The sequence below is a fragment of the Podarcis pityusensis genome (genome assembly GCF_964106645.2).
Source record: "Podarcis pityusensis genome assembly, chromosome: 13".
Taxonomy (NCBI): domain Eukaryota; kingdom Metazoa; phylum Chordata; class Lepidosauria; order Squamata; family Lacertidae; genus Podarcis; species Podarcis pityusensis.
Genome location: NC_138038.1, coordinates 31,282,309 through 31,424,952, shown reverse-complemented (window position 1 = coordinate 31,424,952; position 142,644 = coordinate 31,282,309). Strand labels below are relative to the sequence as shown.

The window sequence follows — 142,644 nt, the reverse complement described above, 5'->3', positions numbered from 1 at the left end:
AACATTAAACTTTTTTTTAAAAAATCTTCCCTATACTGTACAGGATTGCCTTCGGATAGCTTGGGAGTCAAACAACTCCATACCCTCTAATATTTCTCCAGTGAAAATAGGGACATCCTAAGGAAAAGTGGGACATTCTTTCAGACCCAAATCAGAAACCAGGAGGGCTAAATTAGGGGACGCACCTGGAAAATAGGGAAACTTGGAGGGTCCAGAAAATGAAGTCATTCTCAGACATAGTATATCTGCTGAGATCAGCAGACTCAACTGAAATAAGACCATAGTTTACAGTGAGTCTACTTTGATTATGATTTGTTAGATACAACCAAGAAGTGGGGGAAATACACAACGGCTATAATTCATTTCTGGTTGTTTTGGAGATAAGCATGCTTTCCGTTTCTGGAGATGACGCCTACCTTAAATATTGCCACTGGAACCACTGGTGACCTTGGTGGCTCGGAGTGCCTTTTATCACCTTGGGCAGGTGCTACAACTAAAATCATTCCTGAACTGTGATAGCTTGACCAAAAGAGTTCAGTCATTGGAAATGCCAAGACCCTAGTAATTCAGTCTATGCAGGACTTCTCTTGTGGTTGATCTGGAAACTGCAGTGAGGGCAGAATGCTGCAATACTAGCTGCACTGGCTGCAACTTTGTTACTAAGCCAAGATCAAGGTATTACTATTAGTATGTAAAGCCATTAACGATTCGGAACCACTTTACATGCCAAGTTGAATGTTTCAGTCCGCAGATCTTACACTTTTGCAGGTGCCACAAACTTCTTTATTTCAGCAAGTCTCCCCAGATTTTTTTATATCTATCTATCTATCTATCTATCTATCTATCTATCTATCTATCATCTATCATCTATCTCTATATCTATATATCTATCTGTATACTTTGTAATCAATCTTGTGGGTTTTAACTGAGTTTAGCTGTGTTTTACCAATAGTTTCAGTGTGTACATCACTTTAAAGGCTTTATGATTGTGGTCTACGAATCTTTCTAAATAGATACAGAGCGGCATATAATGTTCAGTAAATAAATGAATAATGTTGCAATGCATCTTGTTTTCTGCAGAAATACAGATGAATGAAGCACAAGCTGGTAAATGCCTCTAAGAGAGATTCACTTCTTCTATAGTACTGTTCCATAATTGTTTATATTTTTAGCATATGCCTCCCCCTAGCAGCATTGTCTTCAGGGTGACTAACAGTAACACTTTTTAAAAAGCCCAGTGAAGAGGAGCAGGGAAAAAATAGCAAAATTTAAACCACAATAAATGAGTGAGCCCCAGAATTTTTTAATTAAATAAATAAATGCTCTTATTACCTGGAAATCTTAATGTGCTGGAATAGCTATATGACTGGATGGTCATACAGTAGCCCTGGTGACTGAAGCTATTCAAAGCAGAGGTTGGGTTGAGCAAGGAAGGAATAATCCTGTCACATCCTCAAGATACCTTGCCAAGCTGATGCAGTGGTGGAGGAACCCTCTCTGGCACCCGGGGCGGCGCAGCCTGTATGGACTGTGCATGTGTGGCATCCCGTGCGTGCGCAGTCTGTGTGGGCTGCCACTTGCACGGCGTCCATACGGGCGGCCTCTTGTATGGCGGCGACCATACAGACTGTGCTTGTGTGGTGACCGAATGGGATGCCACACATGTGCAGTCCGTATGGGCTGCGCATGTGCAGCATTCTGTACTGAGTGCACACGCATGGGATGCCACACATGCGCAGTCCGTACAGGCTGCTGCACATGCATAGTCCATACGGACTGCGCATGCCCTTGGCTGCTCTACAGTTGGGGGGAGGCAGGGGCCATCCTGTCACCCCTCCCAGAGTGGCACCCAGGGCAGCCCACCCCCTCCGCCCCTCTTCCTACTCCCTTGAGCTAACGCTTTATATACCATAACTTGTATTATTAATAGTAGTTGTGTTGGCAATAGTAGCTAACAGGCAGAGTAGTAGAAGGGACTCTCCCCACAAAAGATACCCCTTTAGCTATATTGGTGCAAGTAAAGCCTTGATTAATCATACTTACATGTATGTGTAGAGTGTGTATGACTAACATTTTGCTATCACTCTTTTCAGACCGAAATCATGTAATCGAAGCAATAGGTAAGATGAGATTGTTTCCCTTTTTCCAAGCTCCCTTTTTTATATTGGCAGGATTTCTTCTATCCTTGCAAGATTTCAAAAGCCCAACTTTCTGCAGTACAGTGGTACCTTGAGTTAAGAACTTAATTCGTTCTGGAGGTCCGTTCTTCACCTGAAACTGTTCTTAACCTGAGGTACCACTTAGCTAATGGGGCCTCCCGCTGCTGCTGAGCCATAGCCGTGCAATTTCTGTTCTCATCCTGAAGCAAAGTTCTTAACCCGAGGTACTATTTCTGGGTTAGCGGAAGCATCTGTAAACCGAGGTACCACTGTATAGGTTTATTGATTCATCTCCTGTCTAGGCATTTTGTATTGCTATGAAGTTTTACTCCTGGAACCATGTTCAAATTGGCAACTGCAAGAGGCATTTCAAATTCCATAATGCTGACAACTTGGAGTTGGGCTGTTAAGGGTCTTCCAGATATATCAAAAAAAGAGGAAAAGATAAACTATTAGCTAGAGAAGAGAAAGCCAAGGAGAAGGAGATATGTGATCGTGTTTATATGCTGGGGGGGGGGGTTTAAAAAGAGGAAGAATAATATATGTATTGCTCTGGTTTTAACGGGTGCCTTATAATGTACAGTCATACCTCGGGTTGAATACGCTTCGAGTTGAGCGTGTTTGAGTTGCGCTCCGCGGCAACCCAGAAGTAATGGAGCCCATTACTTGGCAGAATTGGATGAAATTGTCAGGCATATTCCACCCCCACCCCATTCAGGGAAGATGAATCCTTCCAAAAATGAAAAAGAATACTTGTTGCAGTGTTTCTGCAAGAGCAACCTTTCCGTTTGAAGTAGCTAAGAAGAAGCCACATAAATCTCCTTGTTGTTTTACAGTCATATATGAAAACAGCATATATGAGAAAAGTACTTCTGGGAAAGATATCTTCCAAAATTATGGACAAATAGGTGCAGGGTTGTTTTGTGCTGGGCACAAACCAAATTAAAAGGAATTTGCTTCCCTGTCTGTGGATTTGAGAGCAGTGATTTTATTATGAGAATAGCACACATCATACAGGTATTCATAGGAAGGTATAATTGCAGGAGGAGGACAAAGGCTATGAAATTACGATGAATGGAGGATGGGCTGCTTCAGGCTAGCATTCTGCTCAAATTGAATTAAGTATCCCAGGAACTGAATGAAAAGCTGGATACATGTGTGCTAAGATATACTCTTTTTCATTTATTGTTATAGAAACTGAGAAACGCACAGGACAAGCAAGTGAGTATCCTTTTAATGAATAACTAGCCACAAAGTGCCTGTAGTCTTTGATAAACTGCAAGCTTCTTTCCTGCACTTATGTGAGCCTTTCTTACCAAAGGGCAGCAGACTTGGGTTGGCACTGAGAGAGCCCTTGGGGTTTTTTCCCCTTCCAGATCTCCAGATAGGCATTTGGGAGGAAGGGTTGGATATACATCTCAAAATGACTCTGTGACCTGAAAATAGAGACAACGCATTTATAACCCAAGAAAATCTTTAATAATAATTATTTTAAAAATAGAAAATGAAATAAACAAATCCATGTTCCTAGTAGAATAAAGAGCATGGGGAACAGGCCCACCTGTTGACTGCTAAATAAATAATAGCACAATACATTCTGATGAACTCCTGTCGCAATAACTTTGCCAGATGTTGTGCTAAGGGGTCCTTCATTGTTCTTGGGGCAGTGAAATGACTTATTATCATAAGAATTTATATGTGATAATAACAGTTTGCAATATATACATAGGAGGGACATGGCTGCAGTGGGGAAGGAGGAGATGAACAGCCAGCGGTGGTGAGCACCAGGGGGTGGATGCCTGGCAGTGACAAGGAACAAGGGGTCCATGTGTGTGTTTGTCAAGGGGAGCAGCACTGTGGGCTTTGCATCTAGCATGCACTGAAAGCAACATAGGACCTATATGGATTTTCAGTTATGTAGCTTGACCTCACATCTTAGTCATTTGCTTCTTCTTGTTTATCTTCTTAACTCTTCATCGTATTAATTCAAGTCATTCTTTTATAGATGTTTCGGAACTAGAACACCGTCTTGGTAAGACAAAACTTTATGTATAGATTTGGAGGCAGGGATTTGCGATTGAATTAACAGGGAAGGAGTAGGACGGTGACATCCATTTTGGTAGGAGAAAGTACTGTATTTTACAATTTGACTCAGAATCCGCTCCCCAACATTTATTTCATGTATAGTTAGTACTATGTGGAATTCCAAATATATACAGTGGTACCTCTGGTTACGAACTTAATTTGTTCCGGAGGTCCGTTCTTAAGCTGAAACCATTCTTATCCTGAGGCACGCTTTCGCTAATGGGATCTCCCGCTGCACGCACGTCTCTTACGCATGATTTCTTTTCACATCCGGGGCAAAGTTTGCAACCAGGAGCAGCTACTTCCAGGTTAGTGGAGTTTGTAACCCAAAGCGTTTGTAACCAGAAGCATTTGTAACCAGTGGTACCACTCTAATAGTATTATGAGTTTATCCTGCAACATATTTTTCATAGGCTGGATCCAGATTAAGTTAGTTGCACTTGGTCCACCTTTAAATCAATGGGACAAATAGGTCACCATGACTAATTTCTTATTTTAATTTCAATAGGACCTAAGTGTGACCAAGGTCACACCTGCACCACACATTTAAAGAAATATTATACCACTTTATCAGTAATGGCTTTCCCCAAAGTATTTTGGAACTCTTATTTGTTAAGGGTGCTGGGAGTTGGAGGAAACCACTTTTCCCCTCACAGAGCTGCACTTTCCAGAGGATTGATGGTTAAAGCACTGTGGGAATTGTAGCTCTATAAGGTGTCTCCTAACAATTCTCAGCATCCTTAACAAACTGCAGTTCCCAGGAGGCTTTAGGGGGCAGGGCCTACACTCACCGCCACAGCTTAAGAGGCCCCAGGAGGCCTTCAGGACACTGCTGCTATTGCTGCTCCTGTGAATGTTTGGGAAGACTGCTCCCCCCCCCGCAAGCCAATTCCATCGGGCCCAAGGGGCGGGGCCTACACTCGCACATACTCTGAGCAGCTCTCTGGAGCAAGTGGCAAAAATGGTTTTAAATGTTTTAAGTTTTCTTAATCCGCTGCACCTTGAATGGTGGTGGTTTTTTTTAAATATATATATATATATTATTTAATATTTTCTTTCTGTTTGGGGTGGGACAAATGTTTAGTTGGGGCGGGGAGTAGTTTAATTTTAGCATAATTGTTTCTTGCTTTGTTTTTACTTTCATTATTTTGTTGTTATTGTATAGTTTGTATTTTGCTTTTTAAGGGGAAAGGGTCAGGACTGCCTGGGAGTGGGCCTCAGCCAACAGAAGGGCTGGGGCAGGTTCCACAGGGGGGATGTATTGGGACACCCCATCTCAGTGATCATGGGCAGGAGGAGAAGTTACGCTAAGATCAGACCATGTCATTACCGAGGAGGCAGGTTTAGTCCTTGTTTGATGACTATCCCTGCCTCCAGGTCTGGTTGTGACCGGAAGGATACTGGAATCAGCAAGGAAAACCCACATGACCTGAAAGTGGTGCTGTGCAATGCCAGGTCAATTATGAATAAAGCCACTGCCATCCACTACCTGATTGAGAATGGAGGACTTGACCTGGCATGTGTGACAGAGACTTGGTTGAATGAAGCACATGGGCCTGTCCTTGCCACTGCCTGTCCACCAGGTTTCTCTTACGCACAGCAACCCAGGTCATGTGGGCGAGGAGGGAGGGTTTGCAGTGATTTTTAGGAAGTCATTAGTTTGCACCAGGCATCCTATTGGGAAGACCCAGTTTTCTGAGTGCATGTTCTGGAAGTTGGGCAATAGGGGCAGGACAGTCCTTTTGGTATACCGACCTCCCTGCTGCACCAAGGATTTCCTGCCCAAAATGCTTCAGGTTGTGGTGAATGTGCTCCTGGAGACACCTAGTCTGGTTGTCCTGAGGGATTTTAACATCCATGCCGACACGAACTTACAAGGGGCCGCTCAGGACTTCGTGGAAAGCATGGCCTCCATGGGGCTGTCCCTGAATAAGTATGGCCCAACTCATAACCGCGGACATGCCTTAGACTTGGTGTTTACCTCCACGGATGTTGGTGACCTGACACTAAGTACAAACGAAACAAAAGAAGTGCCATGGTCAGATCACTTCCTGGTGCAACTGGACTTCTCCACAACCCTTCCCCTCTGCAGGGAGGTGGGACCAGTTCAGATGGTCTAAAGCTCCCTCTCTGATTGCATGGAGCCCAGACAGCTCCATGGTTTTCCCCAGAGCTGAGGGTGATGAAACAATCGTTGAGACGGCTAGAGCACCAGTGGCAGAAAACTCATTCTGAATCAGGCCGGACACGGGTTAGAGCTCAACGTCGAGCCTACCAAGTGGCAATGGCGACGGCGAAGAGGACCTTCTTCACTGCCTCTACTGCATCTGCAGAAAACAGCAGCAGGAGACTCTTTCAGGTGCTTCACAATCTATCAGAACCACCTTTGTCACCAGGGCCTGGTAGGGACCCCAAGATCTCCTGCAATGCTTTTGCAAAGTTTTTTTTGCAGATAAAGTCGCTCAGATTCGGAAGGAGGTAGACTCCACCATGGGAGCAGGGCCGGGGCGGGAGAATGCTAGAGTCCTGTATAGTCATGTTACATGGGAGCAATTCCAATCTGTTACCTCCGAGGATGTGGACAGGCTGCTTGCATGAGTGAAACCAACCACCTGTCTCCTTTACCCTTGCCCATCCTGGCTAATAAAAGTGAGCCAAGAAGGGCTGGGCGATGGGCTCTGCGGGGTGGTGAATGCTTCCCTCTGTGAGGGTGCCTTCCCAGACCTGCTGAAAGAGGCGGTCATTAAACCGCTTCTTAAAAAAACATCTTTAGACCCGGTCAATATGGCTAACTATCTCCCAGTCTCAAATCTACCATTCTTGGGCAAGGTGATTGAGCAGGTGGTTGCTGAACAACTCCAAGCACGTCAGGAGGATGCGAACCATTTGGATCCCTTCCAGTCGGGATTCAGGCCTCACCATGGGACTGAAACTGCCTTGGTCGTGCTGGTTGATGATCTCCAGTGGGCTAGGGACAAAGGTGAGAGCTGTTTCCTAGTTCTGCTGGGTCTCTCAGCGGCTTTTGACACCATCGGCCATAACATCCTTCTGGACCGTCTAGAGGGGCTGGGAGCTGGAGGCACTGCTATACAGTGGTTCCGCTACTTCCTCCTGGGCAGTGTCCAGAAAGTAGTGTTGGGGGATGAGTGTTCAGACCCCTGGGCTCTCACTTGTGGGATGCCTCAGGGTTCCATCCTTTCCCCCATGCTTTTTAATATCTATATGAAGCCGCTGGGAGAGATCATCAGGGGGTTTGGGCTGGGTGTTCATCAGTATGCAGATGACACCCAGCTCTACCTCTCTTTTAAATCAGCATCAGTATAGGCAGTGAATGTCCTGTGTGAGTGCCTGGAGGTGGTTGGAGGATGGATGGCGGCTAACAGATTGAGGTTGAATCCTGACAAGACAGAAGTACTGTTCTTGGGGGATGGGGAGGCTGGTGTAGAGGACTCCCTGGTCCTGAATGAGCTAACTGTGCCCCTGAAGGACCAGGTGCGCAGCCTGGGAGTCATTTTGGACTCACAGGTGTCCATGGAGGCTCAGGTTAATTCTGTGTCCAGGGCGGCTTTCTACCAGCTCCATCTGGTATGCAGGCTGAGACCCTACCTGCCCATGGACCGTCTCACCAGAGTGGTGCATGCTCTAGTTATCTCCCACTTGGGCTACCTCAATGTGCTCTACGTGGGGCTACCTTTGAAGTTGGCCCGGAAACTGCAATTAATCCAGAATGCGGCAGCTAGACTGGTGACTGGGAGTGGCCGCCAGGACCACATAAGACCAGTCCTGAGAGATCTGCATTGGCTCCCAGTACGTTTCTGAGCACAATTCAAAGTGTTGGTGCTGACTTTTAAAGCCCTAAACAGCCTCAGTCCTGTATACCTGAAGGAGCATCTCCACCCCCATCGTTCAGCCCGGACACTTAGATCCAGCGCCGAGCGCCTTCTGGCGGTTCCCTCATTGCGAGAAGTGAGGTTACAGGGAGCCAGAGAGAGGGCCTTCTTGGTAGTGGTGCCCGCCTTGTGGAATTCCCTCCCATTAGATGTCAAGGAAATAAGCAGCTATCTTATTTTTAAAAGACATCTGAAGGCAGTCCTGTTTAGGGAATTTTTTAATATTTAATGCTGGGGAAACTCAGCCAGATGGGCGAGGTATAAATAATTTATTATTATTATTATTATTATTATTATTATTATTATTATTATTTAGAGGTAGTGATGGTATAATAATGCTATAAATATAAGTTGAAAATGTGGACTAAGTTTGTCATGATGCAACCCCATATATTTTGACAATGATATCGCTAATTGGAATATTCTTTCACTTCAGGTAGTCTCTGCAATGAGCTGGGTAAGGCAATGATTTTTCTGTACTGAAGTATAGTTTTCTAGTATGTTAGTATGTTAATTGGATTTAAATCACTTTATTCAATTCTGAAAAATTCTGGGCTGTTCACTTGCCTGTTCTCTATGACTAATCAATTTTCTCTTCTGTTTGTAGAGGCTAGAAGAGCTCAGAAATACGCAGGTAATGAAACTGTCCTAATTAGGCTTAATACATGGATGTGCATACATGACTCAAATGTCATCATTCAGTGACTTTTCACTTGCTGTCCTTTTTCATATGAAAACATCACAGTAGCAATGGATTGATTCAATTTGTACTTTCATAGTGTTATGAACAATTAGGTTCATTTGGATCCATTTAGTTGATTAACGTAGATGAAACCTAGGATACTCCAGGAAAGCACAGGAAAGCACAAGTAAACACAACAGACAACCAATATTGGATTTCTGCTTTATCGATGATCATGCAATACATATATCAAGACAGGGGAACATGCACTCAGTCATACACACATTCTTGCCTCTCTCATACTCACCACTCTTCACTGAACTGTTCAGTTTCAGTAAGAGCTATGGGTGAACAGACAGCAGTGCACTGACGATGTCTGGCACACATTCCAGGCTGGAGGATCTTGCCATACCTTGTTGTTCATCTGAATCTTGGCATACATCTTGTTCATCTGAATCTTGGCATTTCACAACTCTTATCTCGAAGTTGATGTTGTGCAGCTCATCTCCATGCTTCCTTGGATGTGCTGTTCCATACTGTTCCTTTTAAAAAATAAAATAAAAAAATATTTATTGCTTTTAAACATTACAAAAAAGAAAAAAGGAAAGAAAAGAGAAAAGAGAAAAAAGAAAAACAATACAATACAATGTATAAACAATACACAGCACAACATTAACACAATGAACTAAACAAAACAAAGCAAAAACAATTTAAAACATACATTATACCGTTTCAATATCATATCTTACATTCACTTGTTTCAACGACCTCCTCACACCTCCCTTTTTGTATTCCACTTCTATTAATTGTTTCAGCAATTCCTTTCCATCTTCCTCTATTTTCTGTCATATAATTATCTTAACATATTTTAACCTTATTTTCCCTTTAATACTCCGATAATCTATTTGTACTTAATTCCTTATAACATTTCTACTAAAGCCATATAACTTCATTCCAACGTTTTTCTAACACTCATTAATTTTACAATATTTCTATAAATAGTCTTTTAATTTTTTCCAATCTTCTTCCACCGTCTCTTCTCCCTGGTTTCGGATTCTGCCAGTCGTTTCCACCAATTCCATATAGTCCATCAACCTGGTGATCTTCTGTCCAAGGCTCTTAACTCTTTTCCAGGTCCCAGTCCCTTCTGCAAGTCTTCTTCGTATTTATACATGCACTTTACTTTGTCTTCTGCTGATCTTATTTTTGTTTTCCTTCCTTTGAGACTGAAGAGTAGATCTCGGGGAAACTCCCACCTAGAGATGATTTTATTCCTTCTCGACAGGGCAACCAAGTCTCCGTAGTTAAAACTGAGATCCAAAAGATATTTCAGGACGTCTTTCAAAATTTCTCCAAGTCTAAAGGCCCTCACAATTTTAATCTCTTCTTGACCCAAGTCCAGGTCCCCAAAATCAGCAAATTCCTGTGTGAGGGGATCTATCAAACTTTCCTTCTCCAGTTTAGGCAGGGCTCTGATCCTCAAAATCTGATTTTCTTTAAATTCAATCATAGAAGGCATCAACTTATGGTCATCAAATTGCATCTGTAAGGCTGGGGCTCTCTCTCTCTCCAATTGTGTTACTTTAGGTTCAGCCCTAGCCTTCTCCGCAGTTTGCCATGTCAAAGTGGATTCCTGTATCAATTTCTGAGTAGTTTCTGTATTGATGTTCACTTTTTGTCCCAAATTATCGATTTTGGTAGTTAGCACATCCACCTTCTTGTTGAGCTGTTCCAGTGAGTCATTTATCTTACTTAATGCAGCCACTAAGACCTCTTCTGTCGATATTCTTAACCAATTCAAGGTCAATCCCAGAGTCTCACAGCTTTTTATCTTGCAGCTGGAAATTCCCCCAGCTCAGCTCTTGTAACAGTTTCAATGGCTTCCTCTAGAGGGAAACAGTTTCTATTTGTATTGGTCCTTTTAAACACACTTCAAACAATAAAGTTAGTTTCAATTTTCAGTTACTTTTACTCCTTTTTAAACGCAGACAGAGACAATGGAAACAATATATTTCTCTTATTTAACTAGCTGTCAGTGAACGTTCTAATCACGGTCAATGAGCATTCTAAAGCACGTCCGTCCTGCTGGCAGCCCGTTTCCAGGATCGGAGCGGTGGTATTTTAATTCTATTCGCTCTCTCCTGCAGGTATATTCAGTCCAAAGCTTCCCCCCCTCTTCTCCTGCCACCAAGGGGGTTTAGTATTTTTTACCAATGGAAATTTAGTCCTTTACAATGGGCTTTCCGCGACTTCAGCTTGCATCCTCATTGCTTCAGTCTATTTACAGAAGGGGAAGGTGGACTTCTGTTTTGGACCTCCCCGTTTCGACACCAAATTAAGACGTTTAAAAATCCAATTCTCCGCTCTACTCATGGGTAGTTGCTTTAAGATCAAATTGTCCACAGGAAAAAGTCAGCGCTCTCCGGCAACAGCTATGCGGCTTCACTCTGTGGAAGAAGCAGTCAATTCGAAGCACCACGCCACTCACCCCACATCGCTCCGGATCCCCGAAACCGGGTTTCCCCGCGAGTAGGGGAGGCGCAAAAGGTGCCAGCCGAATCCCACGTTCACAGGCGTCACCCGCCAGTGATTCATACTGTTCCTATCACACACTGTTTTTGCCAAAACATCATGAAGTCTGCACATTCCATTACAGTAGCTCTTTTTACAACACAGTTCGCTGATAGTTCATCAAGGTATCCATTTTGTGGTGTTCTTCAGCCATCTTCAGCCCAGACAAATAATACCATTCATTACAATAGTTTTAATTAATTCTGAAGCAATTAGAATTCAACATCGGGAGGGCTAAAACTGTCCTATCCTTGCTCCAGTTGTATGAAAGTGCAGAGCTGACATGCACACAGACCAGAGAGGAACTGAGCTAACAGATTTCTTTAGAGCTGTACTTTGGATGTGGCTGTCTGTATAGAGAAGTCAGCACTGGAGCTCTTTCTCATGTCTATTATTGTTAATTTATCTCAAAAGAGCCCAGGGCAGAAAACAGATCCACAATGTAAAATTAAAAACAAAACAAAAACATTCTGAAACAGGGGAAGGGATGATCATGACACCTTTACAGCCATGTCTTTCTATTGTACAGAGTTCCTACACAAGTGTGTTGACATTTCTATATAGACAAACCAGTTGAGTTTCTATATCCAAGTTGTGCAGTAACTATAATTGGTTAGCTATGAAATAAAATGCGTTTGCTACAGCAGATTGCAGCATCTACTGCTCCTGAACTAAAAATTGTTTCCTTTCTCCCTGTGATTGCTTCCCTTATAGTTGCTGTCACTTTGGAGTCATATTATAAACATCCAGATATCAGCATTAGTGAGGATAAAGAAAAAGCCAGCCTTCAATCTCTCCCCCCAGGGAAAGAAGAAACTGCTCTGGGAACTCAGATTTTTGTGGGGAAAGAAGGTTATGCTGCTGGGAAACACTACTGGGAGGTGGAGGTAGGAGAGAGGTTGGACTGGGAGCTTGGGGTGCTGACTCAGGCTGAAAGCGGCAAATTCCAAGAGAAAAAGGTTGTTAAGTCCTTTGAGGAAGGCTGCTGGGCTCTAAGAAGCAGCCAAGGAAAATTATTTTCCAGTCCATGTGAGAAAGAGATTGAAAAGAAGCAAAATGTGTCTTATTCAGTGATTGGTTTGTTATTGGATCAAGAAAAATGGGAAATCTCATTTTATAACACCAGTAATCCCAGATTCCTTCTAGATTCTATCCCCATTAAATCCACTGACAAATTGTACCCATTTTTAGCTTATGGCAGTGCTTCAGAAAACAGTGATCCAAAGCCATCAAAGAAAAGCAGTGCTTCTGAAAACAGTGATCCAAAGCCATCAAAGAAAAGCAGTGCTTCTGAAAACAGTGATCCAAAACCATCAAAGAAAATCGAGCAGTGGTTCAGAAAACAGTGGCCAAAGTGAATGAAGATTAAAAAAAAAAAAAAGCTTTATAAGCTTTTTAAAGGATCTCTAATAGAAAAGAAGAGTTCTCAGGGAAGAACTGTTGGCATGAAATGCCCAAGCTTCACAAGGAGGATAGAATAATGGAAACAGTACTGTCCATACTAGCACAATTGAACTGGTAGATACTTTACTTTGCTTTTGCCATTTCCTTTTTATTTCTTTCTTTAAAAAAAAAGCAACCATTGCTATGGATGTACATTTATGGCACCAACTCAACCGCATACTGTATATTTTTCTTCATTTTTGTGTATGAGCCTTTGTCATATTTGTGAATAAATTTAAAATAAAAATACTAATAACAGAGTTTGTTGGGAGTTGAATGCTAATAGTAGGGTCCTCACACCCCACCCCCGACACTTTGATTCAAGTGAAAGCCTTTACATAGCAGAGTTCACGTGCAAAGCAGGCGGCAGAGTAGAGACTGAAATGGGGCGAACTGTGTTTAAGGAAGAGTTGAGAAAAGTAAGGAAGAAGGTGAAAGGGAAAAGAGAGTGAATATGAAAATGGGAGGGAAAAGAGGGAATGGGAGACATGGAAATTTGGTTAAAGATTTAAGTAGGGGTATGCAATGGTCTGAAGAAGAGAAGGGGATGATGTCTTCAGAACTGAGCAGAAGGTAAAAAGAGTGTTATGAGATGCATGTCTGAACAAACAGGCTTGTACACCACACACATCAACTCAATGCCCAGGTCCAAGAGGATTAGTACCTTTTGTGTGGAGTCAATATGTGAATAGCATTATCAGTTAAACAAAAACAACAAAAACCTTTTCACACTAGGAAGTAGGGAAATAGTGGTTTATTACATGGAAATGAAAAGAGGCAATGCTGCTTCATGCAGCAAGTACAGACACCTTAATCCTAAAGAGCAAAGAGAGTCCCTAACTAGACACTGAGGGCAGTCATGTGCCACAGACTCCCATGAAAAAGAAAAGAAAAGGGAGGGGTACACTTGATCAAGAAGCAAGCAGAACACAAAGTGAGGGATCTGAGATCTGTGCCTTTTGAAAAAGTTAAGTTTTCCCCTTCAAGGCAACACCCTGTCTCTCACCCTTTCCTTGATTTGTGGTCAAGCAAAGTGTATGGTTCATAAATTCACTTCTGAAACAGTATTTCATTGTCTGTCTGAAGTCTGGTTCCTGCTAGCCAGAATCTAGTACTAAAAGAGTTTTAGAACTGATTCAAGAATTTGGTCAAGTGGCAGGATTTAAATTGAACAAATTAAAAACCAAGGTTCTAGAGAAAAACTTAACACCGTTTGAAAGAGAGAGGTTTCAGAATGAGACAGGTTTAACAGTGGTTAAGAAAGTTAAATACCTGGGGATTAACATGACAGCAAAAAATGGGAACTTATTTAAGGATAACTATGAAAAATGTTGGTCAGAAGTGAAAAAAGATTTAGAAATTTGGTCAAATTTGAAGCTTTCACTGCTAGGCCGTATTGCTGCGATAAAAATGAATGTATTGCCTAGAATGTTGTTTTTGTTTCAAACTTTGCAGATTGTGGACAAAATGGACTGTTTCAAGAGGTGGCAGAAAGATATCTCTAAATTTGTCTGGCAGGGCAAGAAACCCAGAATAAAATTTAAAATACTAACAGATGCAAAGGAAAGAGGTGGATTTGCCCTGCCAGACCTTAAACTTTATTATGAATCAGCAGCTTTCTGCTGGTTGAAAGAATGGCTACTTCTTGAAAACACTGACATTTTGGACTTGGAAGGTTTCAATAATGTATTTGGATGGCATGCATATTTATGGTATGATAAGGTCAAAGCACACAAAGCATTTAAAAACCACATTGTCAGGAAAGCGCTATTTAATGTTTGGATAAGATATAAGGATTTGCTAGAAAATAAAACCCCAAGGTGGCTGTCATCAATGGAAGCGAAAGCCTTGAAAAGGGTCAATATGGAGGTCAAATGGCCGAAATATTGGGAAATTTTGGAACAAGACGGAGATAGACTGAAATTGCAGAGTTTTGAAAAACTAAAAAACAAAGTGCGAGACTGGCTTCATTATTATCAAATAATGGAGGCATTTAAATTGGACAGGAAAATTGGCTTCCAGGTGGAAAAATCAAAACTAGAAACAGAATTGTTAGAACCCAATACTAAGAATTTGTCAAGGATGTATAACTTGCTGCTGAAATGGAATACTCAAGATGAAACGGTAAAATCGGCTATGATTAAATGGGCACAGGACGTAGGACATAACATTATGTTTGCTGACTGGGAACAGTTATGGACCACAGGTATGAAATTTACGGCATGTAATGCCTTAAGAGAGAATATTATGAAAATGATATACAGGTGGTACATAACCCCAGTCAAGCTTGCGAAAATCTATCACTTGCCCGATAACAAATGCTGGAAATGTAAAGAAATTGAAGGTACATTTTTTCACCTTTGGTGGACGTGCCCAAAGATTAAGGTCTTCTGGGAAATGATATATAATGAATTAAAAAAGGTATTTAAGTATACCTTCCCTAAGAAACCAGAGGCCTTTCTCCTGGGTATAGTCGGCCAAATGGTGTTAAAAAAGGATAGAACTTTCTTTATGTATGCAACAACAGCAGCAAGAATACTCATCGCAAAGTATTGGAAGACACAAGAACTTCCCACGCTGGAGGAATGGCAGATGAAACTTATGGACTATATGGAACTGGCTGAAATGACTGGTAGAATCCGTGACCAGGGAGAAGAGTCGATGGAGGAAGACTGGAAGAAATTCAAAGACTATCTTCAGAAACACTGCAAAATTAAGGAATGTTAGAGTGAGGTTGGACTGAAAACAAGTGGTTTCCAGCTGCACAGGTTAAAGTTATGGAAATTTGATATTAAAAGGGAAAACTTTAAAGTTATATGATATTAAGACCAAGGATCACCCCTGCATCATGGTGTTCACCTTCTGGTGCCGAATATATCGGTCTTTATGCCTCTGTGCTTTTATGTTTGTACATACTTTATGGGCTAATAGCCGTAAATAAATAAATAAAAAATAAGACCAAGGACTAGGTTTAAAAAAATTGAAGTTATATATTTTAACATTTTATTAAATTAAAGATTGGGATTAAAAAAAGTGGAAAAGAAATTGCTGAACAAACAATGTGGACTGGAATACAAAGGAGGGAGGTTTGAGGAAGTCTAGAAAATAAGTCACGTAAAATTGGAAATGGGAAAGAGAGTTTGTTTTTAATTGTTGTGTTTTGTGTTTTTATTGTTAAGTTTTGTATTATTTTTATGTGAGTTTTTCTGTTCTTTTTTTGTGTTATGTTGTTTTAAACTTTAATAAAAATTATTTAAAAAAAAAAAAAGAAGTCTGGTTCCTGCTTATAGGAAGGTGACAATTAAACGTTCTGGTAAATACAAGGATTTGTATGCTGATCTTTACCGCAACTGTTAAGTGTCAGGGATTTACTATACCTTCCAGGTCATGTCTTAGATAGGAGCTTGTACCAGCATCACAGATAGTTCATGAGAGGTATACTTTATATTAAACCCATGCTAGCTGCACTAAAGCCATAATCCATTGGTTTTCAACCAGTGTGCCATCTATTGGTTGGAAAACTTTTGTTTTTTTAATCTAGAAGGAAGAAAGTGTTTTGGATATTGAAAAGTTAAATTGATTCTGGTAGGGAGAAGAACTGCATGCAACTTAAAGCAAGTGTTCCACGAACATTTTAAAACGTACTTAGCTTGTTGACAAGGGATATGCAAATTCAAAAAAAATGTGTCTAGTGATAAGCTTTATATTACTCTTGTCTGAAAATCATACGTGGGCCCACTGTAGAATCCCTACTGTGATGGAAACAAGAAGGTTAAAAATTTCAGGCCTGGCAACGCAAAATGTTATCCATTGCCGCTGATTGTAACTTTTTGTATTTAATTCTAATTCTAGATATCTGATTATAATTTAAATAGATGTCAATAGCAATAGAGATGAGGGGAAGTCGTATAACGCCATACCCTCCAAGATTTCTCCAATGAAAATAGGGACATCCTAAGGAAAAGTGGGACATTCCTGGATCAAATCAGAAACCGGGATGGCTTCTCTAAATCAGGGACATCCCTGGAAAATAGGGACACTTGGAGGGTCTGTATGTATATAGAAGCAGCTCTGCATCAAGTAAATCAATAAAAAATAACAAACTGAGGTTCTGCCAACCCCCAACATAAATCCTGGCTACACCCCTGCTTGTGTAGCAATGGGAGTGTACTCAGCCCAGGAAATCCTGTTGCCATCCTTGGTTGAATGTCCCTTCTCAGTGAAACTTGACTAGCACCAGAACTTCTAACTCTTAGATCCCAGGTGAAAACACTGTTGTTCTCTCAAGCATATAATGCAAAGGGGGCATAATGATGGCAGCAACCATATTTTTCTTCCTGGAAGAGAAGGCAACCGTGGCCTTATTAAGAACACCCAGACTTTCAGCCAGCCTGGGCCACATGTTACAAGTCTGTGTGCATGTTGGGGTGAGGAAGAAAATATTAGGCATTAAAGCACACTTTGGATTATCTTATAAAACTAGGTTTTTAACAGAATCTTTGGAAATTCTGCCGATTCCACCTGTGAAAGCACCACTGAACAAGTTGAGACTCTTCCATGCAATGCCACATGGAGTTTTCTTTCTATTTTGTCATAGTCGTTCAATTTATGTAGCTGTTAGAGTGCCTCTTTCAACAAATATTATAAGGCCTTTAGGTCATGCTCAGAGCATTGCTGGATCAAACCAAAAGCCTCTCTAGCCTAGCTTTCTGTTCTCACTGTGTCCAAGTTTGAAGCCCACAAGTTGACCAGCATGCAAGAGCAGATAGCCTTCTCTGCAGACATAGTGATCACATTACAGGCAGAGATGAGTCTGGATAGTATGTGTTTGCACAAGCTATTGAAAAAAATCATTAAGCTAATAGGCTAAAAAGTATGTTAACAAAAAACTCAAAGGAAGAGAAAAAAATAAGTGAATATCCCAAAATAAATGTTATACTGTAGCAATGTGGTCAGTACTACAATCAGCCTAAAATACATTCTGGAGTATTTTTTTTACTGTTCCCCTTCTGAGGATTTTGCCAACACAACTTTCATACTTTCTCTTAATCCATGTAATTAGTGAGATTTAGGTATTGTTATTATTACTATTAATTAATTATTTATTCAATTTATATACTGCCCTTCATCTAAAGATCCCAGGGTGGTGTACAACATCGAAACATTCAAATACATTACAGAACATCAATGATAAAAACATAGTAAAAAGCACACTGACAGACAGCCTGAAATGAGAAACTACCTGACAGACAGGTAAGCTTCTGATTAAAATGCGGCTGGGCAAGCTGCTCCCTCCATCCCAGTCAGACTCCTCCTGCAAGTCTTGCTGTTTAGGGATGTTCCTGTTAGAGGTGGATGGAGGCACATAGTCTTGAAGTGGTTCATGATGGACCAGCAAGGCTTTGGCTCCAAGGTCATGCTTGATAGTTGCCCATTTGTACATATGGCCCATGATGGCCCTCATGGCTTATTTGGCCAATAGGCCTATGAGTCTTGTTTATCTTTTGGTTAATCAGTATTCCTCAGCACTTATGCAGTTTCAATTTGGGGCAGTGTTGCCCCAGGCCCTACATCACCAGATGATGTGACTATTTGGAATGCATATATTCCATATTGGAGCCATGGCTGTGGCTTAATGGGCATCCCTACAGATCTTATAATCAAGAGATGGCATTCCAGTGTTTACAAGTTACATGTTAGGTACTCTCTGGTAACTCTCCTTTCTTTAGACAGATTTGGGCCAGTTGCCAGAGGCTGCCAGAGTTATACTATGAGAGAATCCCTCTTGTTCTGTGTGCAATTGAGGGCTGCATCATTGGCTGTTGGTATGTAGTTACTGTACATCTTCCCACCTGTATTACTTTCCAGTGTGCAACTAGGAGAAGCATGCTTTGAGGAGAGCTGCTGGCCACATTTTCTCACCTTGAGGTGCCTGGGTCCTTCCCCCACATCTTACACATCCATTTGGGTGAGAATTATTTCATCCAATGGACAGGAACATTGACATCCTAGCGAGAGTTACAAAGGATCTTTGCTGGATCTGTACTTTCTTTCCTGACATGTTATTAGTTTGGTCTGAGTTCTTGGAGCCTAGTGTGTGGCAAGAGGCACACCTATCAATCAAGGTGAATAGGGCACACTGGAAGGGGAATTGCCTGATTAAGGACTTTGTTTGGGGTACATTCCTCACGGGAGGATCCACATTGATCTTCCCCACCTTTTATCAGGATGATGGAATCCACCTGTCCAAGGCAAACTGTGACTTATTTCATGAAGATCTGCAGAGGGCTGTTTTTGAGTTTTGGTTTTATTTATAGGAGACGTGAACTGGATGGAGTGATGGTGTAATCAAATGAGGTCATATTGGGTTAAAAGCACTCTTGGCCAGCCTACACTTTTTGGGGTGTCATCGGTGGTGCTCTTATTATTGGCATGCATGCTGAGGTGAACATCAGGGCAGCAGGGGCACAGGACAATGGGCATGTTCATATATACACAAGGCGCTCGGAGCAAGGCTTCCTTGCAATCCCTTTCTCTTATACCAGTAGCGATACCTGCAAACATGCCCCTATGAGTAGGGAAGGTCTTGAAGCCTCCAAATTAGGATTCTGCCCTGCCTAGACTGCATGTTTTTTGTCCGTTTGCTTCTTTTGCGGAACCTCTCTGCAGCAGTTGCCACTTTCTTTCTCCAGTTAAAACATTGCACTTGAAAACAGCATAGTCAGGAGCTCCCCCCACCTGTTTCTTGACTAACAAGAATTTCATAGTGAGCCACATTTTTCAGTAAGCAAACCCTACCTCTACAAGACACCATTTATCATATTGGCAAGTATTCTGCTAATGCAACCATTATGTTTTACTGCCAGGAGGTGGTTGCTCAACTGAAGAGGAGGAAAGGTTTCTTGGTAGGGTAGCTACTTACACATCACCAGAAAAGAGGTGATATATTTGCATAAAATCAGCATGTGCTAATTCTGTCTGCAAGAGAAATGCTCTGCCACTGAGCTTCAGCCCTTCCCCTAAATTAATCTGTAACTTTATCTGTTTTTGCTGGTCAAGATTCAGCAGCGCTGAACCTGCTCTCACCCTGTCAAGAAGAAAAGCAGAGTGTTTTACAGGACTCGGCCAATGACTAAAAGTCTTGTTTTCTTCTTGTTGTAAATGAACCCCCATCAACTTGGGAATGACAAATAGCACTCCTGCAGAAAATCTCAGTGAACAAGCTGGGCTATAAGGGTTCAGGTTATCCCTCAGGTACCCTGGACATAAGTTGTTCAAGGCTTTGTAGATTATTACAAGAACCTTGAACTTGGCTTTGTAGTAAGCAGATATCTAGTGCAGCTGTTTTAACAATGTTGTCACGTGTCATCAGCCAGTCAGTTTTCTGCACTAGCTTGAGCTTCCAAATCAGACTCAAGGGCAGCCCAACATAGAAGGCATTACAGTAATCCAGCCTTGAAGTTACACATGGACTTTAGTAATCAGGCTATCCCTAGAACAGCTGTAGTTGGTAAACCACACAGAGCTGGTAAAAGACACTCCTAGTCACAGAGGGCACTTAGACTTCTAGTGACAAAGGTGTATCCAGGAGTACCGAGGGAGTGCAACCCCATCCAGAACATGCAACTTGCCAAGTTCCCATATATGGGAGTATTCCAGACAAAGAACCTCTGCCTTCCCAGGATTCAAGCCCAGTTTATTGGCCATCATCCTCTGTGGACATCATGCAAAGAGAGACTTCTGGACAACATCTTTAGAAATATCCCTATTTGGATTGCTCTGATTGGGTTCATAAGAGGATTTTTTTATTTATTACAGTTTTTAATTCTGATATATGTCAAAATTAGTTATACAAAATTCTAAAGAAAACAATGGAAACATGTATTGAATATTCAATATATTTATTCATTTTGAAAGTATATAACCAACTCTTTAATCAGGTTATCAGAGTGACTTAGAAATAATTAATCAACAACAAAAACCAGATCAAGAGTTAAAAGCCTGAGAAAATAGATGAGACTTGAACACTTTGGTAAAGACAAAGACAATACACGATTTGTCTCATTTGTTGGGGCTGTGTACAAAGTCCTGAGACAAATCAGGCCTGTTTAGAAAAATTCAGGTGTCAAAGACGTAAAAGATATATTTGCTTTTCATATTAATTTTTAAAAGAAAAATTTATCAGCAAGAACAGCATGGGTTAACTCAGCTGCCACACACTGTGGGTGAGGTTGGATGGCCCAGAGTGATCCAGGGCTGTCAGGGGGCAAGGCATCAAGCTGGAAGACGAGCAGGAATCATTTAGAAAAACCCACAAAAGGCAAAGGTCTATCTGCCCACTGTCTGCACCATACCAGAAAAAGGAAGATGCCACCTGAATCTCTTTCTTGCCCAATGTAACCCAACTGTCCTTCTTTCCTGAAGACTTGCCCTGCAGGATTGCTCCCCTTGCTTGACAACTTTTGAGTGAAGGCAGCAATGCTGCTTTGCAATCAGAGAAGACACTTAATAAAGGTGCAGAATTGATCCTCAGTTCTCAGATGTAATGTCTCCTTCACCTGTCATCCTCCCAGCTCTGTATTTATTTAGGATTTTTTTTTTTACCCTGATTAAAAATTAGTCCCTTCCCAAACTAATTTGGGATGGGTTTCTGGGCTGGCTAAGGAAAGGTTGCTTTAATTCGGGGCTCTGGATTAGAGCCACAAAATTGGTTGGGGAAGGAGACTGTACACAGCGCAGTCACTTGTAACATTACTTCTATTCCGAGTCTTTTATTCTCTGACACCAATATGAGAAAGAAAGAAAAACCATGGTTAAACGAAAGACCTGTGCTAATTAATTCTCAGCTATCTGTGGAATTTGTTTTCATTTTTTTCTCCACAATCTCATTTTCTTTCAAATATTACACAATTTTCAATGGCTGATTAGTTACAGAGCCTATAGAGAAGAAGGGATAAAGGTCCCCAACACCAAGTGTTTTATAAGTGTGCAATTTCCTATGTCTGCAGACATCATAAAAAGATAAGCTTCCAGCTGATTTATCTAGGAATATTCCTAATTTTGTAAGCTTTCCGTTCACTTTCAGGCGGGTCCATTGCTCTGTCCGAGCCCAGTAATCTTTCCCATCATCACATCCTATGACCCAGTAGCCATTCTCAGGAGACAGGGTGATCTCCCCCTTTCTAGAAGTGGTTGCAGAGGCAACACCCAAGTCCCAGGTTTTCTTCTGACCAATCTCCACCTCCCAGTAATGTTTGCCTTCTGAAAATCCATGTTTTGCCAGAATGAATGTGCGGGAGTCAAACCGCCTCTCCCAGTCAGAAACCTGAGAAACATTTCCTGTGTTCCAAACACTTTTGCCATCTTCGGACACTTTTAGCTTTGGATGAGCTGTCCTGGGGTCCAAGACCACATCAGCTGCAAAGGAAAGTAAAGGGCTGAACTCAAAATGCACAGACTGGAGGGTTGCTTTATGTTACTCTTTGAGGACACCAGCATCCCTTTGTGGGTTACACACACATCTGCTGCTACATGGCATTGTGACATATTATGGAAAATACAAATTTCTATTCAAGAGAATTAAACAAAGCTTGTTTCAAAAAGCAATTCAACCCACGTATGCACCAATGTAATTCTGCTGCAATCCTCAGCATACTTGCAGGCCCAGGCATTGTGTACCTCTGTCCCCAATCCTCCAGAAGAACTGAAGGACAACATAAACTTTTTGGGGAGTATCAAAATTGGAAGGGAGTGAAGATTAGCATGATAACGAAATGGGGAATGAAGATCAGCATCAGACACAAGGAGGAGAGTGAAGATATTTTCCCCATGCTGAGCTTCACTCCCCCTTCATTGCGATGCCAAACTTTACTCCTCTCTCATCACCACTTATCCCTCTTCCCTTTAAAGAATCATCTGGAAAACCTCTATGAAATTAATTAGAATTGCAGATTACCACCAGTGCATTGGTTGTTATTTTGTGTTGCTTAAACCCCCTCCCTATTTTTCATTTATCAAACCATGTGAATTTTTAAAAGTATTCGTTATTCTCACCTTTGTGTAAGTGGGCAGCTAATATTTCTGTATGCAAAGAAACGAACAAAAACATTACGCGAGGATGACAACCATAGCTGAATTTTTAGAAGATCTAGCAATGAAGATGCAAATGTCCACTTAATAATTGTTGGCATGGTAAGGTCACACACACACTGCATTGCAGTATGGCAAAGGAAACATTTAAGAGGAAGCGGGTGAGACATTTAAGTTTCTATGGTTCTTGTAAATTGCACTTTTAAAAATAAAAAGGATAACTTTTTCATTCCCCGTGCCTCCTAAAGAATGTATTTTGTCCACAAATGTGCAAAACATTACATAAGACTCACCTTTAACCATCTCCAATTGTTCCTTTCCTGCTTCATATTGTTCTGCAAAGGAAAAAACATATTTCTCTGATGAAGTACAAGTTTAAAACTAAAAATATGCTTCCCAATAAATCAGGAGTTAGAAATGTGTTTGTTTGACATAATGAGAAACATAGAATAAGTGAAATAATAAGTTGATTGATTCTCTGGTTGAAAGCTGAAAGACAAGGAGATTTCTCATTTTCTTATCTTGAAATGGGAAAAAAAAGATTTATGCTCAAATAATGCCACCAAAAATGGTGGGCCATCTAGTGCAAGGTGGTCCAACTTTTCATACCAAGTGTCACAAGAGTACTTTGATATGGTACTCATGGACTGCACACTGCCTTGTCACATGGAGCAGGGGAGGCAAAATTTTCTGAATCTCATTCTTTCTATTCTTGTGCTGTCTCAACTGTCATTTGCATCCAAATTTACCCTTGTGCATCTAGGTTTCTAGTGCAGCCCTGCTAGATGTGTTGAACTACATTGCCACATATTATACAGGAACCATTAAACTTTTGGGGCTCTGACTTGATCTCTATTATACAAAACAAAACAGCTAGATAGGTAAGCTATTAGTTTAGGCAATAAGGGTTTGTGTAGCCTGTGTATCATCTTGCATTAACTGGCAATTTTGGTAGCATTGCATAGCACCTCCACTCTCAAAGCCTTTTAATGGACTGTCAGTCCTTTGGGTTGTAAGAATTAAAACGTATTTGAATTTACAATGAGAATCTGCTGTTTTTTCCTAATTCCCCCAAGTGATTAAAAGTGTTTTGGCACACTGAGATAACTACCATGGTATGCAATGATCTCTAGATTTAAGATCTCCCAAAATGCATCTCTGTAAATATACATGGAGCAGGTGAATTTACACACATGTGTAAACTGGCACACTGGCAGAGCTGGTAAAATCATTAATCCAGTTAAGGACTTCCGGGTTAGCTCCTCCGGCAATGGCGGATTTCCTCTGATCGGGAGGAATCCGCTTCATGGAAATCAGGGTCTGGACCGCCATGGCGAGGCGGAGACCCACTAAAAACCACAGGCGGGAGAAGCCTGTGGACGTGGGATTCGGCAGGCACCTTTTGCGCCTCCCCTACTCGCGGGGAAACCCGGTTTTGGGGATCTGGAGCGACGTTGGGTGAGCGGCGCGGTGCTTCAAATCGACTGCTTTTTTCACGAAGTGAAGCCGCATTGCTGTTGTCAGAGAGCGCTGACTTTTTCCTGTGGACAATTGGACTTTAAACAACTACCCGTGAGTAGAACGGAAAATTGGATTACTAAACATCTTAATTTGGCACCGAAATGGGAAGGTTTCAAACAGGAAGTCCGCCTTCCTCTTTTGTAAATAGATTGAAGCAAAGACATTGCAAGCTAAAGTCTGGAAAGTCTTTTGTAAAGGATTAAATCTCCATCGGCTAAAATTACTAAACCCCCCTTGGAAGCAGGAGAAGAGGGTGGAAATTTTAGATTGTTTAAGCCTGCAGGAGAGAGAGTGAAGAAAGATAAATTACCACCGTTTTGAACCTGGGAACGGGCTGCCAGTAAGACCGACGTTTTGGGAAAGTTCATTGACTGTGAATAAAACGTATGTCGACAGATAGTTAAATAAGAGAAACATATTGATTCCAATGTTTCCTTTTGCACTTAAAAGGAGCAAAATATTTGAAAATTGAAATTAACTTTGTTGCTGGATCTGCTTTTAAAAGGACGGATACAAATAGAAATTGTTTCCCCTAGAGGGAGCTTTTGAAACTGTTGCAGGAGTGGAGCTGGGGAATTTTCCAGCTGCAGAGATTAAAGACTGTGAGAATTAGACATTGACCTTGGACAAGAATGTGGACAGAAGAAGCCTTAGTGATTGCTTTTTGCAAGACAAGTGCTTTATTGGAACAGCTTCATGAGAAGACGGATGTGATGATTACTAAAATTGACAATTTTGGACAAAAAATGACTGATTTGGGACAAAAAGTGAATACTTATACAGAAACTACTCAGGAACCGACCCAGGAATCTGTTTTGACATGGCAAGCTGTGGAGAAGACAAAGGAGGAGGTTGTTGTTGAACTTCAAGTAATACAAGTGGAGAGAGCCTCGGCCTTGCATGAACATAAGCTGTTGTTTTTTATGATCGAATCTGGAGAAAGCCAGATTTGGAGAGATGGAGTCCCGCTTGGATTGGAGAAGGAAAGTTGGATAGATCCCCTTATGCAGGGATGTTCTGGCTTTTGGGATCTGGTTTTGGGCCAGGGGGAGATTGGAGTTGTGGGGGCCTTTAACTTTGGAGGGATTTTGAAACATGCTTTGAAATATCTTTTGGATTTTAGTTCTGACTATGGAGAATGGGCTGACCTGTCAAGAAGGGATAAAGACACTGTTAGGTTGGAGTCTCCCCGAGATCTACTCCTCAGTGCCAAAGGAAGGAAATTAAGAACAAGATCAGCAGAAGACAAAGTAAAGTGCAGGTATAAATATGAAGAAGATCTGCAGAAGGGACATGGAAAAGAGTTAAGAGCCTCGGACAGAAGATCACCAGGTTGATGGACTATATGGAATTGATAGAAAGGACTGACAGAACCCGAGACCAGGGAGAAGAGACGGTGGATGAAGATTGGTAGAAAGTTTAAAAAATTATTTAGAGAAATATTGTAAAATTAATGAGTGTTAGAAAAATGTTGGAATGAAACTATACGGCTTTAGTAGAAATGTTATAAGGAGTTATGTAGAAATAAGTTTTAGGGTTTTTTATGGTAAGATAAGGTTAAAATAAATTAAGACAATTAAATGACAGAAAATAGTGAAAGATGGAAAGGATTTGCTGAAATAATTAATAACTAGAATACAAAAAAGGGAGGTGTGAGGAGGTCGATGAAACAAGTTAATGAAAGATAAAGATATGGAAATATTGGATGTGTTTTTAATTGTTTTTGTTTTTGTTTTGATGTATTGTGTTTTTTGTTCTTTTTATATATATATATGTATTGTAATTGTCAGGGGTTCAGGAGCAGAGGCAAGGGCAAGGGAGGAAACAGAGAGCGAGGGGGAGGAGGCAGAAGAAAAGATGAGTGATGACGACGACCCGAGATCTCCGAGTCTTTCCAGTGAATCAGAAGATTCACAGAAAGGAGCACCAGTGGCCAGGGCAAGGGGGGAGCCTAGGGGGACACCCCAGGAAGATAGAGCCAGAGGGGACTCAGAGGGGAGCAGTTGGAAATCGGGACCAGCGTCACCGCCAGAGAGCAGGGAAGAGGAAGGGCGCCAGGGATCAAGCGCTGGCAGCTCACAACAGGGGGGAGGGCACGAGTCAGGAGTGGCCACACCTCCATCGGGGAGCGAAGAAACGGTCAGACGGAAGGTGGAAGGTTGGGCGCGCGCGACAAGTTCAAATGCACAGGAAGGTGGCGCAGTAGGCAGCCCGGAAAGGGAGCCAGGTCCTAAAGCCCGCCGAAAGGAGGGAGAAGAGTCAGGGGGGTCAGCGTCAGCGTCAGAGGAATCCCGGAAGGAAGAGACCCCGGGGGGCAGAGGGACCCAGAGAAGAACAGTCAGGCGGAAAAGGTGGAGCAAGGCTAGGATATTAAGTTGGTGTACAAGGGGCGGAGACTCAGATGGGGCTTCGCCGATCTAACCATTAGACGTAGGGTTGCACGCAGCAGCTTGAGAATGGAAACTGTAACTCAATAAAGACTTTTATTTAATGATCGCTGGCTAGCGTGATCCTCTGTGAGCTAGGATCTGGAAGCAACTCTGACAGTAATGTATTGATTTGTATTGCTTACTTTTTCTCTCTCTCTTTTTCTTACCTTTTTCTGTAATCTTAAACTTTTAATAAATATCATTTAAAAAAAAAAGGTGTGAGGAGAACTTCTGAATATGTCTTAAATGCTATGTGAAATGTGTGTAAGTATTGAATATGCCTGATCTGTTCTTTAAATAGTAGTTGTGATGGAAGGAACCAGAACTGTGATGCCTGAAGCAGAGCTTTAACTCATTTCTCTCCATATTGCACCCCGATGACAATAATCCTCCCCACACTGAAGCTGCTGGAGGAAAGCTTTCATTAATGTTCAAGGAAGAAGCTTCCTTTCTGAATAGTCCCCCCCCCCCCATTGGGGGTGGGTAATTTCTTAAAGGGCTATAGCAAGGGGAGCATTAATTTGGCACATACTTACTGACAAGGCTATTTTGGCAATGTGTGATTTTGAAGTTACCTTCTTTAGAAGTGGACAAATAATGGGTGGTATTTAACTAAGTTTTCCTTGGAGCAGACACTTTGAAAAGAATGATCATGACTATGCTAGGCAATTACTCTGAATAAAACTTAGTTTTACTTGAAGAGTAAGTTCCAAACTAAGAAAGGAGAGATTCACTTACCTGTTTTTGCCTTCATTTCTCCCTTTAGTTTTTCTAGAAAGGAGAACATATATGGTTTTTAAAAATCATGTTATGGCATCTGTAAATCTAATTTGCAATACATATTTCCTTACACACACACACACACACACAGAGAGAGAGAGAGAGAGAGAGAGAGAGAGAGATCCTTATAGGGTACCTAAGTAATATTGTTGTGAGGTTGGTGGTGGGGTTAGGCTGTATGGTGCTCGGGCCCCTTCTAATTCCTGGTTCCAACAAATGTTAAAATGTAATGAAGGATCTCATTGTTGAATTAGCCAGGGTAGGACCATAATGGCCTATAAGTATAGATTGATAGCATAAGAAAGGAAGTTGCTCTGTGCCAGAGGGGAAATGGGTGGGCCCTCTCCCACACCTGGTTGGTAGTGAGAAGGACAATAGCAGACAAGAGCAGGAGTTGAGTTGTGTGAGAGAGTTGAGCTATAAGCAGGAAGAAGCCAGAGAGTCAGAGCCATGCTTGATTTCTGTTTGAATCCAAAGCTGTGACTATGGGAGAAGCAAAACATTCTGGGATGTTAATGCTATGAGCCCCTCCATCGTAGGCTCAGGTTCTATACCATTTGCGTGTCGAGGTCCCCAAGCCACCCCCCAAATAACTCATAACGCACACTTAATTTTTGTTTAAGGTTTTTGGCATAATTTTGGCCACAACTTTATTTAAATACAAAACCGTGAGTGGTTGTTTAGGCATTGGTTAAGACTATCTGTCCCCCCGCCTGGGGACAGAACTGACTTCCGGGCACCACCGAAAGACAGTGCGGGGGAAAGCAAGTCGGGGAGAAATGGAGCTGAGTCACAGACCCTCACCTCTCACCCGCCTGCTCCCCGAAGGCTTGCCGGCCCTAGTCCCATTCCAGGGATTGGACGAAAAGATGGCAAGCCCCAGGATTCCTTTAACGGAATTCCCTTTCCGCAGCAACCATGGAGGGGCAGGCCCAGCCTATCCTAACCCCTCCGTGGAGGGGCAGGCCCAGCCTATCCTAACCCCTCCTCCACCAATTTATAACCAATGCCTAACCGCAACCTTACAAGTTGTGACGATTTGCTACGCAGTATGCAAAAACCAAATGGCCCAGCCAATCTGCCAGATGGACAAATTCCTACCAGGCCCCCGCTCCAAGGCGGACGACCCCATGACAGGCATAGCAAGGTCAATGCAACAACCCCTTACTCAAGGGTGGGTGGGCGGGTGATCCGTTGCACACAGCAAAGAGAAAGCTCCAGGCTGTGTGCAGAGTATTTAAACATTTTACCCCTCCCACCAAAATTGCAACATAACTTTTACCCCAGCAACCCAGTGAACCAATCACTGCCCCAGGCCATCTTTAGAGACCCTGCCTGGTAACAGAGGGGTGGCTCAGCAGACCCCACCGCAACACGTGCTCTCCATGAAGGAGAACACGCTATATCATAAAGACACCACAGTCTCCGCAGTCACTCGTTCCAAGGAAACCAAATCCTGGGTAAGTGCCTGGAATCCCTGGAATCTCTCACAGCTCCAAGGTTGGGGTGACATGCAACAATATTTTGTTTAGATTTTGTTTGAAAAGTTTTTGCTACTTACCATTTTCTATCTTTAACTGTTCTGCAAGGTAAGATATATTTGCTTTTCATATGAATTTTAAAATGAAAATTTTATCAGCAAGAACAGCATGAGATTTGTGATATGTTTCTTTCACTACCAACTGATGGTTTAAAAGGTGGAAGCTATTACAAGACTTACCATTGCCTTTCTTTAATTCTTCTGCAAAGAAATCAAAGGTTTCATTTGAGGTAGATATTTTGAAATAATAAACCATACATCCTAGCACAATCAGAGCCCAAGAAGAAGTAACAGAGGGAAACCATGATTCAGTTATCTCACTTCTTACAAAACTTCACAGCAACTGCAAGAGATTGAAGTTTTGATTTGAGGAATCACAGCAGGGAAGGGAATATTTAATCGTTTTTCCTCTGTAGCATTTCCTGATGGAAGTCAAGGTTTCTGATTGTGGTTTGTTTGAGTGAATCAAACCATGATGCCTGGTTTGGGCAAAACACCAAGACAAGAGAGAACCATGGTTTCCCCTCATTAATGGTGGTGGGAGGAGCAAAGTAGGAGTGATCTGTTTGCTAACGAGTAAACCATTAACTGTGGCTTACTGTGACATGCAGATCCAGCCATTGGAGTTTGCTATGTATTTATTTCACCAAGAGAAACATAGAAACAAATGTTACACTTTACTTTGATTGGGAGCAATTGTTTCTGCAAACCACATGCACACAAATGCAGTGATTTTATTAGAATAAACAGTTTGTTTTCAAAAATAAAATGGCTGCATTAAATCATGGATTATGTTTGTCTTTCCTTTCTACACATCTTCTCTTGCAACTGAAGTCTGCAAGGAGGGCCTGTCTCAGTGTTAACTACTGAATTGTATCATTGGCCACCCACTATAACCCAGTGCTTCCCTCTTCTTCTTCACCACATTGCCCTGCTCCCATCCTGAGTGATACCATGTGCCACAATTTCCAAAGGTGTCGTAATAAACATCCCTTCTTGTAAGAATCTTTACAAGTATACAAGCTTTCTAATACCCTCCTCTTCTGGTCATGGGGTGATTACTTCAAGTATAGGTGCTATTTGAACCGGTTATTGTTGTTTTCCTTGAGCATTTTCTGTGTTTGACCAGCTGAATCCAAATCGGCCTGAACCTCGTTGATACACCTTTGACCGAAAAACCAAGTATGACACCAACACTAAGGTGGCTAATGCCAATTTGTTGCCAGTATAAACTTATCCTCACATTGGTTCAGCCATATGGAGTCACATTCCTTTAATCTTGAAATAACTCTGATGGCTGACTATTCATTTCTGAGCTCAGTTGAAAGACTGATGCTTAAAGACCTAAACAACTTGGGTTTCAAATATCTAAAGGAAAGCAACTTCCCATACCAGTTTCAAGCACTGTTCACTGTTACAAAATGCATCTCCTGCCTCTTGGAAGAAAATCACTCCATAGTTTTCTGTGTCCTAGAATTGTAGTGGCTACAATTAAGAAAGGATTAGGCCTTGTCTCTGATATTAGTTCATAATTGAAGGTAGGGCAAAAACACTGCAAGTATGTTTAAGAAGTTAAAAAACCCCCACAGACACTTGAACAAATGAGAACATTAACTCACCTAGCTTTCTATAAAAATGCCAACTTACTATGAAGAGGAAAGCTGAGAATAAATGAAAAGATTATCCTTTTTAGTTTAAAAAGTGCTATATACAAGACAAAGAACACTTAAATAGGGATGGAATTACTTTGAGCTTATTCACATGGATCTTTGCCCTGTTTCTTGGGTTTTCATTAACAGTACTAATAAAAATACAAAAAAATCTAGCAGACAATAGGCATTATCATATGCATATGCACTTAAGGTTTCCTAAAATGACCAGCACAGAAACAGGTACATACAACAATTCATATAACTGTATAAAAACATTTATGCACTAATAATTATAAAAGCATATGTGTGGCTAAACCATGGGTAGGCAAACTAAGGCCTGGGGGCCAGATCCGGCCCAATCGCCTTCTAAATCCAACCCGCGGACACTCCGGGAATCAGCGTGTTTTTACATGAGTAGAATGTGCCCTTTTATTTAAAATGCATCTCTGGGTTATTTCTGGGGCCTGACTGGTGTTTTTACATGAGTAGAATGTGTGCTTTTATATAAAATGCATCTCTGGCTTATTTGTGGGGCATAGGAATTCATTCATTTTTTCCACAAAATATAGCCCGGCCCCCCACAAGGTCTGAGGGACAGTGGAACGGCCCCCTGCTGAAAATGTTTGCTGACCCCTGGGCTAGACTCTTTGATATGTATTTTAAACTGTGCATTAATAGGGTTGTGCACTGCAATCAGCCATGTTTGGAACTGAATTGGGTCAGTTTCAGTGGAATCCAAGTGTTGCTCAAGTCTGGGGGTTGGGTGGCCCTGAGGGATCCAGGGAGGTCAGGGGGTAACCCAACAGGCAGAAAGGAAAGACAGGCATTGGGTGGGAAAGGGAGGCAATGAAAAGTGAGTAGGGGGAACCTACCTGACTAGCAGCAACTTCCCAATTTCCAGGCAGAAGGTGGGGCGGTGATGGTGGATGCCTTTTGATTTGGGGTGCAGGCTTTCACTCCCTACTTATCAATCCTGCCTGGCCACTACTTCTTCTTCCCAAAGCCCTACCCTGAAGCAGCATTTCACCTACTTCCAGAGGCCCTGGATTGGGGTGTGGGTGTGGGTGTGTACACGCGCACATGCAACCCTGACAACTAATCTAGCTTTGAAAAAAGGACAATGCACAAGCAGCATAAACAGGCACATGATGCAAGAGATAGTCCAATAAGGGCAAAGCCTGAAGAGGTCAGAAGCCCCAAATTCTGTGTTTAAATCCATTAAAAATGGATTCCTCCTCCATCCTTATGCTTATCTTTTGATCCCTCACAGCAGTAACAGAAAGGGTCAAAGATTGGAGATAGTCATAGCCCTGTGGGCTTGTTCTGTCAAATAGAAAGGGGGAAAACCTATTTCTTACTTAAAGCAATAAATAGATTTGAAGACCGGCTGACACAATGAAAGGAAAGCACCACCTCTTATTTTTAATTATCTAGCTCAAAACATATCTTAATAAATAAATATGTCACAGTTCATAACACTACATTTTAATGAATTTCATACCTACTCCATTCATGTAAGGAAACTTACCTAGGAAAGCAAAGCCACAGAACATCCAGACTTCAGCACTTTGGACAGGCACTTCTAAAAGACAAAAGCAGGCTTAATTAAATTTCCCTCCATTGCCTCACCAGAAGCAGGGCTTTCAGAGGCACATACAAGCTCAGAGTTTATCTTGGAATGTGTCTTAGGTCTCTTCCTTCTAGAACTTACATGAAGCTTTGGCCCCTCCATTTCCCTTTGGCCACATTCAAAAACACTATACATATTCAGGAGCAGGGCAGATGTTCCATTGGGTGCCACAGAAGTCATACAAGGTGGTCTGAGAAGAAGTTATATTTTTTTTCTTCAGTTTTCCACTTTTAAAAATCAAGTCATGGATTGAAAGTTTCCGGCACCTCTCAGGTGGGCTCCATTGCCATCATAAGAGAACAAGGAAAGTGTTCATGGTGAGTCCAGAATCTCTTTTTCTGTCATTACCCCTTTGGAAACATCTCCTGAAGCCCTCACAGAAAAATGAGGTCCTCTACAGACTCATGGCCACACCAGGACATGGTTGCGGTAGAAAACCACCAACAAAACTGGAATAGCACCACTAACAGGCAAAGAAAGAGGAGGAAGGAAACTTAAGTTGTTAAGATTTTAGATACTTGAGGTTTTAAATTTTGGAGGTTTCATTTAGGTTTTGAATTTTCTATAGTGTGCATTTTATTGCTGTGAACTGCTTTGAAACCTGAGATAGTGAAAAGCAGGATGTAATTTTTAAATAAATAAACAATTAAAAAAAACAAACTCCCAGTCCTAAAAAGGAAGAAGTGTTTACTGCAACCCCAAATGCATTTAGGAGGGAAACTTTATCAAATGCACATTTTAGGAAATCAGTGGGTTACAGTTTGTGCTGAGCAGAAGAGAAGAATTATGGAAGTTCTTACCATCTAAGCCTTCATAATTACCTTCTATTGTCACCTCTACAATATCTTCTTTGTAGACATCATCACATGTTGTGGCACAAACATACTGGCCACTGTCTGCTAGTTGCACATTAAGAAGAGTCACTTCAAGGAGCCCATTCTTATAGTATCCTTTGTGAATGCCATTCTCATCACTCTCTCCTGTGCTTTTTTCTTCAGCCCTGTGCTGGTTTATGCTGTTGTGGGTGTACAATGTGTGATTTTTTGAGCCTTCCCACTTATATAATTGCACTTGCACCCTGGAAGATTTGCATCCTCTTACTTGGCAATGTAATATCACATCTTGTCCAATTCTGCCAATTTTAGGATTTACATTGCCGACAATTGAAACACCTACAAAGGCGGAAAAGGTAATAAGAAATTTTATTGGACTTCATTTACCCCACACCTCTTAGTAAATAAATGACTGAATAAATGCATACTTCCAGCAAACTTTCTTGATTTAAATGTAACTGATTCTCAGGTGTGTGTAAAATTGCCACGAGTCTAGAACAAGTTCAGTTAAAATCAAAATTAATCCGATGTGGACACACATCGGATTAATCATTAATAGGATTGTAAGGTCAAGCTGCAATCCTATCCACATCTACTTGGAAGTAAGTCTCATTAAAGTCAATGGGTTGCTTTTGAGTAGACTGATACAGGATTGCACAATTCAAGAATAGGACCATTTATGGCAGATGCAAATTTTGACCAGTAGATTATTGATGCAAAACTGGAGGATGTTCATAGTCACACTAGTGACTATGTCACATTTTTCACAAGCATTCATGATTTTGGAATTATCAGTTACAACATACAACCCACAGCAAATACTCTTAAAATAGTGCTAGTGTGCTATTTAATCTTGACTATAACCAAAAGCAAGGCTTTGAAATTGCCTGCAAAGACCCCAGTTACTTTTCATGTGATCCCAGTTACTTCTCTTGCAAGCAAAGCAGGAAAAAGGTGTTATTGCCAAACCCTTTCCCTTGATTCTTTCTTTCTTTCTGACATTGGTATTATTTACCTCTCACATCAAGCTTGTAGATTACCACTTTGCGCCGCAAGTTAGAGTTCACTGAACATTCGTATCTCCCTGCATCTTCCTTCTGAATGTTATTTAGTTTCAGGGAAATATTTCCACCCCCAAGATTATTGTGTTTCAACACCTCTGCCTTTAGTTTATACTTCTTCCTAAGCCATACTTGGCTCTTGGGTCCATTTGAATAAGGGCACCTAGCGTTAAATTTGTCTCCATAACAAACCGACGGGCAGGTATCCCAATAAAGCTGGTAAGAATAGATGTTCTTGCTCTTCCCAGGCCTTCTTCTCCACTGCAGTTCCAAATGAGAGGGATAATAGGTCTCAATCATCTGACATGGAAGAATGGCAACATCCCCAACAGTAACACTAATTAAACCTGGAAAACATTCATTTATGTTAATAACTCATACTTTACATACACTCACACAGTAGTTCATACTTGTAATTGGACAGTTTATTACAAATATACTAGGAATGAGTGGAAAATAGAGATGTATGAAGCTGAAGCTATCATTTCCCATAAACACAACATTTGGTAAAATTTTAAAATTTAACTTGGAAAATTTGCTGTTTGTTTCTGGGTCCAATTCAAGGTATTCACCTTAGTGTTTCAAACCTTACCTAACTTAGGTCTCAGAGGCCACCTCCTTCCCTACAGACACTCTCTGGTGCTAAGAATGGTGTATAAAGTGGCACTGGTTGTTCAACCACCACCAGACCTTCAGGAGGTGGCATAATCTGTGGGAGCCCCTAAATTGTGGAGTTTCCTCCCCACAGAGATGTATCTAGCATCTTCATTACACAGCTTCTGGTGAGTGCTGAAGATGTACCTCTTTTGACACTTGAAATGTATATTTTTAGAACCCATCATATTTCTCGGATAGTAAGTTATTATAAACTATTTGTAACATGGTGCCATAATTGTGTAACCCACCCTGGGATCTTAGAGTGAAGGGCCATAAAATAATAATAATGTGAAGAAGAAGAGGGTGGTCAGAGGCGATTGTATTAATGGCACGAGCAATTCCCATATTTTGCAAATCACCCAGGGGGTGCTAGTCATATCAGCTGGGAAATCCCTCAGAACCATCTGCAAGCCATTTAGATCCAGCAGTCTTCAAGGGTGGACCTTCGTAACAGGTCCCCTGCCTCTGCAGAAGGGGGAAAGGGTGCTGGAAGCCTAAATCTTGACCAGAAGTGATCCAGCCATGACAAGCGACTGTGTTCGTATCTCCCACTTCCATATATCCCTCTTCCTGCCCAGTCCAGGAAACCAGATCCAGAGATTGTGGCTTGCCCCATGTGTTGGGCCAATGACAGGTTGGGACTGCTCCTTGGTTGTCACAGCCGCCATGGTCCTGAGCCACCCCAGAGTTAATGGCCTTAGCAAGGATGCTGAAGTCTCCCAGAACCAACAGTCTGCGACTACTCAGCAGAGCCTTTGAGACTAACCTTGCCAGCTCAGGTATGTAGACTGTCAGGCACTTAGGTACTTTGTAAACCTGCAGAATTCCTAATCTGTACCAATTACCCAATGCCAGGGACAAACAATCTAGGTTCCCAACCAAGTGGACAGAAAGTTTGGAGAGAGACAGAGAGAATTTTTCTAGAACTCCCCCCGCCAACTCTCAAGTCCCTTCTGAGACGTCTACCTAGTCTCAGTAATATAAACCAGGTCTCCACAAGTCATGGATTAGGGAGATAGCATCTAAGCCTTTGTAGTTACCTTCTACTGTCACCTCCACAATATCTTCTTTATAGACATCATCACACATCATGGAGCACACATACTGCCCACCGTTTGCTAGCTGCACCTGGAGGAGAGTCACTTCAAGGAATCCATTCTCATAGTATCCTTTGTGAGTGTTGTTCTCTTGAACACTTTCTTGAACGCTGTACTGCTGCTCTGTGCTATTGTGGATATACAAGGTTTGATTTTTGGAGTCTTCCCACTTATATAAGTGGACTTGTAGCCTGGAGGATGTGCAGCCTCCTACTTGGCAGCACAATATCACATCTTCTCCAACTTGGACAATTTCAGGGCTGACAGTTCCTTTAATATAAACAGCTGTAAGGAAATAAAAACAGCAACTTTGACTGATGGAATTAGTTTGAGGTCTATGTGATCTCAATACCAGCATAATAAAATGGTGTCGTCCCCATCTCCCCCGAAGTCCTGGTAGGTCAGAATTGCATTATTATGGGAAAACAATTTTGTGGAATGCTGTATATAAGAACTATAATGACAAATCAAGCAGTGTTTCTGGGGAGACTATAATGACAAATCAAGCAGTGTTTCTGGCTTCTTACCCTTCCTCCATATTCCAACAAAACTGATCATAGCGACACCAACCACAAAGATCGGCTTCACTAGTCTCTCCATTGTGGTGAGAAGTCCCTGGCAGCCATCCAGATCTCTGGCAGCATAAAGGGGGGGGGGGGGAGTTGGTTAAACAATGCATGACTTTGCAATGTGTCCCGACTACTCAACACAAACCTATTATCGTCTGTGAACAGAATAATTTTAAGAATTGGATTTCAGTTAACTGATAAACTTCCCAACAGTATGGGTGACAAATGTGGTATTTCCAGGTTCACTAGCATTTTATTTTTTTTACAGTCCTTCCCAATTAAAAGCTGTGTTGCCTCCTTCCTCATCCTTAACCTCGATCTCGTTTTGAGTGTTTGCTCCCTCTTTTCCCACCCTGAGCAGCCCACAAGTTGCCCTTGCAGGTGGAGGTTAAGTGTCTGTTTATCGTCAGCATCAACTGCATCTCCATCATCAGCCAACTGCACAATCCTATGCATAAGGCTGCCTCTCCCTATAGGAATCAACCTGGACCCCGCAATCATGATCTGAGGCCCTTCTTCGTGTTTCTCCCTGTGGAGAAGTCTGGCTGCCAGGGTCAGATAAGCAGACTCCAACAGGAAAGAAAAGGGAGTGATGGAGACCACAGAGGTCCCAAGCCAGGAAGATAAGAATTAACCCCAGGTAGCGTGGGGGGGGGCAGAGAAGAAAAGAGCTTGACACTGGACCCCATGTTCGCCCAGTGCCAACAGACAGTTGATCTTTCGTTATTGGATATGGCCCTCATCTGATGCTGGAGTCAGATGGCGGGTGAGTGAGGTGGGTCTGTTCAGCTGGCTGCTTCTTTCAATGAGGCAGCAGCAACAACAGCTACCCAGCAGCAGCCATGCAGAGGGAGCAGATGTCAAATAATAATAATAATAATAATAATAATAAATTGCATATCATCTGGGAATTTTTCATGATAAAAGCACTCTGAGAGATTTAATATTTCTGACAGGATGTGCAATTCCAAATGACTAAAAATATGACTCGAACGGATATTCACTTGATATTACAGTCATATTCAGAAATATTTTCAGGATGTTTTGAGTGCTTTATAAATAGCAGTATCAAATTACTTTTAAAAAGAGCAGAGAAGTTTTTGTCAAGCGTATTAGTAGATTTGTATAGCCAATATAGGAGACAGTAGTTTAATGCATCTTTGTAAAGGTTTAATTCTTCTTCGTAAAGATATCCACAGCTTTTCAAATCGTGCTGTGGGTCTCCTTCTCCCTCCCTCCCTCCCTCCCTCCCTCCCTCCCTCCCTCCCTCACACAAACACACCTTTGCCCCTAGCTTTATTAAAACATTAAAAATCACCTTGCCAAGTGTAATTAGTGAACAACTCTAAAAGTAGAGACAGACCAGGATCATCTTTCATAATAAAAAATAACATAAAAAACCAGCTTGCCATACCTGAAGACCTCTCCTACTTACAGTTAATTCTCAGAACTGGACAATATATTCTGCAAATGAATTGAAATATGAGCCAACAATCCATTCCTCTGATCCATATCCATATCCATATGGCTTCTTCCAAACCATACCTTTAGACTTTTTCATTCATTGGATTAAAACAGCAACAACCTGTAATACTGATCAGGTGGTATCCAGTAGCATCAAATTTGAATAACGGCGGGCTTTGCTCTACTGTATATGTATAGGTGGCTGGAGTAGAAAGGATTGGCTCTCTTTCTACCACAAGAGCCAATCAGCAACAAGTCACTTTCCATGTCTTTGTCAAGATCTTCTTTGTACTACATGAAACGAAAAGGTAAAAGGTACAGTAATATATCTGAAACTGATGAGTTGGCAATGACAAATACGACAGAGACTAGATTTCTAACTAATCGTCCCTTCACTGAATCTGAATAAAATGGTTACGACTGTGCCTCAGATGGGTGTGTCCCCACAGAATTCAGAGGAGGAGAGCAAACAAGGAAGTATAATTCTCAACTGCCTGCTTATCCAACCTTTGCTCCCTTTCAATAATTAACTGTTACACACCCTTTCTTCCCTGGTAGTTTTATAACTAAAAGATATGGTTGCTTTATAGTTCAGATCAATAAATAAATTCTTCTTCTACCTTCTTGGCCTGTATCCCTCATTGGCATCTTAGCCAAGAGTCTCAGATCCTGTTTTCACCAACAGGGCTCTAAACTAAAGTTACCAGACATCCCCGTTTCCCGGGGACAGTCCCCAGATTTACAAATCAGTCCCCATACAAAATCCCCTGAAGTTGAAAAGTGTCTCCGGATTCATTGAAAAACATCTGGTAACCTTACTCTAAACACACTATCCTTAAGCAGAGTGCTTACCATGCAACTGTCTTGTCTTAAGTGTGACATTTACAGGAGCCACCTTGGCTTCTGAATCCCAATTCTGGGTGTCCCATTTTGGCTCCCGTGCTCTGGCCACACCAGAACAAAAGACAAAAAGACACACATGTTTTGCTCCTACACCGTGGCATGAGTCAGTTGGTTCACACCAGACCATGGGACCAAAAGACAGAACCACTTGTCTTTCTCCTTCAGAACGAGGTACTGGCTTCCGGAAATGCAGCACTGGCATCTGGAAGTATGTTGGCTGGAAAGTCGAGTTGCTGTAGGTTTCAAAGCGGTGGCAGGTGTGATGACCACAGTGGAGATGTCAGCGGGATGGTGCAGGGTAGGGGGAAATGGTGAGCCCCAAGGGAGGAAGCTGAGAGCCAAGAGGGGGCAGCTCCTGATTGAGATGGGGGGCAGCTCCTATGGTCCTGTCTATAGGAGCCAACTCCTAGAGGTCAAAATCCCTTTGTTCCCCCTAAAATATTTGAGTGGGCCTCCCCCCCCCATTGAGGGGCATTGCCATCCAAATGGTGTATGCATGCTGTGTCTTGTGATCAATTATGCTGGGTGGGACTTATCTCTCCCTCCAATATTTTATAAAAGTGGGCACCCTTGGTCCTGCCATTCTCACTGGCATGCTGGAGAGGGCCTTCTTGGTGGCTGCTCCCAGACTCAAGAACTCCCTCGCTGGAGGAGCTAGACTGACTCTCTCCTTGTCCTTCTGCCAGCAGCTGAAGACCTTCTTGTTCCAACAGGCTTTGGGAAACTGACTGCTTTTAATGAAAGGGCTGGTGTCGTGATGTTTTTATGGAAATTATTTGCATGTTTTAAACAGATTTTATAGACATGTATCATTTTAATTCTATCAATGTTTAATTGTTTTTAATTATTGTTTTTCTATGCTTTTAGTGATTCTTGTTTTATCTGCAAGCCACCTTTAATTCCATTATGGAAAAAGGCATGTTGTCAACAACAACAAATGTTCCTTCCCTTTTACATTGACTGCCTTAATATTTGGCTTCAAAGGTTGTGCTGTTCCTCATTCCCACCCACCCATCACCACATTGTGCATATCTTTTGCACTTAGAAGTTTCTCTATGTGTGTAGGCTCTCTGCATGATTTGTAACCTCTGTTATTTTTTCTAGGGTTGAGCTAAATGTATGACGTTGCAGCTTTCACTACACTTGTCCTCGACATAAAAGTAAGGCAACAGTGGTGAACAACGAGCTTAGGAGTTCCCATTGGGCCTGCAAGTCCATGTGGCCAAGCCACATCTATCTACCCTACCTCTGAAGTCATAAGTAACCATCTCTGCTTGCAAATTTATTCCAATTCATGTATGCAAAGGAAAAACTGTCACAAGATGTCAGATGATAGACAAGTAGGTGGCCCCACAATCTTTGTCAAACTTGGCTGGTGGTGTTGGAAAGGTAAGTACACTGGGTAGATCCAATTCCTCACCCTGTGACTCCTGTGACTCATGGAGAGAGCTAATGGCAACAGGATATAGGATAAGTTGTGCTATACATTCTAGAGCGTGAGAATGAGTTGACACAGGGGTGTTATGTTTGGTGAAAGTCTCAATTCTTTTTAGTAATAAGTAGTTCTGTCCCTAGTCCTTGTTCTTTAATTTCCAGTAATAGGATTACTGATCTAAATAAAAATGTTGTGATAAGAATAAACTATCAAATGGCTTCTTCAAGGAGGAATATTGTTGCCCATCCCAGAAGTTACACCATATGTCTGCAGTTTATAAGTTCCAGATTCTAAACCCACTGACAATTGTCTCATTTTTGCTTATGTAACTGACTATAAAAATTCCAGCACCTGATGAAAAAAGTACAAAGATATAACCAATATATTAGTACATATATTGTGTTGAAAAAAGTAGTGACATAACTGAAACAAGTAGTCCTTCTCTGCTGTTTACAGTTGAAGACCATGAGACTGATGATTGCAGTCTGTGATAGAGTAATTTCATATTTCATAAATCTTCTTTCAATTTTATTTATTTTTCTATTATTAATATACCAAGAAAAATCACATATCTATATTATATATATATTTTAAAAAATAACAATATACAAAATATTTTATTTTAATGATTGCTATCAACAGTAGATTTCATACTACTTCTCCAGTTATTGATATGTACAGAATTGCTGACCAATCTATAGTTTATAGTTTATCTTGTGCTTTTGAGGCTGTGGGATGTTTTGCATATTCTGCAAAACAAAACAAAATCCAATAATCTGGAAAAAACAACAACCCAAACCTGTTGCATATCTGAAGAGACAAGACACATTAGTAACTTGTAGCATGTGCTCTCCAGGGTCAAAATCAATACAAAAAAAGCTAGTCCAAATGTCTGTGATTCTTTCTGTAGCTGAAAGAGCATGAAGGATGTCTCATTTTTTCTGCTTCTAGAATGAACCTGTCTTCTTCTGATCCAGATCTAGTAACACCCACAACAGATACCTGCCCTTTGGTTTCTGTTTCCAGGATAACGCTCCCACCATCAATCACTTTAGGCTGGTTCAATAATATATGATTATCATCTGATGGAAGCAACATCTAACAATGATGACTTGCAACACAGGCAGAACACCTCACTTCAAAAGTTAGGAGCATTTACATTAACTGCGAGTCATTAGGTGTAAAAAAATATATCAAAATTTAAGGAGCAGGTGACATGTAGAAAACATGGGAAGTACTTTCTTTCACAGGGATATTAAACATTTAGGGATGCTAACTGATCGGACTTCCAAGAACCTATCATCACTCCCAGGATTGAAGAATGGATACATTTTCTCAGAGAATTCATAAGGGATTAACCGAATAGGGCACATCTTCTGGACATTATAAAAAGACAGCACTTTCCCATTCACGTCCAGAAAAACACCTACAACTTCACATTCTTCATTCTGGCCATCAGTTAGGCTATTTCCTCCAGTGCAATGAAACTTACCCTGGAACCATCGTATACCAATATATCCCTTCTCCAGTGGCTTTTCCAGCTTCTCCTCTTCTAGCCTTTTTCTTGCAGTTATAGTAATTACTCCCAGCTCCCACTCACATTTGTGTCCAACCTCCACCTCCCAGTACATCTCCCCCTCACTATACCCCTCATTTGCCACTGCAATCAGAGGTCCTTTGGGATCTTTCAGTTGTTCTAAGAGAGAATGGTTATATTTGACTTTATTCTTCTCTTTGATGATGAGTTTGGCATGTGTGCATTTTGGATCCAGAGTGACATCGACTAGAGAGCAGGAAGAAACAATAATGCCATTTACAAAAGAAGATTGTTACTATCCATATTAAACACAGGGATCTTTTTTTGTGTGAGGTTATTGCTTGTGACCCCTTGCAGTGGTATGGTGAACTATCTCTGACCCACCTCATAAACCACTGTCCAATTACATTCCACCACATCGCTGGGTATTACGACCATATAGAGTCTAATTTAATGCACTCTCCATCTTGTGTTTATGCAGTGATTTTTTCTGGGGGGTACGCAGGGGTACGCATACCCCTAAACATTTTGTGAATCTAAGTTTGGCCTCATTGAGGGGCAATATTTCAATATGAGTAGGAAAATGAGAGTACCCCTAAACATATTTTTAATAGAAAAAAAGCACTGTGTTTATGACTTCTAGACTGGAATGAAGATTGTGAGGGGGAAAATATTTCTAACATAAAAAATGCTTTTACTTTGAACTGTTCTGCGCTGAACATTTTTTTAATATATATATTTCAACCAAGGATTATGGTTGTTGACTTCAGTGTAATATAGACAGAAACATACTTTTAAAATGATAATGTTGAACCCAGCATCAGCTTTTGAAATCAATGCTCTAATCTAGCTATTAACTATAAGGGGAAAGGACATCTGGAGTGTCCCTAAATACAAGGACTTTCTAACTTGGCACATTGATTGCCCCCTCAACTGATGTAAATGGAATTCTTATGTAGTTCTAGTGTACACTTGAAAATGTTGGCAACGTTAAAATAAATTCAACAGTGTAAATAAGTTTTGATGGATGTAATAATGGAATACTGAATGTTTTAGTTTATGTAAAATATGCAGGGATTTATGATATGTGATATGAACCATGGAAAGAGAAGTAGGGAAGTCATTGATATTTTAAGGATGTTTAAATGAGTATTCTAAATTGTAAAACAGAAAATTTAATAAAAATTATATATATAAAGAAAGTGCTTTTTCTGGGGGGGACACAGGGGTATGCATACCCCTAAACATTTTGTGAATCTTTGTACTTTTGTACTTTTCACTGTATTTATTTTTCTCAATTTGAACTATAAAATTGTGATTTTCTTGTGTCAAAATGAGAGTACCCCTAAATTTTTTTAAAGAAAAACAGCACTGTATAAAGGGATTCTTATGTAGTTCTAGACTGGAGTGAAGACCAAAATAGTTATGACTTTCACTATACATCCATAATTAATATGCATATTTCTAAAGTGCGGATTGCAATTGTTGTGGGGAGTTTATAGTTATTAAAATCACAGCAGATGAATAAGGGAAGTTTAACCCTTTTTGATTTTGCTGTGCTCCAGATGAAGATTGCTCCTCCATTGATGCTGCTTGCATTGGGAAGAAGGGTCTCGTTGGTGCCAAGATTCACAGCAACGAATATGCAGATAGCAGCTTGGGGGGTATGATTTTTGTCAGGATTTTTTGTCAAGGGAAGAGAGTTAAACTCGCCACCCGCCTGCAATAATTTATTAGTCTTCTGATATACTGATAATTATCACTTCCCAACACCACTATTTGTATTTTTAAAAATGGGCACACTAAATGCAAGGAAGCCTTTAATACTATACTATCTCATTCGGCCTTGAGAATATAGACTGACAACTGCTAAAGGTGTTCCATATTCACAAATGATCATACCTGCATAGGACAATGCCCTCCTGAACTCTGCAATGTAAAACAATAGGTAATCATAAGATTTGCAATGGTGCAACAGTTTGCATTTAAAGAATGTAAGAATCAAAACATGTTTTGATCCAACTCACCTAGTTCATGCTCGGCTTTTGCTGTAAATGAAGATATTATTCAATCAGCAACTGTTTCAGAAATGTCTTCTGACAAAACATAGATAATGTGAGTGTTTCAACCAATCAGATGGAATGGCTTTAAAACTAAGCATGGAGAAATAAAGAAGTGCAAGGTTTTTGCTCAATTCTTCTTCAGTTGAAGCTGAATGTAGCCTGAGTTTAGGTCTTAAGTGTAGTTTATAAGTTAAAGTATAGCTGTAGACCTCAGATCAATGCATAACTTCAATAAATAAAAAGACCTAAAGTGCAAATTAAAGGGGGGCACACTTTGAGGGTGGCTCTTGCAACCTGACTCTGGAATGCCTTATAACCTCTTAGTCAAGCAGCAAGCTATATCCTTCCTGGATAGATTCACTTGGCAGAGAAAATAATGTTTCTTCCAGGGCCTATCTGAGGGCAAAAAGTACCTTAACAAGATACCCACTTTTCTTGTCAGTGACACTACTAGTTGTTTGCCCTGGCAGGTGCATTCTATGGCTTGTGAGTGCAGTAGGGGGGGGGAATAGGAAACAAAGACAATTTAAACCTCGTGTTTGAAAACAGCCTCTGGGTGAACAAAAAACATATGTGAGTGTTGCACCGTCCATCCACTCAGTCACATGTTACTGAATATTACTGAAAATCATCCTTACCGAATTTTTCTTGCACTTTCTTGAATTCTGCAAATGAACAAAATAAAAAGGATCAATATTTTATGAATACAAGCAAGGTAGGGCTTTTCAATTTGCCTTTTAGAATGTTTAAGATTAGCTTAGTTTTATTTAGTTTAGTTTTTCTATACAGTACCCAGAAACAATCAGAACTATCTATCTATCCATCCATCCATCCTAAAATTTAAGGCAGGTATCATTATCTAATTATATATACTGTTTTTAGATCAGATTTGATTTATGGATATCAAAACATTTTGCACTATATTCTGAGGACTAGGACCTTAGAGATTTTAAAAATATTAAGCTGTTTAAAAATTATTATAAATACACCAGCTTCTAAAGTAGTACAGTCATACCTCGGGTTAAAGTAGCTTCAGGTTGAGCATTTTCAGGTTGTGTTCTGTGGCGACCCGGAAGTAACAGAACGGATTACTTCTGGGTTTTGCCACTTGCGCATGCGCAGATGCTCAAAATGACATCATGCACAGAAGCGGTGAATCGCGACCTGCGCACGCGCAGACGTGGGTTGCGTTCTGCTCAGGATGCAAACAGAGCTCTGGAACGGATCCCGTTCGCATCCAGAGATACCACTGTATTTCCTTGGCTAGAAGGTGCAGCAATGAATTTCCTCTTCATATTTAGTATCTACTAGACCATTCAATACAATCTCTATTTTATGATTAAATGTCAGTGGGCTTCATCTGCCTAGCTGCCAGGTTCAAGTTATGACAGCTGCAGCTGGAGAGAGAATCAGGCTGTAAAAGGAAGAGTGGCTGCAGCAACCCTGTCAGATGGGTGGGGTACAGATAAATTATTATTATTACAGGTATTATTATTAAGAATTTGACTAGTTGACATCCCTGCTAGTGCTATGAAATTACCTTTTCCTGTTTCTTCTTTTACTTTCTCTGAATAATAAAAGAGTGATAGTTAGTCACATGATGAGCAAAGTATTATTAAATTGTTAAAAATGTGTAACAAGTGAAATGTACAAGTTGATGTTTCTGTTTTATCTGTAAGCTGCCACAAGTCCCTGTTAGGGAAAGAGGCAGGATATAAACAAATATAATAATGATGATGGTGATGATAATGTATTGACAGTGAAATTTTAAGTGTGGCACATGGATCTCCATAGCAGTTGTGCAGACTTCATTTCTAACTGTGTCTGGGAACATAAACACAGAATGATATCTGTGTGAAATCTACAATGAATGACCCCAATGTATTGTACCATTATGACAGGCAGAAAGTGAATGGGACTCTTACCTAGTTCCCATTGAAGCTTTGCTTTTTCTTAAAGAGAGAGAGAGAAGAGAAATATTATTATTGGATCATGCCATATATCGAAGGAGAAGGGGATTCTGTTGGGCAGCAGTGGTAACATCCAACTACAAAAGCTGGCCTTTGGGAAGTGGGGAATTAAAGATCTGACCCACTGGCAGTATCTCATCTTCCAGTTCTGGTTTGGGTTTTATATTCCAGAAAACCACCAACTGATACTAGATAGATATCCAAGACACATACACAGGAAGTGTGTGCGCTTCATTATGAACGGGAGGTAAACATTTCTCTTTCAGTTCATAGATATTATCTACTGGCCTGTACTCAAATATTCTTCCCCTGCACAATATGCTAAAGCTCACAGTTGGAAACTAGCCAAGAGGACTATGCCATAAACAGTGGTGGCCCCAGATGCAGAGGGCAAGTCAAGCGGAGGGTGTAGTTCTAGCCCTGCACTCTTGTCCCAGACCATTTGCTCAGAGGCGACAGGCAAGTGAGGAAGAGCAGGAGCAATGCCATTGGATTCCAGTGCCAGGGGATGCCCAATGGTGCTAGGCATGGAAGTAAATATATTCAGGGTAATTCATGTGCAATTTTAATAAGGATGAGTAGAAAATCCATGCTTACCTTCCTCTAATGCTAACTTTTCATTTTCTGCACATGGGGAGGGATATATTAGTATTATTAACATTTGTTCAGTGCACTTTACAAAATGTTTGACTTACAAAATCTTAAAATGATGATCAACTTATGAAACATTTAAAATCCATATCACATAATATCTAATTTTTGGGTGGGTGTGCAACAAAAGCACTAATATCCATGTTCTGTTATGTAATGTATGGAAACCCAGCCAGCTTTTTTTTGGGGGGGGGGGTTAATAAATAATAAAATTATTATTACTTCGAACCTTATAACAAACAATGTATAAACTTTCAGCCCTGGTAAGAACCTCAGCATAGTTAGGACTTGAATGGCTTCACTCTGCCCCACCCAGCAGACTTTGCTCAGCCCCTTATTCTCCCAGTTAACGCAATCCCATAAATCATTCCATAAAGTGATACAGTGATTACCTGAAAAAGCAATCTTCCAACGATCGCCTGAAATAAAATAAAGAACAAGATTTTTAATATATTTTCTATTTTTATACGCATGTTCTTTGTTTATAGGGGGAATCCACTCTCAGCATTATGTAACAATCAGTGTTCTGAGAAGGTGCATGCTTAACAGGAGACCATAGACAACACTGGCTGTATGATGTGATGGTCTAAACCACTGAGCGTCTTGGGCTTGCTGATCAGAAGGTTGGCTATTCGAATCCCCACAACAGGGTGAGCTGCCGTTGCTCTGTCCCAGCTCCTGCCAACCTAGCAGTTCAAAAGCATGCCAATGCAAGTAGATAAATAGGTACCACTGTAGCGGGAAGGTAAACGGCGTTTCTGTGTGCTCTGGTTTCCGTCTCGGTGTTCCATTGCACCAGAAGCGGTTTAGTCATCCTGGCCACATGACCCGGAAATCTGTCTGTGGACAAAGGCCGGCTCCCTCAGCCTGAAAAGCGAGATAAGAGCCGCAACCCCATAGTTGCCTTTGACTGGACTTAACTGTCCAGGGGTCCTTTACCTTTTTTAAAAAAAACAACAACAACACCTTACATGCCATTCTTGAGGTTTTAGGTGCACACTTCTATGACAGAGCCAGTATGGAATGGTCTGGGCCAAGAGGATTTGCCTGAGGCAAAATGTACCATACCACATCTCAGTGTTGTGGCCGCTCACTGCCACTACCTGCAAGTACACCAGCATTACGGTGGCCTGCTTGAGTTTAGGTCTGAAGTGCTGTGATGAAGTGGGTTATGGGGAGAGGGGGCTGGAGGGCTGCCCTCTCCAAAGTCTCCAGGCTGGTGCTGCACAGCTGCAAAGCCCAAACGCTTCCTTCCTGTTTGCCTTTTCACTCAAAGTCTTTGCTCGCTTTTCCTCCAGCACCACCACCAGGCTGCTAGCAATGTGGCGGCAGCAGTGGGCGATACCTTCATTGGAGGCCAGCTCCACCACTGCTGTGGCACCTGCTGCTTGAGGTGGCCATCTTACATTGCCTCATGGGCACAGCGGCCCTAGGAATGGTGGTGTCAGATTAGGCCCCCAGAGACAAGAGTTCAAATCCTGACTCTGCCATGAAGCTCACCTTGAACCAGTCACTGTTCTGCTTAATTTATGTATGCGATGGCACATCCATAATCATTGACACATGCCCTTCTGGCCTGCACTCTTTTATAAAGACTTCAGGAATGAGGTTATTACCCGTCTTTTATTGTCCATTCCGGGTCGCCCAGCCACTGCCACAGTGTCCTTTCTCTTGGCACCTGATCAAGATGAGCAGGTGACAGCAAAGGTTGTAAGGTTTTTAGCTGGGGCAATTAGAATAAAATCCACTATTTGACTATTGATTCAAAACCCTAAAATGTGTTTTATATAATTGACTTTTTTATTTTTATTCTTTGTTGTTTTATTGTTATGGCCAATGGTTGACACAAATAAAGATTCATTCATGTATGCCACTATAAGCTTCTTGGAATAGAGATGGGATACAATTGTAATAATAACTACTACAACAATAATAGTAAAATTTCCGTTGTAGACCTGACATGTGTACACCAGCCCCTATAGAAAGTATGTAAGTGGGTGTAAACCTAGTTATAGATTAACTTCATATTCTGAATTTTCTTGTTCTGCTTGTGGTTATTTATATACCCTAATGCACATCCAATCCATCTCTCTCTCTCTCCAAATCCAGAAACATGATGATAAAGATATCCCACACCCATTTAATGTGTCTCTCTCTGTGTGGCTTCGTGTTCATGTTCTGGAACAATGGGAAAACTTACGATTTAGTTTCAAATAGGTGAAAATTATGACATTGATGATAAGTACTGCAATGACGAAGAAGCCAACCATACAGAGGGAGGTGGAAGGGAAAAAGATATCTGTGAATAGAACAAAGTCAACAGTTAGAAGATCTTCTCTGCTTTTTCTTTTTTTCTTTTTAATTCGTCCATAGGAAACAATAAGCACAGTTTAAACCAAGTTTCAAAATAATAATGATAAATAAATATGAATATCTACAGATAGCAGAAAAGACACCTGGCAAATTCTGCATCCATTGACAGAATTCTTTAGTTCAGACCAATGTGGAGCCATAATGCAACTTGAACAACAATTCATGTTTCTTGTTATATCTCAAATCTTCACAGGATTAATTTTCCTAGTCCTATGGACCATGTAGGAAAGCAACATTAAAGTAAATCCTACTCAGAAGACTGGATTTATTGTTTCTTTGCTCCTAATCCTCAATATGCATAGGCAAATTATTTCACTTAATAATGTTCCCCCAAAAGTTTATACTATTGTTAGGGAGCATTGTGAATATTCATTGTTAACATTGTGTTCATTCTACACATTCATCACCAGTTTCTATACAGCACCGTTTCTCATTCACCTGCAATTACAAGGGATGTTGATCCTATTGGTGTATTTGAAGATTTACTGGTGATTCTGCAGGAGACAGCACTCCCAGAACCCCATTCTAGAAGAACAGAATTTTCAATGCTGCTTTTGCCCAGAGTGGTTGGAGTAGCAGAAAGTTCCTGTCCTTTGCCATCCATCCATGACAGCTGCAGAAGCTCAGGAGATCTCACATTCTCAGATTTGCAGACAAGTCTGATCCCACTACCCTCATATTGGTCAAGAACAATCAAAGGGCTCGTACTGTTACCTAAAGAGATAGGAAGATAGTTCAGTGTGAAGCATAAACACCAATAAATATTTGGGCAAAATTTGTATTTATTTCTGTAATCTGGGTTACATAAAGCAATGATATTCAACTAGCGGTCTTGAAACTTGCATGCCAACCCAATCCTACCACCACTTAGCTTTTATAAAATAAATTGGAGAAGCAAACATATTGTAGAAAATCACAAGTGAGTCCTATGTTTTAGGTTAGAATTAATATTGGTCACTGGGTGTGAAAAGATCAAAAAGGTCTAATATGAAATACATGATGTTATCCACTATGTGAGCTGCATAGCAGGAAAAAAACATTGGGCTCTGAGGTAACGCTTGTCAATTTCAAACCCACTCTATTTCAAAGAATGTAGAAAACATTCTCTAGTCATTCCCACTTAAAAGAAGAATTGTTTTGAGTGTGCTCAGAAATGATCACGTTTTCTGGTAACTGTGGCTTTCCTCGCCCTTAAAAGATAGGCTTGCTTGGGGACAGAATTATAAGCTCAGTCTGAAGGATATTGAAACAGCAGTTACTGTAAAGGGCAATCACTTCTATGCATGCTCAAAACTGCATAGACAGGAAAAGATGAACAAGACTGAACGCAAAACAGGTTTACGGATCATCAGCGGTTTGCACTAGATGATCATCAAGGTACTTTACAGTTCTATAATTCTAACCCATTAATTGACTATTCAATGGATTAACCGTATGACCAGAAACTCAAATTAGTTGTTTTCTTGAGACACCGAGCTTTGTATCACTTTTAGGTTCATTGTTAAATTGAAGGGTCATCTTTAATATATTCTTTACCAATAAAAATAAAAGTCCCTCCAATTAAATCTTTAGTTGGTGACTGCCAATTAAATTGATTAAAGCTGACATTTCTAGTAAAAACAGAGCAGGGAACTGGCCAAGGCAATTACTTTTTTTAAAAAAAACAAACACCGCTCAGAATACTTACCAGTTGCTGAATAACTCATAATCAGGAATGGCAGCAAGTGAATGGCACTGTTCCTGGAGTTGGTGAGAACAGCTATGAAAGCAAAGAAGCATTTGAACATCACTTTGGATACTCAAAAAATGTATAGGCAAAACCCACATGGAAAGGGAATGAGCGTGGAATTCAAGAGGAGTTCTATTCTGTCACCAAGTTATTAAGGCTGTAATCCTGTACATTTCCATTCAGAAGAAAGCCATATTGAATTGAATGAGACTTATTCCCAAGTGAGTTAAACTTTAGTCTCCTTTTGATTATAGTTCTCCAATTTTCCTTCATCCCTTATCCCCACAATATTTGAGGTTTTCTGTGGGTAATTTTGCTGTGGGTTTTTTTGTAGAAAGATAAAAAAATCTTACCGCCTAAAAGTAGAATAATATTCATGATTCGGCTTCCAGTGCATGAAAAGCGATATGCTGTTGTTCTTGCTGTAGATTTTTCCAGTTAATGATTAATCATACACTGAAAGGGAAGCAGCGAAAGGGAAGGGGAATTGCATGAGTTGTGCACTGATTGATATGTAGGTGAACAACTCCCTCACTCAGCATTCAGCAATGAGACTGGGACGATCAGACCGCTTAAACAAAAAGCTAGGCTGCAATACTGTTGTGACTCCAGAATGATTTTAAGACAGGGTTAGCTAAGCTGCGGGTGTCCAGTTTTTGCTGACTACAATTACAATCAGTGCTGACTATGGCCATGCCTGCAAGGTCTGGTTGCAGTTGGTATCTGATAATGTCTAGATGGCCAAAGGTTCCTCGTTTCTGATTTCAGATCTGAAACAGGAGAGGAGATTCTAAGTAGACCTGACTTGGGACTCAGCTACATTAGTCAAAATACAGCGTTCTAAATGTGTTATAACACTGTGACACCGGATGGTGCTGTAGAGTTCGATCCTTCGGCAATGTGATTTTGCACTGTGAGCTTTACAACGCATTTTCCTGAAATGTTTTTTGATGTGTCTAGATCCAGCCTTGATCTTCTTAAAGTCTAAGAATTCATACAAACTCTTCATAAGGAGTTCTTACATTTAGGTGTAGGTGGTCCTTGGATGGAGAGTAAGGACAGGCTGTGCCCAAACCACCTTCAAAAGGAAGTTGGCTACCAAAGAAAGCCCACCCCCACCAGCCAATCTTTCAGATTCAAGATATTAAGCAGCTTGCCCAGGGAAGGGGAATCTGTGGCCTTCCAGATATTGATGGCTTCCATCAGCTTGAGCCAGCACGGCGAATGGTTGGGGAAGATGGGAGTTGTAGTACAACAACATCTTCCCCATCCCTGTTGGGCCACATCTTCCCCATCCCTGTTCAAGCCCATTTGCAGTTTAAGGAAAACCTAGGAGGCAAAATTCTCTCCAATTGATCACAAAAAAGGAAACTTCCTCCCACCTCCAGTTTTGTGGAATAGAGTGCAAAGGCAGGGGGAACATGACATATACTATGTCAGGAGCATCTCCACCCCCATCGTTCTACCCGGACACTGAGGTCCAGCACCAAGGGCCTTCTGGCGGTTCCCTCACTGAGAGAAGCCAAGTTACAGGGAACCAGGCAGAGGGCCTTCTCGGTAGTGGCGCCTTCCCTGTGGAACACCCTCCCACCAGATGTCAAAGAGAACAACAACTACTAGGCTTTTAGAAGACATCTGAAGGCAGCCCTGTTTCGGGAAGCTTTTAATGTCTGATGTATTATAGTATTTTAATATTCTTTTGGAAGCCCAGCCAGATGGGCGGGGTATAAATAATAAATTATTATTATTATTATTATTATTATTATTATTATTATTATAATATACTAGACCTCACTTAAAACACATTAAAACTATTTGCATTTGCATTCTAGCTGTTTTGTTACCTTAGGCTCCCACACCATGATATTTCTGTCTCGATGTTTGATGCAGCAGTGGGATAAGTCCAAGGAAATGGTTAAGTCCAATTAGCTGTTCTGCCAGGGAAGCCCTCAATAATGTTTTTTAGTTAATAAAGGCCTTCTAGATGCCCAAATAGGTATCCACATGAAAATGAGGTTGAATTGCCCATTAAGAGTGCTTGGCGTTCATGGTTTCATTGCTTATACATCTGGCACCTGAGGCAGATAATCTGCCTCCCCGGCAGTAAAAATACAATAAAAGTGAATTAACAATTTGTTCCCACCATATCTCACTCTATGTGCGTCCTCTCTCTCTCTCTCTCTCTCTCTCTCTCTCTCTCTCTACACACACACACACACACACACACACAAACCACTAATAAGTCAATTGCACAGCAGTTTCCTCAGTTTGAGGTCAAAGTGCTAAAACAGAAATTTAGATAGCATCAATGAAAAAGGACACGTGGTCTTACTCTGTCCCTTCATGCCCACAAACTCTTGGCTTAGATAGAAAACGGTTGCTCACATATCAAGAGAGGAATTTATTCAGCCTGTCTCCACAAGAGCCGATTTCCTGGAATTGTGTGCCTTATAAGAAAAGAGGCTTTCACTTTTAATCCACCAGGACAGAAACAAACCTGATTTCCCACAACCACTCCTTTTCCAAGAAAGGGTGGCTTTGACACTGCTGGCACTTTCAATTTGTTTTGTGGTTTTCAGTTCCTGACCTTTGCTCTCTGAAACACAAACACACACCTGAAAGGAAAAGGGGAGTAACAGAGGTGCATTTTTTCTGAGCTCAGAATGGTTTTGTTATCCAAAAACAATCAACAAAGGACTACATCTTGCAGATTCAACAGTCAGTTCCAAGCCAGGAAATGCAACTGGCACCTTTTGGAACATTGAAGAGCAAAGAGAGAAACTTGTGCCACAAACAACAAAAAGTTAAAGTGTGGATAATGTTAGCCCTGATGAATATTGTAATGCTTACAAATAACTTGGGTTACACAAAGTTTCAAGGTGCCAACACCTTCACATGTCACTCTCAGGACCTATCAGGATTTCAGAATCTTCACACAAAAATATGGTTTTATCAAGAAATTTTGGCAGCAGAGGGAGAGAGGAGGGTTCACCCTTCCTGATTTTGAATTATATCATGCGGCTGCTGGGTTAGTTTGGATTCAGGACTGGATTACTCTAAAAAATACAGATGTGCTGTATTTATAATGAAGGGTTTCAATAACCGGTTTGGCTGGCATGCGTATTTGGTGTATGAGAAGGTGAAGGCTCACAAGGGGTTTTTGAACCATATAGTAAGAAAATCACTTTATAAAATATGGTTCAAATATAAATATCTATTAGAACCCAAAATCCCCTTGTGGACCTCACCAACAGAAGCCCTGACTGTAAAAAAGAAAAACATGAAAGCAGAATGGGCCACATATAGAATGCTGTTAGAAGAAAACAATAATAAACTCATTATTTAAAAAGAAATAAGGATATATCTGATGGACTGGTTACAATATTTTCAAATAAATGAGAGATTAAGTATGGATAGAAAGAAAGTATTCAAGAATGCAACATCTAAATTTGAAAAAGAATTAATATAATCAAAAGGGAAATATATCTCAAGGATGTACAATATTCTTCTCCAGTGGGGGGTAAAAGAGGAAGAAGTGAAAGGGGTAATAGTAAGGTGGGCCCAGGACCTTGGCTACAATATTTACATGGACCAGTTGGAGAAACTATGGAAGAAAGATATTAAGTTTACGGCGTGCTATAATCTCAGAGAAAACATCATGAAAATGCAGTATAGATGGCACCTTACCCTAGCCAAATTGGCTAAAATGTATAAAAAGAGATCAGAACTTTACTGGAGGTGTAAAAAAGGTACAGGTTCTTATATGCATATGTGGTGGGAATGCACGGTAATTAGAGAATTCTGGGATTCCATTTATAATGAATTAAAAAAACTACTCAGGTTCTCATTCTCAAAAAAACCAGAGGCCTTCCTTTTAGCGATAATGTCATTAGAAATAAAAAATAATGGTAGACCACTCTTCATGTACACAACAACCGCAGCCAGGATTCTGGTGGCAATGAAATGGAAAAGTGAAAAGATTCCTACAGTAACTGAATGGCGGGTCCAATTGATAGAATATTTACAGTTGGCCATGATGACAGGGAGAGTCAGAGGATATCTGACATAGAAGATACACAATGAATGGAAAATATTTAAAGATTACTTGAAAAATTGTTGTAACAATAAAAATCTCCTGGCAGACCTCGATTGATTATTGTAAGACAAAGGTGACAAATAATCAAGTACTTTGGATAAGAATTAGGAAGACAAAATAATAGTATGATGCTGTGTGTAAAATAACCAAAATAAGTGACAGTACAATGGGTTTAATCGGAAGTCAATTTTATTTTCTCTTAATTTTTCTTAATTTCTTCTTTTTTCTTCTTTTCTTCTTTCTGTTCTGTAAATTAATTATTGATAAAATTAGTGATTGGTGATGCAGATATTGTATAGTTGTGTATAGTTGTGTTCAGTAGTATATTAGGGTGTGATGTGGGATGTTATGTAATTTTAATGTTGTTTGTCAAATACAAAAAAAATTGGCAGCAGGATTTCAATTATACATTATCAAATCCATCATGGATTAAATAGAAAGGGGAATCTACGCTGGACAGGAGAAGGTGGAAAACCTCCATGAGAGGCTTTTTTAAAAAAATAAATAAATAACCATGACACATGACTCTGACCTTTATAAAGTTCGTAAGTAAGTCATTTTTGACTTACCAAACATGTGGTCTCTTTCTATGTTAAGGGAAATGGGGAACTTTGGAGGCAACTTAGAAGGGGGTATTTTAAAGGCTTAACAGCCTATATTCCCATACTTTGCTGCATATTTTGTGATTTTAAATCTCTGTTGCAGTTCTCTTGCCAACAAGGATTTGCCCTAAACCTGGATCTAGGCATCTATAAAAAATTCCTTTTTATACCTATCTTCCTTTAACCAAACCCAAATTAACTGGAGGGACCCAGCCTTTTCCTATCTTTGGCTGGCAGAGAGAAACATATCCCACCCCACCCCCTTCTGACTGATTGAAAGCCCACCTGGACTCAGTCTACCAGGGGCATGATGAATTATCAAGGCATTGGCTGACAGAGGCAGTGGTGCCCCCCCAGTGGTGGTGCCCCAAAGGGGTTGGCCCCAAAGGCAATCTGTCCTTTGGGAAGAGTCACTTTGAGGGGAGTTGGGGTTAAGCAAGGGCTCACCATGAAGTTGTTACAGTAAGTGCCACACTTTTAACATTTGAAGGGGGGGAAGGTGCTGGTACTGCAAACCCTGGAGTTCCCCCAGAAAAACTGCTTGTTCCTCAACTCTGAACTCATACTGTGTTATGAGTCAATTCCTATTGTTGTGGTTGGTGTTCAGGTCTCTACAGTACTATGTGCACATGAAGTATAGATAGGAAGCCCAGTTTCATTCATATTCATGCTGGAGGAAATTCCACTAGATTCAATGAGACTGAGTCATGCCCAAACTGGCAAGCATAAGTTACCCCTATTCCTGAACTGGCAGTTGATTGTGGGCCCAAGTTCTGTGAATTAGGCCCTGAGTCACATGATCATGCTAGATTGCATTTGGAATAAGTGTATGCCTCTCCTTGCCCCATCGTGTCCCTACCACCCCCTTTTTAGACTTACACTGGCTTATGTTTCACCAGTGGGATTTTTTTTTTTTAATAATTTTGATTAACCGGCCAATCACATCAAATCAAATCACATCACATAAATTCCGGATTACAAAGCCGAATTTTAAATTTTGTTGAGGGAACCCATATTTCAAGATACGAAGGGGGATTCTGATCATCTTCTTGCTACTGCGTTAATTCCAAATCAGTCCAAACAAAGTGCATAATTCTATCCAGACTTATCTTGCTGTTTCCACATCACATCTTGTTCATATATTTTCTCTTTTTTCTTTATGATCTCTTCTGATAGTCTCCTTAAGCCGATAAACACCAATAATAATCCTGTGTGAATTTTTCCGTTCTTCCAGTCCTCAAATCGAGATGGTTTCCATATATCATCGCCTTCATAGATAACAGCACTCTTTCCATCATTAATTACAGAACTGTCGTTCTTAAGTCCCACTGAGGAGTTTCATCCACAATATAAAAACAGCTCTATTTCTCTATTTCTCCTCTCAGACTTATGTCCTCCGACAGAACTTCCCAATATGGCGACGGTATTTTTAACTGCGTCATTCCAAAGCCCTTATACATTCTACGCTCTTCTTAAAACATGCTCTGGTTCAAAAGTTTATCTCCACACAGCCTTAAATCCAGAGCTTAAGTCCTTAAAATGACATTTCTGACTTGTGGGTGAGTGGGATTCTTGTTTAATCACATAAAGGAAAGAAAGGAAGGTTTTCCCCCCCTCCCCCATCAGTCCCTTTGCCATACCGAGTCTTGGCGTATCTTCTCATGATCTATACTTGTTCCTCCGACTCATCTTGTTTTATCAGAGATCTCTTCTGTTAGCAGTCTTTACTCCCCCTTCTTCCTTGAAATATGTGCATTAGCTTCATCCAAATTATTTCTTTTGAAGTTCTTGCAGCTAGTGGCGCGGATCAGAGACGGCGTCCAGGAGTGCTGAAATCCCACAGGAGGGCATTGTGTCTAGTGCCCCCATCCCCACAAATTCGGGGGTGGTATAGGGCACAGCAGGCAAGGGCAGTCCCCCACCATAATCCTGGGGGGGGGGGTAGGGAGGCTATTTACTCCCATCACAGCCTCCAATTTACCTCGTGTGGGTCGGAGAGATGTTATTGTCAGCCATCTTCTGATGCGCCCCTAGTGGTCCCTTCACCAGTGGGTGATCATGCTAGATTGCTAGATTGCATTTGGAATAAGTGTATGCCTCTCCTTGCCCCATCGTGTCCCTACCACCCCCTTTTTAGACTTACACTGGCTTATGTTTCACCAGTGGGAATTCATGCTCATATCTCCAGCTCAGCCAGCACAGGGAACCTAACCAGCATTGCCCAGGCTCAGCCCTGGGAAAATCTAACAACAACTTTATATGCCACCCATCTGACTGAGTTACCCCAGCCACTCTGGGTGGCTTCCAACAAATTAAAACACAACACGACATCAAACATTTAAAATTTCCCTATACAGGGCTACCTTCAAATGTCTTCTAAAAGTCAGATAGTTGTTTATTTCCTTGACATCTGATTGGAGGGTGTTGCACAGGGCAGGCGCAACTGCTGAGGGCTCTCTAAACTCTCTTATCTGGACAGATCCTGGGCTTCGACCGCACTGCTAATTTAGAATATAGGATAATCTCCAACATTCTCATGTGTGAAGGAGAGATTGATTACTTCATCTTCGTATCTAACAAACCAATAGGCAAATTACATTTGCCATGATTTCTATGCTTTCTATGATACCCATATTTATAGGCCTAGGATGTCAGCAAGCAGAATTCCCAGGTATTTCTATTGTGTTGAACAAACAAGTGTACCATAATTAACACAACAGAATGAACATCACTTTTGTCATTCCATCGACCTGTGGTTACATCATTTAACATTTGACATTACCAATGAAATTGCAATCAGACACAACCATGAGGATATGGTAGAATTTGAAGGTTACCGGTAAGTGCATATAACAGTAGGAAAACAAATAAAGGATCCTTGCATGGTTAGAGGCAGGAAAGAGTAAATAAAATAATAAACAGAAAATTGGATGAAAGTCTTCTCAGATCTTCTGGGGGCTGTAAAGCTTCCAAATTCCTCCAGTTCTAGCACTTTCAAACTTCTTCCATATTATCAATTCCCATAAATTGTCATGCATTGTGAGGATGCTGCATTGGCATGTGAAATGTTGGAGGTGTCTCAGGCAGGTTGCATGTACAATGGAGTAACAGATGCATAGGTTGTTGTTTCTGTATTTCGGGGTGGTGATCGCTTGGAAATTGGAAAAAAAATAGTTACCTACTGATATTGGCTTTTTGGCAGAAGTAATTTGGGGTCAATTGTTGTTATGGCAAGAAAAAACTGTTCACCTTTCTGGAATATATTTGTAGTTTTACACAGTATTCCAGGGTTCTTGGTACATAAGTGGACCCAGAGGGGGTATGAGTGGGGCAGGCTACAATAGTCCACTTCCTTGGGTAATACCAGGCCAATGCAGAGCTTGTCTGAGGCTCACGGAGGAAGTTTTGTTAGAATAAAGTTCTTGGCACAACAGTGTAAGTCCCGCAGGCCCCTGGCGCCCCCCCCCCCAGCCAGCTTAGCCCTCCGAGTCCTGGGGCAAGTGTACTGGACAGCCTCCTACCCCTGAACAGTCCTGGGTTCAGGGGTAGGAGGCTGTCTGGTACACTTTATAAACTAGTCAAAGTCAGAATTGAATATGGTCTACTGTACCAAGACAGATCACCCCAGATTTGGCTGAGACATTTTACTCACCACTGTTTGATGGAGTCCCGTAAGTGTGGCATCTGAAGACAAACTCACAGTTAGTCTAGTCGCATAGTACAACTTCAAGAATGTGTATAAGTATGTGTACTTATGTGTATTGTGTACAATTGTAACATGTATCAGCCTTTTAGGAGTGGTTCATCCCTGATCACCAGGCTCTTTCTTGAAGCTATCATTTGCTTCAAATACAACAATGCCCATGCAGCTCCTCAAGGTCATTGCCATCACTTGCTGTCAGTCCTGCTAGTATTGAGCTTCTCCAGGAAAAGGCATCTGAGAATCAGTCAGCACTGACACAAACATACCTCACAGGCCCCATTCACTCACCAAAGAGACAATTTGCTTTCCCAGTTTGCTTTTGCAGAGCAGAAACACCTATCGTTTGCTATGTCAAGACTGGTTTCTGTCCTACTCTTCAAAAGGAAGAGGCAGGGTGTGTGTAGCTCCTAGGATCAATGTCTCAGCTCACACTTGGCCATACAATTCATCTGCTGTACCTTTTCTCTTGCTTTGCCTGGGTATCACCCAGGTCTATGCGCTAATGGGTTTGGCAGAAACAGAAAGTTTGAGTTCTTCATTCAACAGCAAGGGTCAGGAGTGAAAAGGCATGTTGGCTGGGTCTGATGAGAGTTATAATCCAACAGTGTCTGCACAGTTGACCTATCCTGAGAATGCATCTGACTAAGAGGTCAGGGAGGGCAACAGTTGTATACTATAGGCCTGCAAAAATTGCTCTCTGGAAATGAGTAACACATTCAAATTCAGCGGTTCTGGTAAAGCTACATTGAGAGAAGCCTTCCGAAATGGCTATGTGGGCGTCACTGCTTGTTGAATGCGTCATGTGGGTTAGGAACCACAGTGAGTACATTCTTTCCCACAGCCCACAACTTCTATTTATAAGCATATTCTACCAAATAATGTATTACAATTTTTGTAGGTAAGCATGAACCAGAAGCTTCACTGAATTAGAAATAACTGCAGAAAAATCTAGTTTCTCTTGGAGACACAAGGGTTTGCATCTGAGCTCATTGGAATGCAGCTGCATAACAAAATAAAACCACTGTCCCTTCCATTAGGTTTGGAGAGTGAAAGGATTTTTTAAAAACTTAATTAAATTTGTGGTTTTCATGTTCCAGAACATAATATTTGTATCCTAAAACTAAATTCTGCCTTTCACACAGAAACCTCCAAGGGATTGTATAGCAATACTGAAAAGTAACACCTGAATTCAAAGTTCTTAATCCTTCATTTTAGGTATTTCAAACACATTTTACAGTCACATGATTAGGTGAAGTGCATAACTCTCTTCCTAGTTTTTCAGCAGAAACATGTATATACTCGTTTTTAGAGCATTTTCCCACAGTCGTAAAGTCTGCAAACTTAACTATTCAGACCAAAAAATATAAAGCTGCTAAACATTCTGCAGATCCTCTGATTGTGTGCTAGACTTGTGGCATGATTCATGATGCTACTGTGGTTTTCATGACCCTCAGTCCAAAGGGAGAAAAGAATTATCTTACACTGAACTTCTTCAGAGGCCAGGTTTCTGCTGTTCTTGACTTTAGTTCCTTCCCTAAGAAAAGCAAGAGACAAATGCATTTGTGATGCTGCATATTTACTGGTTCTGTAGGCAGAAAGCCTTTTCTGAGAAGGATGAGATCTGCATTCCTTCACACAACCATGAATGATACAAAATGCAGGAGATCTGAATTTTAAAACTTGGCTTAGTCACATGAAGCTTTAAATCTGATAAGAGCAGAAGCTTCAGTATAAATGTTTAGGCAGAAGGCTCTTGTTAGTTCATTCATATATTTTCTTCCCCTGTACCATGTCTCTGATCTAAATCCCTCTGCTATTTGTCCAACAGTGGCAGTGGGGAGATACAGGGACCTTGCTGGAAAACAGCTTAGGAGAAAGTGTAAAAAAACAAGAAACAAAAATCCTCACACATTCTTAACAATAGGGCTGAACAAAGAACAAAGTGCATGAAAAGAGACCGTTTTGCTATGTTACAATGACCTTGTTTTTGGAGTGCTTGAAATATATTCCCATTTTCTTTGTTTCTAAGCTGCTTTGAGCATAATTTAGTGTGTGTGTGTGGGGGGGGGAAGTGGCATACAAATAAAGTGAAAGAAGAAATGAAAATCTTACACATAATCAAAAGGAATGTGCTCAGTGTTGGCTCCATCCTGCCTTGAAGATCGCTGACGACACTGCACTAAAACGAAAAAAGAAGAGAGGCAAAGAATCTGTCACAAATTAGGTATTTCAAAGGCGGAATTGACGTTTGGATAGAATTTCCAAAAGGCGGTGCTTTGGGGGGGGTTTGTAAAAAATAAAGGGGTGGTTTTTACTTTTTATAATATGGCAACCCTATCACAAAATTGGAAGGAGTGGGCAGTTCCATGAAGGAGGAGTGGCAGTTGAAGCCACTCTTATGAATGCTCACTCCTCCAAATGGATACAAACAATTTTCCCTAATAGAATTCAGTTTTGTACTTTCTTTTTGCTAACATATGCATGTTTGTGCACAATTTCTCCCATACCTGTGCACACACAAATCTATGCACACAGATATTACTCTCCAACATTTTTGGTTGGAGACTTGCATTGCAAGTGTGTGTTTTGAAGGAAAATGAGTTTCAGTTCACATATTGTTCCTGTAAGTGTGAATTAGGTAAAGTCACTTCAAATGGGAACATAATTTCTTCCTCACCCCTACACAGTTATCAGATTTGATGATACTTGGAAAATCAACCCTTTTTGTGGTAGATTATTATTGCTTCAAGTTACCATCACTCACCTTTCTTGACCAAAAGGTAGATCAAAAGTACCAACACCAGAATGGTAACACCCACAACTCCATATATAATTTTCTGATTTGACCCTGTCAAAAAAGAAGAGCAATCTGAATTAGATCAAAGATGAATGAGCACTCACCGTTTACATTGTGGGTGCCCTTTGCGGGATCGTGTGAGGTGCTACAGTTCCCAGGGAACTTACTGGCAAACAGGGGCTGGCCTGCCTCTCAGTGTTATTATTTGGAGGTTCACGTCCAGCCTCAGTAATCAAGTTTCTTGCTGGGAGTTGGGGGCCAGTCCCATTTAAATATAGGGGGTGGAGCTGACAGTAGCCAGGCAGTTGGCTCAGGAGATTCTCCCCTCCCTTAGTTTAATGTTTTCTTGTTTGCAGGTTAACTTTTTCTTACTGTTTAGTGGACACTGCTACGGTCTTTGACTGGTTGCTGTTGAAGGACTGGGAATAAATTTTCCTGCATGGGCAGGTTTTGTCTTCCCCGTAGCAATTTGTCACAACGTTGGCAGTTTATGGCATTGGGTGGAATCCTTTAGTGTTTTCTTCCCTATAATGGGGGGGGGCATGAAGTGGTGACTCACCCCCCTGCGGTGGCGATTCCAGGGTCCCCTCTTAAAAGGGATTATATAATGGGTGTCACTGGCCATACACTGAAAGGTTGTCAGTGAACTACCCTGCGTGCGGGGATATGGGCTGGGCTGCCTGCTACACTTATGTCTCGCAGAGCACCCCCATATCCCATTTACCCTGATGTGCCCCAGTTCCCCCGGCTGCGGGGCTAGGAGGGATGCACGCCCAAGGCCTAAGCCAAGGTCTTCCTACATTCCGAAGTTTAATAAAGTTGTGGCCTAATTTTAATTCCATAACACGTTGTCAGAGTCTTTGTTCCTTTCTTATGATCCTTGTGGGCTGGGGCTGTTGCGCCCTGGCCACGCAAAAACGAGTCTTCATTTGGTTTCCCTCACAAAGCCAAAATCAGGTAAAGGTAAAGGGACCCCTGACCATTAGGTCCAGTCGTGGCCAACTTTGGGGTTGCGGCGCTCATCTCGCTTTTTTTGGCCGAGGGAGCCGGCGTTTGTCCGCAGACAGCTTCCGGGTCATGTGGCCAGCATGACTAAGCTGCTTCTGGCGAACCAGAGCAGCACACGGAAACGCCGTTTACCTTCCTGCCGGAGCGGTACCTATTTATCTACTTGCACTTTGATGTGCTTTCGAACTGCTAGGTTGGCAGGAGCAGGGACCGAGCAACGGGAGCTCACCCCATTGCAGGGATTTGAACTGCTGACCTTCTGATCGGCAAGTCCTAGGCTCTGTGGTTTAACCCACAGCGCCACCTGTGTCCAAGCCAAAATTAGCCCCACCTAAATCAGGCTAGGCTTGCCATACGTCCGGAAAATTCCAGATATGCAAGGAAATCGGATGCCTAAAAAGGCATCCTGGGGGAATTTTTGAATTTTAAGAGACGTCTGGAATTTCGTGTACATATGGCAACCAGGTTTTTTTGGGGGGGGTTCTGTCCCCCCCAAACAGCGGAAGGAATGTCCCCTCTTATGTGGGATACCCAAAGCGTGCTTGTGCCCCCTGCCTCCCCACATGCAGTAGCCCCAACTGAGGAGTAGGGGGATGGTGGAAAAGAAAGATGACTTGGTTATCCTGCCCTCACCTTCCTCCCCGCCCGTGTGTTTTTTGGAGGGAGGCTAGGGTGTCAGGAATTTTACTTTTTGAAATATGGCAAGCCTAAATCAGGCATTACTCCTCCCTCATATTTTTTGAATAAATAAACTATTTAGCCATTTTTCTCTGTACGGTGGTGCCTCAGGTTACAGACACCTTGGGTTACAAACACTTCAGGTTACAGACTCCGCTAACCCAGAAGTAGTACCTCGGGTTAAGAACTTTACCTTAGGATAAGAACAGAAATCGCGTGGTGGCAGCGCGGCGGCAGCAGGACGCCCCATTAGCTAAAGTGGTACCTCAGGTTAAGAACTGTTTCAGGTTAAGAACAGACCTCCGGAACGAATTAAGTTCATAACCAGAGGTACCACTGTACAGCCAACCGGCTTGATTGGTGGCAATCATTGGTCTTTGTCAAAAAAGGAGAAAAATTCAGACATTGAAATAAAGAGTGCTATCAAACTTTCTACAGTGGCAAAAAGATTCTATAAATCTGGCATCAGGGTATTAACGATCTCTGATGGGAAATGAGGAAAAAAATGTTTTCTTTTCATGATTGTGCTTGAGTATAAATTGCATTATTTTGTTTCTGTGTTAAGATTTAAAATGTCATACTAAAAAAAAACAATCAAACAAATAAATGCTGCTTACTTACAATTGGAATATAATGTATATATTAATGTGCATCATTACAAACGGTTTCATTTGAACTAAAAATCAATGGTTATGACTAAGAGCCATTCATTTCATCGGGCCTACTCAAAGTATGACTTAGCTGGATGGAAGAACACATGTAACCTTTCATGCACTCTTTAGAAAAAACATGATGTGCCAAAAGAAATGAAACAGAATGGACTTAGGCTGATCTAAGCCCCATCCCTAGAGGCTAGACACATAAATCATGAATGTTTTTGATAAGCTGCCTAACAGCACAACCTATTTTTAATCAGCCATTTAACAGTGTTCCTGGAGAAGTGTTGTCATCTCCATGCTATTGGCCAAATTCTCCAACACTGGTTGCATAGGTGCAAAACAGCACTTATTTTCATTTAGATAAACATATGAATGTGCTCCAGGGAAGTCTGAACATGCTCTGTGGCTGTGATTAACTGTTGTGGTGGGGGCATAGCAATCAAATGGGTGGGGAATTAAATGGACTGTGCTGGAATATGTCACGGCTGGCTAGATGGAACTCTAAACGGGTCTATCCCACTATGCAACCTTCTCTTGCAGGTCCCTTCCTAGTCTGATCATTTCTACAACCTTACCTGACTGGACAATCACATTCTGAGCAACACTGAGGGCAGATGTCTTCTCTTGGTTCTTTGCATCCTTCTTCTGGTAACCACAGGAATATTGGCCAGCGTTCTTCGGCGATGCATAGATGGTGTATTGAGCATTTTGAGGTGTTGCTTTCTTGAATGAAACAGGAGCCCCATCTTTACAGAAAAAGAATCTGGTCGGCACAACCTCTGATGGAGCCGCACATAGTGCTGAGATAGTTTCCCCTTCAGGAACCAAAGTTGCGTTCAAGAATAAACCAGGAGCAGGAAGTTCACCTAGAGAACGAACAGATGAAATAAATGAAGAGCATAAGTGAATGCAGAGAGTAAGTGAAAATGTAGTTGCAATGGACCGAATTAGATTGCTTTATCACCATTATTTTTGTCTTACCGTATTGCTTTTTAGCACTTTTTTCATAATTGTTTGTTGTATACTGCCTTTAATTATTTCTTTTGGGGAAATTTGCATGCCAGTGCTGTATTCTGGTTTTTTTTTATTATTATTTAAAGCATTTAATGCTGCCTCAATTTTCATTTAGAAATTTGGGGTTTTAAACTCTCAATTTAATTATTTAAAAGGTATAGAAGATCAATAATTAGGTGAGCAAAAAGATCCAAGATGGCGACTGAGACAGCAGCATAGTTAGAGCTCCTGCCTTCAGTTAAGCTTTTAAGTAGTTTTTAGCCACATCCTGATTCTAATCTCACATTTTTAACATCTTCCTGGCTGCCTTACCACCTCTCCTTGTTTTTAGTTTATTGTTTTATTGTTTTACTGCTCAACCTGATTTACCCCAACAATGGACGCCCGATGAAGCCTGCCTCTGTGACTGACTTGCAGTTTTGTCTACTGGCTACAATTTTGGACTAACACAATGCTGCAAAGACTCAGCTCAAGCTTGATAGAACTTTGCTAACTTTACTGGAATGACTGCTAGAAGGAAAAAATGAGGCAGGAATAGCCCAAACAGCATAATTGGGACTCACAAATCATCTAAAGCAGAGACGCAGCTGAAAATCAACACCTTCATCCCCAGCTTGGAAACCGAACCAGTCATAAGTAACGATGTCACAGGAACCCCCTCCCTTTCAGGGAGGCAATGAGACAATCCGACGCAGAGGTTAGGAACAAGAAGGGTTCCCCTTATCCCAAATGCTGGCCCACCCATCTCTTTAGAACAAGACAGTGGAGGAGCTTGTTTTAAACAGATTTCTAACATACACCCCTACCACGAAATTTGCATAATGTCTGCAGAAACCATGGTCTTAGTTCTTCAAAGACTGAATGAAATTCTGACTAAATTAGTTAATATAGAGGAAAATTTGGACATGTGCTCCCCCTCCACAAACTCTCAAATGGTTAAAAGGATGACAAGGCACAGCTGCATCATCGATCCAACAACCCGAGTCCCGGATGTAACAAGATCTTGCCAAGTCCTTCAAAAGAATCAGATAATGCTCGAGATTCACCTCAATGTGCACAGATGGGCGAATCGCAGGTCAATCATGACATCCCTATCCCAGCTTCTGAACTGCCACTATCAAAAAGTAGATCTGGAAAAATTCTACTTTCTGCCCAGCATATGAAATACTATACGTTTACTTATCACTTTTAGCAAACCAGCCCTCCCATCCCAACTTATGCAGATGAAAAATCTCTTATGGCGGACTCACTCCCTTCCCCTGATAAGGGTCTTCAAGGATGAAACAGTGAGACAGCTTATCTCTGGCAGAGAATCACAGCCAATGTTGAAAAGTGAAACTAAATTAAATAACAGAAATGCCAGTTGCACGAAGGGGGAGAATAAAACCCTGAGTTTAGAACTACAAGAGCTGAAGAGGCGATTAGTAAGCATAAAGTCTGAAATTTCAACTCTAGACGTAAGGACACTGGAACTGTAAACACAACATTTAAATATGACCAACAGTTCCCCATCATGAAGAAGGCCATGTGTGCATCTGACTGATCTCTTCCCAAGTGACAGAGATGAAGAGGGGGACTCTGACAACCCTGACACTCCCATGTTAATAACCTTCAAGGAACCCCATGTTGCTGACAGACAGTTGAAACCACACAATAGTACCCAGGCTACACATGGACTTTTGCCTAATGCCTCCAAAACTCACAATCCAACTGGTGCCCAGATACTCACCGTTAAACAGGAGGACCAGTTTCCCCCACTACCTCTCTGGCAGAACAGGACAAATGAGGTCCCTGCTCAGGAAGTTGGCTCTTTGCTAGTCAAAGATCCCCACTTTGCAGCACATGCCTCCCTAATACTTCCAAAGGCACAGAAGGAACTAATAGCCCCCCAACCATCCCATGAGGGAAAGAGGGACTGACAGCCAACAAGCCAGTATAAGGTCACCCTCCAAACCTGGAATGTAGCCAGATGGGCTGCATCTATCAGGGGTACTTGCTTCACTGATTTTCTATCACAACATCACATCATCTTGATTCAGGAAACCTGGGCCAGGGATGACATATCATTAAATGGATATAATTCCCTGAACCAGGGAAGAGGCTTGGCAGAGCAAAAGGGGGGTTGGGGACCCTTATCTCTACCAATATTGGCTCTACACCAAGGCCCCTCCCCTCCCTTAAGACACTTGCCATGGCTACTATGCTCCACCTCAATGAGAAGGCTCTACTATTTATAAATGCCTACATGCCCCCAATGTGCCAGAAATCTGATATCAGAACCCAATGGAGTGAGTTGGAAGGATACGTTGCAGACCTCATCCTACAGAACCTTAATGCAGCTCTCTTCTGGAACATCATAAGGCTCTCCCAACCTAACAAACCATTAGTGGCAGAATCCTATATCCCGTCAAGGATTTGGGAGACACGTTTTCAGGAACTCTACAGGGATAGAGCTGATGGGTAAGGCCAAATTCCCAAAAGCATAGCGAACCTCCCAAACTAGGCCCCAGTAACAACAGGAATTGAGTGGCGGCGGCGCGGCAGCAGCAGGAGGCCCCATTAGCTAAAGTGGTACCACAGGTTAAGAACAGTTTCAGGTTAAGAACGGACCTCCAGAACGAATTACGTTCTTAACCAGAAGTACTACTGTATTACATAGACATACGGGCCAGGTTTATCCTGCCTATCCTGCAAAAATCCTCAGGACGTACAGAAGAACTTAACATCTCCCTACTACTCCAGGATGAAAACCCAGATGTCACATACTCAGTTGCCATGATGGATATTCACCGAAGGATGGTTTGTGTCACAAACCAGTCCTGAACTGACGGCCCATATTGCAAGACCTGTCTTCCCTTAAGTTTTGCTTCTTACAGTTGTTTAAACTGCATGTTTTTATTTCTTTTTTTCTTAGCTTTTATCTGTTTTAATTATCAGTCTTTATTCATCCATTATCAGTGTTTAATCTAATATTTTATTCATATGTTTTATCCTATGCTTCTTTTTTCATCCTTATTTGCTCTAACAATTATCTGTTTAAATCCTAACCGCTATTTTATTATATGTTTTTCTTATGCTGGTCTGTGACCGTAATAAAGTTCATTCGTTCATTCATTCATTCAAGAGCATAAATGAATCCAGAGAGTAAGTGAAAATGTAGTTGCTATGGAGGGTGAACATTTGAATAATCATGTAGAATTAGATTGTTTTATCACCATTAGTTTTGTATTACTGTATTGCTTTTTAGCACAATTTTTCATAATTATTTATTGTATATTGCTTTAAATTATTTCTTTTGGGGGGAACTGGCATACAAGTGTTCTACTCTGTTTTATTTATTTAAATTTATTTATTTATTTATTTAATTTAATTTAAAGCATCTTAACACACCTCAATTTTTATTTAGAAATCTGGGGTTGTAGACTCTCAAATTAATTATTAAAAGGGTATGGAAGAAGAATATTTAGGTAAGCAAAATATATCATATGAGGCAATCCTATGCCAAGTTTCCAATAGGATGATATTTTTAAGGATAAAACAACTCTCTAGCTCCAGCCCACATGAGCTGCTTAAATGAGGATGGGAGGCCCTTCAGAGAGTGGTTTTGCTCTCTAAAGCCCCTCCTGGCCTCATTTAAAAGCAGGCAGTGCAGGGTGTGAGAGAAAGTCAGAATAGCTTTAGTAAATGGTCAGAATGTGAGGGAAGGAGGGTTCAGCCAAGCTGAAAGGGGGGGAGGTTTGGGCAAGATATGAGGGGATAGGCAAGGGGGTGAGTGAGGGGTAAATGGAGGAGGGGTTAGCCAGGTGGAGGGGATGGAGGGCTGGAGGGATTGGTGAGCTGAGAAAGTGTGGGTGGCAGCCTCTAGTACATCTCATATTTTCCAAAAACTTGATGATGAAACAAAACAGCCCTGACTTTCTTTGATAATGAACATTTAGCATTAAACATGTGGTTCGAGTAGAGGAAGAAACACATACCATTCTCTGCAATCCTGCACACACTAGCGCACACAGTCTTGCACAGTCTCAAACTCACCTGTAGAAGTGCAAAGCTCTGAATCGTTTTCATCACCCAAACACCAGTGATTTGCAAGCAGAACACCTGCAATAACATCCATGCAATATGTTTATAATATATTTTAACAAGTAAACACAAGGGCAGAGCAGTATTTTAATAATTTTCCAGACCTGCTATTTTGGCTGCAGCCTCTTTGGAGTGGCTTTAGTGTGTTTTCTAGCAATCCCTGGTAGTTTCCAATTATGAAAATAATACACATATAAATGAGAGTCAATGTAATGGCACATAATTGCCAAGTTTCCTCTATGTCAGAGCACCTGCTATTCTGCTGCAGGTTTTTTTCTGGGTGCAAAAGGGTGCATGGGGTTGAAAGAGATTAAACAAGCAGGTGCGAATGCAGAGCTGAGGAGAAACCAATAAAATTCGCCCTTTGCCATGTGTTTCACACAGTTCCCTCTACTAGCACTTCTTTAATGTGTACATTTACATTATGTTGTGCAACCCAGTCATTCTTAAACTGAAATCCTTTATTCTCTTGCAGATAGTACTAGAAGATGATGATGAAGAAGAAGGGGGAAAAAGAAGTTAGATGTTTTCATGAAATGTCCTCCACAAGTTGAAGAAGATGACCTTATTTCAGTTTATTTTTTAAAATGTCTGTTGAAAACAGCTTGGCTTTTCTGCAGTCCTCGGGGGTGGGGGGGTGTCAAAGCTTGACAATCACCCACTCCCGCCCTGCTGTCCACCACCACCAATCGCGCTGATCCCCCTCTCACACAGGGACATGTTCCTTCACATGCTCCAGAATTTCCCGGATAAAACATGTCAGTTTCACCATCTCAGCTAAGTCCATTAATTTTAACAACCACTCTTCCATTCTTGGTAATGATGAGTAATTCCATCTTTGACGCAAACACACACATTCCTAGGAAAGCTCTGATGGGAATTATGGAGTTTATTTTCCCCAGATCAAGTTGCCCTCCCAGTTTCCCAAACTTACAGAGAACCCAGAAGAGATTCATCAGGGCAGGGCAGGAGTTGGCTTCCCAATCTGATGTTTGTCCCCACCTCTGACTCTCAGCTCCTTCTACTTCTCTCACAGATGAGACGGAAATCATCACGACTTTTGCAGCATGTATGCTTCTATCCCCTCCCCTGGGGAACACCCCCACATGTGGCTGCAGATACGATTCAAGGATGTATAATTTTACACCATTCCTTCTGGTGAACTATTCAACATATCTGTGATCCTCAGGCACATTCAAGATAATATTTGATGGTCAGAAAGGCAGCTTTTCATCCGTTATCCTATTTTCCCCCATCAGAAGGTGCTGTGAAAATGAATAGATTAGTTTACATGATAGAGAGAAGATTCAGACATTAATTGTGGTGAAAATTTTGTTATTGGGAAATAAATAGGAAATCCCCCCCTCCCCGAGAACAGTATTCCCTCAAGATAAAGTGAATGGGGTTGCATACCAGCAGCCCATGCCCAAGATAGATCTAAAGCAGTGGTGTCCAAACCTTTTTCAAAAAGGGCCAGATTTGATGAAGTGAAGGGCTGTGAGGACCAACTAAAGGGCCAACCATAGTTGTTGACCTTTTTTAGGATTGAAGTTATTGGGCTTTTTTTAGGATTGAAGTTGTTGAGGTTTTTTAATGATTTTACCCCACAGGGGCTGGATTAAACCAATCGGTGGGCTGGATTAGGCCCCCGAAACAGACTTTGGACATGCCTAAGCTAAAGAATGTACACACCCATGCACACAAACCACCCTCAAGGTAACATGGCCTATAAAGAAGGGAGAGTGCCTGGGCTGTATTGTGAAACTTGGTGGGCCACTTTTATGCCACAGGGCCTTGATCCTTAGTCCAGCAGTTTCTGATGTTGGAGTGGAATGAGCAACAGTTTTGTGAGGCAACTGATCCTGGTCCTTCCTGCTGTCTGGCTACAAGTTTCATCTTATTATGTTATATCTCAGGTGTGAAGGATTCAGCCATTCTATTAGTATCCCCATGGAAAGAGGCTCCAGCTTCCTTGGAGATGTGGAAGTGGTCATTTCAGTGAGCCTTTAGACTGGCTTAGGAAGATTATTTCTCTGCCTCGAAGAACTGCAACAATTTCCGAATTAATCAGAGAGAAGCTCATCAAAATTTACTCATATCAAATTATTGTTCCATTGTTGTGTTTCCTCCCCCCCCCCCCCAGATTTTCTTTATGGAAATTCAGTATAAAGAATCTCATGACAGGAAAAGAATAAAACATTTTTTGAGGGGGGGGGATTGGCTCTTTATATGACAGGGTCTCCAGGTAACTCAAATATCTAGTGGGTGGATTGTTTCTTTTGGTCAAAGCACTATGGCAAGATCTGTTAGATCAGGAGATTTCGATGCAATGGTTCTTTTGTTAAGCCAGCTGATTCCCGACTCATCTGGGCTCAGCCAGCATTAAGTCCCCAACCCTGGCTCAGTCAAAGGTGTAATTTGCTCAACCCAGTTCAACCAGGGCTCTACCTGCTGAACGAAAGCTAGCTGAGACAAGGCTGCTGTAACTTCCTAAAATGAGCATCCCGGCGGCATGACATGAGCAAGACCAAGAAGGGAGAGGGTAGGTTGGATCCTAAACCCATTCAGCTAGATCATGTGACCTGGCAATCTGGCATAAGCACGCTTTTAATGGGTTGTTTTCATCTGGCAGGCTTAAGTAGAGCAGCAGCTTCGCTTCTAAAATGAGCCTCGAATCTGGTAAAACTTCATGCCGCTTTAACTTTGGTTTGCTTTACTATAACTTTTTGTGCAAAGGTTTGCTTCCTAATATGATACCCACTTCTACAGATACAGGAACCTCATGAGAGGCAATGGTGTACTTGGAAAAACAGAACTGCAAAAATTAAACAGAGCCATTAAGCCAAACTATTAGAAATACATTCATAAAAACCTCAAAGGAAGGAAGTATATTCATCAAAATAGATGTTAGGCTGAACCAGTGTAGTAAAAGAGTACAATAAATCTAAGTGCTATTTTGGGGCTTCACTGCTTTTCCTTTTCCTCCTTTTAATGCTCTTTTAATATTTTAGCTTAATATTTCAAGTTAACCTTTCACAGCTGTAACAACAACAGCCTTTCTCATGAGAGCGTCCATGTCAGCAAATATCACTAGAACAACAGAATATTCTGAAAGTGATCAAAACATTTAATAAACATTATTGTATCATAGTTCCACCTCCCTGTCACTGATATGCAAACTAGAGGGCCCATCACCCTGTTTAGCAAGCATCTGAAGTGGCCCTGTCCATGTGCCAACATACTGCATAGAGTGAGCGTGGGAAAGCTGTGGCCTTTGAGATGCTGGTGGACTCTATCTCCCATCTGCCTCAGCCAGCATGTCTTATGGCAAAGGAAAATGGGAGTTGTAGTCCAACAGCATCTGGATGACCACAGCTTGATACAGAATCTGGGGTCAATCCACAATCCTGGGACACTTCCCAGCTTGCACTTCTTTCCTCAGAAATAGGCACTGCTCATGCAACGTACATGAAAGGAGTAATGACTTCAAGTCTTCCAAGTAAAGGGAGGCTGGGGAGATGGTCTGTAAGGTGTTCCTGTGAGGAGGAGACCTACGAAATTGCTCTTCATTTGGACTGACTACCTCAGCAGCACAGAGATGAGGGGGTGCAAAGCAAGGCATGACAGAGAAAGTACTAAGGACAGGGTTCCTTGCAGGATTCAGTTTGGGGACTCTATTAAAGCAGAGCTGCTTTTTCAACAGTCATGTTAAGACTGAGCCTTAAATGGGAACTTCCCTGTGGTTATTTTGGCCTTCTGTGAGAAGGACCAGTTCCCTTAAATGGACTTTAATGAACATTGACTCTGACAGTGAAGGAGGCTGATCCCCTCAGCATCCTAGAAGAGCAGCACAACCTCAACTGGTTGGATAGATACCAGCACAAGCACTTCTGCAAGTGCTTCTGATTTGGTATGTACATCTGGGACAGCTTGTTTGGACAATTTGCTCTCCCACCTGGAATCCCTGGTCATAAGATGGTATACAGCATAACAGTGCTTTCACAGTGTTTCACCCATTTTTAAATCTTCACCTGCTCATTCCCACTTGCTTGTGTCTTGGGAGGACTGAGGTGTGTAATAAGAATGCATTTGTGGATGAGAACTATTGAGGAGCCAGGAGGGAAGTTGCCATAGGCTGGATTGTTTTTACACTGGTGTGGGAAGCCTCCAGTCCATGAGCACAACAAGGCCCATCACGCCTCCTCCTTTGGCTGACCAAATTATGGGAGCCCTCTCCACCCATCCTAGACCTGACATCCTCAGCTTGTTTCTGATTTTAACCTTTCAATATGGTTCTTATTATATGGCTTTATGTACCATTGTTGTAAACCACTCTGATATTTTCATATGAATATCAGTATATAAATATTTTTCTAAATAAATAAAGTCAGGCCTTCAATGTAATAATTGGGAGCTTCACATGAGCCCCCAGTTGTCCCTTTGCTGGAGCAAAGCATGCCTTGCTCAAGGAGAGGGAAGAAATTTCTTCTTTCAGTGTAGCTCTTTGAAGCTGTCTTGTGCTGTTCCTTTGAGTCCTTAGTTTTGGATATTGAAAGGAGTGTCATGAAGTGGCTTGCAAAACATGGGGTGGACAAACCCCCCCTTCTTTGTGTTTCACATGTTTGGATAATGTCTGAAGGGATTTTAACAGAATTACATCATGTGACAGACAGGTGGGTTGCCCTGGCCATCTATCAAAGTTGACTAATGGGGTTGGACCCCATGGTTTACCTGCTGAAGATCCCTATATAATTGTTTTCCTATTTGTGTATCTTTTGCTATACTCCTTTACATAGAATGTGGTCTTTGTAAACATAGCACACACCAGGTGGCTAACATATTATAGAAATACGGCACAATTCAAAACAACATAATAGTGAAACAATTTATTTGGCAGAAATACAATAATATTTTAAAACATAGGCATGTTAAAATAAGCAGCAGATAATATAAATCCCAGCAGATAAAAGGCTATACATTGATGTCCATTAATTAATACTACGTAGACATCTTTGCTGTATTGTTTTCAGTACCTGCTATAAAAACTTCTGGAACCCATGCCATTTATTGGAACCTTAAAGGTCAAAACCAGTACTTGAACTCAGCTTAGCAAAATACTGAAAACATTATTGTAAGTGAATAGATGGATGAGGTTAGAAGGATAGACAAAGAAGAGTCTGGAGACACCTTTGCTGTATTGCTTCCAGTACCTGCTATAAAAACTTCTGGAACCCATGCCATTTATTGGAACCTTAAAGGTCAAAACCAGTACTTGACCTGGGCTTAGTAGAATACTGGAAACATTACTGTAAGTGAATAGATGGATGAGAGAAGGAGGATAGACAAAGAACAGCCTGGAGGCATTTTTCTTTCTTCCAGTGGGATTACCTAGTTTCTATGTCCGACCAAGGAGCAATTACACTTTTCCATGAAATAGGTCATGATTGGCGCTGAGACCAGGAGAAGAAGCACCAATGAGGAGCGGAGAATCCAAATATAGGGAGATATTGTCTGACCTGGATTGAATAGAAAAAAATCAGAAAGGTTTTTGTGTCTATTCAGATATGACCAGATACAGATAGATAAATCAGCAGACAGACATTAACAAGTTCCCTATAGTTTGATGCTTGTTGTATCACAGCACTTTTCCTACTCTGTTTATATACTCCTATTGATTCTCTCATATAGGAACATGTTGGCAGCATAGAATGACTGACATAGCAGCTAAACAAAGGTTTGGTTTAGAGATTCACCTGAACCTAGCTTTGTGGTTCAATCTCTTCCACTTAATCTTAATTTGTAGTCAAGGATGGTCCTATTGTTAGCAAAAACCTGGGTTGAGATGACATGGTAAGGAAAATGTTGGCATAGCTGTTTTGCTATGCAGTACTAAAAGGGCATAAGGATTAATGCAACTATTCACACAGCTCAAAATATTTTCATGCCTACAGTGGAAAATTGAGAGGAGTGAATAAAGTACCCCAGCTCATGGAATAACGATGTACCTATCATTTACCTACCTCCCTGGAATAGGGAAAACTGGTTACATCTATGCTGATCATGTATAAATTCTGTGCCATCAGATGCCATCAAGGCACTCAGGAGGAACTCACTCCCCTTGATCTACAGAAACAATCATCCATACATTTTCCACAATCTATTTGTTCAGAGTTGAGTGTCAAACCTTATGCAACCAAAATGGCACCTTACACACTCAAGGCATGTGCTAGTTGTATGTAAACAGATGAAAAACATTTCTAAAAACACTGTAAGGTTTGAACACTTTAATCTCAAAAGCAGACCAGGGAGGTCTGAACATGTTCTGTGGCTATGAAATACTGATAAATTATTGTGGTGGGGGGATAGAAACCAAATGGATGGAGAATGAAATGGACTATGCTAGAATATGGCATGGCTGGCTAGCTGGAACCCTAAACAGGACTATCTCACCATGCAACATTCCCTTGCAGGTCCCTGACAATCTTACCTGACTGGACAATCAGATTCTGAGCAACACTGAGGGCAGATGTCTTCACTTGGTTCTTTGAATCCTTCTGCTGGTAACCACAAGAATAATGCCCAGCATTCTTCGGCGATGCATAGACTATGTATTGAGTAATTTGACATATTGCTTTCTTGACTGAAACAAGAGCCCCATCTTTACAGAAGAAAAATCCAGCCACCACAACCTCTGATGGAGCGAAACATAGTGCTGTGATAGTTTCCCCTTCAGGAACCAAAGTTGCGTTCAAGAGTAAATCAGGAGCAGGAAGTTCACCTAGAGAATGAACAAACGGAAGAAATAAAGAAAAAGCATAAATGAATGCAGGGACTAGGTGAAAATGCAGTTGCAATGGAGGGTGAACATTTGAGTAATCAATTGGCATTAGATTGCTGTATTATCCATTATTTTGTTTACTGTATACATTTTTAGCACTGGTTTTTTCCATAATTGTTTGTTGTATACTACCTTTAATTATTTCTTTTTGGGGAAAGTGTTAAGCAAGTGTTCTACTCTATTTTATTCATTTAAAGCATTTTAATGCCACCTCAATTTTTATTTAGAAATTTGGGCTTACAGACTCTCAATTTAATTCTTAAAAAGTTATAGAAGATTAATAGTTAGGTGAGCAAAAAGATCCTACGAGGCAATCCTATGTCAAGAACTTTTGCAGAATGCATGTTTCTATCCCCTCCCTCTAGGGCACACCCTCAAATTTGGTGGCAGCTACGACTCAAGAATGTATAATTTTTACACCATTCCTTCTGATGTATTCAATGTATCTCTGACCCTCAGGCACATTCACTTAGAGAATATTTGATTGTCAGAAAGGCAGCTTTTCATCCGTTATCCCATTTAACACCCATCAGAAACCCCTCTGAAAATTAGTAGCTTAGTTCACATGATAGAGAGAAGATTCAGACATTAATCATGGTTGGAAATTCCTTCTAAGGATATAAGTAGGAAACATTTTTCCAGCATAAAATGAGTGGGGCTGCAAACAAGCAGATAATGCCTAAGAGGGAGCTAAAGCATGTACACTCCCATGCACACAAACCAGCCCCCATGTAGCCTGACCACCCCCAAGGCCTATAAAGACTGCATTGAGAGACCTCATGGGCCAGGTGTATGCCACAGGTTCTCAATCCCTATTCTAGCAATTATATACTCCTATTGATTCTCTCAAATAATATCAATCAATCAATTTCTATGATCTATTTGTGGCTGGTTTCTTTAATCATTCTTTGCCCAGGCAGGCACATTATGTGACACATGAGAACAGCAAAATAGTTAGACTGCACATCGATGATGGGATAAAATCAGGCCAAATCTTTATTGACAGCAGCAGGCAGGGCAAGGGTTTGCATGGCATTGGGTCGCAGGATCAGTTCACCATTCCACAATCCCCATGTAGATGGAATGGATCCGCTGGGTTTGGATCTCTCCTGACCTATACAACAGGAGTCGGCCAGTGTTGAATCTTGCAGTGGTGCAAGCCAAGCATGCAAGGTCTCACTGGGGGACCAGGGTGCAGATTCCAACCAGGCAGATACTGAACCGACGCTTTGGGTTGCCATGGTCAGTCCTCTCCTCAGGCCTCTTATGGGGCCCACCTCTATACTCTCAAAGCAAAATGTCTGTGAGCTCCAGGGGAAAGAGACTTATGTAAGCTTCCTCCTCCCCTCTTCAGCAAGGGTTCATAGGGCAGCTTTTTCCCATGAGCCCATCATACAGAGAAAAGATAGTGAGCAAAACCTTACCCAGTATTTTGCTGCACTCTATGGGCCACTGTGCCACTGGGCAAAGGCATCCCATGCTTATTGGGCATGGAATGGGGCATAAAGAGGTATGGTGAAAAGCATGCACAAATCACAGGAAAACCAGTAAAGAGTGATGCATTTCCCTGACTCTCTGTATAGCCAACTGGCTCTTGATTGATGGCAATCATTTGTCTTTGCAAAAAAGGAGAGAAATTCAGACATTGACATCAAGAGTGCTATCAAACTTTCCACAGTGGCAAAAAGATTCTATAAATTTGGCATTAGGGTATTAATGATCTCTGATGGGAAATGAGAAAAAAAATGTTTTCTTTTCGTGATTGTGTTTGAGTATAGATTGTATTATTTTGTCTTTCTGTTAAGATTTAAAATGGCATACTAAAACAAACAATAAGATAAATAAATATTATTACTCATTGATGCTGTTTACTTACCATTGGAAGGACAATTACCTGGGCAGGAAAAAACATGGACAATATCAGAAAAGCATGGCTCATCAACACATCAAGAAACACAAAGTTCACATAAATATGCTCTTATCAAGGCAGTGGTGCCAAACCGAACTGTGGATCAGAACACAACTCCAGATTGGATCACATACTTCTCTGGATTTTTTAATGTGGTTTTACCACAAAAGGGGCCCACTTTATATGTATTTTAATATAATGTGTATTTTATTTGGAAATTCATTGAAAAGCATTGATAAGCATTGCTAAAATGCATATTTTGAGGAATGCATACAAAATGAGTACATTAATGTATATATTAAGGTGCATCATAACAATGGGTTTGATTTGAACTAAAAATCAATTGTTATGACTAAGAATCATTCATTTCATTACTCAATGTATAACTGAGCGGGATGGAAGAACATATGTAACCTTTCATGCACTTTAGAAAAACATGATGTGCCAAAAGAAATGAAACAGGATGGATTTAGGCTGATCTAAGCCCCAACCCTAGAGGCTAGACACATAAATCATAAATATTTTAACAGGTTGCAAAAGCATCACTCTTTGATAAGCTGCCTAACAGCAATATCTATTTTAAAATGCCATTAAACAGTGTTCCTGGAGAAGTGTTGTCATCTCCATGCTATTGGCCAGATTCTCCAACACTGGTTGCATAGGTGCAAAACAGCACTTATTTCCATTTAGATAAATATATGAATGTGCTCCAGGGAAGTCTGAACATGCTCTGTGGCTATAACAGTTGTCGTGGGGGCATAGAAACCAAATGGGTGGGAAATTAAATGGACAGTGCTCGAATATGGCATGGCTGGCTAGCTGGAACTCTAAACAGGACTATCCCACCATGCAACATTCTCTTGCAATTGATGGGAAGTTTTGCTTCTGCACATTTGCTTCTGCACATGAGTCTGGCAAACTGCTCTGAGCTGAAACATTCCTTCCTAGATTGTTCGGTTCACATTGAGTTCATGAAACATCATATCCTGACCTGTTCCTAATGCATGGTTGACCACATCTATGGAATACAATAGTTATGCCCTGTTAAGCTTTGCCATATCAATCATTAGTAATTGTTTAATAAGGAGGTTTTCATGCCTGTCTAATTCTGTGTTCCCTTTCCCAACCTTTAATCTATTCATGATTAATGCCTATAAGCAACCCTTGTATTGTATTTGTGTTAACCAATCAGCAACAAGCACATATGTGGCAATGCTGTAATAGTCAATAAAAGGGACTCCCCGAGACATGCTCGGTAGATGCCTCCCATATGACACTTGCCACTCGTCTGTCGTTCATTTCAACCCTAGACTGATCATTTCTACAATCTTACCTGAGTGAAAAACCAGATTCCGAGCAACACTGAGGGCAGATGTCTTCACTTGGTTCTTTGCATTATTTTGCTGAAACCACAGGAGTATTGGCCAGTATTCTTCAGTGATGCATAGACTATGTATTGAGCAGTTTGAGATGTTGCTTTCTTGAATGAAATAGGAGCCCCATCTTTACAGAAAAAAAATCTGGTCACCACAACCTCTGATGGAGCCATACAGAGTATTGTGATAATTTCCCCTTCAGGAACCAAAGTTGAATTCAAGAATAAATCAGGAGCAGGAAGTTCACCTAGAGAAAAAAATGGAAGAAATAAATAAATAGCATAAGTGAATGCGGAGAGTAAGTGAAAATGTAGTTGCAATGGAGGGTGAGCATTTGAGGAATCATGTGGAATTAGATTGTTTTATCACCTTTGTTTTTGTCTTACTGTATTGCTTTTTAGCACTGTTTCCCCCCATAATTGTTTATTGTATACTGGTTTAATTATTTCTTTTTGGGGAAAGTGGCATGCCAGTGTTCTACTCTGTTTTATTTATTTAAAACATTTTAATGCCACCTCAATTTTTATTTAGAAATTTGGGGTTGCAAATTCTCAATTTAATTCTTAAAAATGTATAGAAGAAGGAAGGAGGGTTCAGCCTAGCTTAAAGGGGAGGTTTGGGCAAGATATGAGGGGATAGGCAAGGGGGTGAGTGAGGGGTAAATGAAGGAGGGGTTAGCCAGGTGGAGGGGATGGAGGGCTGGTGGGATTGATGAGCTGAGAAAGTGTGGGTGGCAGCTTCTAGTACACCTCATATTTTCTATAAGCTTGATGATGAAACAAAACATCCCTGACCTTCTTTTATAATGAACATTTAGCATTAAACATTCGGAATGAGTAGAGGAACACCCCCCACACACACACCATTCTCTTCAATTCTGCACACACACAAACACACAGACTTGCACAGTCTCAAACTCACCTGTAGAAGTGCAAAGCTCTGAATCTTTGACATCACCCAAACACCAGTGATTTACAAGCAGAGCACCTGCAATAACATCCATGCATTATGTTTATAATATGTTTTAACAAGTAAACACAAGGACAGAGCAATGATTTAATAATTCTCTCAATCTGTTATTTTTGCTGCAGCCTTTTGGATTGTCTTAAGTGTTTTCTAGCAATCCCTGGTAGTCAGATGTGAAGCAACCCGCTCTGGTACCCAGAGCGGTGCTCGTCTCAGGGGGTGTGGCGTGCAGCCAGGGGGGGGGTGCACCGCCCACAAGGCACAGTGCACCGCCCGTGGGAGGGGCACGGCAAACGGCATGTGCCCTGGGGGTTGCCGCCAATTGGGGGTCTGCTTTTTGTCACCCCCCCTTTGGAATGGCACCCCCCCTTGGAACGCCCCTGCTGGTAGTTTCCAATTATGCAAGCAATACGTATATAGATGAGAGTTAATGTAAAGGCATATAATTGCCAAGATTCCTATATACCAGAGCACCCCCTATTCTGGTGCATTTTTCTTTCTGGGTGCAAAAGGAGTGCATGGTGTGTGAAAGAGATTAAACAAGCATGTGCATTCGCAGAGCTTAGGAGAAACCAATAAAATTGCCCTTTTCCCCATGTGTTTCACACTGTTCCTTCTCCCAACACTTCTTTAATGTGTACATTTACATTATGTTGTATAAGCCAGCCATTCTTAAACTGAAATCCTTTATTCTCTTGCAGTTAGTACTAGAAGACGATGAAGAAGAAGAAGAAGAAGAAGAAGAAGAAGAAGAAGAAGAAGAAGAAGAAGAAAAAGAAGTTAGATGTTTTCATGAAATGTCCTCCACAAGTTAAAGAGGAAGACCTAATTTTGGTTTATTTTTTAAAATGTCTGTTGGAAACAGCTTGGCTTTTCTGCAGTCCTCAGGCGCAATCCTATCACAAGATCTAAAGACATGTGCATTTTAGGATGCAACAGATCTCTCCCTCAGCTGGGCTCACCATGCAGCTCAGACAAAGATATGCTCTTCATAGCTTAGCTATTTAAACTGAGGGCACTGTAAGTCCTCCAAAAGGCTGTTGCAGGGATGTGGCAAGGAGCAGGTGACTTGAACTGGAACCAAAGCTCATTCAAATCAGTCTCGAGTCCTGGCAACCTCACGTAGAACAATATTTTTTAGACTTGTTTTTCCCCTGCCTCACTTAGAGCAGCAGCCCTTCTGTTGAAAATGGGTTGGAACTGGCTTCAACCCAGCTTAACTTGTCCCAGTATGCTTTATGCCATCTTCTTCTGCGTAGGACTTATGATCTATAATGGAAACTTCACAGAACCTATTGTCATACAGCTTGCCAAATTCCCAAAACTACAGATCTGGACAAAGTTGTTGAGTTTTTTCTTTTTTTGGAGGTGGTGTGTGTCAAAGTTTTACGATCACCCACTCCCCACCGTGCCATCCACCACCGCTAATTGCACTGATCCCCCTCTCACACAGGCATGTGCTCCCTCAAATGCTCCAGAATTTTCCATATAAAACATGTCAATTTCATGATCTCAGCTAAGTCGATTAATTTTAAAAACCACTCCTCCATTCTTGGTAATGATCAGTCTTTCCATCTTACACACACACACTATCCTAGGAAAGCTCTGGTGGGAATTATGGAGTTTACTTTCCCCAGATCTTTCAAGAATTTGACCATATCCATGAATTCCCTTCCCAATTTCCCAAACTTACAGAGAACCCAGAAGAGATTCATCAGGGTAGATCAGGAGTTGGCTTCCCAATCCGATGTTTGTCTATTCTTCCCCACCTCTGACTCTCCACTCCTTCTACTTCTCTCACAGACGAGACGGAAATCATATTGCAGCATGCATGCTTCTATCCCCTCCCCTGGACAACACCCCCACATGTGGCTGCAGCTACCACTCAAGAATGTTTAATTTTATACCTTTCCTTCCGGTGGGCTATGACCCTCAGGCACATTCACTTAGAGATAATATTTGATGGTCATAAAGGTAGGTTTTCATCCGTTATCCTATTTACTCCCCACCAGAAACCCCTCAGAAAATGAGTAAATTAGTTCACATGATAGAGAGAAGATTCAGACATTTGCTGTGAAAAATTCATTCTAGGGAAATAAATAGGAAATCCCCCCCACACCAGACAGTATTCCCTTATGACAAAGTAGATGGGGCTGCATAGAAACAGCCCATGCCCAAAATGGAGCTAAAGCATGTACACACCCATGCACACAAACCACCCCCTAGATAACATGGTCTATAAAGAGGGGTGAGTGCCTGGGCTGCATTGTGAGACCTCGTGGGCCAAGTTTATGTCACAGGGCTTTGATCCCTAGTCCAGCAGTTTCTGATGTTAAAGTGGAAAGAGCAACCATTTTGTAAGGCAAGTGACCCTGGTCCTTCCTGCTGTCTGGCTATCAGTTTCATTTTATTACATTCTATCTCTGGTGTGAAGGATTCAGCCATTCTATTAGTATCCCCATAGAAAGAGGCTCCAGCTTCCTTTGAGATGTGGAAGCGGTAATTTCTGTGAGCCTTTAGACTGGCTTAGGAAGATTATTTCTCTTCCCCAAAGAAAAGCAACAATTTCCAAATTAATCTGAGATAAACTCATCAAAGCTTACTTATAGCAAATTATTGTTCCATTGTTCATTTCTTTTTCAGCTGTGGGTTAAACTACAGAGCCTAGGACTTGCCGATCAGAAGGTCGGCAGTTCGAATCCCCGTGACGGGGTAAGCTCCCGTTGCTCGGTCCCTGCTCCTGCCAACCTAGCAGTTCGGAAGCACTTCAAAGTGCAAATAGATAAATAGGTACCACTCTGGCAGGAAGGTAAACGGCGTTTCCGTGTGCTGCTCTGGTTCCCCAGAAGCTGCTCAGTCATGCTGGCAACATGACCCGGAAGCTGTACGCCGGCTCCCTCGGCCAATAAAGCGAGATGAGCGCCGCAAACCCAGAATCGGTCACGACTGGACCTAATGGTCAGGGGTCCCTTTACCTTTACCTGTTCCCTGCAGCTGCTCTTCTTTATGGAAATTCAGTATAAGGAATCTCATGACAGGAAAAGAATAAAACATTTTGGGGGGGGGCAGGGGACTTGGCTCTTTATATAACAGCGTCCCTAGGTTACTCAAATAGTTAGTGGGTGGATTGCTTCTTTTGGTCAAAGCACCATGGCAGGATCTGTTGGGACGAGCAGTTTGGGATGCACTGGATCTTTGGCTCAGCCAGCTGATTCCTGGCTCATCTGGGTTCAGCCAGCATTAAGTCCCCAACTCTGGCTCAGTGAAAGGTGTAACTTGCTCAACCCTTTCAACCAGGGCTCAGCCTACCTAGCCAAAGCTACCTGAGACAAGACTGGTGTAACTAACCCAAAATGAGCATCCCGGTGGCATGACATGGGCAAGACCAAGAAGGGAGGGTTTACGCTGGATCCTAAACCCATTCAGCTAGATCATGTGAATCTGGCATAAACCCGCATTTAAAGGATTTTTATCCATCTGGCAGGCTTAAGTAGAGCAGCAGCTCTGCTTCTCAAATGAGGCTCGGATCTGGTAAAACTTCATGCCGCTTTAACTTTGCTTTGCTTTACTATAATTTTTTGTGCAAAGGGTTGCTCCCTAATACTTTTTCTATGATACCCACCTCTACAGATACCGGAACCTCATGAGAGGCAATGACGTGTATGGCAAAACAGAACTGCAAAAATTAAACATAGCCATTAGGCCAATCTATTAGAAATGCATTCATAAAAACCTCAAAGGAAGGAAGTATATTCATCAAAATAGATGCTAGGCTGAACCAGTGTGGTAAATTAGTCTTCAGAAAATGTAAATGCTATTTTGGGGGCTTCAGTACCTATACCATTATCTCCTTTTAATGCCTTTTTCATATTTTAGCTTATTCCTCAAATTCACCTTTCAGAACTGTAACACCAATAGCCTTGCTCATGAGAGAGTCCATGTTAGCAAACATAACTAGAGCAATGGAATAAAAAATTCTGAAAGTGATCAAAACATTTAATAAACATTGTCTTGGTCCCACCTGTCACTGATATGCAAACTAGCTGCCCCCATCTGCCTGTTTAGTAAGTATCTGAAGTGCCCTGTATATATGCCAACAAAATGCATATAGAGTGAGCGTGGGAAAGCTGTGGTCTTTGAGATGCTGATGGACTCTATCTCCCATCTGTCTCAGTCAGCATGGCTTATGGTAAAGGAAAATGGGAGTTGTAGTCCATCAGGATCTGGATGACCACAGCTTGATACAGAATCAGAGGTCAATCTGCAATCCTAGGCAATCTCAGCCTGCACATCTTTCCTGGGAAATAGGCAGTACTCATGCAATGTGCATCGACTTCAAGTCTTCCAGGTGAAAGGGAGGCCGGGGAGATGGTCTGTAAGGTGTTCCTTTGGAGAGGAGATGTACGAAATTGCTCTCCTTTTTGACTGATTACCTCAGCAGCTCAGAGATGAAGGGATGCAAAACAAGGCATCACAGAGAAAGTACTATGGACAAGGTTCCTTGCAAGGGTCAGCCTGGGGACTCTATCAAAGCAGAGCTGTTTTTTCAGCAGTCATGCTCAAACTGAGCCTTAAACAGGAATGCCCCTGTAGCTAGTTTGGCCTTCTATGAGAGGGACAAGATCCCTTAAAGGGGTTTTAGTGGACATTGACTCTGACAGTGAAGGAGGCTGGTCCTCTGAGCTGGAGTCCTCAGCGTCATAGGAGAGCAGCACTACCTCAACTGGTTGGATAGATACCAGCACTATGCAATCTACTTCTGCAAGTGTTTCTGATTTGGCATGTACATTTGGGACAGTTTGTTTGGACAATTTGCTCTCCCACCTGGAATCCCTGGTCACAAGATTGTATACAGCATAAATGTGCTTTCACATTGTTTCATCCATTTTAAAATCTTCACCTGCTTATTCCCACTTTTTTGTGTCTTGGGAGGAATGAGATGCATAATAAGAATTCATTTGTGGATGAGAACGATTTATAAGCCAGGAGGAAAGTTGCCAGAGGCTGGATTGGTTTTACACTGCTGTTGGGAGCCTCCATTGCATGGGCACACCAAGGCCCATCACGTCTCCTCCTTTGGCTGACCAAATTATGGAAGCCCAGTCCACCCATCCTACACCTGACATCCTCAGCTTGTTTCTGATTTTAACCTTTTAATATGGTTTTTATTATATGGTTTTATGTACAATTGTTGTAAACCACTCTGATATATACGTATGAATATCAGTATATAAATATTTTTTCTAAATAAATAAAGCCAGGCCTTCAATGGAACAATTGGGAGCTTCATGTGGGGCCTCAGTTGTCCCTTTGTAGGAACAAAGCATGCCTTGCTCAAGGAGAGGGGAGAAGTTCCTCCTTCCCAGTGTAGCTCTTTGAAGCCATGTTGTGCTGTTCCTTTAAGTCTTTAGTTTTGAAGGTTGAAAGGCATGTCATGAAGTGGCTTGCAAAACATAGGGTGGACAACCCCCCCCCTTCTTTGTGGCTCCCATGTTTGGGAAATGTATGAAGGGATTTTGACCAATTTATGTCATGTGATGGACAGGTGGGTTGCCCTGTCCATCTATCAAAGTTGGCTAATGGGGTTGGACTCCAAAGGTTCCCCACCATGGTCTATCAGCTGAGGGTCCCCATATAATTTTTTTACTATCTGTATATCTATTTTTCTACTCATTTACATAGAATCTGGTCTTTGTAAACATAGCACACACCAGGTGGCTAACATACTATAAAAATACAGCACATGAGCAGCACATGATTTAAATCTCAGAAGACAAAATGCTATCCATTGAAGATGTCCATTAATACTATGCAGACACCTTTGCTGTATTGCTATAAAAACTTCTGGATAGCCTAGCAGATGTCATGAACCCAAGCCATTTATTTGAACCCTAAAGCTCAAAACCAGCTTAGTAAAATACTGGAAATTTTATTGTAAGTTTATAGATGGATGAGGTGTGGAGGATAGCAAAAGAATAGTCTGGAGGCATTTTTCTTTCTTCCAATGGGATTTCCTAGTTTCTAGGTCCAGCCAAGGAGCAATTACACTTCTCCATGAAATAGGTGATGATTGGAGCTGAGACCAGGAGAAGAAGCACCAATGAGGAGCGGAGAATCCAAATATAGGGAGATAGTGTCTGACCTGGATTGAACAGAAAAAAATCAGAAAGGTTTTTGTGTCTATTCAGATATGACCAGATACAGATAGATAAATCAGCAGATAGACATTAACAAGTTCCCTACGGTTTGATGCTTGTGGGACGAATGTACAAGTGTATCATTACACTTTTCCTACTCTGATTATATACTCCTATTGATTCTCTCAAATAGTATCAATCAATCCATTTTTATTGTATATCGCCAAAGGCCTTTACAATGGACGACAGAGAAGAAAAAGAAATTCCTGTAGCAGTTTGCAACATATAATAAAATAGTAAAAGAAGAACAATCCTCTCAGTTTTCAACTATAGTTCTTTCCTGTATAGTTCTTTCCATCCTATCCACCCTTTGAGGGTGTTTTAGAGAAGGGAAGAACAAGAGAGGAAAATGTTGAAGAATTTGGTGTTTGCTTGAAATGTCTACAGCAAGCTGAAAAGGCAGACCTTATCATTTACATAATCTCCAGTCATAATTGAACTATTGAATACCTTCTATATAATATATATATTATCTGAGGTTTAAAACTCTCATTATTGATGAAGGTTAATTTTACAGTGGGTGTGAATGATCTATTTGTGGCTGGTTTCTTTTAATCATTTTTTTGCCCAGGCAAGTGCACTATGTTACCCATGTGAGCAGCAAAATAACCAGATTGCTCAATGGTGATAGGATAAAATTAGGCCAAATCTTTGTTGACATCAGCAGGCAGGGCAAGGATTGGCATGGCATTGGGTCCCAGGATCAGATCATCATTCCATAAGCCCCATGTTGAAGGAATGTATCTGCTGGGTTTGGATCACTCCAGACCTGTACGACAGGTGTCAGCCAGAGTTAAACCTTGCCATGGTGCAAGCCAAGCAAGCAAGGTCTCACTGGGGCACCAGGCTGCAGTTTTCAATCAGGCAGATACCAAACTCACGCTTGAGTTTGCCATGGTCAATCCTTCCCTCAAGCCCCTTATGGGCCCCTTAGGGTATTAACGATCTCTGATGAGAAATGAGAAAAAAATGTTTTGTTTCTGTGATTGTGTTTGATTATGAATTGCGTTGTTTTGTTCTTGTGTCAAGATTTAAAATGGTATACTGAAACAGTAAGATAAATCAATATTTTTACTCACCAATGCTGCTTACTTACCATTGGAATCATAATAACCTGGGTGGGGAAAAACATGGACAATATCAGAAAAGCATGGCTCATCATCCCATCAAGAACAACAAGGCTCTCATAATTGTGCTCTATCAAGGCAGTGGTGCCTAACTGAACTGTGCATCAGAACACAACTCCTGATTAGATCACACACTTCTCTGGGTTTTGTAATGTGGTTTTGCCACAAAAGGCGCCCACAGAAATACAGATTTTAATATAACCTGTGTATTTTATTTGGAAATGCATTGAAAAGCAATGATAAAATGCATATTTTGAGGAATGCATACATACATTAATGCATATATACATTAATGTGTGTGTGTGTGTGTGTGTGTGTGTGTGCATTATTACAATTGTTATGATTTGAACTAAAAATCAATGGTTATGACAAAACCATTCATTTCATTGGCCCTACTCAAAGTATAAATGAGCTGGATGGAAGAACACATGTAACCTTTAGAAAAACATGATGTGCCGTAAGAAATGAAACAGGATGGACTTAGGTTGACCTAAGCCCCATTCCTAGAGGCTAGACACATAAATAATGAATCTTTTTGATAAGCTGACTAAAAGCAATACCTATTTTTAATACTCTATTAAACAGTGTTCCTGGAGAAGTGTTGTCATCTCCATGCTATTGGCCAGATCCTCCAACATCTGTTCCATTAGTTGCAAAACAGCACCTATTTTCATTTAGATAAATATATGAATGTGCTCCAGGGAAGTCTGAACATGCTCTGTGGCTGTGATTAACTCTTGTCATAAGGGAATAGAAACCAAATGGGTGGGGAATTAAATGGACAGTGCTGAAATATGGCATGACTGGCTGGTTGGAACTCTAAATGGGACTATCAAATGCAATCTTACGTGGCTGGACAATCAGATTCTGAGCAACACTGAGGGCAGATATCTTCACTTGGTTCTTTGCATCCTTCTGCTGGTAACCACAGGAATATTTGCCAGCATTCTTCGGCGATGCATAGACTATGTATTGAACATATTGAGATGCTGCTTTCTTGGATGAAACAGGAGCCCCATCTTTACAGAAAAAAAATCCAGTCAGAAAAACCTCTGCTGGAGCCGCACATAGTGCTGTGATAGTTTCCCCTTCAGGAACCAAAGTTTTGTTCAAGAATAAATCAGGAGCAGGAAGTTCACCTAGAGAATGAACAAACGAAGGGAAGAAATAAAGAAAGAACATAAATGAATGCAGAGAATTAGTGAAAATGCAGTTGCAATGAAGGGTGAACATTTCAGCAATCATGTGGAATTAGATTTCTTTATCGCCATTATTTTTGTCTTAAAAAGCAGAGACATCATCTTGCCAACAAAGGTCCGTATAGTAAAAGCTATGGTTTTCCCAGTAGTGATGTATGGAAGTGAGAGTTGGACCATAAAGAAGGCTGATTGCCGAAGAATTGATGCTTTTGAATTATGGTGCTGGAGGAGACTTTTGAGAGTCCCATGGACTGCAAGAAGATCAAACCTATTCATTCTGAAGGAAATCAGCCCTGAGTGCTCACTGGAAGGACAGATCCTGAAGCTGAGGCTCCAATGCTTTGGCCACCTAATGAGAAGAGAAGACTCCCTGGAAAAGACCCTGATGTTGGGAAAGATTGAGGGCCCAAGGAGAAGGGGACGACAGAGGACGAGATGGTTGGATAGTGTTCTCAAAGCTACCAGCATGAGTTTGACCAAACTGCAGGAGTCAGTGGAAGACAGGAGTGCCCGGCGTGCTCTGGTCCATTGGGTCATGAAGAGTTGGACACGACTAAACGACTAAACAACAACATAGCATTTCAGCACAGCTTTTTCATAATTATTTGTTGTAAACTGCTTTTATTTTTTTCTTTTTGGGGTAAGTGGCATGCAAGTGTTCTACTCTGTTTTATTTATTTAAAGCATTTTAATACTACCTAAATTTTTATTTAGAAATTTGGGATTGTAAACTCTCAATCTTCTAAAAGGTATAGAAGATTAATAGTTAGGTAAGCACATAGCTGTCAACTTTCAGATTTGAAAATAAGGAATCAGCAGCCTCAAAAATAAGAGATCAGCAGCCTCACCTGTCCTGGGGATAGTCTATGGGATATCTAACAATCCGGGATAGCAGCAGGAAGCAGCGGGAAATGGCGCTGGAATAAGGGAATTTCCCGCAAAAAAAGGGAAGGTTGACAGCTATGGGTAAGCAAAAAGATCTTATGAGGCAATCCTATGTCACATTTCCAAAAGGCTTAGTATTTTAAAGGTAAAGGTAGAGGGACCCCTGACCATTAGGTCCAGTCATGGCTGACTCTGGGGTTGCGGCGCTCATCTCGCTTTATTGGCCGAGGGAGCCGGCAGACAGCTTCCGGGTCATGTGGCCAGCATGACTAAGCCACTAATGGCGAACCTGAGCAGCGCACGGAAACACTGCTGAGTATTTTAGGATACAGCAACTCTCTAGCTCCAGCCCACATCAGCTGCTTAAATGAGGATGGGAGGCCCTTCAGGGAGTGGTTTTGCTCTCTAAAGCCCCTGCTGGCCTCATTTAAAAGCAGTCAGCGCAGGATGTAAAAGAAGGTCACAGTAGCTTTAGTAAGTGGTCAGAATGTGAGGGAAGGAGGGTTCAGCCAAGCTTAAAGAGGGGGTTTGGGCAAGATATGAGGGGATAGGAAAGGAGGTGAGTGAGGTGTAAATAGAGGAGGGGTTAGCCAGGTGGAGGGGATGGAGGGCTGGTGGGATTGGTGAGCTGAGAAAGTGTGGGTGGCAGCCTCTACATCTCATATTTTCTATAAGCTTGATGATGAAATGAAACTGCCCTGACCTTCTTTGATAATGAACATTTAGCATTAGACATGTGGTTCGAGTAGAGGAAGAAACACACACCATTCTCTGCAACACACACCAGCGCACACAGTCTTGCACAGTCTCAAACTCACCTGCAGAAGTGCAAAGCTCTGAATCTTTTTCATCACCCAAACACCAGTGATTTGCAAGCAGAACACCTGCAATAACATCCATGCAACATGTTTATAATATATTTTAACAAGTAAACACAAGGGCAGAGCAGTATTTTAATAATTCTCCAGACCTGCTATTTTGGCTGCAGCCTCTTTGGAGTGGCTTTAGTGTATTCTAGCAAACCCTGGTAGTTTCCAATTATGAAAATAATACACATATAAATGAGAGTCAATGTAATGGCATATAATTGCCAAGTTTCCTCTATGTCAGAGCACCTCCTATTCTGCTGCAGGTTTTTTTCTGGGTGCAAAAGGGTGCATGGGGTTGAAAGAGATTAAACAAGCATGTGCGAATGCAGAGCTGAGGAGAAACCAATAAAATTGCCCTTTCCCATGTGTTTCACACTGTTCCTTCTACCAACACTTCTTTAATTTCTACATTCACATTATGTTGTATAACCCAGTCATTCTTCAACTGAAATCCTTTATTCTCTTGCAGATAGTACTAGAAGATGAAGAAGAAGAAGAAGAAGTTGGATGTTTTCATGAAATGTCCTCCACAAGTTAAAGAGGAAGGCCTAATTTTGGTTTATTTTAAAAAATGTCTGTTGGAAACAGCTTGGGTTTTCTGCAGTCCTCAGGATGCAACAGATCTCTCCCTCAGCTGGGCTCACCATGCAGCTCAGACAAAGATATTCTCATCATAGCTTAGCTAGTTAAACTGAGGACACTGTAAGTCCTCCAGAAGGCTGTTGCAGGGATGTGGCAAGGAGCAGGTGACTTAGACTGGAACCTGAGCTCATTCAAATCAGTCTTGAGTCCTGGCAACCTCACATAGAACAATATTTTTAGACTTGTTTTTCCCCTGCCTCACTTAGAGCAGCAGCCCTTCTGTTGAAAATGGGTTGGATCTGGCTTCAACCCAGCTTAACTTGTCCCAGTATGCTTTATGCCATCACCTTCTGCGTAGGACTTATGATCTATAATCGAAACTTCACAGAACCTATCGTCATACAGCTTGCCACATTCCCAAAACGAAAAACCCAGACAAAGTTGTTGAGGCACACGCTCCGGAATTTCCCGGACGTATGGCAACCCTAAGTATGAGTACATACAGTTGTCTCTATTAGAGTTGCCTCTCCCCATTTTTATTTTTAGAGTCAAGCAAAAAATTCCTACAAGGTATTTTTCTGAGAACATTTCAAAAATATTTTTTCTATGAGTATTCCTTTTCTCACTGTTATAGTAAAAGGCCATCTTGAAGCATTTGCTTCTAGTATTTTCAACAATTTTCTATGCTGTTTCTGTTCCCACCCGCCAGATAGCCTTAGAAAGACATTGGTTTTGGGCAATGCGAGAGGATGCAGAATGGGAGCCTGGCTGCCAACTCATTCCCACTGCCGTTAACTTCACAGAATCAGAGAAAAGGGAAAGGGAAATGAAAAGCTGTGCTATTTCTGGAATGCTGGAGAATTTCTCCTCCATTTCAAGTAATTACATGGAATTTTCTCCCTAGTTTCTCTGTTCACTAGTAGTATGGAGTCCATTTGTACATAACTCTCATTACTTATGCACCTTTTCTAGAATCTTGCTATTTGTCCATTAACTTTTTTTAAAAAAATCAATTTTCTTAGAGTTTATAAACAGAATAACAAAGATTATTGTCCAATATCTATTTCTAAAATCCAAACTAAAACATTAATCCAGAGGGGGGAAAGAAGACTGAGAAAGTGATAAAGAAAAGGAAATGAGAAATGAATTAAAAGAGAAAAAGAGAGAAAAGTTAGGAAGCTAAAGAACTTCTGATTCTTCATCTGACCGCTACATATAAACATCACTCACTTCATCTACTCCAGTGTAACACCTAATAATTCCATCTTCTATAAACCATTTTCTTCAGTCCTCAAATCCAAATGTCATTATTTTATTTTATTTTCCACGCAAAAAGTCTGTGGGAGGTTTCCAATCTTTAGTAAATGTTAATAATGACTTTTCTCTGATAAAACATGTCAATTTCGTCATCTCAGCTAAGTCCATTAATTTTCACAACCACACACACTCCTAGGAAAACTCTGATGGGAATTATGGAGTTTTCTTTCGCCACATCTTTCAAGAGATTGAACATATGCATGAATTCCCTTCCCAGTTTCCCTAACTTACAGAGAACCCAGAAGAGATTCATCAGGGCAGAGCAGGAGTTGGCTTGCCAATTCGATGTTTGTCCACTCTTCCCCACTTCTGACTCTCAGCTCCTTCTACTTCTCTCACAGACGAGACGAAAATCATCACGACTTTTGCAGCATGCATGCTTCTATCCCCTCCCCTGGGGAACACCTCCACATGTGGCTGCAGCTACGACTCAAGGATGTATAATTTTACACCATTCTTTCAGGTGAACTATTCAACATATCTCTGACCCTCAGGCACATTCATTTAAATATAATATTTGATGGTCAGAAAGGCAGCTTTTCATCCATTGTCCTATTAACTCCCCACCAGAAACCGCTCTGAGAATGAGTAGATTAGTTCACATGATAGAGAAAAGATTCAGACATGAACTGCTGTGAAAAATTCGTTCTAGGGAAATAAATAGACAATCTCTCTCCCCTCCCCCAGGAGAGTATTCTGTCAAGATAAAATTGTTGGGACTGCATACCAGCAGCCCATGCTCAACATGGAGCTAAAGCATATACCCACCCATGCACACAAACCACCCCCTAGGTAACATGGCCTATAACTGGCATGTCCAAAGTCTGGCCCGGGGGCCCTGGCTGGTTTCAAAGGCCCCCCCCCCAGCAATTTTGAAAAAGCAATCTCTTGCGGCCCCTGAGCACCTGCCCACCAAAGCCGTTTCCTTTTTGCAGGCTCGTCACGCGTTCTCCCCTCTGTGTGGGAAGCGTTGCTAGCCCCCGCACAATTAGGGAGTCGCCAGTTGCATCGCTCCTCGGGTCAACCGATCTGGTCTGCTGGGGCGGGCATGGCTAAATAAATAAATACTACAGTACACTTTCGGGACGTTGATGCTGCAGCGATGGCAGTGGCAGAGGGGTAGCTGCTGCCTTGACCCAGAGCCATATTTATGTATAGGCTAAGTAGGCTGAAGCCTAGGGCCTTAGGGGCCTTAAGGGGGCCTCACCAGCCCACCTGCTCCCTAGCAGGCATTCTCCCCTCTCCCAAAATTGCAAACCCAAGACTCCATGTGAAGGCAGGGCAAATCGAGCCTCTAAGTGTAGGGGGCCTCACCAGTCTGCCCTCTCCCCAGTGCCGCAGTCTCCCCTCTCCCAAAATTGCAAACCAAAGACTTCATGCGAGGGCAGGGCGACTCAGGCCCAGCAACTATGAGACGCAGGGCTAGTCAGTGGGGCATAACTTGATTTTTTTTTTTTTTTGTAGGGCCCGTTCCCAGCCAAAGTCTGCAAAATCTTATAGATATAAATGAAATCCATCTAGATTGACCTGATGCGGGGGCCCCCTTAGGAGCGGCACGCGGGGCCCAATTTGGCCAAATTGCCCCAATTGCCTTAAGGTCAGCCCTGATGAGACTGTGCAGGGGTTGGACTGACAAGTCCTGCACCTTCTAGGTCCTGGTGTCACTATTCAGAGTACAGACTCAAGGACTTGTAATGGAAATAAGGGGGGGGCAATTATTGGAAATCAGTTTTGTCACCTCCCCCCCAAATCCTGGGACAATGAGTCCAGCCACCTTTTATTCACAGTTGCATAAGCACTACACTACAGCATGGCCATAAAGCTGTATGTTCAACCGCTGAAATACACACCCAATATGTAGCAATGGAGATTTATGTTACTGTTTTATGAATGAACACTGTGTTTTATTAACGGACTCTGTATTTACCCAAGAGCCACCAATAGGGAGCTCTAGAATCTGACAGCTAACCAACTGGGTACTACCAAACAGTGACCCCTATTGCTGAAAGCAGGTAACCAGCAGGAAACGCTTCAGCTCAGCCTTTGCACTGTTGACTGAACACCCCCTGCTGTGCAGACAATGGAGAAAACTCATAAATTGTATCTCTTCTTTTGTACTGGCCAACTCTGTCACACTGGTGTAAACCCTGGGGACTTCCGGGTTGGTGCCTCCGGTAATGGCGGAATTCCTCTGATCGGGAGGAATTTGCCCCGTGGGAATCTGGGTCTGGCCGCCACGGCGAAGGCGGAGACCTGCAAAAAATCACAGGCGGGAGAAGCCTGTGAGCGTGGGATTCGGCGGGCACCCTTTGCGCCTCCCCTACTCGCGGGGAAACCCAGTTTCGGGGGTCCGGAGCGACGTGGGGTGAGCGGCGCGGTGCTTCGAATCGTCTGCTTCTTCCACAGAGCGAAGACGCATAGCTGTTGCCGGAGAATGCTGACTTTTTCTTGTGGACAATTTGACTTCAAAGTAATTACCCGTGAGTAGAGCTGAAGCGGAAGAATTGGATTTTTAAACGTTTAATTTGGTATCGTAACGGGGAAGTTCAACACAGGAAGTCCGCCTTCCCCTTTTGTAAATAGACTGAAGCAATAAGGCTGCAAGCTGAAGTCTTGGAAAGCCTTTTGTAAAAGACTAAATTTCCATCAGTAAAGAACATTAACCCCCCCCTTGGAGGCAGGAGAAGAGGGGGGGAAGTTGTGGACTGAGTATGCCTGCAGGAGAGAGTGAAGAGAGCTAAAATACCGCCGCTCTGACCCTGGAAACGGGCTGCTAGCAGGACTGACTTTTTTGGAATGTTCATTGACAGCGTTTAGAACGTTCATTGACAGCTAGCTAAATAAGAGAAATACATTGTTTCTACTGTCTCCGGCTGCTTTTAAAAAGGAGTAAAAGTAACTGAAAGCTGAAACTAACTTTGGATTGTTGGAACTGTGTTTAAAAGAGGACATTACTGACTAATATAAATAGAAACTGTTTCCCCCTAGTGGAAGCCTTTGAAACTGGTTGCTTTATAAGAGCTGGGCTAGGGGAATTTCCAGCTGCAAGATAAAAAACTGTGAGACTCTGGGACTGACATTGAATCTTTTAAGTGTTATGGCAAATGGGAAGGGAAAAACAGACCAGTCAACTGCTGAAAAAACATTAAGGTCTGGGAGGACTTGGCAGCAATCCAGGAGAGGCTCAACATCAGGCCTCCCTGCTTCTTCTTCTGCTGCTTCTGTACCAGTACACTCAAAACCAAGAGGAATGTCGACAGAAGAGGCCTTAGCGGTTGCATTAAATAAGATAAATGATTCACTGGAACAGCTTAACAAGAAAGCAGACGTGACAAATGCGAAAGTCGACTTAAATACAGAAAGTATAAATAATCTGGGACAAAAGGTGAACATTAATACAGAAACCATCCAGAAATTGATACAGGAATCTACTTTGATAAGGCAGACTGCGGAGGAAACTAGGGAGAAAGCCGTCGCTGCTGAATGTAAAGTAACACAACTGGAGAGAGAGAGAGTCCCAGCCCTACAGAGGCAACTTGATGAACATAAGTTGACGCTTGCTATGATTGAACTTAAAGAAAAACAGACGAATCTGAGGATCAGAGCCCTACCTGAATTGGAGAAGGAAAGCTTGACAGACTTTCTCACACAGGAATTTGCTGACTTTTGGGACTTGGATCAAGAAGAGTTTAGAATTGTGAGGGCCTTCAGACTTGGAAGAAGAGGGGAAAAAAGAGAAGAATAGAATAAGGGACTGCTTGATTACCCTTCGAACTAAAGAAGAGAGAGATAGAATCTTGGGTTGGCATTACAAGAAGAACCTAGAAGTACAACAGTCAAGAGTGGAAATTTTTAAAGACGTCCCGAAATGTCTTTTGGATCTTAGGCCTAACTACGGAGATATTGTTGCCCTGTTGAGAAGGAATAAAATTATCTTTAGGTGGGAGTTTCCCCAAGGTCTATCCTTCAGTTTCAAAGGAAGGAAAATAAAAATAAGATCAGTAGAAGATAAAGTAAAGTTTCTGTATAAATACGAAGAAGATCTGCTGAAGGGACTTGAAAAAGAGCAAAGAGCATCGGATAGAAGTTTACCAAACAGGGGAATATTGGATATATCAGCATTATCCTTTGGATTGGATCTCCCAGTGAACGTGTCACCACCACCACCAACAGAAGAAGAGCAAGCATTGGGTGCAGTTGGAGGAATATCAGCGTAACTACATGATGGCGTTGCAGGTTTCGAGCTGGAATGTGAATGGACTAAATTCCCCAGAAAAAAGGCGCAGAGTCTTTCATTTATTGAAAAAAGAGCATTTGGACTTGATTTGTTTACAAGAAACACATGTGATAAGGCTACACAGGAAGATATTGAGTAATAAAAGATTGGGCCAAAAATTTATCTCATCAGATAAAGTTTAAAAAAGAGGAGTGGTCCTTTATGCAAAGGAGAGCCTATCACCCAAATTCATATTTAAAGATGACCAAGGAAGATTTGTTGCAATTGAAATTCAATCACAAGGAGAGAAATTCTTGATTGTAGGTATATATGCACCAAATGAAGGAAAATCAGAGTTCTTTAAGAAGCTACACGAGACTCTGATGGATTACATGGACTATAATATGATCTTGATGGGAGATATGAATGGAGTGTTGTCTACAAATATGGACAAGGCACAGAGACAGGTAGTCACCAAAGATGGTAGACTACCAAAAACCTTTTTTGACATGACTGAAAATATGGACTTAGTTGACATTTGGAGAATGAAGAACCCTCTGGGAAGAGAGGGAACTTTCTTCTCTGAGGCCAAAATGACATGGACAAGAATTGACCAAATCTGGGTAACCAGGGGATTGGCTCCGAAGATCAGCAAAGTGGAGATTTGCCCCAAAACTTGTTCTGACCATAATGCTGTGAAGATGGAAATGAATTTGACGCCAATTGGTTCCTTTAGATGGAGGATGAACGATACTTTGTTCAGGAATGAAGAGCTGACCAAGAAGGCCCAAAAAACTCTAAGAGACTATTTCAAGATAAACATGAATACTACAGTGGAAAAAAGAGTAATTTGGGACGCAAGTAAAGCGCTTATGAGAGGATTCCTAATACAACAGAATGCAATTAAGAAGAGAACTCAGAATGAAAAAAAGGATAAAATCCTGGGGAAAATAAAGGAAGGAGAGAAGAAACTGAGAGCAAAACCAAAGTCACAGGAGATCCTGAAAGAGATAAAGTTATACCAAGTACAATATATGAAGCTGATGAATCAGGAAATAGAATGGAAGATTAAACAGATGAGGCAAAAGACATTTGAATCGGCAAATAAGTGCAGAAAATTGTTGGCCTGGCAAATGAAAAAAAGACAAAAACTTAATATTATTACGAATTTGGAAGTGGAAGGAAAGAATATACAGAACCCAGTGGAGATCAGGAAGTGTTTTCAGAGGTATTTTAAACAACTTTATACACAGGAGAAGCAGAAAGAAATGGACATTGATCGATTTTTGAAAATAAATGGACTACACAAAATCTCTCAGGAAAAACAGCTAATGTTGAATTATAAAATAACGGATCAGGAGGTGGAAGGGGCCATTCAGAACATGCAATTAGATAAATCTCCAGGACCAGATGGTTTGACTTCAAGATATTACAGATCTTTGAAAGAATGGTTAATACAACCTTTGAAGGAAGTCTGCAATGAAATATTGGAAGGGAGAAAGGCACCAGAGTCGTGGAAGGAAGCTTACATTACACTTATACCGAAAACAGAGACTGAAAAGACACAGCTCAAGAACTACCGCCCCATATCGCTGCTTAATGTGAATTACAAAATTTTTGCAGATATTTTGGCTAAAAGATTAAAAAAGGTGTTAGTAGAAGAAATTCATAAAGACCAAGCGGGCTTTCTCCCGGTTAGACATTTGTCTGACAACATGAGGAATATAATTAATATTCTAGAAAAACTACAAGTGAATATCAATACTAAGGCAGTCTTGATATTTGTGGATGCAGAGAAAGCCTTTGACAACATTTCTTGGAGTTTTATGAAGAAGAATCTACAGGGGATGGGGGTAGGTCAAGGTTTTGAAAATGGTATAGGTGCAATTTACTCAGAACAAAAGGCAAAATTAATTGTGAACAGTGTAGTGACAGAAGAGTTTAAGATTGAGAAAGGGACACGACAAGGTTGCCCAATCTCTCCATTGCTCTTTATATCGGTCCTTGAGGTTTTGTTAAACATGATTAGAAAGGACCAAGAAGTTAAAGGTATACAAGTGGGAGCTAAACAGTACAAACTGAAAGTATTTGCTGATGACTTAGTTTTGACTTTACGGGAGCCAGAATCTAGTACTAAAAGGGTATTGGAGCTGATTCAAGAATTCGGACAGGTAGCAGGTTTTAAGTTGAACAAGATGAAAACTAAGGTTTTAGAGAAAAACTTAACTGCGAATGAGAGAGAGGTTTCAGGAGGAGACAGGACTAACATTGGTTGAGAAAGTGAAATATTTAGGGGTTAACATGACTGCTAAAAATGTGAATTTATTTAAGGATACTTATGAAAAATGTTGGATTGAAGTGAAAAAGGATTTAGAAATATGGACAAATTTGAAGTTATCATTGTTAGGCCGAATTGCTGTGATAAAAATGAATGTGCTGCCAAGGATGTTGTTTTTGTTTCAAACACTACAAATTTTGGATAAGATGTATTGTTTCAAGAAGTGGCAGAAAGATATTTCCAGATTTGTTTGGCAGGGCAAGAAGCCTCGAATAAAATTTAAGATATTAACTGATGCTAAAGAAAGAGGTGGATTTGCCCTGCCAGACCTTTAACTTTATTATGAATCAGCTGCTTTTTGCTGGCTGAGAGAATGGCTGCTTCTTGAAAACACGGATGTGTTGGATCTAGAAGGCTTCAATAATGCATTTGGCTGGCATGCATATTTATGGTACGATAAGGTAAAAGCACATAAAGCGTTTAAAAATCATATTGTTAGAAAAGCATTGTTTAATGTTTGGATAAGATATAAGAATTTGTTAGAAAAGAAAACCCCAAGATGGTTGTCACCAATGGAAGCGAAGGCACAGAAAAAACTCAATATGGAGGCCAAATGGCCGAAATATTGGGAAATTCTGGAACAAGATGGAGACAGAATAAAATTGCAGAGCTTTGAAAAATTGAAAAACAAAGTGCGAGATTGGCTCCATTATTACCAAATAATGGAGGCATATAATTTGGACAAAAAAGTTGGTTTCCAGGTGGAAAAATCAAAATTGGAAACAGAATTGTTAGATCCAAAAATCAAGAATTTGTCAAGAATGTATAACTTGCTGTTGAAATGGAACACTCAGGATGAAACGGTGAAATCAGCTATGATTAAATGGGCACAAGATGTTGGACATAACATAATGATGGCTGACTGGGAACAGTTATGGACCACAGGTATGAAATTTACGGCATGTAATGCTTTAAGAGAAAATTTAATGAAAATGGTTTGAAAATGGTATAAGTGCAATATACTCAGAACAAAAAGCTAAGTTAATAGTTAATAATGTGGTAACAGAGGAATTTAAGATAGAGAAAGGGACACGACAAGGCTGCCCAATTTCCCCATTGCTTTTTATTTCGGTCCTGGAGGTTGTGCTAAATATGATTAGAAGGGACCGTCTGATTAAAGGTATACAGGTCAGAGCTAAACAGTACAAATTGAAAGCTTTTGCAGATGATTTGGTATTGACGTTACAGGAGCCAGAATCTAGTACTAAAAGAGTATTAGAATTGATTCAGGAATTTGGTCATGTGGCAGGATTTAAGTTGAACAAGTTAAAAACTAAGGTGCTTGAGAAAAATCTAACACCGATCGAGAAAGAGAGGTTTCAGAAGGAGACAGGTTTAACATTGGTTAAGAAAGTCAAATACTTGGGGGTTAATATGACTGCTAAGAATTTAAACTTATTTAAAGACAATTATGAGAAATGTTGGTTAGAAGTAAAAAAGGATTTAGAGATATGGTCAAACTTGAAGCTTTCCTTGTTAGGCCGAATTGTTGTTATAAAGATGAATGTATTGCCAAGAGTGTTATTTGTCTTTCAATCATTGCAAATTGTGGACAAAATGGACTGTTTCAAGAAGTGGCAGAGAGATATTTCAAAATTTGTCTGGCAGGGCAAAAAGCCTAGAATAAAATTCAAAATACTAACTGACGCAAAGGATAGAGGTGGATTTGCCCTGCCAGACCTTAGACTCTATTATGAATCAGCAGCATTCTGCTGGTTGAAAGAATGGCTGCTTCTTGAAAACACAGACATTTTGGATTTAGAAGGTTTCAGCAATGTTTTTGGGTGGCATGCATATTTGTGGTATGACAAGGTTAAAGCACATAAAGCATTTAAAAACCATATTGTCAGAAAAGCATTGTTAAATGTCTGGATAAGATACAAGGACTTATTGGAAAACAAAACCCCTAGGTGGTTGTCACCGATGGAAGCAAAGGCTCAGAAAAGGATCAATATGGAGGCCAAATGGCCGAAATATTGGGAAATTTTGGAACAAGATGGAGATAGATTGAAATGGCAGAGTTTTGAAAAACTAAAAAACAAAGTGCGAGACTGGCTTCATTATTATCAGATAATGGAGGCATACAATTTGGACAAGAAAATTGGCTTCCAGGTGGAAAAATCAAAACTAGAAACAGAACTGTTAGAACCCAAAACTAAGAATTTGTCAAGAATGTATAACTTGCTGTTGAAATGGAATACTCAGGATGAAACGGTGAAATCTGCTATGATTAAATGGGCACAAGATGTTGGACATAACATAATGATGGCTGACTGGGAACAGTTATGGACCACAGGTATCAAGTTTACGGCATGTAATGCCCTAAGAGAGAATATTATGAAAATGATATACAGGTGGTACATAACCCCAGTCAAGCTTGCAAAAATCTACCATTTGCCCGATAATAAATGTTGGAAATATAAAGAAACTGAAGGTACATTCTTTCACCTTTGGTGGGCGTGCCCAAGGATTAAGGCTTTCTGGGAGATGATATATAATGAATTGAAAAAGGTATTTAAATATACCTTCTTGAAGAAACCAGAGGCCTTTCTCCTGGGCATAGTCGGTCAATTGGTGCCAAAGAAGGACAGAACTTTTTTTATGTATGCCACAACAGCAGCAAGAATACTTATCGCAAAGTATTGGAAGACACAAGATTTACCCACTCTGGAAGAATGGCAGATGAAAATGATGGACTACATGGAATTGGCGGAAATGACTGGCAGAATCCGAGACCAGGGAGAAGAGTCGGTGGAAGAAGATTGGAAGAAATTTAAAGACTATTTACAGAAATATTGTAAAATTAATGAATGTTAGAATGATGTTGGATTGAAGTTAAGTGGTTTCCAGCTGTAATGGTATAAAAGAATATGGAAAAATTGGATTTTCAATACGTAAAAATTTAATGCCATAATATATTAAGATTAAAGATTAGGATAAAATAAGGAGGGAAAGGAATTGCTGAACTAATAAATTGAACTGGAATACAAAAAAGGGAGGCATGAGGAGGTCCGGGAAACAAGTAAATGAAAGATATGTGATGAAAAGATGGAACTGTTTTTAATTGTGTGTTTTTTTGTATTTTGTATTTTTCTTTTCTTTATTTTCTTTTCTTTGTTCTTATCTATGTAATCTTTTTTTGAAACTTCAATAAATATCTTTTTTTAAAAAAAATTGTTGGAAAAGTAATAAATATTTTTTTTAAAAAAATAAAAAATACACTGGTGTAAACCCTGGTGCACCAGGAACCCAGAATAACAGCAAATAAAATCTGCTCATACGTCAGCAACTGATAAGACTTGTCAGCCTGTTATTCCAAAGTCTTCCTAAATTATAAAGCTCCAAAATACAGGCCAAAAGAGAGCAGGTCTGGAAATAGCGAGGCATACAATGGGCACCACCAGTGAAAAGGCCCTGCTCCGAGTAGCTCCTGCCCTGTCATTTGATAGGGTGCCCACTTGCCCTCCTTCTTGACATGGAATGCTCTCTGTTGGAGTCTCCTGGTCCAATATAAAGACCATTAGAAGGGAGAGCAGGGACCTTCTAAGGGACCTTCAAGTTCCCAACAGCTGTTAATCAAGCAAGCAAGCAAGCACACAGGTCACCTTTGTCACAGGTGTGTCACGCCTATGTCCTGGCCAGGCCTGCACCCAATCTTGTTTCTGTACACCCTTGTTTGTTCTCAGTAACCAAAATCATATTATCAACATATACAAGGAGAAAAGTTGTTTTCCGTCATTTGCAAGGAATCGTACAAACTCTAGTTGGTTAATTGATTTGGCAACTTTCATGCACATGACGTCTGATGCCAATTCCCCCCCCCCCCAAGAGTTAAATGAGATTCAGGTGAGGTTCATATGCCTTGTCGATCCCAGCAGGTGTATAACAGGAAGACACGGCCTGCCCAGGCTGATGACCTGCCCTCAACCACCACATTTCCCCTTCCTCAGAGGCTTCTGTCTCCTTTCTCCATGAGCCTGGGCAGCCCCTGAGTTCTTGGTTCTTCGGTGGTGGTGGTGAAGGGGTGCGCGGTGGGTCAGGCATGGAAGGCGGAAGAGGGCCGAGAGTGGCAGCGGTGAGGCTTGGGCAGCACAGTGCCTCCCTTTCCATTGGAGCAGCCCCAATCCCATTCCTACTTGTGTGCAAGCAGGAGGGGGCAGGGATCCCATCAGAGCAGCCCCGTCCCACTCCTACTTGCATGCAAGCAGGAGGGGGCAGAGATCCCTCAGCTGCAGTCCAGAAGATCTCAGTTTCACACTTCGCATTAGTGCAGGCATGTTTTTTGTGTGTTTTTTTCAATTGAGATGAATACATTGTAAAATCTCAGTTAATGTCAGTTGGTCTAAATCAGGTATAAATATGTTTGGGCACAAGTATACCTGGTGTTATGTTCCTGTTAATATGTTGTGAACTTAAAAGTTGACAGACAACCTTTATTACTGTGTAGTGTACTTTACAATGTTCCTGACATATATTTCAGCTTTCTGGATTTATTTTTCATCTGGCCTTCAGATATGAAAAGCAGAGTGATTTAATTTTAATGATTCTAAGAATGTCAGGCAAAATGGTCGGGCCTCGCGCATGTTCACTTCATCAAATCAGGCCGCAGCTCTGCTGTTGCTGCTGCTGCTGCATGTTTTAGTCTCCATGACAAAGGCTGCTGTAGAGTCTCAGGAGTTGAAGGACCCCAGGAAAGGAGATGCTAATAATAATGGAGAGCTTCTTTATTTCAAGTTTGACCACAGTCACTGTTCTCTTCTGTGTCCTCAACACCTAAGTTAAACCCAACAAGTTCTGTAGGGAGCAATCCTAAAAAAAGCTCAACAATTTGGGGGCAAAATTTTTAAAAAAGCTGAACAACTTTGGCCTGCCCTCACGCATGATCACTTCATCAAATATTTGATGAACTTTGAAAAAAGTTTGGACACCACTGGCCTATGAAGAAGGGAGAGTGCCTGGGCTGCATGGTGAGACCTTGTGGGCCAGCTAAATGCCACAGAACCTTGATCCCTGCTCTAGCAGTTTCTGATATTAAAGTGGAAAGAGCAACAGTTTTGTAAGGCAAGTGACCTGGTCCTTCCTGCTGTCTGGCTACCAGTTTTATCTTATTACATTCTATCTCTGGTGTGAAGGATTCAGCCATTCTATTTGTATACCTATGGAAAGGGGCTCCAGCTTCCTTGGAGATGTGGAAGTGGTAATTTCAGTGAGCCCTTAGACTGTCCTAGGAAGATTATTTCTGTGCCCCGAAGAACTGTGACAATTTCTGAATTAATCTGAGAGAAACTCATCAAAACATACTCATATCAAATTATTATACTAGTGTTGTGTTTCATTTTTTTTCCAAACTTGTCTGTTCATTGCAGTTGCTCTTCTTTATGAAAATTCAGTATAAGGAAAAGAAGAGAACTTTTTGTGGGGGAACTTGGCTGTTTATATGACAGAGTCCCCAGGTAACTCGAATAGCTAGTGGGTGGATTCTTTCTTTTGGTCAAAGCACTCTGGCAAGATCTGCTGAGATCGGGAGTTTGGGATGCAATAGCTCTTTTGTTAAGCCAGCTGATTCCTGACTCATTTGGGTTCAGCCAGCATTAAGTCCCCAACCCTGGCTCAGTCAAAGGTGTAACTTGCTCAACCCAGTTCGACCAGGACTCAGCCTGCTGAGCCAAAACTAGCTGAGACAAGGCCGGTGTAACTTCCCCAAATAAATCCCGGTGGCATGACATGGGCAAGACCAAGAAGGGAGAGTTTATGCTGGATTCTAAACCCATTCATCTAGATCACGGGTGTCAAACACAAGGCCCGCGGGCCGAATCCGGCCCTCCAGACCTCGTCATGTGGCCCGTGTAGCCACCGCCGGCCGCCAGCCTTCACCTTTTATTCTCGCTTTTTTTTTTTTTTTGACACAAGAAAGTCGCCTCTTCAGCACATGCGCGGCAGCCTACAAGCCAGAGAATGTCTGCCCTCTAGCGGCGCCGGCCGTTCTACACAGGAAACCTCCACTTTACATGCATTCAGGAAACCTCCACTTGCTTTTATATTGAGCGCATGCCATCCTGTGATGTGACAGATCCAACGGCTGCCTGAACCCTTCTCTCCTGTACTGTAAGTACATATGATGTATGTGGGGGGGGGAGGGGGGTCTGCTTATAGTCCTACAGATACAACATAGTCCTACAGATACAACATAGTCCTACAGATACAACCGGCCCTTTGAGGGTGACCAAACTGCTGATGCAGCCCCCAATGAATTTGAGTTTGACACCCCTGATCTAGATCACGCGACCTGGCCATCTGGCATAAACACACCTTTCAGGGGTTGTTTTCCATTTGGCAGGCTTAAGTAGAGCAGCAGCTCTGCTTCTAAAATGAGCCTCGGATCTGGTTAAACTTCATTCCAGTTTAACTTTGGTTGGCTTTACTGTAGCTTTTTGTGCAAAGGGTTGCTTCCTAATAAGCGATGGCATACTTTGAAAAACAGAACTGCAAAAATTAAACATAGCCATTAAGCCAAACTTTTAAAAATGCATTCATAAAAACCTCAAAGGAAGGAAGTGTATTTATCAAAATAGATGTTAGGCTGAACCAGTGTGGTAAAGTCTACAGTAAATCTAAGTGCTATTTTGGGGCTTCATTACCTATTCCATTCTCTCCTTTTAATGCCCTTTTAATATTTTAGCTTATTACTCAAGTTCACCTTTCAGAGCAGTAACAACAGCAGTCTTGCTCATGAGAGAGTCCATGTCAGCAAACATCACTAGAACAACAGAATAAAAAAATTCTGAAAGTGATCAAAACATTTAATAAACATTATTGTATCTTAGTCCCACCTCCCTGTCACTGATATGCAAATTAGCTGCCCCCATCATCCTGTTTAGCAAGCATCTGAAGTGCCCTGTCCATGTGCCAACATACTGCATAGAGTGAGCGTGGGAAAGCTGTGGCCCTTGAGATGCTGGTGGACTCTGTCTCCCATCTGCCTCAGCCAGCATGGCTTAATGGTAAAGGAAAATGGGAATTGTAGTCCAGCAGCAACTGGATGACCACAGCTTGATGCAGAATCTGAGGTCAATCCACAATCCTGGGACACTTCCCAGCCTGCACATTTTCCCTGGGGAAAAGGCAGTATTCATGCAACGTTCATGACAGAAGGAAGGATTTCAAGTCTTCCAAGTGAAAGGGAAGGCTGGGGAGATGATCTGTAAGGTGTTCCTTTGGGGAGGAGAACCTACAAAATTGCTCTCCGTTTGGACTGACTACTTCAGCAGCACAGAGATGAGGGGGTGCAAAGCAAGGCATAACAGAGAAAGTACTATGGACAAGGTTCATTGCAGGGTTCAGCCTGGGGACTCTATTAAAGCAGAGCTGTTGTTTCATGGGAACTTCCCTGTAGCTAGTTTGGCCTTCTATGAGAGGTACCAATTCCTTTTAAGGGACTTTAATGAACATTGACTCTGACGGTGAAGGACGCTGGTCCTCTGAGCAGCACAACCTCAAAAGGCTGGATAGATACCAGCACAATACCATCTACTACTGCAAGTGCTTCTGATTTGGTAGTTACATCTCGGACATCTTGTTTGGACAATTTGCTCTCCCTCCTGCCGGGAATCCGTGGTCACAAAATTGTATGCAGCATAAAAGTGCTTTCAGTGTTTCACCAGTTTTAAAAATTTCACCTGCTCATTCACACGTTTGTGTCTTGGGAGGAATGAGTGTGGGATGTAAAACTGCAGTCAAGTACAACATTCCTACAGTAGACATGTGACTTGAAGAGGGTGTGGTCTGTTGTACGAGCATGGAGGAGCACGTGGCCTCCATGTTCTGATCAGTGTGTATTAAATAATATATCCTCTCCTGCGTCCCTAATCATCCCCACAATGAGGTGTGTAATAAGAATGCCTTTGTGAATGAAAAATATTTAGGAGCCAGGAGGGAAGTTGCCAGAGGTTGGACTGCTTTTAAACTGGTGTTGGGAGCCTCCAGTCCACAGGCACACCAAGGCCCATCATGTCTGCTTCTTTGGTTGACCAAATTATGGGAGCCCTCTCCAGCCATCCTACACCTGACATCCTCAGCTTATTTCTGATTTTAACCTTTTAATATGGTTCTTATTATATGGTTTTATGTACCATTGTTGTAAACCACTCTGATATATACATATGAATATCAGCATATAAATATTTTTCTAAATAAATAAAGCCAGGCCTTCAATGGAACAATTGGGAGCTTCATGTGGGGCCTCAGTTGTCCCTTTGTAGGAACAAAGCATGCCTTGCTCAAGGAGAAGGGAGAAGTTTCTCCTTCCCAGTGTAGCTCTCTGAAGCTATGTTGTGCTGCTCCTTTGAGTCTTTAGTTTTGAAGGTTGAAAGGTATGTCATGAAGCGGCTTGTGAAACATAGGGTGGACAACCCCCCCTTGCTTTGTGGTTCACATGTTTGGGAAATGTATGAAGGAATTTTAACAGAATTATGTCATGTGATGGACAGGTGGGTTGCCCTGTCCATCTATCAAAGCTGGCTAATGGGGTTGGTCTTCCAGCTGGGGATTCCAATATAATTGTATTTCTATCTGTATATCTATTTCTCTACTCATTTACATAGAATGTGGTCTTTGTAAACATAGCACACACTGGGTGGCTAACATATTATAGAAATACGGCACAATACAAAGCAACACAATAGCTCGACAATTTATTTGGCAAAAACACAAATAACATTTTTAAACATAGGCATGTTAAAATAAGCAGCACATGATTTAAATCTCAGAGGACAAAATGCTATCCATTGAAGATGTCCATTAATAATATGCAGACACCTTTGCTGTATTGTTTTCAGCACCTGCTATAAAAACTTCTGGCAAGCCAACCAGATGGCATGAACCCAAGCCATTTATTGGAACCTTAAAGGTCAAAACCAGTACTTGACCCGGGCTTAGTAGAATACTGGAAACATTATTGTAAGTGAATAGGTGGATGAGAGAAGGAGGATAGACAAAGAATAGTCTGGAGGCATTTTTCTTTCTTTCAATGAGATTTCCTAGTTTCTAGATCCAACCAAGGAGCAATTACACTTCTCCATGAAATAGGTGATGATTGGCGCTGAGACCAGAAGAAGAAGCACCAATGAGGAGCGGAGAATCCAAATATAGGGAGGTATTGTCTGACCTAGAAAAAGATCAGAAAGGTTTGGGTGTCTATTCAGATATGACCAGAGACAGGTAGATTAATCAGCAGGTACACATTATCAAGTTCCCTATGGTTTGATGCTTTTTGGAAGAATGTGCAAGTGTATTTAACAGTTTTCCACTCTGATTATAAATGTTAATGTGCATCATAATAATGGGTTTGATTTGAAGTAAAAATCAATGGTTATGACATACTCAAAGTATAACTTAGCTGGATGGAAGAACACATGTAACCTTTCATGCATTCTTCAGAAAAACATGAAGTGCCGAAAGAATTAAAACAAAATGGACTTGAGATGACCTAAGCCCTATTGCTAGAGGCTAGACACATAAATTATGAATATTTTTAACAGGTTGCAAAAGCATCACTCTTTGATAAGCTGCCTAACAGCAATGACCGCTCCCCACATCAAATGGGGGGGGGAGCCTTTTGCATGGTAGTGTGCAGCTCCCCGGATCTCAGTGCAACTCCTGGTAGTTCAGGCTGGCTTCATCCTCCCCAGGCTGGATACCTGGAGGTTCTGTGCCTACCTCAGCCAATCGCCCAATCCCGCCTGGGGAGGCGTTGCCAGGGGAGTGGCCAGGTAAGAGAAGGGACCGTCCTGCCCACACAACAGAAGGTGAATCTTACCTGCAAAGCGGTAGTCGGCTCCAGAGCTTCTCCCACCCTGCCCTCATTGGCAGGTATTGCCTTTCCCGTAGCAAAACATCACAACTTTGGCGGTTTCAGGCCTTGGGTGGAATCCTTTAGTCTATCTTCCTAAATGGGGGGGGGCGTGAAGTGGTGATCCAGCCCCCTCCCTGTGGCGGTGATACCAGGGTTCCCCGTTAAAGGGGTCTTGATGAAGGCATTGGCCATACGCCTAGAGGTTGTCATTGCTCTCCCCTCCAAGGGCAGTGAAATGGGGAGCGGGCTCTCTGCTTGAACAGATGTTCCCCAGAGCCAGCCCAATCCCCACACATTCTGGATAACCCTGAAGTCTCCCAGATCCCTGGCTGGGGACTGGGAAGGATAAATGCCCAATGCCTGAGCCAAAGTCTCCCTACATCTGAAACTTAATAAAGTTGTGTCCAATTTTAATCCCATAGCATGTTGTCTTGAGTCATTATTCCGCTCGGGGGTTGCATGGGGTTGGGGGGACTCCACCTGTCCACGCAATATCTATTTTAATAGGCCATTGAACAGTGTTCCTGGAGAAGTGCCATCATCTGTATGCTATTGGCCAGGTCCTCCAACATCTGCTGCATAGGTGTAAAACACCACCTATTTTCGTTTAGATAAATATATGAATGTGCTCCAGGGAAGTCTGAACATGCTCCATGGCTATGATTAACTGTTGTGGTAGGGGAATAGAAATCAAATGGGTGGGGAATTAAATGGACTGTGTTGGAATATAGCATGACTGGGTAGTTGGAACTCTGAACAGGACTATCCCACCATGCAACATTCTCTTGCAAGTCCCTTCCTAGTGTGATCATTTCTACAACCTTACCTGGCTGGACAATCAGATTCTGAGCAACACTGAGGGCAGATGTCTTCTCTTGGTTCTTTGCATCCTTCTGCTGGTAACCACAGGAATATTGGCCAGCGTTCTTCAGTGATGCATAGACTAGGTATCGAGCATATTGAGATGTTGCTTTCTTTGCTGAAACAGGAGCCCCATCTTTACAGAAGAAGAATCTGGTCACCACAACCTCTAATGGAGCCCTACAGAGTACTGCGATAATTTCCCCTTCAGGAACCAAAGTTGAATTCAAGAATAAATCAGGAGCAGGAAGTTCACCTAGAGAACAAACAAAGGGAAGAAATAAAGAAAGAGCATAAATGAGTAAGTGAAAATGTAGTTAGCACTGCCCCCCCCCCCAGTAATTATTTGTTGTATATTGCCTTTAATTATTTCTTTTTGTGGAAAGTGGCATGCAAGTGTCCTACTCTGTTTTATTTATTTAAAGCATTTTAATGCCACCTCAATTTTTATTTAGAAATTTGAGGTTGTAAACTATTAATTTAATTTTGAAAATGTAAATAATAATAATAATAATAATACCTTTATTGTCATTGTACAGCCTGTGTACAATGAAGTTAAACGAGCCCCCCCCCCAACACTCAATCTCTTATCGAACAACACACCACCTCGCAAGTCAATTTCGCTATGTTATTTTCCATTCAACAGCCTAACAGCCCACGGATAGAAGCTATTTTTTAGCCTGTTGGTATGGCTGATTATACTTCTATATCTCCTGCCCGAGGGTAGAAGATTAAAGAGGTGATAGCCAGGGTGTGAGTCATCCCTGAGAATTTTTCTTGCTCTCCTAAGGCAACGATCCCTTGCAATGATCGTATGAAATGTATAGAAGATTAATAGTTAGGTGAGCAAAAATATCTTACGAGGCAATCCTATGTCAAGCTTCCAATAGGATGAATATTTTAGGACGCAGCAACTCTGAATATTGGCCAGAATTCTTTGACAATGCATAGACTATGTATCAGCATTTCGGAATATTGCTTTCTGGGATGATATAAGAGCCCCATCTTTACAGAAAATAAATTTGGTCAGCACAACCTCTAATGGACAAACACATAGTGTGAAGCTAATTTTCACTTCAGGAGCCAAAGTTGCATTCAATAAGAAAAGAGGAGCAGGAGGTTCACCTAGAAAATGAAGAAAGAAAGAAAGAAAGAAAGAAAGAAAGAAAGAAAGAAAGAAAGAGAAAGAAAGAAAGAAAGAAAGAAAGAAAGAAAGAAAGAAAGAAAGAAAGAGAAAGAAAGAAAAGCATAAGTGAATACAGAGAGCAAGCGAAAACTTAATTGCAATGGAGGACGAATATTCGAGCAGTTCTGTGAAAGTGCATAGATTGATTTATCGACATTATTTTCTTTCCTAGCACTCCTTTTTGTGCTCTTTTATATTGCATCTTAACATGTTTATTAGTTATACATTGATTTTAGGAATGTGGCAGTACACACACACACACACACACAGTCCTGAAGTCCTTTACATACTTACTGGTGTGCACAGGCTTGCACAGGCTCAAACTCACCTGTCGAAGTGCAAAGCTCTGAATCTTGGTCATCACCCAAACACCAGTGATTTGCAAAGAAAGCACCTGCAATGACATTCATGCAATATGTTAATACTATGATTTAACAGGAAATAACAAGGACAGAGCAATGATTTAAGAATTCTCCTAACCTACTATTTTTACTTCAGCTTTTTTGGACTTGCTTAAGTGTTTTCTATCAATCCCTGGTAGTTTCTAATAACCATATTCATGAATTCGCTTCCCAGTTTCCCAAACTTACAGAGAATCCAGAAGAGATTCATCAGGGTGGAGAAGGAGTTGGCTTGTCAATCTGACGTTGCCACTCTTCTGACTTTCAGGTCCTTCTACTTCTCTCACAGACGAGATGGAAATGATCAGGACTTTTGCAGCATGCATGTTTCTGTCCCCTCCCCCAGGGCACACCCTCAGATGTGGCTGCAGCTACAAGTCAAGGATGTATAATTTTTACACCATTCCTTCTGATGAACTATTCAATGTATCTCTGACCCGCACGCACATTTACTTAAAGATAATATTTGATGGTCAGAAAGGCAGCTTTTCATCCGTTATCCCATTTAATCCTCTTTCAGAAACTACTCTGAAAATTAGTAGCTTAGTTCACATGAGAGAAGATTCAGAGATTAATTGTAGTGGAAAATTCCTTCTAAGGATATAAATAGGAAACATTTTTCAGGATAAAATGTGTGGGGCTGCACCCCAGCAGCTAATGCCCAAGATGGAGCTAAAGCATGTACACTCCCATGCATATACACACCCATGCACACAAACCACCCCCATGTAGCATGGTCACCCCCATGGCCTATCAAGACTGCATTGAGAGACCTTATGGGCCAGATGTATGCCACAGGGCCTCGAACCCTATTCTAGCAGTTTCCACTGTGAAACTGGGTAGAGCAAGTCTGCTCACCCTTTTGGCATGGCGGCATTGCGGGACAGCAGAGGCTCCACTAAGGCCTTAATGAGGGAATCATGACATAAGTGCCCTGTCCAGATAGGTGGCAGGGGTGTAATCAATTCATTGGGTCTAAACATTGTATTTGGCTAATATTATATTTCATCCTGGTGATTGTGGTTCATTGATTCAAGTTAATTTTTCTGTACATTGATATTTTTGCTTGATTGTCTAGGTCTACCTGGGTGTTAAACCACAGAGCATAGGATTTGCTGATCAGAAGGTCAGTGGTTCAAATTCCTGCGATGGGGTGAGCTGCTGTTGCTCGGTTCCTGCTCCTGCCAACCTAGCAGTTCAAAAGCACAAAGTGCAAGTAGATAAATAGGTACCGCTTCTGCGGGAAGGTAAACAGCGTTTCCGTACGCTGCTCTGGTTTGCCAGAAACGGCTTAGTCATGCTGGCCACATGACCCGGAAGCTCCCTCGGCCAATAAAGTGAGATGAGCGCCGCAACCCCAAAGTCGATCATGACTGGACCTAATGGTCAGGGGTCCCTTTACCTGGGTGTTCAGTAGGCATAGTTAATCCATTCTGAATTTGTTTCTTACCTCACCGTTTCAAATTCCTTCTATAGAAGGCATTGGTAGAGTGTGGGAGATTTCTTTTGGGACTAGGTATCTTATCTCTTCTCAGCAAATATGCCACATGCTAATCAGCCTGAGCCCGTATCCCCACTGCGTACAAGGAAGAGCACATCCCACAAGCCACTAACAGCAGCAGCACATGGGCAGGCAGCAGGGACCAGCCGACAGGGGCCTACTGCAGGCAATGAGTGTGCAGGTGGTGCCAACAATAGGAATAACAGCCGCAGTCGAGCCCAAGCAACTGCTAGTCTGGTTGCACCCCCAAACGTGAATGCAAGAAATCGATCAAACTCTACTCTCAGGAGACCTAATATGGGCTATAATTAAGGACTTGCAGACGCTGCACAACATGTACCCCACCATATGGCTTGTATGGTCAGATATGCTTGAGAGATGACAATGGCGCAAGTGGGAATCAACCACCTGACCTTTGCATGCAGAGTAACTGCCACGAACAGAGCTTTCTGTGCACACCTGGTGCAGCTAACAGAGAACTTTCAGTCTCCACATCATAGGGTTCGCTTGGGTAATTCAGTAAAAGCTATTCTGCTCATATGGCTTAAATTCCTTGATAATGGCATATCTCATTGGCAGGACATTCTGGCCACTCAACGTGATTCCCTGATACACTCTGACGCTGCATGTTTCCTAGGTTTTGGGGGTTATTTTATGAGTAGGTGACCACCCCACTGGAAGGGTTCTCCTATTACCTGTGATCTTACATTCCTTGAATTCTTTCCTATTGTGGTTGCCATTCACCTGTGGGTTGATGTTTTTAAAAATCAGATTTTTTTTTAACACAAAATCTGGCTGAAGAATCCTGTCAAGTTTCATTTTGAAATCATTTTCTCATATCACTGATATGGAATTTGCCCTCTCACTACAAATAAGCTGACAGTCGACTTTCCCTGGGTGGTTAGTATGTGGCATTCCCCACCCGCCTCCAGTCAAAGTTCATACTCTTGTGCGATTTGTTGTTTTTTGCAAAACCGCAAATCTCACTTGAAACCATTCTTTTCCCTTCAGTCAGGGAGTGATTATTTTCAACACCATTGTGGTTGCTTCAGGAAAAGGTATGTATAAAAAGTATTTTTCTGCCATAAAAGTGGGGTAAACATTTCATAATTCTGAATCATATTGCCAGTTCAGTAGACAATCTTTAATACAAACTGTATATCTTTCACTTTATTTTGGTGATTTGACCTTTGTTATTATTTTAACTTGTTGATTTTTCTGGTTTTGGTTGTGAGACACCTTTTGTGGGCTTTGCCTAAAATGTAATAAAAATGGTGTAAATAAATAAATGCACTGAGGTAAAATTCACTATTACTGGTGATTTTTTTTTCATATTATTGGTCAAATTGCACATCTCTCTGTAGTTTCTATAAATCCCTGGGGCATGCCATTAGCATGATATACATAGAGTAGCTGCTTATATAAAGTGTATTAGATTGGCCTGCCAAGGATTCTGCTTCACAAAATGCACTCAATATTTTTCTTAGTGTGCATTTTTGAACCATGTAAAGGGAAACCTCAGCCAAAATTAACTACATTGTTTACAATGGAAGTGTTGAGTAAATGCTTAAAGTTCTCCCTTTGAAATTATTTGTAGCTAAAATGCTTGAAATTACACCTTGAAGTATGAATTACCTACATTCAAATTGGTTAACAACCTTTCAGGGTTTTTTAATTTTTAAACGTGAAAACAATTCGTGACAAGTTGGTAGACCCATTTAAAAGCAAGTTGTGTTGCAGAAAAACCAAACAAAAACCATGGAGATTTAGCTCAGACTTATCTCATTCTTTTTAATTTCTGCCTTTCAGGCATGAAATTGTTATACTTTCTTTTCTGGATTGCTGATACTGTGAAGCTGATATTGGGAAAATGGCTACCCCTTGGAAGTGTGATGCAGTCTTTAAAATCTAAAGGTAACTTAGATTAAAACCAAGTCAAACTTTCTCAGAAAACTTTTTCTTTTTCTTTTTTTAAAATAATTTTTATTAGTTTTCTTTTCTCATAACAAATATCCAATATCATTACTAAACATTCATTTTCCAATTCCCCCCTCCCTGTTGACTTCCCTCAACTTCCATTTCTGGTTTGTTACATCAAATGATACATTCTGCTGTTTGTATGTAATACTATGTTATCCAATTGCTGTACTTCTTCTCTGTAAATAAAGTTGTAAATGTTTATTTAAATCCTGCCAGCGAGTCCATTTCTTTTTGTTGTTTCTGCAAATATGTTGTAAAAGGTTCCCATTCTTTTTCAAAGTCACTATTGTCCTTTTCATGCAGTTTGTCCATTAACTTTGCTTACTCTGCATAGTTCATCAACTTTTCTTGCCATTGTTCTTTTGCTGGTACAGTGGTACCTCAGGTTACAGACACTTCTGGTTACAGATGCTTCAGGTTACAGACTCCGCTAACCCAGAAATTGTACCTCGGGTTAAGAACTTTACTTCAGGATGAGAACAGAAATTGCGTGCCAGCGGTGCAGCGGCAGAGGGAGGCCCCATTATCTAAAGTGGTGCCTCAGGTTAAGAATAGTTTGAGGTTAAGAATGGACCTCCGGAACAAATTAAGTTCTTAACCCGAGGTACCACTGTACTTCTCCGGTATTCCAATTTTGTGTTATTAAAATTCTTGCTGCTGTTGTAGCATACATAAATAATGTCCGTTTTTCTTTCAGCAACTCTTGTCCTAAAATACCTAACAAAAACGCTTCTGGGTTTTTTAAACAAAATTTTGCAATCTGTTCTGAATATATGGCTTGGATTCCCATATTAATTTTTTCTCCAAATTCCATTTCTTCAAGAACATTTTTCATAAAGTCCCGAGAAACATTATCAAATGCTTTTTCTGCATCTATAAACATAAATGCAGCTTGCTTTTCATTTCAAACTTCCAGGTATTCTATTATGTTTAAAACATTCCTAATATTATCTTTATTTTGCCTACATGGGAGAAATCTTGCTTGATCCTGGTGTATATATTCTTCCAAAAAAAAATTTCATTCTGTTGGCTAAAATATATGCAAACAGTCTGTAATCATTATTTAATAATGAAATGGGCCTATAATTTTTAACTAAAGTTATGTCTGAATCTTGTTTTGGGATTAATGTTATGTATGCCTCTTTCCATGTTTCTGGGACTTCCCCTGTTTTTAAAATCTCATTCATCGTGTCTCAGAATACTTTTTTGAGTGAGCAGGGAGATCATTCTTTCTCACAGCTCAGGAAGAAAAACAACCTTGTAGAGTTTTCTACAAATGCAGTAGAACAACTGCTGCAATAATAAAGTTGCCTGTGAGAATCAGTGGTGGAAAATGTCATTTTCTGGTCCCCTATATCTATATCAATGTAGTGCCCTCCAGAACTTGTTGAAATAAAACTCTCAACACTCCCAGCCAGCAGTCTTCACTTATAGTCATAATACCAAAAACTTTAAAGTCCAATTCATCCAAAAGCAATATTTGAGTAGCTATATCCTCCCAGAAAAGCATAGGAAAAAAATGTTTATGGGTAAGTTAATGTAGTACAAACTATGGAGAGGAACAATGAATAATGATTTGGTTTTGGAGTGGCTTTAATCATTTAATGTAGTTATAGAGTCCATCTAACCCTGAAGCTTGCATTAAACTTTTTTTCTTCCTATCACAGAGAAGCAGGAAGATTCCCAGCCGAAATGCACTGAAAAAAGGGAAGGAATGAGTCTAGGTAAATATTACGTTCCATACTATGAGGGACGACAAGGTAGTATGAATAATTGTTTGCCTCTGGAAATGCTTTAATAATTTGAATTATGGGTTATTAAACTGTTGGGTCAATGGTTCAGCCCACCTTTTGAATTCATTACACTGAAATCTTAATGAAAATATAGTTAAAATAAAATACTTTTGAATAACGTGTCTGAAAATTACAATGTTTTTATTTATCTTGTTTTTGACAATTACAGTGGTGCCCGCAAGACGAATGCCTCGCAAGATGGAAAACCCGCTAGACGAAAGGGTTTTCCGTTTTTGAGCTGCTTCGCAAGACGATTTTCCCTATGGGCTTGCTTTGCAAGACGAAAACGTCTTGCAAGTGTTCCGATTTTTTTCCGCTCCCCCCCCTTTTTCTAAGCCGCTAAACTGCTAATAGCCTTTTAGCCGCTAATCCGCTAATCCTTTAATAGCCGCTAAGCCAGGGGTCTGCAACCTTTAAGACAAAAAGAGCCACTTGGACCCGTTTCCGAAGAAAAAACAACAACTGGGAGCCGCAAAACCATTGCGACATTTAAAACAAATATATCTCCGGAGCCACGATCTGACAGCGGGCGGGAAGGTGACGTCGGGACGGTGCGTGACTAATGCACGCACCACCCCCATGCGACGTCACAGCCAATACAGCGCCCGCCACAGTGAGGAGTGTCGGGGCGCACAATGCGCCTCCTCCCCTCGCTAGTATCCGCCCCAGAGCCGCAGCAAAGATGTAAAAGAGCCACATGCGGCTCCGGAGCCGCAGGTTGCAGACCCCTGCGCTAAGCCTTTAATAGCCGCTAAACCGCTAATAGCGCTAATCCGTTAAGCCACTAATAGGGTTGCTTCACAAGACGAAAAAACCGCTAGACGAAGAGACTCGCGGAACGGATTAATTTCGTCTTGCGAGGCACCACTGTATTATGGAGAACTTCATAAATGTATGAAAATACTTGTTGCAGATGTAGCTTACACATTCAAGATGGTTCCTGTCTTTGACCCACAAATGAACTGTGAAAATTTCCCTTTCTAATAAGGCTACTCAGTGTCAATTTAGCTTCCTTACACCCCTTGAGAAAACAAAATATCTCCTAGATAAACCCAACCTTACTTTGGAGAGTCTTGGCTTATCCCAGATTTATTCCAGAGGTCAAAGTTTTCACTATGGTCAGTCATCAAGCAAATCAATCCACCTTCTAGCTCCATAGCATTTCCTCTTCCCAGTAAACAAATCTTGTAATGATCCATAGTTTGTCTGCCTTTGGTCTCCAGCCTACACCCATCTCAGCTCTCACCTGTGGCTCATTGAAGCTGTCAGCATGAGACAGTGGTCACACCACAAGAATGGATTCAACTGGCTGGCTTAACAGGTGGGGGTAGCTGATGGGTCTCAAACCCTGAGTGAGTTAGGGACCTAACTTGCATGCAAAGACATGCTTCCACAGATTGAGTGGACCAATAGTGGTTCCAACAGTCAATAAGGCAGTTTCTGCACGTTCTGTAGAGTGAAATGAAGGGCAGATAAGGCTCATCAACCTGGGAGGGTGGTCCATCTAGGAGAATGAAAACTCTGATCCCAAACCTCTGCTGCCTTATGGGACATCTTCAGGAGAATAAAAGGCTAAGGAGTAAACCCTACACAAATCTGGAGAGGAGCTTGTAAGATGGTTGGATGGCATCTGGTACACCTCCTTTCAGCAACTCCTGCAGCCAAACTGGTGCCAAATGTATTGCTGTGCTTTCCTTTGGACCACAGAAGTGAGGCTGAGAGTTTGGTCTTGTCACTTGGGCAGCCCAGGACCTCCATATACACTGCCCAGGCTTGTGCCCCAAAGAGGTCACTTCAGTGCTGTTAACACAGCAAAAAACAATGCAGATTGACTTCATCCCTGGAGGCACACTCCATTGTCTCTTGTGACAGGCGGATGCCAAGAACTGCTGATAACACAGACTCCCAGCTTTCCATCTCCTCTGTCTCCCCCCTGCTTGACTCTTCCCCATTGTTTATAAAGTACCTGCTGTGGCGTTGACATTTGTCTTGTTCCTGACATCTCCCCAACATTCTTTACATGTAGATATGCATGTATATGACAAATCCTTCTATATATTAATTGTTCTCCCTGATAAGAGCTGGAAGGATTTTCTTGTCATGTTCTGATTCATTATCAAAGCAATTACAAGTGATATAGGAAATAGCAGAATGCTGTGAGTGGAGTTAATTGCACAGGTACTTCCCATAAATGTCCCAATTTTTAGCCAGCAGGATAGAACTGCAATATCTTTAGTTACCGTACATCCTATTTTTAATGAAATTCCGCCCTTATCCCAAACTGTCTATCCATGAATACTTCACCTCTGTCTTTAACCGGTTTTATATTCATTTGTTTTTTCTGCTTTTCAGACATCATTCCGGCCTATATTTTTCAGTTTCCTGACTTCATAAAAGCAAAAAGTCTTCAAGAATATGCACACAACCTGTGGCCTGTCAAATCTATAGGTACTTTAAATATATACGTAACTCACACAGTAAAAGTATAGGCAACCCATTAACTATGAAATTCATGTTTATGCATAACATTTTTGCCCATCAGTTTAAAGAATTGATGATTTTGGTCCTGGCTCTAAACATAATCAATAATCAATGATACCTAACCTGAGGCAGAAAGGGAGAAAGCATTCTAGAGGGAAGAACTGGGCTTAGAGGACATATACCTTCTGTTTTGCCAAATAAATAAAAACGTGCTATTTTAGATTCAGCGGCAATAACACTAGTGGGGGAAAATTCTTTGCTTGAATACAGAATAATATGCACATCAAAATGATCTTTAAAGAGAATAACATGGCATAAGCAAGATAAAATACTTACCCATTCAGTTATCAGCAGCTTCAGGAAACAATAACAAAAAAGGATGCAGCTAAGCAGTACACCGAACCCTTCTGAGCAGGGCCTACATATATCAAAGCTCCAAGGTCAGAACCCATCAGCGAGATTTATACACCTTAGGCCCTTAGCGGTTACATGCTGGCTGGCCTGATATCCAGATGCCTCACACCTATTCCAGAAGCTATTATTGGGATGGTGCAAGAAATGTTATATCACCTGCCAGGTGAGGTAGGCAAATAGGCAGGGCCCAGCATAGTTGATTAATGCTGCAGCTCTGCTGCTTCTGGCAGTCACTCAACCTTCAGCTGGCCCACACGAGCACCCTTGAACTTTCTGCTGGCACTTATCCCTGAAGCACAAACAGAAACCAAGACAATAAAGTCAACCAAAAACCCTTGGGAGTCCTAAAGGGCTTGATCCTTTAGGATGTGCCAAACAGCAAGGAGGAATAATTGTACAAACCAGTTGACCTACCTCTTTGAAATAAAAAACAAAAATCATCCACAATAGGTTTTCTACACCCTCTCTTATATTTAAGCTCCAGGTTGTACATATGTTCCACCTCCACTTTGCCAACTGGAAGACTGACAAGTGCCATCTCCCGGTCCTAGAGTCATAATTACAATGCTGATTTTAAAGCTGATTTCACCCACATGTATGTCTTGAATGTTGCTCTTGTTCTGTGACAGAACGTTTCCTGAGAAAATGCTATGAAAAGGCGCAAAATACATTTAAAGGTAGGTTACCTTGAGTAATTCCAAATATTGTATTGCAGAAGAATAAGAAATTATGTATAGATCTATAACTGCAGTTAACTGAAAGCAGAAACTTCCAAGCTCCTTCTCCTGGATGAATTGGAGAAGGGAAGGCAAGAGTGAAAAACAGAAGGAACAAAGCTGGAAGCAATTCCAAACCTTTTGCTTCCACTTTCAGTCAGCTGTAATTTGTCATGACACCAGGACATACAAACTGCCTCTGCTGTTTTTCAAGCACTATTCCCTTCTTTATTTGTGCACCACTCCCTGGCTTTGTGAGGTCATAGGCAGAAAGCTGAGATTTTGAAAACACAAGGTGACCTTTCAAATTTATAGGTACTTTAAGTATAAGGTTGACATTTTAAAAGACCAGCTAACACATATAGTAAATATAAGGAAAATTCTGTGTCATTCACACTTTTCTACAGACATTTTAGTCCTATTTGGAAAAATAATATCAGTGATTGCAGATACCTGCGTCCTATAGAGAGGAATAGGGCTTAGAAGACATGTGTTCCTTCCCATATTTAGGCTTCCAGGTTGTCCATATGTGGCACACCAATTTTGCAAACAGTTGACATGATCATTGCCACTACCCAGTCATGTAGTCATAGAATTGTAGAGTTGGGAGGGACCCTGAGGGTCATCTAGTTCAACCCCCCCGCAGTGCAGGAATCCATCCAAGGTACGACAGCTTCACTAATTCCAAATATTGCATTACTGAAGAATCAGAAGCACTGTGTAATTTATTGAGCAATTCTTGAATATGAAAGTGAATGCTTCAACTACACATGCACCTTCTAATAGCTCTCCTATAATGTGTTTGACATTTGTTAAAAATCTCTCTAGCCTTAGAGTCCCATCACCTTCCTTTTAAAAACAGTCAAAACTTGTCTTCCTCATAAAACAAAGATAAACAGTGCTTATGTATCACTGATAAAACATTTGCTACTGTTTTCTTACATTATATTCTCCCAAATGATCTTCACTACTGGCATTGTTTTCCCAAATGAATTTATTCCCCAAATAAATTTTGCAGTCACTCCTGCTCTGAGATGGTGGAAGCACTATCATAGATTAGAGGAGAGCTTTCAACCTATTCTTGTTTAGATAAAGAGATTTTCATCACCAAGGACTTGGGTGATGTTTCTTGTTTGCCACCTCCTCTTTCATTATCGAAACGATATCCAGCAGAGCAAGAAAGTCACAAGGGAACATTGGAAGTTACACAAACTCCTCCTATGGCTTCAGGATAACATAATTGGGGGGGGGGGGTGATTATGTAACAAGTGAAAGCCTCCTAAAGAGCAAGACTGATTTAAAAAAACCCATAGGAGTCTAGCTCAGCAGAGGTAGAGCTAGCTGCTCCGGCACCTGGAGCGGCCCCCAGTTGCGGGGGCAGGGCTAGCCGGCTGCGAGGGCGGGGCTAGCCACCCGCAGGGGTGCGCTGGTGGCAGGAAGTGTCCCGGGGTGTGTGCCACCTGCGACAGTGTCACCACCCCCTCCACCTCTGTAGCTCAGGCCTTATTTACCTTTCCCCTTTTTGTTTTTCAGGCATTTCCTTCTATATTCATGAATTTGTGAGACTGATAACAGAATGTCTACAGCTTTTGAAATCCAAAGGTACTTTAAGTATACGATTGACATGTTAAAAATACAGATCATCTATTGCAGGAGTGCAGTGGCCCTAGCCTGGGGGCTGAATGCAGCTCTCCAGGCCTTTCTAACCATCCTTCAGGGTTCTTCCCAAGTTATGCCCCCTCTTCAGGACTCAGTCCTCACCAGCTTTGCTCTGGACCCTCCTTGAGTGTTTTTGTCTGGCTGGGATGTATGCTTGAACTACGATAAAGGCTCATGCTTGCCAAAACTAAGAGCTACGGGCGTGGGTATACTAGAAACCCCTGGTTTTTGTATAAATGGAATGAAACTTGCATTTTTACAATATGAGTAATATCTCTTGCAGTTCTTACTACCATCTCTGGCCTCGGCCACCACTGGCACAAAGCCCCCCAGGCTGTGCACTAGCATGGTCCATCTATGAAGCAGAGTGAAGCAATTTGCCTTGGGTGGCAGATCCAGCCCCCTGCCCGCACTGCTGCACTGACACCAGGCCTGCTGCGGCTTTGCCCAGGCCACTGCCACTGCACGACCACGAGTAGGGGTGCAGTTGTGGCAGGACCAACGGCAGTACAGATGCAACAGTGGGGGGGAGAAAGGGTCTGATTCTGTGGGGGAGGGCATTTTGCCTACAGTGGCCATATGTCCAAGGCTACCCCTGGCTGCCCAAGAATATATCCCTTAGTTGGAAAAGGGCTCCACAACCGTTTTCTGTTAGGTGGAAAACTGAACATTCTCTTCTATCCTCACTTTGAAGAAATTGTGATATTGGTCTGGACATCTAAAACAAATCAATGATTCCATACCCTCCAACATTTCTCCAATAAAAATAGGGACATCCCATTCCATAATGATAATTTTACTATTTTTGCCCTACACATCTTACTGGGTTGCCCCAGCCACTCTGGGCTGCTTCCAACATATATAAAAACATAATAAAACATTAAACATTAGAAAAAAAATACTTCCCTATACAGAATTGCCTTCAGATGGCCCAGGGTAACTCCATACCCTCCAGCATTTCTCCAACGAAAATTGGGGAAATTCTAAGGAAAAGTAGGACATTCTGGGATCAAATCGGAAACTGGGACAGCTTGTCTAAATCAGGGACACCCCTGGAAAATAGGGACACTTGGAGGGTCTGTGATTCTAGACAGAGGGTGTTGTCTTCAAAGCTACAACAACTCCTCCCATAGCTTCAGGACAACTGCATGGGGGTGGGAAGTGATTGTCTGAGATGTGAAAGTCTCCTAAAAAGCAAGCTTGATAAAAATGGGGGGGGGGGGAGACTGGAAGTTTAGCTCAGGCCTTTCTCATCACCCCCCTTTCTGTTTTTCAGGCATTTTTGCATGCATTTGTGACTCTGTGAAATGGATAGTGAAAAGACTCGTGGGTACTTTAAATATATGATTGTGTAGCATTTTCATTTAACTCTCCTTGAATGTTTTTGTCTGGCTGCAATGTATGCTTGAAGTGCAGTAAAGGCTCTTGCTTGCCTGGGCAAGGAGATATGGGTGTTGGCCATACTTGGGGTGTCAACTTGAATAAAATATGGGGGGCACAGGTAAGCCCCGACCAACATAATCGATCACATGGCATGCCACACACACACCATTTGAATGGCAATGCCCATCAACAGGGATGGGGGATTTGACCCTCTCAAATATTTTATTGGGGCCCTCAGCCTCTAGGAGTTGGCTCCTGTGGGTGTACTAGAAACCTCTGGTTTTTGCGTAGATGGGATGTAGCTTGCTGCACAAATGTAAGATTAAAATCTCTTGCTGTGCCTATTATCACCTCTGGCCCTGGCTACCACTGGCCAAGGATTCAGTTGCCAAGGATTGCAGCTCTTGGGTTCGAAAAGGTTCCCCAAACCTGATGTGTTAGGTAGAAAAACTGGATATATATGCACACCATCCATTCTTAGTCTTGCCATATCTTGAAAAACAGATAAGAGGACAGCCCAAGCCACCCAAGCCCAAATACCCCAGACATTTCCTTTAAAATGTAAAAATCTGGCCAGACGGGCATGTTGACCCCCCAAAAGAGGAGATGTCTGGGTTTTCCTGGACATATGAGAACTCTGCCTTCTCTTTGAAAAAATGATGATATTGGGATGGAATGCCTCACATTAAAGGGCCTACTGAAGTGAGTAGTGAAATAGCAGGGCAAGTTAGTACACAATTTTTATTCTATAAAATGGGATTGCTGGTTTCCCACAAGCTGTATTTTAGAAGAAGCTGCAGCGATCTTCTCTGATGCTATATTGCACACAAATAGACCCCCGTCAGCAGACTACTTGTGAGCAGAGTGATTTCTGTGACTTGTAATCGGGGCCTGGTGAGATTCACAATAGGAATCATCCTTGGTTTCATTTTCATGCTGTTTACTGTTTTAATCTGAAACTTTTCATTTGCAGGTATAATCTATTTTTCATTGTTTCCTGATTTAAAGTCAGAAAATGGTAAGTGTTGGGAAAGACTCTGAATTAAAAGCAGAGGCACTGTATGTACTTTTCTTTGCTTCTTTGTTTGTTACACAGGAAAATCTTTAATAAAAACTAGTTTTTAGAAAGCTGAAAGATTTAAAACAATACATCCAATAAAAAATATTAATTCACTTATTCTAAGTTGGTACTGTAGTAAAATACTTCGCCACTTAAACAGCTACTTGATCCCAACTTTCTGTTAGAAAATATATCACAAAATTTTAGTTTTCTTGTGGTTATATTTATTATATTATTACATTTACACTGGGAAGTGTTGTTAAGCGTATGTTCGTTTCCTTGAATAAAAAGTTAGCTTCACTGACAATTGGCCCTGCTTCTTCATGCTGACCTGCATCTGTTCCCATATGCATGATGGGATTAAAAGTGGGTCCTGGGTCTGTAAACATTGATGATACCCCAGTTGAGAATACTAAGTTCAGCTGATGTATGTTGCACATATATCGGTATGTGCTAATAAAATACCTGCTTAAAATTACAACACATACTAGAACTTCATGTTGAAAACAACACATAGTACCAGGAATGAAATACATTGTGTGGCATTACTATATTATATTTGAGGGCTCTGCATCCTTCATGTCTCACAGAAGGCAGCTAAGAAAAGGGAGAGGGAGCAGTTTGAGTACAGCAAGAATGGAAGAACAGGGGATGGCAGAACTTTGAGTAGAGGAAGCAGGGATGGAGGGACACTGACAGAAAAATGGTTATTCTTAACAACAGCATAGGTCTGAGTAGAGCAAGCAGGGTGAAACAGTGAGAGGGCAGTGGTGATTTTAAATAATGTCAGAGTAGGAATTTGAGCCACACATTGATTCTAGTTTTATTTTGAAATGCTTACTACATGTAAAATCCATATCTTTTTTCCTTTGCAGATGAATTAAAGAGAGAAATAGGTCAGTATTCTAACACCACCCAGCTTAAACTATTAGTTGATTCTATATTGCAACACTTCTTATCCTCTGAATCCATTGTGTCCAGTAGGTTTTTGTGCTAACAGAAAGCACTTCCTTTACACAAGGAAGTTTTTCAGTGTTCCACCACCAAATTTCTGATTTTGGAAGGGGAGGTGAATAATACTTCATTTTAAAGTGTCATCTTTATATTATATCTTTTCTTTTTCAGAACAACTGAAGGCAGAAATAGGTAATTCATATGTAACATTTCACACTAACAGGGGGGGAAATGCATGTTCTTGAAAAAATAGTATATGACAGGTTATCAAACAGAATATGGAAGAGAAGAGGATAGAGAGGTTGTTATAACAGAGCACAAACTTCCTTAGGTGAGGGAGTGATTCTTTATCAAGATCTACTAGGATGAGTAGGGTTATGATCCAGTGGATCTCTGGCTGACCTGATAGGTTCCTGGCACAACTGGGCTATACTGGCATCACTCCCCATTCTTGGCTCAGCTAGATATATGCTGGCATCCCCCCCCCCATCCCAACTCAGCCAGGACCCAGCTGGCTGTCAAGTAACATGAGCAAAATGTGATATACCATGGTAAAGTGTGCATAGAATATGCATATTTGTGTGGAAATAACATATAAGATTGCTTGTGGAATGTGTACATCAGGAAATATTGCATTAATGTGTGTGTCAAGAGAAATCCACTAACAATGCTAATGAATTTTCATGAGGACTTTTCATTTGGGAATGTGGAGAACTGAGCCTTAAGATTGGGAAAATAAGAAACCAAAGTAGGCAGATTAGCCGATCCGTGTCTGTTGCTGTCTTTCCTTCTGGCAGCTGCCCCTAGGTGCTGATATTCAAAATATGATTGTATCTTGGCAATTAGCTATTTTCCCTTACTGCCAGGAAATCCAACATATTCCTTGTTGAAAACAAAATCATGCCTGGAACACAGGCCTGAATTGGATGTAATGTTATTCATGCCTTTGGGTCTTTTGTTAATAGATTGCAGTTAAAGGGAAGAGAACCAGTTTGGGAGCAGGGTATAGGGATCCTTTCTCATGAAGAATTCTGGATACATGTGACTTCGGTGGCGGGGATTGAATGTGAGGGCCCCTTCTATCGAATACTACCTTGCTTTGTTCCCTTACGATACTGGTGCCAGAATGAGGATGGGTCCATTCATGTTTCCACAATTGCGGAAGCAGCCTCTCATTAGAGAACTCCTAACATGCTCTGCATTGCCCATGTGCAGAGAACTGACACGGGTTGAATATTTGTGTGGACTTCTTGTGCCAGCATTCCCAGTGGTTGTGTGACTAGCACTGCCTGTATCACTATTGCCCATGAAACTTCTTTGTCCATTCCTTTGTTCACAGAATTTGCAGATGTCCATCGCTACAGAGGTGAGAATAACAAATGCTTGGAAATACTAATCAGCAAAATGATAACCAATTAAAATCAATACTGGGGTTTGCAGTATTTAAGTATTATAATTAATTAATTAATTATATTAATTAATATAATTAAAACCCTAGTTGTTTCATAGGGCTTATGTAGACCATCCTGCAAACCACACCCTACATCTCTCTCTCTCTCATCCATCCTAGATCCTAGATTTTATTGAAACTTTTCAACATACACTGCAGTAAAAAAAACAACACACTCTGTGTAGCAAGCAGACTGTGCTTGATACTCTGTTTCCCAGAAACAACTGATACAATGGAACCCCAATGTCATAAAGGTTTTTGTGCTGGTCTGGGTAAATTAAAGTGGCACTTACAGTGTCAGAATGTGTGTTTTGTACATAGAACGTTTCAAGTTCAATCGCTATCTCTCATCAAAAGGAATTTCAGACCCTTCTAGATTTATTTATTTTTGCCAAGATATGGGATTGTCAGTTCCTCTACTTTCTGATTCAGCTCCAGATGCAGCTTTTAGCTGTATAAAAATGCTATGTGTGATTTGCATCTGACCTCGCATCACTCAGGGATGTCCCTGGTCCCAGCTAGCATAGTCAGTGGTCAGGGATAAATGGAAGTGTCCAAAGAGATGCTTCTTCCAAACTTTGCCTTGAATGAAACAAAGCTGCCTTTAGTCAAAGGCAGCTCCCTTGCCAAATCCCCTCAAACTAGATAGCAATGAAAGGTAAGAAACCCTTCACCTTTAGAGTGTTCATATTTGTCTGTCCTTCTATCCCTCCTGACCTTTTCTCAGCTTTTCATATTCATGTTTAAGAGGGGTGCACCATTACTTGTTTACAGATTAGCATAATTTATTTAAAAATCAACACAAAGCCTGCTGCCCCAAATGCAAAGAAGGTGCCAATCATCCTGAAAGAAAGAGGTCCACCTGTGCTGTAAATAATGTACAACAAATGCCAACCCATTGAACATGCTGGAACTTTGGTTGTCGAACACTTCAGAAGTTGAACATTTGTCAGGGAGGTACGGTTCTCTCTTCACAGTAATTGCCACTTCACACCATTGACCTTTTTATGGTCTTTATTTACAAGTATTTACAGAAGTCATCATGAGCTAATCACCATTAGTCTGACTCTGTTGAATCAAATTCCTCCAGTGACCTCTTCCTCCATTTCCAGCATCTAAAGTGTGGGAACTTTACAACTCTACTTTGAACCTGTCTTTTGACCTTGTGCCTGGCTCGAGCTGTTGTAAATCTACCTCCTCCTTCCGATTCAGAGCTTAACCCTTGTGGTGCCTGTGAGGCTGCCTGCTCCCTTTCCACCTTTTCCTGATTCCCTGCGTCTACAGGAGCTGACGTTTCCCCGCTGGGCTCTCCTACCCTCTCCTCTTTTGCCTCCTCCATTCCTAAACGAACGCTCTCTTCCATGTCAGGGGATTCTGAGCATACTGATTCTGCCCTGAAAACGTTTTGGCTTTCAAACACTGACAACCCAGAAGTGAATGCTTCCATTTTCAAACGTGCCTTGGAAGTCGAATGCCTTCTGAGGCGTGTTTCTCAGTTTTTCACAATGGATTTTTCCAACTGGCAATTGCGCCTCGGTTGCTGAATGTTTCGGAAGTCAAACAGTCTTCCGGAATGGATGATAATTGACAACCGAGGTTCCACTGCACTATGGACTGAAATAGAATTGCATGGGGGTGGGCATGGGTTTGATACTCTTTGAAGCACACTTCATTTACTTAGAAATTCAGAGTGCCCATCTATATCTATATCATATATATATATATATATATATATATATATATATATATATATATAGACAGGTGCCATTTGTAGTTATCTATTTTCAGGCCTGAGTGTGATCTACAAGGGGGTGTCACTGTCCTTAAAGTGTAACACATAGCTCAAGTCTGTGCCTTTGTGTTAAGTCCTTTTTTCTTCTTTGCAGCTAATGTGGTCTTGGACCCCAAGACAGCTCACCCAAGACTGAACATTTCAGATGGAAAATGTTTTTGGGACACAGGAAACATATCTAAGGTTCCTAACTGTGAGGAGAGGTTTGACTCCCATACATTTGTTCTGGCAAAAGAATGTTTTTCTAAAGGAAGACATTATTGGGAAGTGGAAGTTGGCGAGAAAAGAAAGTGGGATTTAGGGGTTGCCTCTGAATTTGTTCATAGAAAAGGGGAGATCACGCTGTCTCCTCAGAATGGCTACTGGGTTATAGGACTCGAAGGTAGAAAAAATTATTGGGCTCGGACAGAACAATGGACCTATCTTAAAGTGAGTGGGAAGCCAACAAAAATAGGGATATTCCTAAACATGCCAGCTGGAAGCCTATGTTTTTATGATGTCCACAATAATAGGAAGTTATACACATTTTCTGTTTGTTGTTCTGGGAAGCTGTATCCCTTCTTCTCTACAGGCTCTGTAGCTGCAGAGCTGGACAGCCAGCCACTGAAGATTTCCCCATGGCTTGAAGAAGATGACATTGTTGAGGAAGATGGGAAGAAAGCAAACATCTCAGAGATGGCTCAGGATTAGTGTAAATCTTCCATTTAATGAAAACAGCAGGAGAGAAGTAGAAGTGGTTTTTAAAAACCTAGACTAAAAGCATCCTTGTTTAAAGGGTTATATTATCACAACTATGGGGGAAAATTCTAACCAAAAGGATGCAATTGTTTTAACATAAAATTTAGAATTTTTTGGTGGGAAAATTCATTATGTAATTACAGAAACAGAATGGATTTTCTGCGTACTTTTCTTGTGACCAATGTAAATATCTGTCAACCTCTTTACATAATAGGTTGTGTTGTAGCAAATATGAATTGAACATAATTGAACTTAGCACTCAACTATTTGTGTATTAACTGGCTTGAACTTCCCTACAAAAAGAATAAAGGAGTATGTGAAAGCTAGTTTTAATGTTTTTTGTTTTGTTTTAAAAGATGTGACCAATGTAACACTTTTGCAACCTGAAGAATATGTTTGTAACTTAGATAAGTGTTTTCTCTAAAAATATCTTTTTAAGCCCATCTGAGGCAATATACATAAAAAAAACAAAATTACAGGCAAACCAGGCAGACACTGAGGGTAATCTATAATTTACATTAACAAAAACAAAACCCTGTTCTAGTATTGAACGTAAGTTATGTTCCAAAGGACAAAAAGATTGGTTTTCTGCTGAATAATAAGTTCCTAAATAAAATCACTAAGAAATGATAGTTTGTAGTATTTTTAGTATGCGGAGAATGAGAGGTATGTATCAAGAAAATTTTGCTGAGGATTGTAACAGAATCCCATTGGCACAGGAATTGGATGAATTACTCTTTTGAAAATATATTTAACAAAAAGTATATCCCTCCTGACTGTATTTTTTAAAACCCTCTAATGGGTTTACAAAAATATTTGCAGCAGTTTTTGAAACAAGCTTAGTTAATCCCTATAGATAGAAATTTGTATGGTTCATCTGATTGCCAAAGAAAAAGACACTAGCATGTAACTACAAATGTGTGGGTGATCCACAAGGGGGCAATGGTGTCCTAAAAAGTAACACAAAGCAACCCTCAAATGTGTGCGTTTTGAATTAAGCCCTTTTTGTTGCTTTGCAGTGGATGTGATCTTGGATCCCAAGACAGCTCACCCCAAACTGAAAATGACTAAAGATGGGGAAAGTGTTCAGAACACAAGATTTTTTTCTAATGTTGCTGACTGGGAAAACAGGTTTGACTCCCGCACATTCATTCTGGCAAAACATGGATTTTTATAAGGGAAACATTACTAGGAGGTATAAATTGGTCAGAAGAAAACTTGGGACTTGGGAGTTGCCTCTGCAAACATTTTGAGAAAAGGGAGGGTCACCCTGTCTCCTGAGAATGGCTACTGGGTCACAGGATGCGATGATGGGGAAAATCACTGGGCTCGAACAGAGCCATTGACCCACCTGAAAGTGAAAGGAAAGCTTACAAAATGAGGAATATTCCTAGATATGCATGATCAAGTCTTGTCCTTTTATGATGTTTCCAGTGAAAGGAAATTAAACGTTTACAAAGGACTTGGTGATGGGAAGCTTTATCCCTCCTATACAGGCTCTATAACTACAAAGCAAGATGAACAGCCGCTGAAAATTGCAGTACAGTTGTACTTTGGATCCCCAGTACCTTGCGAGTTGAACGTTTTGGCTCCTGAATGCTGCAAACCCAGAAGTGAGTGTTCTGGTTTACAAACATTCTTTGGAACTTGAACGTCCAATGTGGCTTATGTGCAGGAGCTTCCTGCAGCCAGTCGGAACCCTCATCTTGGTTTCTGAATGTTTTGGAAGTCTAACGGACTTCCGTAATGGATTCCATTTGACTTCTGAGGTACCACTGTATTTGAAACAAAAGGAGATACCAGTGGGGAAATGAAAAACAAAACAAAACAACCCTTGGCTGTCGTAGAATCAATTAAGGGCATGTCTTTAATTTAACCAGGTTGGTTTTTCTGCTCTTTAGATATTAACACCTTTCAGGATACTTAGATATTTGACTCTATCCCAGGGGTTGCCAGTGTGGTGCCTATGGACACATATATTCCTGCAGAGTCCTTCCCTGGAATATGCAGAGTTTGCTTCTCTGTTCCTCTGCTCCCCATTGAAATTAGGCTTGGGGGAAACTATTTTATTTGTGGGCAATAAAAGAGGATACAGAGTGTGCTTGGTTGCAATTTGTGTGGGGTGCCCACAACATTTCTCGAGTTTGCAAATGTACCCCAGAATGATTTGAGGATGCCTACAATCTATTCCATTGTGTATTTTAATGTTGAGCCACCCTGATAGCCTCACTTATAGAAATATTGATAATAAAGAAATATACTAAATAAGGGTTTTATCTTTTACAAAGTATTGTCTGTAACTGTGCTAAACATTTGTGATAAACAAATATCCTTGATTTGAACCCAAACAGACCAATTAAAACAGGGATATTCCTACATCTAATTTCCAGAACTATGTATTTGTATGAGTTTGTTGATTTTTCATAGTTGTTATTCCATTCCATTTTATTTATTTCTTCAAATGTTCTAAGAAAGAATAATGCAAATATTGTTCTTAAAGATTCATTTTGATTTGATTTGTTCTCAGTATGCTCTTTTCCCATAGTATTTTATGCAGTGAAGCCTCCAATATGTTCCCAGCCTCAGCTGAGCCAGGATGACCAAGTTACACCTTCTGAGCCCATGTTGGAGGGCTGATTGTGGACTGAGTCAGGATTTAGCTGTGCATCCTGGAAGATCTTGTCATAGGATTGTCCTCTTAGCTGGATGCAATAATCTTTTTACGGATGCTTGTTTACACTTTAATTACAAAGGCAAACAATATTGCAAAGAAGGATTACAATTTGAGATGCTAGAATGAAGTAGGATCTCCATTTAAAAAAGGAAAAAATATAATAAGAATTCCTGGGCAGGGGCATTGTGGAGGGGAGGCAGGGAGCCAGAGAGCAGACACACAATTTTGAAGGGCTGCAAACCAGGAGCCCCCATGCAGCGATCCCCGTCCTCCCCTGTGCAGGCAGGGCACAGAGAGTTCACAGAGCCAGCCCAGCCTTCCCCACTGGCCATGTAGCTGGTCCCCTTGATTAATGGCCACCCCTTGATGAATGGCTCAGGTGGGGAGGGCTGTGCTGGCACAATGGTCTCTGTGAATCCTCTGTAGCCTGCTCTCTCCTGTGTGCACATATTTGCAAGCAATGCATTCAAGAGCAGAAGAAGGGGGGAAACAGAGGTTGTCAGATTGTTCCAGAAACAGTCCTGGAACCCTTTGGAACTAGAATAATCTATGTCAGCTAATTTAAAAAGCAGGTGCATTCGTCATCTCCTGCTGCAAATATATAAAAGCCTGAGAGTAGAAATTGTGCTGGAAGGCGACTCTGCAACTTTGGTCCACTCTAAGGATTGCAGGATGTCGACAAGCATCAGTGAGCATTTCTCTTTATTAAGTGATCTCTTTTGTTCAGTTCAGGCCTCAGCAAAATAATGTAACATTTAGGGAAGAAGATGCAGCCCAGCAATCCAGCACTGGAGGCTAAGATGGAGAAGATCTCCACAGCGACCATATATTTCCCTTTGGTGCTCAGGTAGGTGGGGAAAAAGGATAACCAAACACTGCAAAACACAAGCATGCTAAAAGTGATTAGCTTGGCTTCGTTGAAACTGTCAGGTAATTTTCTAGCCTGGAAAGCTACAGTGAAGCTCACAATAGCCAGGAAGCCCATGTAACCCAGGACACAGTAGAACATAGTCACAGACCCCTCATTACATTCAAGTACAATTTCTTCAGTCACTGAATTCATGTCAATATCTGGAAATGGAGGATTAATTGCCAGCCATACGGTACAAATAATTCCTTGAACAAGAGAGCAGAGAAGAACAATGGAGTTGGCCACCTTTTTCCCTACCCATTTCCTCATGCTACTTCCTGGCTTGGTGGCCATGAAAGCCAGAACCACTGTAATGGTTTTTGCTAGCACAGAAGAGACAGCCACTGAGAAGACCATGCCAAATGCAACTTGACGGAGGAGGCACATCACCTTCACAGGATGGCCAATAAACAGCAAAGCACAAGGGAAGCAGAGCAGGAGGGAAATGAGGAGGGTGTAGGTGAGGTTCCTGTTGTTGGCTTTGACAATAGGAGTGTCACGGTGCATTATAAAGGTTCCTAGCACTAGAGCAGTGATCAAGGAAAAGAAAAGTGCAAAGATGGCTAAACTCATCCCCAAAGGGTCCTTATAAGACAAGAAGGTTATTAGCTTTGGAATGCAGTGATCTTTTTCCTTGTTTGGATAATGATCTTTTGGGCACATTGTACAAAATTCTGCATCTGAAAAAAGAAGATGAAAAACATTTTCAGATCTTGCTTTTTGCAGTTGAAGCCATTCCTTCTATTTCTACAAACAATCAGGTTTAGGAATAGCATCCCCCCTTTTAAAAATTAAATCATGCTGTAGTCTTCCCTTTAAGAAGACAAAAGTGTGTGTGTGTTGATGTACAACTTTCAAGATAAATGAATAAAACTACTAACATATCACTTGGCACCAATGGTATTCTAAGGCAAGCTTTCCCTTACTACTTACTAATGTTCCAGCTAGGCTGAATTTAACAGGTAACAGAGAGAGATTGAAACATTTGCACTAGCTTCCAGGATGAAATATCTCTGCCACACAATTCAATGGAAGTAATAGTACCACTCTATCTTGCCTTGGTCAGATGTGGAGTGCTGTGTCCGGTTCTGGGCACCACAATTTAAGAAACATATTGACAAGCTGGGATGTGTGCAGATGAGGGCAACAAAGGTGATCAATGGGCTGGAAACCAAGCCTTATGAGGAATGGTTGAGGAAGTTGGGTATGTTTAGCCTGGAGAAGGGGAGACTGAGAGCAGATACGACAGCCATCTTCAAATATCTAAAGGGCTGTCACATGGAAGATGAGGCAAGCTTGTTTTCTCCTGCTCTGTAGGGTGGGACGCAAACCACAGGGTTTCAAGTTACAAGAAAGGATTTTTCAACATCAGGAAGAACTTTCTGGTGGTAAGAGCTTTTTGATAGTGGAACAGACTCCCTCAGAAGATGGTGGACTCTCCATCCTTGGAGGCTGGATGGCTGTCTGTCATGGGTGCTTTACTTGAGATTCCCTCACTGTAGGTGGAAGGGGCACCAGCTCCTGGGGACTGTGCCCTTTTTGGCCCCAGGCTGGCCAAAGTCCAGTAAGTGTGGAGGTAAAATACGGAACCAAGCATGGCATGGCTCCAATGGCCAACCCCTTCTCCACTTCCTCCTGCTGTGAGTGGAAGGAGGGCCAGTTGTGGTGCCAGGAGGAAGCGGAGGCAGCAATGACTACTATCACCAACTACAAGTTGCATTAACTAAGAGGCCCTTTGTGCCATCATTGCCATACTCTTGACACAATGATGCAGAATGCTAGATTACTCTAGGTGCTACATATTCTACCTTTTTCATAAGAAATCTTCCCTTTTGGACATTGAATACAATCATAGCAGCAAAATGGCTCCCCCTCCTTTTTCTTCTTCTGGTAACCAGGTTGACAGTTGTCGTTACAGAGTGAAAGGGGCATCACCTATTCAGGAAATGTGAATATTTCACATTGAGAATATATATTTATCAAATAGCATGGTAACATCCCTATCCTCATAGAATTATCCTTGGATTCTGTCATATTAGTGCAGGTGCTCATGAGGTGTTGAGCAGTGTCAGTTGGGATGGTCAGTCGGTCTCTGTACGTTCTGTGTTGGTAGCATTCTCAGTTTCATTAACATACAGTGGTACCTCGGGTTACAGACACTTCAGGTTGCAGACTCCGCAAACCCAGAAATAGTACCTTGGGTTAAGAACTTTGCTTCAGGATGAGAACAGCAGCAGCACAGCAGCCGCCGAAGGACCCATTAGCTAAAGTGGTACCTCAGGTTAAGAACAGTTTCAGGTTAAGAACGGACCTCCAGAACGAATTAAGTTCTTAACCTGAGGTACCACTGTATAATAATAATAATTAAAAAAACTGGGATAAAGACTATAGAAACATCCTTTTAAGGATGCTACAAACAATTGTTTTTCCTCTTCCTCCCTCCTTTTATTTTATGACAGCTAATGGCTATAGTGTTGTCCCACCTGGTTAAAACTTCTAGGCCACACAATGGTGTCTTCATAAATTCTCAAATGTTTGCCATGAGGAGCCCAAGGATTCATTCTTCCAACTTTCATTCTAACAAATGACTTATTGGGGAAAGTAATCAGATTTGTAATATCAAACCCCATTGTCAATTCTCCATTCTCATTCAAGTGCACGATTTCTCCTGCACTGTTGTTAAATGTGATGCTCCTCAGAATAGGATGCAGCTAGGTGGAATGGAAAAATAAATCAGTATTAGAATTGTATTAGTATCCAAGAAATTTCCTCTAAACTTGCATCCCATCCCATTTACTTAGATTTGTGGAGGAATATTTGTCGATAGGGTCAAATACACCCCATGTTAAAGCATGCTGTGAACCACACATGCCCTGCCCAACCCTTCTCCTTTCTCAGAGTTTCCTCCCTACAGCATCTTCACTTCCTGCCCTTATGCAAAAATAATAGTTGAAGCTATTTTCATGTTGTCCCTTCTTAAACTGCTTTCAAAGTGTTTAACTTATTATATATACTTGCAGTGTCTGTATGTTAAAGTGCATATTCTTGGGAAAGTATTAACTTGAAGTTAGCCTTTAATTATGTTTTAAATTGCATATTAATTGTGTTCTGCTTTTAAATTATAGTTTTGCTTCATTTTGGTTTGGGAAACAGCCAGAGAATGCCTGCTTCAGGAGGTGATTTTACTGCAGTTAATAAATTAACCCACTTATCCATCTGTAAGCCCCACTGAATTTAATAGGACCTGTGGGTTAAACCACAGAGCCTAGGATTTGCTGATCAGAAGGTTGGCGGTTCAAATCCCCGCAACGGGGTGAGCTCCCGTTGCTCGGTCCCTGCTCCTGCCAACCTAGCAGTTCGAAAGCACGTCAAAGTGCAAGTAGATAAATAGGTACCGCTCCGGTGGGAAGGTAAACGGCGTTTCCGTGCGCTGCTCTGGTTCGTCAGAAACGGTGTAGTCATGCTGGCCACATGACCCTGAAGCTGTATGCTGGCTCCCTTGGCCAATAAAGCGAGATGAGCGCCGCAACCCCAGAGTCAGTCACGACTGGACCTAATGGTCAGGGGTCCCTTTACTATTTCAGAGTAGGCATGATTAGAAATGCAGCCTAGGGTAGCCACCAGACCCAATAGAACTTGCTTGTTTTTGTTGCTACCTTCCCATGACCAGCTATTCGTGTTGAGTCAAGTAATACAACTGAGTCTGGTTTCCTTTAATGACATCCATGATTCTCCTCTTCCACATTTGATTTTCATAACCCTGAGACATACGGTGTCCATGAATAGTCAAAGATCACCCAAAGTGCCGATTTTAGACTCCTATTCCCTAGTCCATTTCATATCCCTCTACATTCTGGAAAGAAGCTGTAGAAGTGAATAAGTTGGGGGGGGTCTTTTTCCATAGGGCTGAAAGTTTTGGAGGGAACTTGTTAACAGTTTTGTATGACAGCCTTGACACTAAACAGTTCATAGGAGCCAGTCCTATCTGGTTGACATCTCCATGAAATTTAGTGATGCTTACTTCTGAGTAATTTATGGTTTTTGTGACATCAATCCACACTAGAAAATGTGACAGTAGGGATCCCTTCTAAAACAAAATTAGACACTTTGCAGTTTAGTTGGCACTAAGTACTTATATAACAGCAAAGCTTTGATGTCCACAACTTTGCAGTGGAGGATGTGACAAAAACAGAACAACTTGGCCTTGCCCATGTGACCTATTTGTTCCCACTCATTTGACCTTACTGACTCCATCTTCATGACCTCCTTGGCCATACCAGGTCCAGGTACTAACAGCTGCTACTCATTATATACAAATATTATTATATCTATACTTATAAAGGCCAATTAATACAGGATGGTACTTGTAGTCATATTTGCAATCAGGTGCTCTGAATGCACTAATATTTCTGTGACCAAGAGCTACCTTGTAAATTTCAGAGTAAACAATTTATGGAAATGTTATAGATATCTCTTTCATTTCCACAGAGAAAACTGTAAAACCGAAACATGTTGTATTGCAATATTCAGGAAAGGGTCATAAATGTCCAAATGTCAAATTATACAATTAAATTCAATATCTTTGTGAAAGGCCTTCAGAGCACATGATCTTGACACACACAGGCTTCACCAACTGATGACCTCCAATTGTTTTAGAATACAATTCCCATAATTTCTCACCATCAGCCTTCCAGACTCAAAGTGATGGGAGTCATGGTATACACGACTAGAAGACATCAGATGGGTGAAGGCTGCATTAAGATCTTGTGCTCTCATGGTGAAGACAGAATGCTGTGAAAACTACTACCTTCCATGGCTGCATATTTTTAAGCTGTAGCTTCCTTCTTTCCACCGTAACTTTAGATTTGAAAATGGATAAGTACATGGCATGTAGCGAATTTGCCAGAGCCTGTACAGCATTGTAGATACTGTAGCTGTGGCCAGTCATGCTCATTTCAAAGAAAGGCCCAGGAAGATTCTGCAGCCTCTCTTCTCCAGTACAAGTGTCCACATCATCTCCATTAAAATGGGAATTTGGAAATGAACAGCCAAATGCTTGCTCCCAGAATGGTCGGATGAAGCCATCTCCCTTCATCAAATGAGGGTTTAGCTTTTGAAGAAAATTTTGGAATCCTGGCACCTCCTGTGAGTGGGCTGTGAAGGCTAAGGCACCATGGAAGGCTTCTATATCCCAGTCCTTGTGCATGGACACAGCTACAATGTCCATCTGGGCTACCATAATCCACACTTTACCAAATGATTTCCCATACTCAGATTCTCCTTCATGCAGCAGTCCTCTCAATGTTATCATGGTCAAAGTTTCTCCATAGACAACAATAGTGTTGACTTTACTTTTTGTAACATCTGCAAATATTTTGTTCCACTTTTCTTGAAAATTTAAGAAGTCACCGAAAAAGGCTTTTGTGGGAATTTTCTCAGTGAAGGCAGCACAGATTCTGTTCTGAGAAAGTACTGGTAGTAGATTGCTCAAAAATGTTTCTCCAGTTTCCTCCTTCATGGTCATTAGACCCACCCAAATCCATTGGAAATGCAGAAGTAGCTGGACAATTCCCTTGTACTGGTGGATTTCATTTGGAGCCATCCGATACAAGGGCAGTGAATGAGACTGATCCTTCAGCATGGGGACAAAATCACCGTAGGTGAACTAAAGGGGGGGGGGATTCAGGAAGTTGTTTTAGAAATTGATTTGGAAACCTGTAGGGCTGGGTTGGTGGTGTGCGTGCATGTGTGTATTTATAGATACTGAACATTTTGTTTAAAATGATGTGAGTTGCTTGTGAAGAGTACTCAGAAACTTCACCCAATATAAAATTCTCCTCTGCACCTTAAGTAGCAGATAGAGAGACATGAATATTTAATTAAAATTCACAATATTTTATACTGCTCAAAAGAAATATAAAATAATTTACAGAAGGAAGAATAAAATACACACCACATTGTTTGCACATTATTTCTAAATTTATTGTTGTACATTGTTTTAATTGTCTGTTTTAACCATATTTACACATCAGTATCTAATGCTGTGAGTGTCCTCTATTTCAGAGGCTTCTACTCTGCAGCCTCTTATAGTTGTTTTAACTGCGAGTCTTTTAGTTCTTACACTCTTACAGTTGTTTTAACTGCATGTTTTTATTTGTTTTTAGTTCTTATCTGTTTTAATTATCAGTTTTTATCCATCCATTATCCGTGTTTAATCTTGTATTTTATTCAGATGTTTTATCCTATGCTTGTTTCTTTGTCCTTATTTGCTCCAACATTTATCAGTTTAAAAAAATCCTAACTGCTATTTTATTTATATGTTTTTGTTGTTTTTATCCTGGTCTGTGACCGTAATAAAGTTCATTCATACACACCAAGAACATTTAAAAGCAAAAACCTCTTAACTGATAAAAGCTAGCAAGGAGAGAACAGCTGGAGCTGGCTGGGCCAGAAAGGTGATTAATGTCTCCTTCCAAGAGGAGTTAGATCCTGCCTCCTCAAGAAAGACAAATAGTTTTGAGAACTCAGTGTTCCAAGAGTATGTTATACCTGTGGAAACTTATAGATGTCCAAGATGACAGCCAAATAGTAAGAGGTTTCGGAACCCAGTCCTCCTATGACTCCTATGAGGTTGTTCTTGACATCACAGTTATAATTAGGGACAAATCTGTACTGTGTGGAGAAAAACTCCATTGCAATGTGGTAGCTCCACTTCTGGCTGAAGTAGCTCTCAGGGATGTGGAATCCAAAGGAAGCATTAGGTAAAATCTTGGGATTTCCATTAATCTCATTTACAGCAAATATCAAGGCCAGGACATGCTGGTAATTCTTTGTCACAACACTGGGGGGGAAAATTAGATAATAAGTCACCAGGAAATGTAACAAAAATAAAGTTGTTTAGTAGCTGTCCTGCTTCATCAATAGCATGTAAATTAGTTGATAGACTGCTGAGAGTATAGCAAACTTGCAGAACCACACAAAGCTGAAACATGTAGAAAGTGATAGTATGTATATATTATTACACTGTGATCCTGAGGCAATGTATCTGGCATTGTGGGATTAGAGGATTTCAAATGATTTAAAAGAATGATCAAACTATATGTGAGATTGAACGAATCATGTATAGTTGCATGGATTTTTTAAAAACGATTAATAGCACCTTCTGAATACCCTATGAGTATAAGCCCCTCCAGTGTTTATTGATAAACATTCACATGTGTGCTACTGATTCCATTAAGGCTGCAGTTGACAACCTTTGTCATAATACAGAAAAACAAAAGATCCTTACATGGGAAAGCTAGTATCAGGATTAGGGTATTCAGTGAAGGAAAATGAATCCAAAAACAGTAGCATCAGAGAGGCAGCCCCACCAATTATGAGATCGCCTGACTTATAATACTTATGAGGCGTATAGATGGGGTCATGAACAATGCATCTTGCAGCATGCTCCTGGAACTCACTGTGAGGTATCTGCAACAGCATTAGAAACATCTCCAATAACACTGTCCCAATTATGGTCATTCCCCTCTTAGTGCAGATGCCAGATTTTCCGCCTTCTTTCATAACAACAGATATGTATAGCAGTCTGTCTTGAAAAGCAGAAGCCTCTGCTGATGCAATATTTGGAACCTGTATCCTCTATCTACATACATATACCAGAAAACTATATGGAACTGGAGTATGCTGGAGCCTGGGTCCTTAGCTCCAGTTCTGAACAACAAGCAAGGTTTTTAAAAACATAGCTTGGCCTTTGTTGGTGTTTTGTTAGGATTCAGATTCTGGAAACCAGGAGGTGGCTTGGTCAAAAGGAGAAAAATATGGCACATATCAGAGGCATTAATGACAATCACAATGTATGCAATTGAGAATGGCAAAAACTGTAATTAGCCTCCCCCAAGGAACTAGGCTCTTGGTGACATTCTGCCCAACATACTTGCTGGAGAAGGAAAACATGTTGGCCAAAACAAGCACAACTTTTTCTGTGTTCCTAAGGGTAGCTGAATTTCTGCTACTTTCCTGACATCATAGCAATGCCATCTGGCAACTTGAAAGGGTCTGCTGAAAGCCACTGATGGAGAAAGGAGGTGCGGTAGGTGCCAGCCACCCCGGGTGTCATCCTTGAGGTGAGGTGACATCGCCGCCACCACCTCCCCTGAGATGCTCGCCGCAGGCGGCACCCCCTGGGATGCTCGCCCCACCCCCCGTGGGTGCCTAGCTCCACCCCGCAGGTGGCAAGCCCCGTCTCTGGGTGCACAGCATGCGTGCCGCTCCAGGAGCCGGAGCAGCTAGCTCCACCTCTGCTGAAAACAGACCTTTACAGGAGCTGAAAAATGAGCGCTGACAAGCAGCCTTGACGGCACTGATCCCCTCAACTAATGAATATTCTGGGGGGGGGGTGTCTTTAAATGTTTTTATAGGCACAACTCTACTCATTTTAGGATCATCTGCATACAGTTGTCAGACAACTTAGGCAGAATTCCTAACCCCACTTGCCTGAGAGTCAGGCTCTGGATCCAGCTCTGTCATTGCAAACTCAGGTAGCCTCAGTGACTAGAAGTGCTTTATACCAACTGCAATTGATTTGACAACTACAGTCATTCATGGACCTGGAAAGCCTGGCCGCACTAGTTCATGCTTTTGTTATTTCAAGACTAGATTACTCAATGAACTCTGTGGAACTCTTCCTTTCCACTTGATCAAGGGGTTGAAGTAACTGCAGAATGCTGCAGCACGATTGCTGGCTGCAGTTAGGTCTTCTCAGCATACAATTTCTGTGCTCAGAAATCTGCACCGCTTGCCAATTTGCTACCACACCAAGTTCAAGATGTTATGATTAGTATATAAAGCCCTTAACAATTTGAGACCAGTTTACCTATGAGATATATATGCCCATTCAAGCACTTTGATTGGTCAAACTGTTACTGGTACAGGTACCACATAATACCTATTCTGCATGTGTATGAACATGGTCTTTGAGTGTGGCAAGACTCTGGAATTCCCTGTGGCAGGCAACTTCATTGTATTCCTTTTGGTGTCTGAATATTTTGTTTAGACAAGTTGTGACGGAAAAGTTTGTTTTTGCTGGGCAGGTTGGTTCACTGAGTGCTTTCTTTTTCTTTTTTCTCTGCCAACAAATGGTTAACCAACAGCAGCTTCTGATTGGCCAAGGTTCCAGAAGAGAGGGTTGAAAAGGAGAGGATTTTGAGAGGCAGGTCTTTTTGGTTGGGAGATAGGTTGGGAGATAGGGAGTGAGAGGAGAGAGAGAGAGTTGGTTCTGAGTAGAAACATCCACTCTGAGGAATAGATCAAAAGCTAGAGAAAGGAGACTCTGAGCTTAGAGTGAAGGACAGTGTGTGGTGTCCTGTGAGAGTATTAAGCCAGGAGTTAACTGGGAGGCTGAGGCTGAGGCAGTGGGAGCAGAAGTAGAAACTGGAAAGATAGAGTCTACTTTGGTCTCATTCCAGTCAGGAAGGGGGAGATTCTGCTACAAAAAGAGAAGACTCCCCAAACCACTTAAGAGGGGTGTGGTGATCCCTTGGGTCTGTTACCTGGAGTACCTCAGGAGCAGG

The 142,644-nt window shown here is 41.3% G+C and overlaps 7 protein-coding genes and 1 long non-coding RNA gene across 19 annotated transcripts in view; 2 read left to right on the top strand and 6 right to left on the bottom strand.

The window, feature by feature from the left end:
• LOC308460850 (butyrophilin subfamily 3 member A2-like) overlaps positions 1 to 12,745 on the top strand; it is a gene marked incomplete at its 3' end in the record, with an annotated part of 85,264 nt that extends 72,519 nt beyond the window's left edge. The window contains exons 7-13 of the mRNA XM_080977384.1: positions 1,081 to 1,107; positions 2,094 to 2,120; positions 3,354 to 3,380; positions 4,165 to 4,191; positions 8,571 to 8,591; positions 8,742 to 8,768; positions 12,102 to 12,745. Coding sequence (XP_080833510.1) covers positions 1,081 to 1,107; positions 2,094 to 2,120; positions 3,354 to 3,380; positions 4,165 to 4,191; positions 8,571 to 8,591; positions 8,742 to 8,768; positions 12,102 to 12,745 — 800 coding nt within the window. The remainder of the gene's footprint in view (positions 1 to 1,080; positions 1,108 to 2,093; positions 2,121 to 3,353; positions 3,381 to 4,164; positions 4,192 to 8,570; positions 8,592 to 8,741; positions 8,769 to 12,101) is intronic.
• A 7,197-nt stretch (positions 12,746 to 19,942) lies between these two features.
• On the bottom strand, positions 19,943 to 38,568 carry LOC308461129 (butyrophilin subfamily 3 member A3-like). 4 transcript variants are annotated; one of them, XM_080977769.1, is made up of 13 exons: positions 38,103 to 38,568; positions 36,647 to 36,753; positions 36,063 to 36,404; positions 34,320 to 34,712; positions 33,272 to 33,643; positions 32,370 to 32,423; positions 30,809 to 30,850; positions 29,370 to 29,390; positions 29,211 to 29,252; positions 27,608 to 27,640; positions 23,213 to 23,254; positions 22,884 to 22,910; positions 19,943 to 22,247 (listed from the first exon to the last, which is right to left on the bottom strand). In XM_080977769.1, exons 2-13 carry the CDS (start codon positions 36,717 to 36,719, stop codon positions 21,733 to 21,735), a joined length of 1,956 nt encoding a protein of 651 aa, XP_080833895.1. In that variant the 5' UTR covers positions 36,720 to 36,753; positions 38,103 to 38,568; the 3' UTR covers positions 19,943 to 21,732. The 4 variants fall into 4 exon arrangements, with proteins under 4 accessions (XP_080833895.1, XP_080833894.1, XP_080833896.1 ...); XM_080977768.1 differs by having other exon boundaries at positions 38,124 to 38,568; XM_080977770.1 differs by having other exon boundaries at positions 33,293 to 33,643; positions 38,124 to 38,567.
• A 1,911-nt stretch (positions 38,569 to 40,479) lies between these two features.
• On the bottom strand, positions 40,480 to 53,981 carry LOC308461132 (butyrophilin subfamily 2 member A1-like). Of its 3 annotated transcripts, none has more exons than XM_080977777.1 (13): positions 53,311 to 53,981; positions 51,167 to 51,269; positions 50,772 to 50,843; positions 49,523 to 49,798; positions 48,912 to 49,010; positions 47,104 to 47,130; positions 46,658 to 46,684; positions 46,016 to 46,042; positions 45,631 to 45,657; positions 44,729 to 44,755; positions 44,055 to 44,075; positions 43,930 to 43,956; positions 40,480 to 42,273 (listed from the first exon to the last, which is right to left on the bottom strand). In XM_080977777.1, the coding sequence occupies exons 2-13, from the start codon at positions 51,189 to 51,191 to the stop codon at positions 41,735 to 41,737; spliced, it is 1,194 nt and encodes a 397-aa protein (XP_080833903.1). In that variant the 5' UTR covers positions 51,192 to 51,269; positions 53,311 to 53,981; the 3' UTR covers positions 40,480 to 41,734. The 3 variants fall into 3 exon arrangements, with proteins under 3 accessions (XP_080833903.1, XP_080833904.1, XP_080833905.1); XM_080977778.1 differs by lacking the exon at positions 53,311 to 53,981 and adding an exon at positions 53,199 to 53,305; XM_080977779.1 differs by lacking the exon at positions 53,311 to 53,981 and adding an exon at positions 52,658 to 52,993.
• Positions 53,982 to 57,584: 3,603 nt separating this feature from the next.
• Positions 57,585 to 60,729, bottom strand: LOC308461146. The gene is made up of 3 exons (XR_013978816.1): positions 60,696 to 60,729; positions 59,164 to 59,195; positions 57,585 to 58,662 (listed from the first exon to the last, which is right to left on the bottom strand). It is a non-coding gene; the product is annotated as an uncharacterized lncRNA (long non-coding RNA).
• Positions 60,730 to 61,293: 564 nt separating this feature from the next.
• On the bottom strand, positions 61,294 to 111,846 carry LOC308461140 (uncharacterized protein). Of its 3 annotated transcripts, XM_080977801.1 has the most exons (7): positions 111,760 to 111,846; positions 111,498 to 111,563; positions 109,949 to 110,239; positions 78,168 to 78,185; positions 75,941 to 76,231; positions 61,979 to 62,062; positions 61,294 to 61,393 (listed from the first exon to the last, which is right to left on the bottom strand). In XM_080977801.1, exons 1-7 carry the CDS (start codon positions 111,779 to 111,781, stop codon positions 61,323 to 61,325), a joined length of 843 nt encoding a protein of 280 aa, XP_080833927.1. In that variant the 5' UTR covers positions 111,782 to 111,846; the 3' UTR covers positions 61,294 to 61,322. The 3 variants fall into 3 exon arrangements, 2 of the variants coding, with proteins under 2 accessions (XP_080833927.1, XP_080833928.1); XM_080977802.1 differs by lacking the exons at positions 61,294 to 61,393; positions 61,979 to 62,062 and adding an exon at positions 74,641 to 74,969; XR_013978815.1 differs by lacking the exons at positions 61,294 to 61,393; positions 61,979 to 62,062; positions 109,949 to 110,239; positions 111,498 to 111,563; positions 111,760 to 111,846 and adding exons at positions 79,534 to 79,823; positions 80,498 to 80,563; positions 82,236 to 82,280 and having other exon boundaries at positions 76,186 to 76,231.
• On the bottom strand, positions 86,292 to 93,056 carry LOC308461143 (uncharacterized protein). 3 transcript variants are annotated; one of them, XM_080977807.1, is made up of 5 exons: positions 92,950 to 93,056; positions 90,769 to 90,834; positions 88,715 to 89,005; positions 87,836 to 87,853; positions 86,292 to 86,684 (listed from the first exon to the last, which is right to left on the bottom strand). In XM_080977807.1, the coding sequence occupies exons 1-5, from the start codon at positions 92,969 to 92,971 to the stop codon at positions 86,557 to 86,559; spliced, it is 525 nt and encodes a 174-aa protein (XP_080833933.1). In that variant the 5' UTR covers positions 92,972 to 93,056; the 3' UTR covers positions 86,292 to 86,556. The 3 variants fall into 3 exon arrangements, with proteins under 3 accessions (XP_080833933.1, XP_080833932.1, XP_080833934.1); XM_080977806.1 differs by lacking the exon at positions 87,836 to 87,853 and having other exon boundaries at positions 88,697 to 89,005; XM_080977808.1 differs by lacking the exon at positions 87,836 to 87,853.
• A 2,150-nt stretch (positions 111,847 to 113,996) lies between the features above and the next one.
• LOC308461133 (E3 ubiquitin-protein ligase TRIM39-like) lies at positions 113,997 to 129,817 on the top strand. Of its 3 annotated transcripts, XM_080977780.1 has the most exons (12): positions 113,997 to 114,129; positions 114,881 to 114,985; positions 116,719 to 116,775; positions 119,197 to 119,292; positions 120,369 to 120,416; positions 121,989 to 122,057; positions 123,391 to 123,444; positions 124,471 to 124,515; positions 125,433 to 125,453; positions 125,683 to 125,703; positions 126,851 to 126,877; positions 128,848 to 129,817. In XM_080977780.1, the coding sequence occupies exons 2-12, from the start codon at positions 114,883 to 114,885 to the stop codon at positions 129,441 to 129,443; spliced, it is 1,137 nt and encodes a 378-aa protein (XP_080833906.1). In that variant the 5' UTR covers positions 113,997 to 114,129; positions 114,881 to 114,882; the 3' UTR covers positions 129,444 to 129,817. The 3 variants fall into 3 exon arrangements, with proteins under 3 accessions (XP_080833906.1, XP_080833907.1, XP_080833908.1); XM_080977781.1 differs by lacking the exon at positions 123,391 to 123,444; XM_080977782.1 differs by lacking the exons at positions 119,197 to 119,292; positions 120,369 to 120,416; positions 121,989 to 122,057.
• A 3,033-nt stretch (positions 129,818 to 132,850) lies between these two features.
• LOC308460849 (vomeronasal type-2 receptor 26-like) lies at positions 132,851 to 141,191 on the bottom strand (the record flags this gene model as incomplete). Its single annotated transcript, XM_080977383.1, has 5 exons — positions 132,851 to 133,755; positions 134,884 to 135,010; positions 137,883 to 138,740; positions 139,625 to 139,916; positions 141,088 to 141,191. The coding sequence occupies 5 exons, from the start codon at positions 141,189 to 141,191 to the stop codon at positions 132,851 to 132,853; spliced, it is 2,286 nt and encodes a 761-aa protein (XP_080833509.1).
• Positions 141,192 to 142,644: the final 1,453 nt, after the last annotated feature.

Coding starts and splice junctions, on each gene's coding strand:
- LOC308461140 (XM_080977801.1), bottom strand. CDS start 111,781: ATGAATCTCTTCTGGATTCTCT. Junction 110,240..111,497: donor AGAGCTTTGCACTTCGACAG/GTGAGTTTGAGC, acceptor TTTGTTCTCTAG/GTGAACTTCCTGCTCCTGAT. Junction 61,394..61,978: donor CTACCTTTTGGTCAAGAAAG/GTGAGTGATGGT, acceptor TTTTCGTTTTAG/TGCAGTGTCGTCAGCGATCT.
- LOC308461132 (XM_080977777.1), bottom strand. CDS start 51,191: ATGAATATTATTCTACTTTTAGGCG. Junction 49,799..50,771: donor TATGAGTTATTCAGCAACTG/GTAAGTATTCTG, acceptor CTATCTCTTTAG/GTAACAGTACGAGCCCTTTG. Junction 45,658..46,015: donor AAAGCTTCAATGGGAACTAG/GTAAGAGTCCCA, acceptor TTTATTATTCAG/AGAAAGTAAAAGAAGAAACA.
- LOC308461133 (XM_080977780.1), top strand. CDS start 114,883: ATGAAATTGTTATACTTTCTTTTCTGGATTGCTGATACTGTGAAGCTG. Junction 120,417..121,988: donor GGCGCAAAATACATTTAAAG/GTAGGTTACCTT, acceptor TTTGTTTTTCAG/GCATTTCCTTCTATATTCAT. Junction 125,454..125,682: donor TGAATTAAAGAGAGAAATAG/GTCAGTATTCTA, acceptor TTTCTTTTTCAG/AACAACTGAAGGCAGAAATA.
- LOC308461143 (XM_080977806.1), bottom strand. CDS start 92,971: ATGAATCTCTTCTGGGTTCTCT. Junction 90,835..92,949: donor GAATCTCTTCTGGGTTCTCT/GTAAGTTAGGGA, acceptor ATGTTATTGCAG/GTGTTCTGCTTGCAAATCAC. Junction 86,685..88,696: donor ACGTAAGATTGCATTTGATA/GTCCCATTTAGA, acceptor TGTTCAATCCAG/GTCAGACACTATCTCCCTAT.
- LOC308461129 (XM_080977769.1), bottom strand. CDS start 36,719: ATGGAGAGACTAGTGAAGCCGATCTTTGTGGTTGGTGTCGCTATGATC. Junction 30,851..32,369: donor CTGTGGCTTTGCTTTCCTAG/GTAAGTTTCCTT, acceptor ATTTATTCTCAG/CTTTCCTCTTCATAGTAAGT. Junction 23,255..27,607: donor AGAAATGAAGGCAAAAACAG/GTAAGTGAATCT, acceptor TTTCCTTTGCAG/AACAATATGAAGCAGGAAAG.